Raw genomic sequence first — 144,179 nt, 5'->3', positions numbered from 1 at the left:
CTCCCACCCCCAAGCCCTACCACTCTCCTGGAGTCATCAGGTGGGGTCATTCCCATTGGCCAAAGTCATGTTGTCAGGGTCACCAAACCCATTGGTCACAGTCATTCCCATTGGTCATGGCCATTCTCACTGGTCATGATCATCTTCACTGGTTGGAGTCATCATCCTTGTAATCATCATCATCAGGGCACCATCTTCATTGGTCATGATCATTCTCAATGGTTATAGTCATTCTCACTGCTTATAATCATCCTCATTGGTTGAGATTATCCTCATGGGTAAGGATCACCATCCTTATTGGTCACAATCATTCTCAATAGTTACAGTCATTCTCACTGGTCGTAATCATCCTCACTTTTGGGGTCATCATCCTCATAGATCAGGGCTCTATCGCCGATCATGGTTATTCCCATTGGTCATCCTCTTCCTCAATGGTCACCATCATCATCATCAGGCCAGAGCATCCTCACTGATCACAGTCAAGGTCTTCCTCATCTGCATTAGTTGGGGGTCCATCATCCTCACTGGTCGGGGCCACAATCCTCATTAGTCGGGGTTGTTCTCATTGGTCAAGTCAACTTTTATCAGGGTCATCTTCATCAGTGGGGCCATAGTCAAAGTCATCAATTATGATCATCCTTATCGTCGTGGTCATTCTCATCGGTTAAGGTCATCCTCATTGGCTGGAGTCATTTCAAAAGCTGAGGTCACAATCATCCCCATCAGTTGGGATCATCCTCTTCAGAGCCCTTCTTGCCCCCAACCACCCCAGATTTCTAGCCCGGCTCTGAAAATAACCACCAAATCCATCAGGCCTCCCAGGCCACTTCCCCCTTTTAGAGTGGAACCTCCACATCGGCAAAAACTGTCTCCTCAGCAGTGGCTTCAGGGCAAGAACTCTGAATGCTTTTCATCGCCAGCCCCATCCTGTCCCATGCCCGCCAAAGAGGGCAGACACAAAGGCCCAACAGCCTGAAAGCCCTGGCCACAATAGCTGGCAAGCTCCTCTATATCCACATAAAGGGAAGAGAGAGCCTCATTCCCATTAAAAACACTTGAAAGCATGTACTTAAAACCAGCAGCAAGCATTATCTGTAATGGGGACAAGCTAGAAGCTTCCCAATACAGTCAGGAGTAAAAGATATCCATTACCACCAGTATTACTCGGTATTGTATAAAAAATGATAGTAATAAGAGAAGAAAAAAAATCACAAGAGGCAACAAATTAATAAAACCATCTCTTTTAACTGATAAAATGATAGACTTGGAAAATCCTAGATAATCAACTAAAAAGAAAAGAGAACAATTGATACTTTTAGCAAAGAAAACGAGATATACAAAAAATCTATATAAATCATTAGCATTTCTAAATATCAACAAAACCCTGCATGACAAGATAAAAAATACCTCACTTAAAATAACCACAATTTGCACAAAATTCCTGGGAACATACCTGCCGAGACAAACCCCGGAACTAATTATAAAACATAATCATAATTATAAAACACATTTTATAATGTTTTCTAAATAATTATAAAACAATATAATATGTAAATATAAAACACTTTTTGTACAAATAAAGTCAGACAAATATGTGGAGGAATATTAATTGTCCATGGGCAGGCAAAGGCAATAGAATAAAATAAGAATCATCAATACCATCCCAATTATCAATATATATATATTTTTTACCGAGCTAGAAAAAATAGGAACAAAATTCATTTGAAAAAACAAGGTCAAGAATATCAAAGGCATTAATGAAAAAAGATCGATTTAGCAGTACCAGTTCTTAAACTATAAGACTCTATCCAAAACATCTGGTACTGGCTGAGAAACAAAATGGTGCATCAGTGGAATAGAGCAGACATCAACTAGACAGTAGCAAATTATTGCAATGACCTTGGATTTGACAAATGTGAAGACTTAACCTTTGGGAATAAGAATTCAGTCTTTGGGAAAGCTGGCAAGCTTTGACAAGATAAGTTCAAGATGGATGCAGGACCTGGATATAAAGGGATATCAGGAGCAATTAGGACATGGAACACATTAACAGACTTGTGGACAGGAAAAGGACTTGTGAACAAACAAAACAATAGCATTGTGGGATGTGAAACAGATAATGTCTATTACATTAAAAATTAAAGAGGTTTATACAAATAAAACTCATGTAACCAACAGAAGGAAATCCGAAAATTGGGGACATTTGTAAAGTTAAGTTTCTCAAATACATGTCTCATACCAAATATATGGAGAATCCTGGTAAACTTTGCCAACTGATAAATAGTCCAAGGATAGGACCAATTTGTTGAAGGAATCAAAGCTCTGTGTGATCACATGGAAAAAATGCTCTAATTCACTGGCAAACAGAACAAGGCACATTCGGACAACTCCGAGATATCATTTGAGAAATCAACGACTAAAATGAGAGGGAAAAACAGCAAATATTGGAGGGAACGTGGAAAGTTGGGACACTACTATACCACTGGTAGCACTGTGAGCTGATCCAACCATTGTGGAGAACAATTTGGAACAGGTGCCAAAAGGCATACTTTGACTCAACAACACCATTAGGTCTTTTTCCAAAAAAGATAAAAAGGAAGAGTCTATATTCTGAAATACTCAGAGCAGCTCTTTCTGATGGCCAAAAACTAGACATTTTGGGGACGGCTGCCATGGGGGAATGGCAAAACAAGCCGTGCTCTGTGAGTGTGATGAAATACTACTGTGCTGTAAGGAACCAGCTTAGAAAAACCCGGAAAGACTCGCACGGCATGACGATGAAATGAGCAGGACCGAGACGAGGTTGTTTGTACACAGGATTACCGTCCAAAAAGGAACTGGGGAGAGCCAGCACTCATACTGACTGTGAAGGACCCACGAAGGAGCATGCTCTCTACCCCGAGAAAGCATCGACAAGCAGCAGTATGCACGGTATCGTGTGATGTGTGTGAGTGTGTATGAGAGTGTGTGTGTGTGAGTGTGTGTGCGCGCGCGTGTCCTCACATAAACATGTGCCAAATAGTGGCTTTCTGGGGTGGGGCAGGGAAGGAAGGAGACAATCTGCGATTAAAAAAGAACGTAACCAGGAATACAGGAATAAGAATAAGTGACAGAAGAAAACAGCCCCCCCCAAGGAGGACGGCCCACAGAGGAGAGAGAGTGTGTGGGGGCATCTAGCAGCTGCCCCCCCCAATGCAGGGCCCCCACGTTCGGCCCAAGGCTTCCTGGACAAGGCCGGCAGAGCAGAATGGGGACGTCCCTGGGAGCACTTGCCCGCCCGCTCCCTGCACCCCACCTCTCACCACCCTAGGAATGACGACGGGCACCGAGGAGGGTCCGCAAGCCTGGCCCTCCCCCGACTGCCTTGGTCTGCGGCCACCCTCCTCCTCCCGGGCTGGCAGCCCCCACTCACCTCCACCTGCCAGTTTCCCAGCTGGTCGACGTCTTTAATGTACACATGGTAGTGCCCTCCGTAGCAGCCGCCTTTGTGGATGATCACGGAGAAGAGGTCATACAGGTACTCCGAGTCATCCAGCTCGCTCTGAAGGGGGACAAGGACAAGGCACCCTGAGCGCAAGATCTCGAGGCCATCCAGCATCTCCCTGCGGCCACAGGAGGGTCAGAAGCCCGAGAGGACAGAGACGGCCTCTGGCCAGAGTCGGGGGGCCCAGGCCAAAGCCGGCCCCGATCACTCGGGGACGAGCGCTCCAGCTGGGCCCACCTGCGCCGTAAGGTGGGGTAACGAGCACCGGCCCCGGGGCCGCACAGCACAGACGGCACAGAGCTACAGCACGCACCTTCCCCGGGGCATCTGGGAAATCTGGGGACCCTTCCCCAACAGGAGGCTGGACTTCAGGAAGCACAATGTCGCTTTTCCCGAGCCTACAGATCCCCAGGGTGAGCCCCCCGACCTGGATCTGCCCCAACAAGTGTTCATCCGGCCTTCACTCCCGCAGCTCTGGCCCTAGAGCCGCCCTCCAGGGTGGGCAGGCCCTTCAGATTTCTCTTTCTTGGAAACATCCGCCCCAAACGTTTAGAGAAAGATTTAATTTCAAGTAGAAAGCACTTTTTATGAATCTGGCCGACCACGGAGAGGAGGAGCAGAAGCACTGCGGGCAGAACAGGGAAGCTGAGGCCGGAGGGCTCCGAACGGGAAGGACCCGGACGGTGGGCAGCATCCTGGCAAGCTCCCTGACACCCCCCCATTCCCAAGTCAAAAGGCCGGGGGCAATTCCATGACCACCGAGACCCCGGGACCCGCGGCCATGAGAGCTGAGCCTCAGACGCCAGAGAAGGGAAGAGCGTGACAGCCAGCCCGTGACGCCGACGAGGGCTGCCCAGATCTGCCCAGCGGCCGGGCGCCCCAGCTTCTCTCGCTGGGCAATGCCCGTTTCACAGATGGAGGCGGAAGCGGACCCGGGGAAGGAAGTGGCCCGGAGTCTCCCAGTGGGAGGCCGGTCTGAGGCCTTCCCCACACCAAGTCCTCTCTTCCCTGCCTAGACCTGAAGGGAAGGGGGCAACTCCACAGGGGGCTCATCAGGGGAGCGCCCACTTTGTTCCGTGCTCCCCCCTGACCAGAGGCCCACTGACGGAGCCAAAGGGCCTCCAGCAGTCACCCGCCGCAGCAGGACCACGAGCGCATGGGGGGCGGGTGGGGGGGTGCGGCGGGGGGTGGGCGCGTCCCCCCGCCCTCACGCCCCAGGAGCCCCGAGGGACCAGCAAACAAGAGGCGCCCACCTGCTCGCAGAAGGGCTTCAGGTCTATCTGCAGAGGGAACGTGTAGGAGCCCGTCTCCTTGTAGCGCTCCCGCTTGGCAAAGTCAAAGTTAAACCTCAGCAGTGAAATGGTCAGGAAAGGCGGCAGCTTGCGCAGGCGGGCCGACTGTGGAGACAAAAGCAGCAGGAAGGGGGGGTGGGGGCGGGCACTGAGCATGCGCTTCTGAGCACAAGTACGCCCATGAGTGCGCACCCTGGCACATGTACACACGCACACACATGCACACACACACACACACACACACACACACACACACACACAATGGGGACTGCAGACCACAGGAACGCCACAGAGCAGAGGACCTGCGGCTGACCCAAAGTGGGCCCAGAAGGGCCTCCATGTCTCTGTCCCTCCACCTTTTCCTCCGCCTCTGGCCAGCTGCCCCTCCTCCACTCTGGCCCCTGAGGGCCCTGAGTCCTTGGTTTAGAGGTGTACGGGGGGGAGGGGGAGGGATGGAGAACCCCGGAGCTGCCGAGGGTCCCGGGCATTTTGAGGTTCAGAGGAGACCCCTGAGGTCCGGAGCGGAGACCACACACTCAGACCACGCACTCAGGCCAAGGTCATGAGACTGAGTAAAGAGGGAGGGGAGCAGGGTGGGCAGCAGAGAACCGGCTTTAAGTCGGTCTGTGGGGTCGGGCCGGCAGAACCTCCGAGGGGCCCATGCCACGTCCCCACGGACAGCCGCCCTCCCAGGACACCCCATGGAGGGGAGACCCCAGCACAAAGACCGTCCCAGCCCATTCCCCCAAAGCCGGTCCTTGGTTCTGCCGGACGAGCTCAGAGGTGCTGAGGCCCCAGACGGAGGCATGGCCCAGCAGGGCCTGACTCCGGCCCACTCACGCCCCCTGTCAGGTGGCCGGCGCCGCCACCCTCACCTTGGTCGCACAAACGAGCTTGTCGCAGGTTCCGCAGTGATACAGGTTTTCTGCATCGAAGAACTCCTCTTCCACGTACATGCTCCAGAGGGCTTCCTCAAGGCCGGTCAGGTTTTTGACCGCCACGGTCAGGTCCAGGAAGTCCTCCTGCCCCGGGAAGGACAGAAGTCTGTCGGGGGCACCGGACCGGAGCCGAGCGACACGGCCGCAAGCAGCTTGCGGCAAGCAGGTCCCCAAAGGGCTCCCTGGATGGAGGGGCCCGGAGCGGGAAGGGACCGGCCCAGTGCCCAAGGCCCTCCTGACTTGGACCCCTAGTCGCATCCCCCTCCCTTCCCCCTCCCAAGCTCCCAGCGTGAGGAGGGGTCAGCACTGACTCCCAGAAGCCCCTTCCCACAGTCCCGGGATTCTCCAGCCTGTGGCTCGGCCGGACCCACCTGCCGCTCACTGACGTTCTCGCACTCCTTGCACATGATGTGGTTCACGATGGTGCCGTGGTAGAGGCGGTTGATGAGGTCGTGGCCGGAGGTGCCCACCAGGGAGCTCTCCAGGGCGCTGAAGAGAATCCGGTTCAGCTCCTGCACATCGTGCTGCCTCATCTCCTGCAAGCAGGGCCCCAGTCACAAAGCCCCGCCTTCACTTCCACAAAGCAGGAAGCCTCAGAGACCCCCAGGGGCCCACGTGCCCACAGCACCCCCCCCCACACACACTAGGCTTTCCCTACTAGAGGAAGCACAACAGGCTCATGTGGGTCTCAATCAGACAAGGGGGGGCCGGGAAAACAGAGAAGAAACACAAGTCTTCTCACTACTTGGAGTAATGCACCAGGAGAGCCTTGGGGGACCTACTTCAGTGAACTAGCCATCTGGTAAGAAAGGGCCCACAGGAGAATCTTGGGGGACCTGCAACAAAATAGTTATCTGGCAACAAAGGGCCTGCAGGAGAGCCTTAGGGGACCTGTTTCAATGAACTAGTCATCTGGTAACAAAGGGCCCACAGGAGAGCCTTAGGGGACCTACTCCAACAAACTAGTCATCTGATAACAAAGGACCTGCAGGAGAACCTTGGGGGACCTGCTTCAACAAACTAGTCATCTGGCAACAAAGGGCCCACAGGAGAGCCTTGGGGGACCTGCTTCAGTGAACTAGTCATCTGGTAACAAAGGGCCCATAAGAGAGCCGTGGAGGACCTGCAACAAAATAGTTATCTGGCAACAAAGGGCCTGCAGGAGAGCTTTGGGGGACCTGTCTCAACCAACTAGTCATCTGGTAACAAAGGGCCCATAAGAGAGCCATAGGGGACCTGCAACAAAATAGTTATCTGGCAACAAAGAGCCTGCAGGAGAGCCTTAGGGGACCTGTTTCAATGAACTAGTCATCTGGTAACAAAGGGCCCACAGGAGAGCCTTGGGGGACCTGCTTCAGTGAACTAGTCATCTGGTAACAAAGGGCCCACAGGAGAGCCTTGGGGGACCTGCTTCAGTGAACTAGTCATCTGGTAACAAAGGGCCCATAAGAGAGCCGTGGAGGACCTGCAACAAAATAGTTATCTGGCAACAAAGGGCCTGCAGGAGAGCTTTGGGGGACCTGTCTCAACCAACTAGTCATCTGGTAACAAAGGGCCCACAGGAGAGCCTTGGGGGACCTGCTTCAGTGAACTAGTCATCTAGTAACAAAGGGCCCACAGGAGAGTCTTAGAGGACCTGCAACAAAATAGTTATCTGGCAAAAAAGGGCCTGCAGGAGAGCCTTAGGGGACCTGCTTCAATGAACTAGTCATCTGGTAATAAAGGGCCCATAGGAGAGCCTTAGGGGACCTACTCCAACCAACTCATCTGATAACAAAGGGCCCACAGGAGAACCTTGGGAGACCTACTTCAACAAACTAGTCATCTGGCAATAAAGGGCCCACAGGAGAACCTTGGGGGACCTGCTTCAACACCAACTAGTCATCTGGTAACGAGCCTTGGGGGACCTGCCTCAACAAACTAGTCATCTGGCAATAAAGGGCCCACAGGAGAGGCTTTGAAGGACCTGCTTCAAGGAACTAGTCAGCTAGTAAAAAAGGGCCCATAGAAGCCTTGGGGGACCCGCTTCAATGAACTCGTCATCTGGTAATAAATATGGTAACACAGGAGAAAGCCTGAGGGGATCTGCTTCAATGAACTAGTTTATCTGGTTATCTCATAACGAAGTACATGCAGAAGAAGATCTTGGGGGATCTGCTTAATGAACTAGTTATCTGATGAACTAGTTATTTGGTAACAAAGTATACACAGGAGAGGGCCCTGGGGGACCTGCTTCAATGAACTAATCATCTAATGAACTGATTATCTGGTAACAAAGGTCAAGCAGGAGAAGACCTTGGGGAACATGTTTTAAAGCACCAATCCTCTGGAACGGGCACAACTGAGAACCGAGGGCTGCCCATGGGCAAATAAACATTTCCCAGCAAAGCTCCAGGATGCCCAGGGCTGGAATCTGGAGGGGACAACCAGCATGGAGGCTGGACCAGGTTGTTCACGGCAGAAAAGGGATCAAAAGTCAGCAGCTCCTCAGGGCTCTCTGAGCCTGGCCAAAGAGTTGGGAAAGGACAGCTGTAGGAAGGAAGGGGGTGTCTCTGTGGCACAGGTCCTCTGGGTGTCCTCCAGGAAAGGCTGTAAGATCTAAGCTGGCCACCAAGCCACAAAGACCTGAATGGGTTTTGACGGGTTTCAAATCCCCCCGACGCATCCAAGGTTACTTGACTCAGACTAGAATCTGAGAGACTCTTTAGGCCCTATGTGGCAAAGAGAGTGCCAACCTATACTGGCAGAGGGAGTTCAGTCATCTGGGAGCTCCCTGGTGTGGTCTGCAGCTCACCCCCTTGCCTCAGTCTCAGCAGCCGAGGCAGGACATACCAAAGAGGAAGAAGTTTAAAAACAAAGAAATCCCCCAAGGTGTCCATGGGCCGGCAGCACCGCGCTTCTCCGAAAGGTGACTTTTGTGCTGTTTATTTCCCCCCTCATTTCATAGAAGGGTGAGCAGCCACAAGGCTGGGACATGAAGCCACGGCTCCCGATGCCAGCCTGCTGCTCCCCTCTGTGCCTCAGGAGGAACTTTCTCTGCCGAAGCAGTTTGAAACCACCTTGGCAACACTGAGCGGGCCAAAGCCTTGCCCAGTCTCCCGGCTGGTATGTGTCCAAGACAGAACTTGAACCCTGCTCTTGGGGGCTGTAAAAGCAACCTCAGGCTGCTTTATCTTATCTTCCCTCCACCCCCTTCAAGGTCGCTTTTAAAAGCTGGGCAGGGTTCCAGCCTTTTGAGATCCTTGGGAGCCTCCTCCCTGGCCGTTATTTCTTCTTCCCCCCTTCCCTCCTCGCATCCTTGCCCACACCCAGCCTGGCAAGGTCTGAGCTCCCAGGCTAACCTAGGACACCCAAATAATGTTCCAACGCCAGGCCCCAGTGTGCTGCCTTCCGAGGAAGCCCTCGCCACGTGCAGACATGGTCCTTTGGGCCCTTCCTGGATGCGGCGCACCTGTAGCACTCGGAGCCCCCATCCCCACTCGCCTACCTCGCTGTTGTTCCAGCCGAAGCTGTCAGTGAGGTCTGTGGTGGACGCCGCCTGCTGGTCTGAGAGAAGCAGCTGAGCAAAGAGCCGCTGTAACTGCAGAGGGATGATTCGCACCTGGATGGACGACACACACCCCTCCCCTTAGGCCCCGCATAATGGAGGAAACCGAGCAAAGGCCCCCCCGAGGGCCCACGGCCTGGATGGTCTCCCAAGGGCTCCCACATAAGCAAAGAGGACAAAGTCTGAGTGGTCACAAATGAAAATCAGCCCTGAGCTTCACAAAGCAATAATTTGGCCAGTTCAGCCAAGACCTCTCTTGGCTTCACTTTCCTCATCTATTAAAAGGGGGGGGGGGGGTCAGCCCTACCCTAGAGCAGCTATCCAAGCCTCCCAACCTGGCCCGAGCCTGCAGACGGACGGCGGACCGGTTCTAGGGCCTCAGACGCACACTGCTTTGCGGAGGCCTCCCAAGAAGTGGGCGCCCAGAAAAGGCAGCGGGGAGGAAGGGGCGCCCGTGGCGGGGCACGCAGCGGCCGGTCGTACCAGCAGCAGTGAATGAAGCCGGGTTCTGAGCACGAGGGGTCCAGCCATTCTCCCCACGCTGGGTGGCGCGGGCTGGCCCTCCACCACCCACACCCTGGTCCCTCTCTGCCCCAGGAGATCAAAGGAAGCCGGGCTCACTTCCTGCTCAAGAGCTCGGACCCTGCATCAATCCAGCTCATGGGCAAGGGGAATGACGTTTCTGGGAAGAAGGAGGGTCTCAGACTCAGCCCTGGCTGTGCAGGGACACAGAGCTCTGTTCCAGCTGCTCTGGGGGGTCAGCTGTGACATGTCCCCTCAGCAGCCCGGCCTCCACACCCCCTTCAGGGAGTGTCCCCCTCAGCCTGAGAGTCTTTCTCAACAGCGTCGCCAACCCAGAATAAAAAAGCAGGAGAAGCTCACCAGCTCCCTCCGGCCCTGACACTCTGGCAGGCGACGGGGGAAAGCCCAGGCCGGAAGGCTCCGGCTCGGAAAACACCGCGCATGGGACAAGAGGGGGAGCCGGGGTGAGTTTACAGGTGAAACTTAGAAAATTTCCCACACGGTTCTGGGGCTGCTGAGAAACCGCTGCGGCCCGTCCTCCCTGGGAGCCACCGGGGAGCCTAGAAGAGACCCTGGTACCTTCGCATTGGGGTCATCCTTGTCCTCTAACAATCCAAGCTCTTCTGGATCCAGGGCAAACAAAGCTTCTGCAAAAGCAAACAAGAAGCGGGTCACCTTGGAGGCATGGCCTGTTTGAGCCGTCTGCCTGTGGCCGGGAGGAAAAAGGGATGGAGGTGGTCTCGCCCTGGCCCTGTGTGGCCACGAGACCCAATGCCAAAAACAAAACCTTCAAAAAGCCAGTGGGCAGTGAGGACGCAACCTGAGAAAGAGAGGGGTGGCCATTGGGAGGGTCTCCAAGGGCTACGTTCTCATTTGTCCCCAAATCTCGGTGGAAGAGCATCCCCCGTGGGCGCCAGGCCTGAGCCTCCAGCTAGAATCCCAGGCCCGTCCGACTCGGGACGGGGGTGGCCGAGGAGCCTCGGCTCATTGCCCCCACGGCACCAGCAGCAGCGATCCCGGCCCTCAAAGGACCACGAGACCCGAGCTTCTCTCTGCCAGGGTCTTGTCCCGGCCCCGAGCCTCAGACGGAGCCCAGGACTGCCAGTGACTCAGGCGTATCCGTCAGACTGGGCTTCCCCTCGACAGCTAGCACGCAGGGAGCGTTTCGACGCACACGAGGCACGTAATAAATACCCCTGCTCTCACTTGATGCTCCCACCCACACGGGAAGATGGATATGACCATTATCCCCCTTTCAGAGGAGGAAACTGAGGCCGATGGAGGTGGAGCAATTCGCCCAGCAGCACACAAGCGGCTGTCCACGGCTGGATTTGAACTCGGGGCTTCCTGACTTCAGTTGTGACACCGTGTTATGGGGGCCTCCCACCTGCTTTGGGAATTAATGGGCTGAGGAGGACGATAAAAAAAAGGCTCAGGAAAAGAGTCAGTCTGAAAAGGTGCCGGAACCAAAAACTGGGTTTCCCGCTATCATCACTGAGGTGTGCAGGGACACAGAGCTCGGTGTCCCTGGGGGATCACAGCTGTGACATGTCCCCTCAGCAGCCTGGTCTCCACACCCCCTTCCCAGCAGCCAGGAAACTCCCAATGGGAGGGTGTCCTGGGAGATCCAGGACCACGGACAGCGCTGGGCCTGCCAGCAGTGCCAGGCCAAGGGGGCAAGGCCCTCCCGGCTGCACCGTGAGAAAAGGGAGAAAAGAGGTGCTATAATCATAAAGTGGGGGGGTGTAAGGGGAGGTGGGGGTGAGAATGCCTGTGTGTATAAGGGGAGGTGGGGGTACAAACGTAAGGGGGGGGTAGGAGTGCATGTGTGTAGGTGTGTAGGTGGGGGCTGTGTAGATGGGGGAGGAGGAGTGTGTAAGTGTGAGTGTGCGAGGACTGCCCTGGCAGGGTCTGGAGGGGAAGTGTAATCTGAGGCACGAGGGCCCTCAACGGACATGGGGCTGGTTCTAGTGGAGGATGGGGAGGTCCCCACAGGGCCCGGAGACGAGGCACATGAGCACGGAGTGAGCTGAGCAGGGTCAGGGGCTCCCCAGGCTGCCTGGCCCCGGGGCGCCCTGTGCCCCCCCACTGAGCTCGGGCTCCGGAGCACAATGCCCGCTGCAGGCCCTGCCATAAAGCCGGTGGGAGCTGAGGAGGGGGCGGGGCTGGACGCCGAGGCTGCCCTTCGCCCCCGGCCCGTATCCATGGCCTCCTTCCTGCCGGCCCGACTTGCCCTGCCCGCGGGGCCGTTCAACATCCAGCCCGGGCCCTGCCGCGTTCTAGGGGCTGACCGGGGACGACGGGGACGGCGGCAGCCTGACTTATCCGCCCGGCTCTAGCTGAGAGCCCACCTCGGAACTCCGGGGTGAAGTGGAGCGTCTGCAGCAGGGAGTTGAGGTAGCAGGTCCCGCCCTGGTTCTGGATGCCGCTCAGGTTGGTGATGCCCCGCGGAGGCGGCGGCTCCGGGTCCACGCACTTGGATTTCGTCCCTTTCTCGATGTGATTCTCTGAGATGTAGGGAAAGTCCTCTTCAAACAGGTCCCCAAACATTATGAAGGCACCGGGCTACCCTTCAAGAGACAGGACAGTGACACTCGGGTCCGAGAGGCCCCCCCCGGACCCCCAGCCGGCCTCGAGTCTCTTCTCTCAAAATGGCCTCACGCCCACTCGGAGCCCAAAGTCTCTCCCGCACAGCCCGGAGCCCCCCAGGGGACTGGGGACGATGGGACAAAGGAAGGACAATGGGAGAGGTGACATCCCCGGGGGAGGGAAGTGCCCACAAGGAGATGGGGGTGGAATCGGGGACCCCGGCGAGGCACCAGGGGCACCCCAGTGTTATCAGCAAACGAGACACCGCCCCCCGCGGGCTGCGGGCCCAAAGCCCCTGCGCCCACGTCTCGGGCAAGAAGGAGGAGCCACAGACCGAGACCTCCAAGAGACCTCAGACGCCGAGTCCCATTTCTTCCCCTTTCAAAGGAGGAAACTGAGGCCGGGCCCCCGGCTGGCCGGCTCCATGGGGCGGGCTTCATGCTCCCCTCCACGAGGGGGCCCCCTCTCTGCTCAGAGCAAGCGCCTCTCATTCCCCACGGCCTTTCCCACCAAGCCTCCCCTCCCCCAATTCCCCTAGGACTGCCCAGGGTCCCACCCAACCCTTTGGGATCTCAGCTGCCCATTCACCCCAGACCCAAACACCCCATCTGCCAGCAAGCCCCGCCCCCTCCCTGGTTCAGGCCCCTCCTCTCATGCAGCCTCAGGGCTCTGCTCTGGAGTGTGGGGGTGGGGCCCCCGGAGAGCTTCTCTCCCAGGACTGGGGGGTGGGGGTGAGGGCCCCGGAAGGATTCCCAGGATTGGGGGGTGGGTGAGGGCTGGGGTACCAGCCCCCCCAGATCACAGGGCTAGGAAGCAGGGAAAGGATGGTCCTGGGGGCCCTGCAAGACTTTTCTCCCAATATTGGGGTGCTGGGAGGAGGGGAAAGGGAGGTCCCGGGGCGCAGGAGGAGACTTCTCAACTCTGGGTAACAACGTGTCAACAGGATTCAAAATCCTTGCAACTCTGTTCCCCGCCTTCTCCCCCCAGAAGAGGGAGGCCACTCAGGTGACCCGGGGCGGCCCCGCCCCCCACATCCCACTCACCCCCCCTCGGGCCCCTCTCGAGCCCTTCAGCCGTACCCACATGTCGAGCCGAACCTCCCCCTCCCCGCCCAGGTCAGTGCCCCGGAGCTGGGTTCCAATCCCTCCCCAGACACTCGGCTCCCTCGCCGGCCTCCCCTGTTATCCCGCCCGTGAGTGAGACCCCTGCCCGCTCGGAAGCGGAGACCCCGAGTCCGCCCCCGGACTCACTTCCGCGTCAGTTAGTGACCCCGGACCAGGGGCTTCCCCACTCGGGGCCTCAGTTTCCCTGCCTGCAGAATGGGGGAGGAGATGCCCCGGCTGGCCCGGATCCGGCCCCTGCCCTCCCAGAGAGGCCACCTCGCTGCCCCACCGGCCCCCGGGGCCCGCTCACCGCTAACGCCCTGCCCCCCGGCCCCACGACCCCAACTGGAAGCGAACGAGGAGGGCGCGGCGGAGCGCCGCCATTTTGGTGCGGGGGCGCCCGTCGCCTCGGAGGCCCATGCGCCTGCGCACGGACTACACCTCCCACGGTGCACCGCGCCGCGCGCCCGCGCCTGATGCTCGAAGGACTCCGAGTCCGTCTCGCAGAGCTTCATGGGGATTGTAGTTCAGAGGCCTCCTTGTCGCCCCCTGCCGAGCTGGAGGGAGAAAGTGAAGTGTCCCGGTCCTAGAGCTGCAGAGTAGCGGATGCAGAGGCATCCAATAGAATCTTCCTGCTCCAGAGGGGAAAGTGCAGGCCCGGGGGCCTCTGGGGGGAAAGGACTGGACAGCGCCACCCCGAGAAAAGAGCCCAGGCTCCGGCTTCTTGGAAGCTCGCCATCAGGGGACCCGGGGCAGTGCACAAAAAGTCCCAAGCCCCCAGTTTCCCCTCTCTGGGACCCGGCAGGACTAGAAATCAGCCCCAGCTCTGGGCCCGGGCCCCCTCCCCGGGGCCGCTCCCCTCTGAGCCCGTTCCCCCTCCCCGGGGCCGCTCCCCTCTGGGCCCGGGCCCCCTCCCCGGGGCCGGGCCGCGTCGGGACGCTCTCCCCGGGGTCGGGACGCTCTCCCCTGGGTCAGACTGCTCTCCTCTAGGCCGGGCTTCCCGCCCCGGGTCAAGCCCCTCTCCCCCGGGCTGGGCCCCGCTGCTCTGGGCTCCCTTCTCTCACCCCTCCTGTCTCCTCTCCTTTGGCCCCCGGGATTCATTCGCGCCCATCCCTAGGTAAGGAGCGCCCCGAAGCGCTTGGGGGCACAGCTCCCCTTGCCTGGGGGCGGTTCCGCCTGCCTGGGGGAGCCTGGGAACTGGAGGATTCCCGGTAAGGAGGATTCGGAAGGACGCAGTCGGGGACACGCTCCCAGAGCCGGAGCTTCTGAAGCCAGAATGGTTTGTCGGGATACATCGCAAAACCTGGGGAAGGGCAGGGACTCAGGCCTGTGGCGGAAGGAACCGCAATCAGTCAGTCAGTCAGCCGTCAGCCCCAGACGCTCCGCGGAGACCTGCTTTGGGGTTTTGCTTTTTTTTGACAAACGATCCATTGGGAAAGGGCTTAGCAGCCCCCCCAGTGTCTGCCCGGAAAACACCAGAGTCTAAAATGCCAAAAGAGACGTGGGAAGATGAGCCTCCAGGCCCGGGGTCTCAAGGGGGCCCCACTTGCCGATGGGTCCAGCGGCTCCAAGTCTCCGGCTCCCGAGGCAGCCTGCGCCACCCTGGGACGGCCCCGTTGGAGGAAGTTTTCCCGACAGCGATCTTAAACCCATGTGCCTACAATTTTCACCCGGGGCTCTTAGTGCGAGGGCCAAGAACAAGGTCCACCTCCCACAGGGCTGCCAAGAAGAGACTTGAATGCAGCTTTCCTTTCTGCCCTAAGCCTTTGTTTTCCAGGGAAGAGACCCCGGAGGCCTGGGGCACTGATGGCCTAGTCCTGCTGCTCCCTCAGCCCCAGCTCCATCCTGCCCCATCCCCTCCCCCACCCCCGCCCCACCCCATCCCGCCCCTTCCCCCCACCCTTTCCCTATGCCCAGGGCCCCTTCAGCCCCTGCTGTCCCCGCCCCAACCACCTCACTGCCCATCGGGCCTGGGAGTCCATGTAAGAGGTCCACGATCAGGGCCCTAACTCTTGTCATCCACTGTGTCCGTCTCTCCTAGCTTTGTGTCATCTGAAGGAAGTTCTTCTGATGCCCTTATCCAAGTCATTGGTAAAACCTGCAGAGGCCACAGCCAAGCTCAGACCTCTGGGGGTCTTTTCCCAAACCTTTCTCTGGGTTAGAACCAGCCCAGCAGTTGCTGCCCTTCTAAGCAGGGGTTCTAGAGTCATCTCCTCGGTCCCACCCTCACCCCTCACCTCTCAGCCGGCCCTCAAGGACAGCCCAGGAGCCCGCTCAGAAGCTCCCCCCCCCAGCCCACATTTCAGGACTTAAAGCAAATGGGGAGGGGCCTGACGCGCTTCTGGGCTGGGAGCTGGGGTGGGGGGTGATCTCCAATGTGGAGGGCACTGCCGCTCAGGGGGCTTTTTGGCCACCAGATTATCTGGGGGGAGAATTGTGTGTCCACATTGAGCCTGGGAGAACACTTGAAAATGGGCTGCAGAGCAAAGAACTGGAGGGCACTGTGGCCAGATGGAGGCCCCAGAAATGACCAGTGATGAGGTGGAGACAAAGGTCAATGGGATGGGGTCCTGGAGTAAGACGGTGGCCTTCCCCATCCCCCCAAGCCAGGCCCTCTGGAGCCCCCCACATCTCCGCACCCCCCTCTGGTCCGAGTCTCGGCATCTCCTTTGGCCAGAATCCTCGTATTTGACTGGGCCCTTGCGAGCTGGCGCGAGACAAGCTCTGCCCTGAGTTCGGATTGTCTCTGTCCAGGGGCGGCTTCTGGCAGAGGGCTTCGACTTGGCCGAGGCACACAGGACTTTTGGCAGGTGGCAGCGGGTGAAAGGGGTTAAAATATCTTAAATAAGATATTAACAAAAAGACTACAGAAAATCATCGCCAGGATAATACACCACAATCAAGTAGGATTTATACCAGGAATGCAGGGCTGGTTCAATATTAGGAAAACTATCAGTATAATTGGCCATAAATCAAATGAACAAAAACCATATGATCATCTCAGTAGATGCAGAAAAAGCATTTGATAAAATCCAACATCCATTCCTATTAAAAACTCTTGAGAGTATAGGAATAAATGGACTTTTCCTTAAAATAATCAGTAGCATCTATTTTAAACTAACAGTAAGCATCTTATATAACGGGGACAAACTACAACCATTCCCAATAAGATCAGGAGTGAAACAAGGTTGCCCACTATCACCATTACTATTTAATATCGTATTAGAAATGCTAGCTTTGGCAATAAGAGTTGAGAAAGAGATTAAAGGAATAAGAATAGGCAATGAGGAAACCAAATTATCACTCTTTGCTGATGATATGATGATATACTTAGAGAACCCCAGAGACTCTACTAAAAAGTTATTAGAAACAATCCACACCTTCAGCAAAGTTGCAGGGTATAAAATAAACCCACATAAGTCATCAGCATTCTTATATATCACTAACAAAACCCAACAGTTAGAGTTACAAAAAGAAATTCCATTTAAAGTAACTACTGATTGTATAAAATATTTAGGAATCTATCTGCCAAGGTAAAATCAGAAACTTTGAGCAAAACTACAAAACACTTTCCACACAAATTAAGTCTGATCTAACCAACTGGAAAAATATTAAACACTCTTGGATTGGGTGAGCAAATATAATAAAGATGACAGTACTACCTAAATTAATCTATTTAGTGCTATACCAATCAGACTCCCAAAAAACTACTTTGATGAACTAGAAAAAATAAAGTTCATATGGAAAAACAAAAGGTCAAGAATTTCAAGGGAATTAATGAAAAAAAAAATTAAATGAAGGTGGCCTAGCTGTACCAGATCTAAAATTATATTATAAAGCAGCAGTTACTAAAACCATCTGGTATTGGCTAAGAAATAGACTAGTTGATCGATGGAATAGGTTAGGTTCAAAGGACAAAACAGCCAATAACTTTAATAATATAGTGTTTGACAAACCCAAAGACCCCAGTTTCTGGGATAAGAATGCACTATTTGACAAAAATTGCTGGGAAAATTGGAAATTAGTATGGCAGAAACTAGGCATTGACCCACACTTAATACCATACACCAAGATAAGGTCAAAATGGGTTCATGACCTAGGCATAAAAAATGAGATTATAAATAAATTGGAAGAGCATAGGATAGTTTACCTCTCAGACCTGTGGAAGAGGGAGGAATTTATGGCCAAAGAAGAACTAAAGATCACTATTGACCACAAAATAGAAAATTTTGATTATATCAAATTGAAAAGTTTTTGTACAAACAAAACAAATGAAGACAAGATTAGAAGGGAAACAATAAACTGGGAAAACATTTTTACAATCAAAGGTTCTGATAAAGGCCTCATTTCCAGAATATATAGAGAATTGACTAATAAGAAATCAAACCGTTCTCCAATTGATAAATGGTCAAAGGATATGAACAGACAATTCTCAGACGAAGAAATTGAAACTATAGACATATGAAAATATGCTCCAAATCATTATTAATCAGAGAAATGCAAATTAAGACAACTCTGAGATACCACTACACACCTGTCAGATTGGCTAGAGTGACAGGAAAAGATAATGTGGAATGTTGGAAGGGATGTGGGAAAACAGGGACACTGATACATTGTTGGTGGAATTGTGAACACATCCAGCCATTCTGGAGAGCAATTTGGAACTATGCTCAAAAAGTTATCAAACTGTGCATCCCCTTTGATCCAGCAGTGTTTCTACTGGGCTTATATCCCAAAGAGATACTAAAGAAGGGAAAGGGACCTGTGGCAGCCCTGTTTGTAGTGGCTAGAAGCTGGAAAATGAATGGATGCCCATCAATTGGAGAATGGTTGAGTAAATTGTGGTATATGAACATTATGGAATATTATTGTTCTGTAAGGAATGACCAGCAGGATGAATACAGAGAGGACTGGCGAGACTTACATGAATTGATGCTAAGGGAAATGAGCAGAACCAGGAGATCATTATATACCTCAATGATACTGTTTGAGGATGTATTCTGATGGAAGTGGATCTCTTCGATAAAGAGAGCTAATTCAGTTTCAATTGATCAAAAATGGGCAGAAGCAGCTACACCCAAAGAAAGAACACTGGTAGATGAATATAAACTGCATTTTTGTTTTTCTTCCCGGGTTATTTCTACCTTCTGAATCCAATTCTCCCTGTGCAACAAGAAAACTGTTTGGTTCTGCACACATATATTGTATCCAGGATATACTGTAACCTATTCAACATGTAAAGGACTGCTTGCCATCTGGGGGAGGGGGTGGAGGGAGGGAGGGGAAAAAACGGAACAGAAGTGAATGCAAGGGATAATGTTGTAAAAAAAATTACCCTGGCATGAATTCTATCAATAAAAAAAGTTATTAAAAAAAAAAAAACAATAAAGACGTGCAGTCCAGTTCCCAGATCTGTGAAAGGCAAAAGGAGCCAGACTCCTCCTCGTGGCATTGAAGGCCCTTCCAGGAGGCTCCAAGCTGGCTTTCAAAGCCTCTCGACCTTGGACTCTACCTTCCAGGCCAGACGCTGTTCCCTGGATGGACCCTGGTCAGCCATCCCCGAAGCTGTGTGAAGAAGCCATCGTTCCCTCTGAGGCCCAGCCTCGGGCGAGGCCTTTCTTCTGCCCCACCATCAGGGCTTCTTCTCAGCCCCCAAAGTGACTCCATTTTTGTTCCCCCCGTATATCCTTAGCTGGATGGCCATATGACACCCCTTGGATGAGTCCCCAGGCAGCCCCTTGAGATCCTGAGGCTTGCCCTTAGCCACAACTCTTTTGGTGGCTTCCCTTCCATCTGGTCCTTCCTCTCCCTCCTTCCCAGAGCAAGACCCTGGCCCAGGTGGAACTGTGCTGACAGCCTCTCCAGCTCATCTTGTGGAACAAGGTGGTGCTCAGCCCGGACCCTCCTCGTGGGCAGTGCATCAGGGGCGCCCTGGGGGCATCCCAGCCTCGTGCTTGGGAGGAGTCTGGGTAGGGCCTAGGGTCATCTGGGCTTAACCCTGTAGGGCTTGGCCTCTGTATAGGCCCCGGGCATAGATGGCACACCAGTGACCCCCAACAGGCCCAGAGGATGACGAAGCCCTGACTTGTTCCACCTGACTGAAACATACTGAATTTCAGAGTTTATGAAACATCCAATTCGAGGTCCGAAGGGAAATGCAAGATTAGAGGGAAGATTGGTACAAGAGCTTCGGAGGGGAAAGAAATCCTCATTCCTCTAAGAAAGGGCTCATACAGCTCTAGATTCTTTTAAACCTAAAAAATAGTAATAATGGAGGCAGAACCAAGATGGCGGAGTAAAGGAGCAGGCTCGCCCAGGTTCTCCCCCAAACCTCGCCAAACAGCTTTAAATAATGACGCTAAATTCTAAAGCGGCAGACGTAGAGCCAGTTTCCCAGCCCGGGGTAACTTAGGTCGGCAGGAAAGGTCTGTTATAGCAGAGTGGGAGTGGGACGCCAGCACAGCTCCAGCAAACCAGGAGCAGGCCCTCAGAGCCTCTGGATTGGCAGGGACACTTCCGGAGATCTCATCCCACAGATGGTGAAGGGGTGGAACAGCCAGTCAGAAGGAAAGCCCAGGGGTCTATTTGTACATATGGCTCCTTTCCTTTTTTCTTTTTTCTCTCTTTTGGACTACAGACCTGGTAGTGCTACAGCTAGGTCAGTGGCTAAGTTTCCAACTCCACCAGTAGCGCATTAATGTCCGTTCTTCCCACATTCCCTCCAACATTTGGCATTTTCCTTTTCTGTCCAGTTAGCATGTGGAAGTACCTCAGAATTGTTTTAATTGGCATTTCTCCAATCAAAAGTGAGAGCCCTTTTTTTCACATGGCTATAGATAGCCGTAATGACTTCATCTGCAAACTCTTCATATCTTTTGATCGTTTACCAATTGGAGAACGGCTCTTATTTTTATAAATTTGACTTGTCTCTGTTTTTGAGAAATGAAGCCTTTATTAGAGAAATTGGCTTAAACTTTTTTTTTCACAATTACTCTAGCTGTTTATTCCCCTCCCCCCCATTTATTCTATTGTGTCTCTCCTTTTACCCTGTCTCTCCATTCTATCACACACTTCATCCTCTTCCCTTCCTGCCATTCTTTAAGTTAAGACAGATTTCTGTACCCAATTGAATGTGTATATTTTCCCCTCCATGAGCCAGTTCTGATGAGAAAAAGGTTCATTCACTCCCCTTTATTTCCCCCTCCTCTCCAAGACAAAAGCTTTTTCTTGCCTCTTTTATATATAATTTGCCCTGTTCTACCTCTTCCTTTCCCTTTTTTCCATTTCATTCTTCTTTCACCCCTACCTATACTCCTTCCAATTGCCCCAATAAAAAATTTTATAATGATCATCTTCCCATGTATGAGTTAAGAGTATCATCTTCCAAGTTAAACACTTTAATCTTACTGGTTTTTATGATCTTGTTTGCCTTTTTATGCTTCTATACTCTGGAGTATTGTTTTTGAAAGTCAGATTCTCTACTCAGTTCTGGCCTTTTCATTAAGAAAGCTTGAAAGTACTTGATTTTATTTCCCCTGAAAAGGATTCTACTCAGTTTTACTGGCTAAATGATTCTTAATTGTAATCCTAGCTCCTTTCTTTGCCCTCTGGAACATCATATTCCAAGCCCTCTGATCCTTTAATGGAGAAGCTGAAACATCTTCTGTTATCCTGACCATGGCTCCATGATATTTGAATTGTTTCTTTCTGGCTGTTTGCAATATTTTTTCCTTAACCTGGGAGCTCTGAAATGCAGTTATAATGTTCCTGGGAGTTTTCATTTGGGAATCTCAAGATTGAAGGATTCTTTCAATTTTCCTTTGTTTTTTTTTTTTTTTTTCTCTTTTACCTTCTGGTTCTGGAATATCAGACCCGTTTTCTTTTTTTTTTAATTATTTTATTTTTTAAATTATAACTTTTTATTGACAGAACCCATGCCTGAGTAATTTTTTACAGCATTATCCCTTGCGCTCACTTCTGTTCCGACTTTTCCCCTCCCTCCCTCGACCCCCTCCCCCAGATGGCAAGCAGTCCTTTACATGTTGAATAGGTTATAGTATATCCTAGATACAATATATGTTTGCAGAACCGAACAGTTCTCTTGTTGCACAGGGAGGATTGGATTCAGAAGATAGAAATAACCCGGGAAGAAAAACAAAAATGCAAGCAGTAGACATTATCTTTCAAGAAACTGTTAAAACTGGTCTGCAGCAGGACAAATACAGACAGGCTTGGAGAGACTTACATGAACTGATGCTAAGTGAAATGAGCAGAACCAGGAGATCATTATATACCTCAACAACGATACTGTTTGAGGATGTATTCTGATGGAAGGGGATCTCTTCGACAAAGAGAAGATCTAACTCAGTTTCAACTGATCAAGGATGGACAGAAGCAGCTACACCCAAAGAAAGAACACTGGAAAATGAATGTAAACTGCTTGCATTTTGGTTTTTCTTCCCGGGTTATTTCTATCTTCTGAATCCAATCCTCCCTGTGCAACAAGAGAACTGTTCGGTTCTGCAAACATATATTGTATCTAGGATATACTGTAACCCATTCAACATGTAAAGGACTACTTGCCATCTGGGGGAGGGGGTGGAGGGAGGGAAGGGAAAAATCAGAACAGAAGTGAGCGCAAGGGATAATGCTGTAAAAAAATTACTCTGGCATGGATTCTATCAATAAAAAGTTATTTAAAAAAAAAAAAGATAATGTCTAGGCTCTTTTTTCAATCATGGCTTTCAGACCAAGAATTTTTAAATTATCTCTTCTAGATCTATTTTCCAGGTCAGTTTTTCCAACGAGATTTCACATTCTCTTCTATTTTTTTTCATTCTTTTGGTTTTATTTTGTCTCTTGATTTCTCGTAAAGTTATTTTGTACTTTTTTTCACACATGACTTTTATGAAAATGCTTTGTGTGATTTCACATCTGTAATCTATATCAAATCAATGGGGAGGAGATGGGGAGGGAGGAAGGGAGAGAATCTGGAATTCAAAGTTTTAATAAATGTTGGAAAACTGTTTTTACATGTAATCGGGAAAATAAAATATAAACAAAAAGACTATTAAAATAATATCTAACATTTTTATAGCACGTGTTATGTACTAGGCATGGGAATAGGTGTTTTACAATTACCTCATTTGTTCCTCACAACAATCCTGCAAAGTAGGTGTATTAAAATCCCCACTTTTTTTTTTAATATATGAGGAAACTGAGGCAGAAGTTAAATGACCTGACCGGGTCACACAGTTAATAAGACCAACTCTAGGCCAGTGCTCTATTAACTGGGCCACCTCACTGCCTCAAGACCTATAATTTACTCCTTTCAATCATGTCCAACCCCATTTGAGGGCTTCTTGGCAAAGATCCTGGAATGGTTTGCCATTTCCTTCTCCAGTTTAGTTTGCAGATGGGGAAACTGAGGGAAGCAGGGTGAGGTGACTTGCTGGATTTGAACTCTAGAAGGCGAGACTTCCTGACTGCAGACCCTTCATTATATCCATCGTGCTTAGAGAAAAAAAATAGGCTGGAAGACAAGATGTAGGGGAAAGCTGGTTCCTCCACACCTCCCAGACTTCCAGCTTGCCTCCTGAGAATTGCCCCATGGGGGACATAAGATCTCTCTCCTCCTTTCCTAGTGGGAAGGCTCAGTCTCATTCAGTTTATTGATCGGGCAGGAGACCTCTGCCCATTTTACCAGAGCTAAAGCTGGCAATGCTGGTGGGCAAAGGGGGTTCCCAGAAACCCCTGTGAGTGGGGTAGCTGAGGCGGCCCTCACGGGCGTGTATGGCCTTAGATGGCTCCAGGTCCTCCATGAACCTGAAATTCGGGACAGTGTCTTTGGGACAGTTTCCCAATTCCTGGGCGTGACTTGCCCTGAGGGCAGAGTACAAGCCTTATCTGGCCCCTCCTGATTTATGGCAGAGAGGACCTAGTCACGGAAGGCTCCAGTCACGCTCACTTTCTCTTTCACCCGGGATAACTGCCTAGTCACCTCCCATTCTCTTGCCCTCTCCACCCAGGCTCCTGTCACAGGGGTCACTTAGCTAAGTGAGCTAAGGGGAAGGCACCTCAGGGGCTTCCAGCCAAGGTCAGCCAGGACTTCTGTCCAGACAAGGGAGGGTTTTCACTTCCCAGTCTCCCAGGCACTAAATGACCGATCAGCCCCCTTCAGCGGGATTAGATTTGCTTATAAGATTAGAGACCCGGCTAAAGGGACCCAGAGGCCCCCCCCCCTCGCCCAGAGAGGGTCAGAGGTGGTAGATGTAGAATGGAGGCTGCATAGAGAGGGCCAGATGAGGAGGCCGGGGCCTGGAAGGAATCCATGGTCATCCTGGGATTCTGTCTCCCCTTACCCTGTCCCTCCTCCAGTCTGCCCTCCATTGTCACACACTTCCCATCATCCTTTAGGATGGGGCCCAGTTCATGGCCACGAAAGTGACTACGATCTCTTGCCAGACTATTTCTGTCGTCCTCCTTGCCCCTTCTCTTCAACCCTCAACTGCTTCCCAGGCCGTGCCCCACACCGGCGACTCCCCCTCCCCTGTCATGACCCACGGGTTGGTGAACCAGCTCCCTCTAGAATAGCCTTTCCTAGTCCCTGGTCCTGCCCGGACAAGCCTCGCCTCGGCTCCCTCCGCAGCCAGACTGGGAAAACCCCTGGGACTCTGCTGCCTGAAGCTGCTGCAGGCTTGGGAGACCTTCTGGACAGCCCTGGCCCCCCACAGGACAGTGCTTGGACAGGTCCCTAATGATCGTTCTCCCATTCTCTACCACGGTTCTTCCCGACCTCCTCGGACCTCCTCGAACCCCCCTGCTGCCCCCTGCCCACCACAGCAGAAGCCCCTGCCTCATATTTCACTGAGAATATTGAGGCCATTCTTCTTAGCTTCTTTTCCTCCCCTCCACCTCATCTCAGGCCAGCCAGAAGTCACTGTCTCCTCCTCCATCCCGTCTCGTGAGACCAGGGGGCCCTTCTGAAGTGCACAGGGTACCATCTGTCTTCTCCCCCAGATTGTCCCCTCTAGCATCCCCCTCTCTCTTTCCCTGCTCTTTCCCTGTCTCCTGGCTGCTTCTGCTGCCGTCCTTTTAGAAGCAAAAGGCAGCCTCTGACTTGAGCCCTGACCTCTCCCTTTTATGGGTCATCCCTTGAGAAGCTCTTCTCTAATAGGGGCCCCCACTTCCTGTCTTCTCCCTCTCCAAGCTTTCACATCCAGCTTTAGACATCATCACTTCACCAGCGCGGCTCCTTGCAACAGACACGAGTGCCGGCTCAACGGGCTGTTCTCCCCGCTCCTCCCCCCTGACCTCTTGGGGCTTCGGACACTGGTGATCACTCTGGCTCCCTTCTCCCCTTTTGTCGCCCTCCCCCCACCTTCCTGATCCTCCTCCTGCCTCTCTGACCTCTCCTCTACATCCTTTGCTGGACTCCTCCAAGTTCCACCTGCAGGGGCCCCCCAAGGTGCTACCTTGGGTCCTCTACCCTTTTTGCTCTCTATTTCATTTGGTGAAATCAGCTCCTCTGGAATCAGTGCTGCTGATGCTCTGGTCCATTTATGCAGCTATAATAATAATAAAAGTAATGTAATCATGTAAGTCCGCTCAGCACGCTCAAAGCCTAGATCTCCTTGGACCACCTTTCTCTACCTGCCCTCCTGCCCCAAATCTGACACTTCTGCCTTTTCCCCATGGCCCCGAGACACCAACAGAGTCCCCTCTCCCCTCCGATCCCGCCCCCACTCTGGTGCAGACCTTCACCCTCTCCTCTCTGGATTGTTGAGCTAGCTGCTGGGGGTCTGCCTGCCTCAACTTCTCCCAGCCACAGTCCCCCCTCCACTCGGCGACAAAAGTGATTGTCCTCAAGTGTAGCTTTGACCCCCCCAAACTCCCGAGATCTCCGGGATCAAACAGAAAACGTCCTGTTTGGCCATTCTGGTTTTTAAATGCTCCTCTCCGCATTCAGGATGTTCTGCCTTCACATTAGTTGTGGTTCCTAAAAATCACCGCCCCACGTAAATGCTTTTCGGCTCCATCAGACAATTCCTTGAGAAAACGTCACGTGTAGTACATGGAGTGTATTCCTGGAGGCGGAAACCCTGGGTTCAATCCTCCCTCTGATCCCTACAAGCCGTGTGGACTGCGTGAGGGTCTTCCCCTTTCCCGGCCTCAGTTTTATCATCTTGAAAATAAGGAGAGTAACACTTAACACTTCCTGGCTGTGTGATCCTGGGCAAGTCACTTAACCCCAATTGCCTCAGCAAAAATAAAAAATGAGATTGTATTAGATGGGCCCTAAGGTCCCTTCCAGGTCTGTCTATCATCCCATGGTTTTATGACCCAATTCCTGCCCTCGCACGGAGCTGGCCCCTCCGCTCTTCTTCCCTCCGAGGCCTCTTGTCCTCCCTTCTTCCCTCTCTCCTTCAGGACCTCCCTGATGTGCTCTCCTCCCTTCCCTCTTGGGACCCCAAGTCATATCTTCCACTTAACCCTGATCCTTGACTTTTCGCTAGCCTGGTATCTCTCGACAGAACAGCACGAATGTCTGAGCGCCAGAAACAGCAGCAGCCCCAGCCCACTGGTCCAGCTTTATCCAGGGGCTCAGCCCGGTGCTTGGTGTGTGGAAGGTGCTGAATAAATGTTTTTCCCGCTTGCCTACCTAAATTTCTTGCTTCCTCCCTTTCTCTCTTCCTTTCCCCCCTCCCTTCTTCCCTTCTTTTTTTCCTTCTTCCTTCTTCCATCCTTCATTTTCTTCTTCCCTCCCTTCCTTTTTTCTTCTCTTCCTTTCTCTTTTTCCTTCTTCCTTTCATTTTCTTCCTCTTTCTCTCCCTCCCTTCCTTTTTTCCTCCCTCCCTTTCTTATTTCCTTCTTTCCCTTTCTAACATCTTTCCTTCCTCCCTTCCTCCTTCCTTTCCAGCCTTTCCCCGCCCTTCCCTCACTTCTTTTCTCACTTCTCTCTCTCCCTTCCTATCTCACAACAACCTCCTAAAGTAGTATTTGTCTCATTTACAACCAAGGAAACTGAGGCTAGAAAGTAGTGACTTGCTCAGGGAACTGGATAGGATTGAGACCAGATCTTGGGAGCAAGGCAAGTATTGGACTTGCTTTGAAGGGCACCCTCAGCCCTGCCGGGTCCGTGCAGGCGACTTCACTGTAGCATCTGCAGGTGTGACCCCCGCAGAGTGGCCCGAGTGGGGATGTCCCACCGCCAGCTGACTACATCCAAACGTCTAGAGTGGGAGCCCTCCTCTGTTCTGAAGGACCTGCCCTCCCCTTCCTGGTTTCTTTAGGAGCATTCCCATTCTCCAATAGCTTCAACGCCTCCAAAAGAGTTGTGAGTCTCCCCACTGCCTCCCTCCCTCCCTCCCTTCAATCAGTTGCTACTCCCTGTCGGTTCAGCCCCTATTACCGTGTGCATCTCCCCTTTTCTCTCACAGGAACCGGGCTAGTTCCAGCTTTCACAAGCTGCCAGAGTCACATCCTCCAACCCGGGTCTCACAACTCTGCTCAAGAAGCTGAGTGGCTCCCTATGACCTCTACTCCTCTGTCTGGCCTTGAAAGCCCTAAGCCCTTTTCCCTCTCCTTCCCTCACTCCTTGATGCAGCCGGACCGGGTTACTTCTGTTCCTTCCAAGTCTCATTTCCTCTGCTGCCTCCCCGCCATCCTCCATGCCCTGTGGAGTATTCCCTCATTGTGGGGTCCTTAGGCCCCTCGAGATTCAGCTCAGGCACACTCCTACCTGAAGCCGTTCCTGGCCACCCCCACCCCAGGATTCATTACTCCCTTCCTCCCCCCACACTGACAGAAGAGGGATGCTCTGTGCCCCCACCACAATCACTGGCAGAGATCTGGACTTCTGGACTTTGTCATGGAAAACCGTGCCTGCTTAGCCCTGCCCTGGTCACATCTTCGACCCCGAGGGAAGAACTGGCAGCTGTGGGTAGAAGGTGCAAAGAAGCAGATAGAGACTCGGGATCTTGGCACTGGGAGGGACCCCGGAGGCCATTTCGTACAACCCACTCATTTTTACGGATGAGGAAACAGTTTCAAAAAGGCGAAGTGGTTTGCCCAAAGTCACGCAATTCTTTGTGTCAAAGGCAAGATTAGATTTCTAAAGCCAGCGCTCTTTCCATTGTGCCATATCGCCTCCCCTAAAGAGCATATCTTCAGGAGTAACTGTTCAAATGACGGAGTTGTACCCAAATGGACTGGGCCACCTCTGGAGGGAGCGGGCTCCTGTCACAGGGGTCTTCCGCCAGACCCCTTCCTGGTCTTCTGAGACTCTTAGATCCGGGGCAGGGGGAGCTCTTTCGGGAGCTCTCATTCTCCCATCTCCCCAACTTTGCTTGCCGTTTCCTGATAGATAACGCTCCTCTTCTGAGCCTTTTCTCCATTCAGGCCCTGATCATTAAGGCACATCCTTCTGCATCTGTCCCAATTGGGACCTCCACTTCAGTGATGCCTCTGAGGTCAAATTTGGCCCCCTGTGAGCAAGCTCCCTAGTTCACCTCGTTTAACCTTCGTAGCCGGGTCTTTTCCTTCTGCTTTCAGACATCTGACCGTCTCTCAGATGCGTTTTGGGAATTCCCAGTCCCCTTCCCAAGCTGTGTGGGGAGCTGACCCCGGGATCCACATATGCAACAACTTTCTTCCTTTTTAGCTCGAGACCCTTTGGTTTGGATTCCCCCAGACTCCAGGCCAAAATGGCGTTCCAGCTAGTTTGGGTGCAGCCCTCCCTCCCGTGCAGGTCTCCTCAGACACCATCTCCTGAGCCAGGGGGCCACTTTTCACTGCCATGATGTCACAAACCTCAGTGATGCTTCCTAGACGCCTTCTCGAGGTTTCGCTGGACCTCACTTGGATCGCCAGAACAATTGGGGTAACCAGGCTAGACACACCTTGGGAGCCACTTCCCCAGGCTCCCTGAAAGGCCTCAGTCCTTCCCATTCCTTACCGCAAGTTGGCCAAGAACCTCCTGGATCTTTCCAGGAGGGGCTTATACAGCTTTGTTGTTCTTCCTCGGGCCATTACTGAATGGCCAATGGCAAGAGTAAACATAAAATAGAGTTGGGAGAGCATAGAAAAGGGTCCGATGGAAATGGCAGGTTCCCTAGTGAAACTCGCCATTTACCAGGAGAAAGAAAACACCCCATGAGCTTGGGGCACGCCCTCAGCTGGCAGGCTTAATCCTGAAAGGGACTTAGCCCCGCAAAGGAGCTAGCTGTCAGGAGGAGAAGTGGGGTCAGAGAGATACCACGTGGCATGGGGGAGGAGTAAAGGGAACGACACCCGAAGCAGGGTGCCAGTGGCCCTCTGTGAGCCAGTAGCAGTTTCCTCCTGATCCCAACTGACTTTAAAAAAGTTTTCTCTAAAGGTTAATATTGAACATCCAGTAGCTGGATGGCCCAGGGGATCGAGCACTAAGTCCGGCATCAGGGAGATCTGAGTTCAAATCTGGCCTCAGACACTTACTAGCTGTGTGATGTCACTTCAACTTGTCTGCCTCAGTTTCTTCATCTGTCAAATGAGCTGGAGAAGGGGACATGGCCAATCCCTCCAATATCCCTCCAAGGAAACTCCAAGAGTTGGATGCGATTGAAACAACTAACCAAGAAAAGTGAGCATCCCTACGGCCTTTTACCTGTGGGATTCTCCTGTTGGTGTAGTTAAGGAAATCTCACTTTGAGCAGCCGGCCCCCATCTCCTGAATTCAAGAATGTGTGTCCTCAAGCTTGCCCCTCTGGTCACTCCTAAGGATGGACATGCTCTTCCTCCAAATTGACACTCTGACCTATAAGCAATAAGGGAAACAAAGGCAAAACATGGCAGCCCAAAACAGAAGTGATTCCATTCTCCGATCATGTGGGCCACTGTCAGCTGTTCACTGTTGCTCCGTCCTCCTCCTCCCGTCTAACTTTTGTGTTTCCCTGCTCCTTGCTGTTCCTTATCTAGAAATCCAAGAGGAAACAGAATAGAAGAGAACAGAAACACTGTTTCACTCACTTTTCTAGAGCACCAGTCCCTTCTATTAGATCTTTTATTTTTTAATAATAGTCTTTTTATTTTCAAAATACATAGATAGTTTTCAGCATTCATCTTTGCAAAGCCTTGTATTCCAAATATTTTTCTCCCTCCCTTCCCCCTTCCATAGACAGCAATTAAACCAATATAGACTAAGCATGTTCAATTCTAATTCATATTTCCACATTTATCAGGCTGCACAAGAAAAATCAGATCAAAAAGAAAAAAATTTTAAAACCAGCAAAAAATAACAAAAAGGTGAAAATACTATGTTGTGATCCACATTCAGTTCTCTCTCTCGATGTAGATGGCTCTCTCCAGCACAAGTCTATTGGAATTGGCCTGAGTCACCACACTGTTGAAAAGAACCACATCCATCAGAGTTGTTTTTAAGGAAGCAGGGACCAATTAGAGGAGTTTTCCTGTGTCGTCCCAGCAACCTGTCCTTCTTTACAAAGGTCTTTCCTCACATTCGGCTCAAGGTGATCGACCGTTCTCTTGATCATTCTTAGTACAAAGTATTATTGTCCTTTAAAAGGGATATTACATAAATCTCTGCAAAAGCTGGCTAGAAAACTGGGGTAGGACAAGTCATTAGTAAGGTCAATGTCCCTTTTTGTATTCTTTTAAATCCGACCTTTAACCAGAATAACACTAGTGAGAAGAATTACAGAATCACAGAAATCCAGAGTTACAGAAAAGGAACAGATCTCACAATGGTAAGGTGCTTCCTTCCCTCTTTCCTGCCTGGGTTCATTTTGTAAATGCTTGTTTTGTTGCCACATAAGTTTCTTTTTTCCTTTCTTATTCTTTTTTTTTTTCTGGGATCTATTTTTCCTGAATCAGAGACTGACTCTCTCTCTCTCTTCCTCTCAACAGATTTCTCCTTTTTCCTCCTTTTCCAATCAAGTCATCCTTCCAGTCACCAATGTACTCATTCAGTATTCTTGACTTTATGTCTCAGTCTTTGTCTGTCTTCCTTTTATCTCTCCTTCCCTCCCCCTCCTCATCCTTTCTCTCTTCTTTTCTTCTCTTTTCTTTTCTTTGTCATCACTTTTTTCTCCACGACAAGATTTCAAGTCCTCAACCTATAATTTCAATATCTTGAGCCATCATGAACGTACTGATTCTATTACCCAATATAATCTATTCCCAAGAATCTGTGAATGCCAAAATCTAGCCCCTTGTTACTCAGTCCTTATTCTCATTCTTTTTAATGGAAAAAATGTTAATAATGCAGATAAAGCTTAAAAGTAGAGAGTGTGTTTGTTTTAGTAAGAGCTATTTGTTTGATCTTTAGCAGCACACCATGACTGAAATAACCGAACAGTTTTCCAACTGAAAAAGTCTTCAAGTAGTGACTAGATGACCTTTTATTCATTCATTCAGCAGATTTCTTAAGCCAGGCACTATCCTAGGTCCTGGGGATATAAAGACAAATAGGAAATAATCCCTGCTTTCAAGAAGCTTATATTCATTTGACTGGGAAGGGAAAAAAGAGACATAAAATGAATTACACTGAAAGTTAATAGTCTTTTAGGAGTGGATTTAGGTGAAGCTGCCTCCCCAGGACAGTTCTGGAGGGAAGGATCTTCAAGGCAGAGAGAGAGCACATTCCCTGCTTGAAATGATGGGCACAGCCTAAGGCACAGAGGTGATAAACAACGTCCTGTACTAGTTTGGACTTTAGAGCTCATGGGGAACAGGAATGAGCAAACAGCCCACAGAGGTGGTCTGAAGCCAGACTGCAAAAGGAGAGATTGTACTTTTTGTGGTGATAAAGAATTGGAAACTCTGTTGCCTAAAAGTGATGGAAAGCCATTGGCACTTGTGGGGCAGGGAAGTTTCGCAGTCAGCTGTGAGTTTTAGGAAGACCATGTTTGTAGCTGTGGGAAGGGTGGATTAAATGGGGAGGGACTTAGGCGAAGGACAATTTTGTTTTCTATGTTGCAAAGGGAATTATTTTGCAGACATGGTTTCTGAAAGCAAAATATCTTTTTCTTCCCAAATTTTTTTCCCACTAACTTCCATCTTGTGGTTCAGTTGTCCCTTTTCTCTACTTTTTTACCCCATCTTTTAGATGTACTTCTTCGCCTTCAACTCTCATCTTCTGACTTAGCTTATTTACATACTACCTTGTGGTATTGGGCCCCAGATTCCACATCTGTAAAATAAGGAGTTTGCACATAAATTAGCATTTCTATATATGACCAAGAAAGTCCAACAGCAAGAGAAAGGAAGAGAAATCCCATTTAAAATTCCTGTGGACAACATAAAATACTTGCAAGACTACCTGCCAAGACAAACCCAGGAATTACATGAACACTATTACAAAAACTTTTCAAACAAAGTCAGATTTAAACAATTGGAGGAATATTAATTGCTTGTAGTAGGCTAAGCCAATATAATTAAAAATGATAGTCTTATTTAAATTAATTTACTTATTTGGTGTTATACCAATCAAAGTATCAAAAATGTGTTATAGAGATAGAAAAAAATAACAAAATTCATTAGGAAGAATAAAAAGTCAGGAATATCAAGGAAAATAATGGAGGAGGGAAGGTGAAGATAGGTGCCTACCTGTACCAGATCTCAAATGGCATTACAAAGTGGTAATCAACAAAACAATCAGGTACTGGCTAAGAAATGTAGTTGTGGATCTGTGGAATAGATTAGTTACACAAAACACAATACTATTCTTTCACAATCACATACTATAACTTGTTCAGCCATTTTCTAATTGCTGAATATTTGATTTCTCATTCTTTGTCACAAAAAAGCTACTATAAATATTTCTGTGCAGATAATTTTCCTTTCTTCTTTGGTCTCTTTGAGATACAAACCTAGTAATTATATCGTTCAGGGTACGAATCTATTACAGTAATGCTTGCTCTTGGTTTTAGATAGATACTACTTATTAATTTTGACACAGTGGATAGAGTGCCAGGCAGCCCTGGATTTAGGAAGACTCTTCTTGCTGAATTTCAAATCTGATCTCAGATACTTAGTAGCTCTGTGTGACTCCAGACAAGTCACTTAATTCATTTTCATCATCTTTAAATGAGCTGAAAAAGAAATGACAAACCATTCCAATTTCTTTTCCAAAAAAACAAAAAATGCATGAGGTCATAAAGAGTCAAACATGGAAACTACTGAACAACACCACAGTTGTCATTTTAAGAAAAGTTTCACTGATTCCCATGCTTGCTTTCTAAGGTTTTTAATAGGAATAAGTGGTGTATTTTTTTCAAAGACTTTTCCTATATAGATTAATGATTTTTAGTATTATTATTGTTACTTTTATTGATGTCAATTTTGCTGACAGTTTTTCTAATATCAAACCAGCTCTGCGTTCCTAGTATAAATTTACCTAGTAATACAGTTATAATACATTTCTGTAATCTCCTTGATAGTATTTTATTTCAATTTTTTGCATCAATATTCATTAAATTCCTTAAAGAAATTGATCCATAGTTTTCTTTCTCTCTGCTCTCTTCCTCACTGATTTAGATATCAAGATCATATATGTCATAGAAGGAATTTGTTAGGACTTCTGATTTATCTATTTTTCAAATAGATTATATAGTATTGGGATTAATTATTCCTTAAATGTTTGGTAGCATTGGCTTGTGAAAACATGTGTTCCCCGGAATTTTTTCTTAGGGAACTTAAAATGGCTTATTCATTTTCTTTTTCTAAGATAGGGTTATTTAAAAGTTCTGCTGCTTCTTCTGTTAGATCAGGTAGTTTGTATTTTTGTAAATATGTAGTCATTTCATTTATATTGTCCATTTTACTGTCATTTAATTGACAAAATAACTCCTAAGTGCTTTAATTTCCTCTTTAGTGGTACACTCACCCTTTTCATTTTTGATGTTATTAATTTGGTTTTCTTCTTTTAAAAATCAAATTAATCAATGGTTTATTCTTTTTTATTGTGTAGTGTTTTGTTTTGTTTTGTTTCATTTTCTGCATAAAACCAGCTCCCAATTTTATTTATTGATTCAAAGGATTTTTTTTATTCTCAATTTTATTAATCTGTCCTTTGATTTTCAGTACTTCTGTTTTGGTGTTTAGTTAGAGTTTTTAATTTGTTCTTTTTCTAGTTGTTTTAGTTGCATCTCCAATTTATTGATGATCTCCTCTCTTTTATTGATATATACATTTAGATACATAAATGAACTAAACTGCCAAACATTCAAACTCTACTGCAGAGAGAGCAATTCCTTTGGGTTGGCCACATTGTTTGAATGCCAAATATATGCTCGCAAAAAGACTATATTATGGAGAATTCACAAAGGGCAAGTGCTCACAAGGTGGTCAGAAAAAGCAATACAAGGATACTTTCAAGGTCTCTCTTAAGAATTTTAGAATTGATTGCATTGCATGGGAGATACTGGCACAGGACTGCCCAGCATGGCGCGCCTTCATCTGTAGAAGGCCACAGATAGTGGGGGAAACTCTGAATGAGGTATAAGATCCTTCAGCCCAGAAGGAATTTGCTGACAGTGTTGGGTTCGGCTCCCCATCTCCCCTAGGGACTCTCAGCTTTCCTGAGAAGTCAGGGGGCGGTGACAACCTGTGTTGTAATTGAAGTAGAATGATACCAGGTGGCAATCTACATACAATAGCGAGTTGTTTATGTTGTCCTAGTTGTGCAGTATTTACTTAGCACACGCATATTAGGGTATATAAAGGGGGGAGAACTGGGAATAAACGAACTCCAATTTTCCACCATCCTCAGCAGTCTCCTCTCATCACTTCTCCACTAAGATGGTATGTTTTAATCACCCCAGCATGGGGGCTCTAGAAAGCAGGACACAACATTCATCAGAGAAGTGCTCTATGAGGGAAGCAGAATTGGATTAGCTCAGAAGAAATATAAGATGCACAAAGTTAGAGAAGCCCCCCAAATGTTCATAGGGACTATTTATATCTGACTTGGGGTAGAGCATTCTGAGCTCATATTAATCTGATCAGCCATAGTCAGATACTATGACTTGACTCTAACATAGCGATGTCATTTTGGTCCTCTTCTAGAAAGCATAACAACCAATGCTTCCATGGTACTTTATTAAAATGTACTTTACTGCATCATGGTTGGAAAAGGGTGCATTTAATGTTTCTGTATTTATTTATGAGGTTTAAATGTCCTAACACATGGTTACATGTACAGCTGTGAAAAAGATAGATACCTTTTTGTTCCCAGTTTTCTCCAGAGTTTGTTTCTAGTGAATTTTTTCTAATATCCCATCAATCTCTTTAATGTCTTTCTATTTATTTTATGTATTATTTTATGGTTAGATTTATCTATCTCTGAGAGGGAAAAATTGAGTTTCCCCACTGATTTAGTTTTGCTGTCTATTTCCTCCAGTGATTCATTTAATTTTTCTTTAAGAATTTGGATATTATGCCATTTGGTGCATATATGTTTAATATTGATACTACTTCATTGTCTAAGTTCCTTTTTAGTAACATGTAGTTTCCTTTCTCATCCCTTTTACTTAGGTCTATTTTTTGCTTTTGTTTTTCTGAGATTATGACTACTATCCCTGCCTATTTTACTTCAGCTGAAGCTTAATAAATTCTGCTCCAACTCCTTATTTTAACTCTCTGTGTGTCTCTCTATTTCAAGTGAACAACAGAGTGTTAGATCTTACTTTCCAATTCATTCTCCTATCTGCTTCCATTTTATTCATATTTATGATTACTGTTTTCTTGTTTATCTTCTCTCTCTCTTCTTACCCTGTCTCTTCCCTAAGACCTTTTATTGCTTCTAACCACTGACTTTTAAAAATGTATTCTCCCTTTTATCATTTATCCATTCTCTTATTCCCTTCCCCTTCTGTTGGGTTTCTGTTACTGGTGGAGCATGTATATATTCTTTCCTTTTTGGACCCAATTTAGATGTGAGTGAGTTTCAGGTTTCCTGCCCTCCCCATTTTCTCCTATATTCTGTGAGATGACTTTCTCCATTCTTCGTCTTTGCTTGCTGCTTCTCCTAGAACATCCCTTTTTTTTTACCTATCCATTTTTTTTTTAACATCCCAACTAATTGACTCAGTCCCACACTCTCTTTCTATGTAAACATCTTTCTGCCTGTTCTAATAATGACAAAATTGTTAGGAAATACATGCATCATCTTTTCATGTAGAAAGACAATCTCCCAGGATAATTGTGAGGATCCAATGAGATAGAATTTGAAAGCCATATTAAGCACAGTGACTGATACATGATAGGCTTTATATAAATGTTAGCTATTATTATATAACAAAAATGTACAGATTATGAACAGAAACAAAGAAATACAAAGTTTAAAAAGGGGTCAGATATTTGGGAAACTTTTCATATAAAAGCTGATTATTGGAAACATCTTAAAGGAAATTAGGGACTCTTTAAGTTTAACTATATTAGGTCCTTTATGATTTCTCTTTCATGTTTACCTTTTTTTTGCTTCTCTTGAGTCTTGCATTTGAAAATCAAATTTTCTATTTAGCTCTGGGAATTTTCATTAGGAATGTTTAAAAGTCATCTGTCTCATTAAATAGCAATTTTCTCCTGCAGGCTTATATTTGGTTTTGCTGGGTAGGTTATTCTTAGTTGTAATCCCAACTTCTTTGATCTCTGATATTCCAAAGATCTCTGATCTTTTATATATCAAACCCTCCACTCCTTTAATGTGGTAGCTGCTAAATCTTATGTTATCCTGACTATAATTCTATGATATTTGGGTGGTTTTTTTTTCCTTTCTGTTTGAAGCATTTTCTCTTTGACCTGGGACTTCTGAGATTTGACTTTGATACTCTTGGTAGTTTTCATTTGGGAATTTCTTTCAGGTAGTGAACAGATTTTTTTTCCATTTCTATTTTATCCTCTGATTCTAGGATATCAGGGCAATTTCTTTTGCTATTTTCTTGAAATATGATATTCTTTGATCATGGCTTTCAAATAAAGTTCCAATAATTCTTAAATTATCTCTCCTTGATCGATTTTCCAGGTCAATTGTTTTTTAAAGATATATTTCACATTTTCTTCTACTTTTTCTTTATCTTGAGTTTTCCTTATTGTTTCTTGATGTCTCATGAGGTCATTAGCTTCCACTTGCCCAATTCTAATTTTTAAAAAATTATTTTCATCAGTGACATTTTGTATTTCTTTTACCATTTGGACAATTCTCCTTTTTAAAAAGTTATTCTCATGAGTACATTTTTGTATTTCTTTTTCAATTTGATCAGTTCTGTATTTTCTTCAGTGTCCCCCTTTTAAGTCAAGCTGTTAATTGTCTTTTCTTAATGTCTTCCTTTGCTTTCAATTTTTTTGTCTAATTTTTCCTCTACCACTTTGATTTGATTTTGAAAGCCATTCTTTAGCTCTTCCCAGAATGCTTTTTAGGCTTGTGTGCAATTCACTTTTTTTTCTTCCAGTTCAACCTTTCTATTGAAATTTCACCACAGAAGAAACTGAGGGTCTGAGAGGTAAAAGTAGCTTGGTAGAAAGGAGACACAAGGAGTAAGCAGCAGATCTTCACTCCTTTTTGTCAACACCAAAGCCAGCATCCCTTGAACTAAACTGTGTCATGTTGGCCTTCAGAGAGTCACTGAGTTAGCCCTGGGACTCAGTTTCCTATATCCCTAAAGTAGGCATGGGTTGGATTAAACCATTTCTAAATCTCCTGTCTCTACACTCCGGATCCATTCCCTGCTCCTTGTGGCTCTCCTCAAGTAGGATTTGGGCCCTTTTCACAGATGGTTAGGTAACTGCTGGTGCCCTGGCATTGATTTCTGCCGCCGCTTCCATAGACCACAAAGTATTTCTACAACATAAAGGACTTTGGGCTAAAGTAGAACCCGGCATTACACAAGATTGCAATTGGATTCGTTTTGCTGATAATGCATGTCAGCCATTGTATTTCCTTTATTTCTTTGGACTCTTCCCAAGTGTAACTCCTGCCTCCTTCCTCCTGCGATCATTTCAAAACTAGCTGAGCTCGGGCACGCTGAAGATGCTCTCACGTGCCCACACAGACCCACACGTTCAGAAGTGCGCCCACAGGGTCGGGCAGCGCGAGGCAGACATCAGCCCATCCCCGGCGTCCCCGGCAGCGCCAGCCCATTCGCTGCCCCATTAGCACACGCGTGTGAGTGCACACGTCCCCACACACGGGCACCCGCACTCCCGTGTGCATGCACGCCCACGCGTGTACGGGCAGGGTTCCCCTTGCTGGCACAGCTGAAAAACAGCTGGTGCCTCGGGAACAGAGCTGCTTCTCCCCTTCCCAGCTCATCTTGTTGCCCCTTTTCCCTTCAAGGTACCCTCTGATCTTGGTGCTGGCCGTCACCCTTTTCCCTGCCGGGTACCCTGGGCTCCTGGTGCTGGCCGTCACCCTTTTCCCTGCCGGTACCCTGGGCTCCTGGTGCTGGCCGTCACCCTTTTCCCTGCCGGGTACCCTCGGCTCCTGGTGCTGGCCGTCACCCTTTTCCCTGCCGGGTACCCTGGGCTCCTGGTGCTGGCCGTCACCCTTTTCCCTGCCGGGTACCCTGGGCTCCTGGTGCTGGCCGTCACCCTTTTCCCTGCCGGGTACCCTCGGCTCCTGGTGCTGGCCGTCACCCTTTTCCCTGCCGGGTACCCTGGGCTCCTGGTGCTGGCCGTCACCCTTTTCCCTGCCGGGTACCCTCGGCTCCTGGTGCTGGCCGTCACCCTGACACCTTCTGCGCTCTGGCCGTCCCCGTGCCCGAGTGCTCTCCCTCCTCATCTCTGCCTCTTGCCTTCTCTGGCTTCCTTCAAGCCCCAGCTAACATCCCACCTCCTCCCAGAAGCCTTCTCTGGTGTCCTGCCCTCTCCCTGTGGGTCATCTCCAAATGATCTTGCTTGGACGGCATCGGTTTCTCCTCGCCAGAATGGGAGTTCCCGGAGGCCGAGCCGGCTTTTGCCTCCCTTTGTAGCAAGTCTTGGCCCAGTGCCAGGCGCTCAGCCCGGGCTCGATACCCGCTCGCTGGCTGCCGACACGCCCAGGGCAGGGCCGCTGGCATCCCGCTGCGCCCCCTCCCCACATTTCCACGTGCTTTGCCCTTTGAAAGCCCGGCGGAGCCGCCTCGAGGCGCTCGGCTGCGTGTTACCCAATGCCTGGGTCGGGGCGTTCGTGGACTGTGATCCAGCCCGGGGCTGGAACGGCTCCTCCTCGGATGATTAAAGGCCATTTGTAAGTGCGCTGATTAGCACATGCGATTCGTCAAACATTGACTAACGCCATCGCATGGCCGGGCACCCTCCCTTCCTTTGAGCAGCCTTCTCTCCACTCCCTTTCGGGGCTCCCACAGCCACAGGCTTCCTCTGGGCTCCGGGTCCTAATGGCTTGTCTCCCGCAGCCTCGCGGCCTCCTTCCCCTCTGGACCTGGCTCCTGCTGGCGGGCGGCGCGGCCGAGGCCGGCAAGCTGCTGGTGCTGCCCATGGACGGGAGCCACTGGCTCAGCATGGGCATGGTGGTGGAGAAGCTGCACCGGAGCGGGCACGAGGTGGCCATGGTCATCCCCGAGGTGAGCTGGCGGCTGGGCAGCTCGGTCCCCTACACCGTGAAGACTTACAAGCCGTCCTACACGCTGGAGGAGTACAACCAGGTGTTCCGGAGGTTCGCGGACAACCAGTGGGACGACATCCGCAAAGACTTGTTCTCGGCCATGAAGAACCCCAACACCACCGTGTTCTTTGAGTATCTTTTTTCCAACTGCAGGAGCCTTTTCCAAAACGCCGAGCTGCTGCACTTCATAAGGGAGAGTGCGTTTGACGCCATCTTCTTCGATCCTTTCGACCAGTGCGGCTTCATCCTGGCCAAGTACTTCTCCCTGCCGTCGGTGGCCTTCACGAGGGGCCTGTTCTGCCACTTCCTGGAGGAGGCCACGCAGAGCCCCAGCCCCCTGTCCTACGTCCCGCGAGGGATGTCGGGGCTCTCGGAGTCCATGACCTTCGCGGAGCGGCTGCGGAACCATTTCTACCACGTGCAGGAAGTGTCCCTGTGCCCCCTTTTCCTCCAAAGCCCCGTGAGCATTGCCAGCGACATTTTGCAAAGACCCCTGACCGTGAAGGAGCTGTACAGAGATACAGACATCTGGCTGCTGAGGACAGACTTTGTCTTCGACTACCCCAAGCCCTTGATGCCCAACATGGTGTTTGTCGGCGGCATCACCTGCCATGCGTCCAAGCCCCTGTCTGAGGTGAGTCCCCTTCCCTGGTACAAGCTGGCTGGCTTTGGGGGGAGGGGGAGGCGGAGGAGGAGGAAGAGGAGGAAGGCTTTCTAAAAGCCTTCAGCTCACAGTTGTTAGAATTTCCTCAAAAACCATCATAATCTTAGTGCTCATCAAAGTAGCTAAGATTTCAATCAACAGACATTTATTAGATGCCTACTGTGTGCAAGGCACCATGCTCAATTCTGGGGGTGCTAAAAGAGGTGAAAGTCTGCTGTGGGGGGGGGGGGGGCGCACGCTAATGAGTGTGCAAAACACTTGACAAATATTTCCTGTGTTGATCTTTGAGTCTGGGAGGGAAAGGGCGATTGTTATCCCTTCTGCAGATGAGTCTTCCTGCCTCCAGACTCAGCACCCTACCCACTGTGCAATCCAGCCGCCCCAAATTGGGCGATTAGGCAATCCTTAATGAGAGACAAAACCTGAGAACCACAAAGATCTGATTGTGCTCTGTTTCCTACGCCTGAAAACAAGATTCGACTTCTCTATCCTGGGGCTCAGGGGCATCAGGAGCTCCTTCCCCTTTCTCAGAACCAAGCTGTTACTTGGGGGAGTTGCTCGGGGCCCCAAGGGACTCGGACCCCCAAGGGACTCGGACCACTCCGCGGCCTCCGTTCCCCATAGCTGCCGGCTTCCCATTAGAATAAACCCTTCGGGAGGGCCAGCTTGTTGTTGCGGGAGCCCAGCGCTTCCAGGATGGACGCTGGGCTTCCTGAGGGCTTCACCAGCTTTCATTCATTCCCCAAAGTCACCCCCGAGCTGTCAGAGGCAAGCGTGGAGCCCCTAGTGGCCAGACACCCAAGCGGCCCACTCCACGCCCCTGCCCGTCGGATTTATCACCGCCTTTCCTTGTGATTATGGAGCTGTCTCACGAATAGGAAACGAGGATAGAGAAGGTGAAGGGAAGCAGAAGGGGCCAGCCTGGGAGCTAGAGAGTGGGTTCTGTCCCGGCTCGGCCACTGACCCGTTGAGTGACTTACCTTCCATTTTATCTTCCACTCCGTTTACATGTCTTCCACATTGGGCCAAGTCACTCTAAGTGGAGAGGAGACTGAGCCTCGTTTTCCCCATCTGGAAAAGGAGGGGGTGGGATTGGATAGATGCTGAAATCCTTTCCTGCTTGTGATCGACGATCCTCTAAACCGAGGTTCAGTATGTCCTCTGGAGGACTGGCCCATCGTGGAATTATTTTTGTCCGCGGAAGCTCAGACGAGTTCTTCAGCTCGGAGAGCTGCCCAAGGGCTTCGGTTTCCTTCTCTATAAAATAAAGGGCTCGGGCCCCGGGCAAGGAAAGAGCTGGGCTCGTCAGAGGACCTGGGGGCAAATCCCAGCTCTCTCCTTTCCTCCCCATCTCCCCTGGGCTAGTGACTTAATCTGTCTGGGATTTATGAAAAGAGAGATTTGGAGTAAAGACTAAACCTGTGGGCCTCCAACACTGGCTCTCTAGTCCTTAATTCTCCTCCGCTTACAAACATATGACGCTGTTGGATTGAATGATCTTGAAGTCCCTAGCTGGAATTTCCATCGCCGCCTCAAGCAAGTGAAACTCGTTTTTCTGTGTTGTTGGCTGAGGGGGGCAGTGCAGAAGCCAGGATTCACGCCTGCCTCCTCTCTTTCACTTGCTCATCTTGGAAGGCCTTGAGGACTCCCCCGAAGAAAACTCAGCGGCTGGCGGAGCCCCCCAAGAGCTCCCCCAGGCGCTTGATCCCTCACTATTGGGTCAGTCCAGGGCTGGGCTCTAAAGTCCCTCCCCTCTCGAGTCTCCAAGAGCTGGGAAGAAAAGACGGAGAATGACCGCTCTTGACTAAGTCTTCTTTAGTTCTTGTTAATCCCTCCCAGGCAACTTTCCCTTTCGTGAAACACTTATGGGGGAAAAAAGGGAATGGAGCCCTTTTTTGGCGTCTGTTCAGTAGAACTGAGAATGTGACCTGACTCGGGTAAGATGGCAGCATCTGTCAGGGCTTCACTGACCCCCTCAGTTCTCATGAATTGTTACAAAGTCGTAGGTAATGGGGAGCTACTGATGTTTATTGATCAGGGGAAATGACAGGCTCACTTTAAAATCACTTTAGCAGATGAGAAGAAAGTGGTTAGGGACAGTTGAGGCCGGGAGGCTAATTAGGAAATGAATACGCTTGTAGGTAAGAGGTGAGCGCCCCGCCTCCTCCTCTCGGACTCTGAGCGTCTCCAGTTTCCTTAAAAACTAAGTTCCAGCACCATTGTCTGCTTTCCCAAAGCCTTTCCTGAGCTCTCAGCCGCCAGCGCTCCCCTTCTATGAGAAAATGACCTCATGTTTGTGTATATTTTTAGAATACACGTATATGTGGACCTATTGTTGCCCAGATAGAATATAGAAGGCAGGGCTCACTTCATTCTTTTTGCTTCCAGCTTTAAACCCGCGATTCATGACTTGGGTTTACATATCTCCCACTCATTATCTGTGTGGTTTTGGACAAGTCACTTTAAGTGGAGAGAAGATGGAGCCTCGTTTTCCCCATCTGGAAAAGGAGGGGGTGGGATTGGATAGATGCTGAAATCCTTTCCTGGTTTTGGGTGATGATCCTCTAAAGCCACGTTCAGTATGTCCTCTGGAGGACTGGCCCATCGTGGAATTATTTTTGTCCGCGGAAACTCAGTTTCCCAAGCTTGGAGAGACTGTGAGCCATCCCTGACCTTTTGAAATCCTAGGTTTGAAGTATGGGTCCTGGAAGCCTCGGCAATGTTCATCCCCTTTCTGGGTCTCAGTTTCCTCGTGTGTAAAATCAGCATTTGGCCTTGATGGCCCCAGGGTTCCTTTCTTGCTTCCCAGTTTAGAGAATTCAGGCTTCCCTTGATTAACTCAACTTTGAGGGACTCAGATGCTTGGTGAGCCTCATGATGCAAACTAAAGCATGATGGAGAGGGGGGAAATGGCACCATTTTTTTCTGTGAAATTCCCAGCCCCTCCTCTTAGTCCAGGTTTGTGTGGCAGAAAGGGGTGGATGCTCAGCTCTGAGCCTTGGGTTTAAGTTCTGCCCCAACACTGAACAGCCACATCACCTCAGGGAAGGCCATTTCATCTCTCATAAGCTCGATTTCCTTTCCTGTAAAATGGGAACAGTTTTATCTAAGGCTCTGACTTGTGAGGGTTGTGGTGAAGCTCAGCAGGGATTCTAAGCTTCGAAAGATCATTAATTCATCCTGTCAACTAGTCAGTCAAGGGTCAAAGCAATGAGTTAATCTGTGGCCAGCTCGATTGGGTGAGAATCTCAGAATCAAGCTCCCAAGTGCGTTTAATGATACAGCTCGGATCAGAGGAAATGGCTTGAGAGAAAGCCTCTCTCCTGCAGTGGGGGGCCAGGTGGATGCGGGGAGCAGGGAGGAAGGCTCTGTAAAAGGGAGGGTGAGAAGTGCCCCAGAGCTGGGAGAGCTTGCGCCTGGCCCTATGAGGAGCTGCCTGTCTGGCAGAGGATGCAGAGAGGAGCGCTGGTCGTTGTACGGGAAAGCTGAAAACACAGAAAAAAGGAGATGGGGCTTGTGATGAGGGGCAGGGAGCCAGGAGGGAGCTGGATTCAAGTCCTGTCTCCATCACAGCGGGGTTGCGTGGCCCTGGGCGAGGCACTGGACTTCTCAGAGCTGGAGATGGCAAAGAAGGTACCAACCCACATTGGCAGAAGGGGTTTTCCCACCTGGGAGTGAAATCAAAGGGGAGCAGTGTCGTGAAAGAAACCAAGACAGATCCCAGCTGACAGTGTGCACAGTGTCCTTAAGCCATGGCTCCCACTTCTACAGCAAGGGCAGAGAGGGTCATTCTCTGCTTCCCTCCAGGACCAAGACAGCATCTACATAGTGCTTTAAGCTTTGTGGTCAACAATCAACAAACCCAAAGGGTACCCAGAGCCCTGCCTGTCCCACGGGGCTGAACGGTGACGCTGGAATGAAGTGATTTATGGGAGACCCAACAACGGTGGGAGATTAAGGGATCAGGGGCCAGGTGGCTCCTTCAGTCTCACTAGTCCAGGCTTGCTGACAGCTAAGCACTCAGTGCGTGGGTTCCCAGGGTTCTGTGGGCTGGTTCTCAGCCCCACCCATCATTCCCATGGCTTCGCTGCTGGCCCCAAGCAGAGCGCTGGGCTTGCACGCACTGGGCTTGCACGCACGCTGATTCTTTTGTGGCCCATTGTAGAAAATTTCCCAGTGAGTCTGAAAACAGGAAAAGTCAAGCTGCTCAAAGGTCTGTCTCTACCCAGAAAACTCAGCTATGGAAAATGACAGCTTGGAAGGCTCTGGAGGGAGAGGCTCACCTCTAACAAATGATTCCAAGGAGTAGCTATCAAATGATTTCCAATAGGAAACTACTGGCAGCCCCTTGCAGAGTGCAGAAAGGGGGAAAGACATTTTCTTCTGTTTGTCAGGCACCCAGTTTCTTGCACTGATGAATTTCTCAATTTTTTTAACCAAAACCAAATCATCTTTAAGAAAACAATATCTGGTGGCCGTCCAGCATAGTAGCCACTCCAGCCGGTTTTATATCCATCACAAAGATGTCAGACGCCTCGTATGTGGTCTTTGTCCATAAGGGGTTGCCCCAGCCAAGGCTGGGGACAGAGCCCTGTGACTCAGCATTGGAGGCACTCCCTGCGGTGGAGGCTTATCGATAGGCTCTGTGAGTGTTGAAATGCGGCACATTTGTTTCAGGCGAGGTCCATGTTTACCAATAGGACTCTGCATACCCAATCAAAAGCAAATATTAGTCTGTGCCCTTAGGCTCACTTGGAGATCAGGCTCCTCCAGAACTTTGTGGAAAGGGAAGAGAGAATTCTCTTTATTTCCAAGATGAGAGCTCCCAGTTTTCTCCCCTTGTACTGGGGAATAGGAAGCCTTTTCTGCTTCACATTCTGGGGCCTTGCTGAAAGTAAGAAACTCCTGGTTTTCCCTCAAGATGGGAGTCATTGGCTCAGCATGCGGGATGTGATTGAAGAGCTCAGTAAGAAGGGCCATGAGTCTGTGGTCCTCGTGCCAGAAGTCAATTTGCTCATCAAAGAATCAAAATTCTACAAAAGAAAACTCTACCCGGTCTCCTACTCCCAGGAGGAGCTGAATAAACGCTTCCAGACATTTAGCCACAATCTCTTTGCAGAGAGATCTGTCCTGGACAAAGCCTGGGCCGAGTACAGAAATAATCGGCTGCTTATTGACATGCTTTTCTTCAACTGTGACAGCCTGCTGAAGGATGAGGAGACCATCAGATACCTCGAAGAAAGCAAATTCGACGCCCTCTTCACCGACCCCGCCATGCCTTGTGGCTTGATCCTGGCTGAGCATTTGTCTTTACCTTCTGTGTACTTTTTTCGAGGCTTTCCCTGTGCTTTGGAGCACACGATGAGCAGGACCCCGAACCCCGTGGCTTTCATCCCCAGGTGCTACACTGCCTTTTCTCATTACATGACCTTCGGGCAGAGAGTGATCAACTTTCTGGTGAATGACTTAGAGAGCCTCCTCTTCAAGGACTTGTACACAAAGTACCTCAAGATCGCATCTGACTTCCTAAAGAGAGAGGTGAGCCTGTCGGCCCTCTATAGTCGAGGATCCATCTGGCTGCTGAGATACGATTTTGTGTTCGAGTATCCCAGGCCCATCATGCCCAACATGGCCTTCATCGGAGGGATAAACTGCAAACCGAAGAAAAGGCTGCTACAGGTTGGTGAACTTTGTTTTCTTGGGCTCTTCTGTATCTTAACCCTGCCTAGGACCCCGTCCTGGATGCCCTGGTCAGTGTTGATTGGCTGCTTCCGACATGTATTGAAATGAAAGAGTGGCTGGCACTTTTCCCTGTCACTGGATCAGCCAACTGCCTTGTTACTATTCTGGACAGAGGAGACCCTGGTCTGCTGACCCAGAGGATGAACTGACTGACTGACTGTATTCTGATAGAAAAGGGGATGTCATATCCAACTAAGGAAACAGCCAGGACATTCACCGGAGGAGTGAGGGAGAAGGAAGGAGGAAGGAAGGAATAAAGGAGAAAAGAAACAAGGAAAGAAAGGAAAGTAGGGAGGGAGGGAGGAAGGGAAGGACAGAGGAAGGGAGGAGGACAAAAGGAAAGGAGGGAAGGAAAGAAGGAAGGAAAGGAAGGAGGGAGGGAAGGAAGCAAGGAAGGAAGAGAAGGCACATCAGTTCGTGTAAGTCTCTCCAGGCCTTTCTGAAATCATTCTGCTGATCTTTCCTTACAGAACAGTAATATTTCATAACATTCTTATACCACCATTTATTCGGCCATTCTCCAACTGATGGGCAGCCACTCAGTTTCCAGTTTCTCACCGCTATGAAAGGGCCGCCACAAATATTTTTGCACATCGGCGTCCTTTTCCTCACCTCTTTGGGATACAGACCCAGTAGTAACACCGATGGATCAAAGGGGATGCACAGTTTGTTAGCTTCTTGGGCATAGTTCCACATTGCTCTCCAGAATGGTTGGATCCTTTCACAACTCCACCAACACATTTTAGCTACCTTGCAAAAGAAAACACACACACACACACACACACACACACACAAAACACACACACACACACGAGAAAAGAAGGTTAAAAAAAATGTTTCACTCTGCATTCAAAGTTTATCAAGAATAGAAAGAAATCTTCCACTTGATCTAAGTGGACATTGGTTCTTTTCAGATGAAACTACTGAGAGCTAGAGATTTTCAGTGTCTTATCCAGGGTCACAAAAGTGTGTGGACGACAGTTTTCTGAGATTTTGTCCAGTCATTATTACAACTGTTTTTATGGGGGAGGAGGATGATAAGGATGTAGGAGAAACCAACATGGAAGTACTTATCATGGCGCCACACGTGATAGGGGAGTGGAGTGGCCAGTCAGTGCCCGTTGTTCATTGATTAAATTTCACTCTGTAGAGGCACTGTCTTGGACTCTCAAGGTGATATCAGGTCAAGTTCACAAAGATCTATGAAGTGCCTATTATATGTCAGACACTGTGCAAAGAAAGCCAGAAGCCCAATCCCTGCCCTCAAGGAGCTCACAGTCTACTAGGGGGGATGCAGCATGGAAACAAATGGACGCAAATAATATACCAACAGGAGACAACAAAGAGCACCGACAGATGGAAGGCACCAGCAGAGAAGGACAAGGGGCTGGTAGAAGTGAGCATTTTAATGGAAATTTGAAGGAAGCTGGAGGAGCCAGGAGCCAGGAGCCAGAGGGGAGGAGGAGGACGAGAATCCCGGGCAGGGTGGGCAGGCAGCCTAGAAAACTGCACGGTCCCTGAGATGGATTGCCATGTGTGTGTACAATCAGGGAGGTCAGTGGGTGGAGTGGCGGAAGGAGAACGTCAGAGGCAGGGGGGACGCCAGAGGAAATTTTGGGAAACGGGGCTCCCGAGCCATTAGATCCAAAAGCATGTGGCAGGGAGTAAGATGTAGGAAGACTGGAAAGTGGGGTGGGGAGGGCTAGTGATCAAGGGCTTTGAGTGTGGTGATGCGGGGTCCTCTATCGGGGTGGTAGTGCCAGAGGGAAGGGATGTAAGATGCTTCTGAGGTAAGACTAAGAGGACTTGGTGGTCAGTTGGTAACGAGGGAGAGATGAGTAAGAGCGTGAAAAGTTGAGGATGACACCTGGATGCTTGGAGACAAAATGCTGGTAGCCTTGATAGTACAAGGAAAGTTTAGCGAGACTTTGAGGATGGGGGAGAGAATCCCTTCCATTTTGGACATTCTGAGTTTGTGTCTTTGGGATTTCCTGATGTCCTCTAGGCAGCTGAAAAAGTGGGACTAGAGGTCAAAAAGGGTGTGGATCTAAAGCTAAAAGGAACGTGGCTCCTGCACTCAAAAAATAAATGGGTCTTCGAGATGTGAAGATCCAAGAAATGCTCTCCCTGCGTGCAAGGAGCTGGCGATATTGGACCTTGCAGGGTAGTGGGGAGGGCAGTGGGAGGACGCCAGCTGAGTTCACTATGTTATTGGAAATAGGAGAGAGAAGATTGTGCTTCGATCCTCTCTAGGGTCTGTGCCACACCTTCCTGCCCGTCCTTCAGATCACTCTCTTCCTTCCCTGAGGCATCATGCAGGAGGGCGCTTTCCCAGGTCTTCCTCACTACTGCTGTTTAACTGCGAGACCTTCCTTTAGGCCTTCTCGTCCTTCAGCAGCACCAGAACAGCTTCTAGGTGATCCACTGGCAATCAGAGCTTCTTACCCAAGAGTGGCCCACCTTCTCTTCGGGGCCTCCTGTAATGGGCTGAGGCTTGAGTTGATGCACTGAGGTCCCAAGCACATGAGGCTAAATAGTAACTGGACCATACTCTATTAATATGTAAGCTTGGAGAAAGAATGGCCCCCACCCACTCTTTGTGCAAGTCCTGATGTGTTGTATAGGAAATGACGATTTTGGTGGGTGGAGGCAGGGGAGTGGAAAAGGAAGGGGAGTAGAGACTTTTGGGATTGCCATTGCGACGACCTTTCTGTTTGTTTCTCTTCTTCTTTTTGCTTTTGCTGAGGCAGTTGGGGTTAAGTGACTTGCCCATGGTCACACCACCAGGAATTGTTAAGTGTCTGAGGCTGGATTTGAACTCAGGTCCTCCTGACCTCAGGGCTGGCGCTCTACCTACTGAGCCATCTCCTCCCCTTCTCTTCTTCTTTTTGCATTTTGCTGCTTTCGACAACTTTTTCTGTTTGTTAAGTGTCTGACCTGCCTCCACCCACCAAAATCGTCATTTCCTATACAACACATCAGGACTTGCACAAAGAGTGGGTGGGGGCCATTCTTTCTCCAAGCTTACATATTAATAGAGTATGGTCCAGTTACTATTTAGCCTCATGTGCTTGGGACCTCAGTGCATCAACTCAAGCCTCAGCCCATTACAGCCTCCCTTCCTGGATGACACCTCTTGTACCACCTCTTGCCCCCTGATCCATGACCACCAAATGGTCGACAGAACCCTTTACCTTCTGTGTACTTTTTTTGAGGCTTTCCCTGTGCTTTGGAGCACATAGGGGCTCACAAGGTTGATTTGCAATTGTAGGGTGGAAAGAAGGAGGAATTTGGGGGAGTCATGTTGAGTCTAACGTGCCCATGGGAGCTCATTCACGCTTCATTTAGTTCTGATGTAGTATTTTTTGGCCATTGATTCCCTGAGAATTATAGCCAATTGTCCAGCAACTAACAACACATCCCATTTGTTTTCCAGTTCTTATATTCTAGAAGTAGAACGTGAATCTTTTTTTTTTTTTAAATAACTTTTTATTGACAGAACCCACGCCAGGGTAATTTTTTTACAGCATTATCCCTTGCACTCACTTCTGTTCCAATTTTTCCCCTCCCTTCCTCCACCCCCTCCCCCAGATGGCAAGCAGTCCTTTACATGTTAAATAGGTTACAGTATATCCTAGATACAATCTATGTGTGCAGAACTGAACAGTTCTCTTGTTGCACAGGGAGAATTGGATTCCGAAGGTATAAATAACCCGAGAAGAAAAAAAAATGCAAGCAGTTCACCCTCATTTCCCAGTAGAACATGGGGAGGCAGTGATGCATGGGAGGTGCCCCAGCAGAGAACGAACTAGTGCTGAGGCTGCTAACCCCTGGATTAGAATTGCAAATCTGGCCTTCGCTTGGTGGCCAGGACAACTGGCTCTACTTCTCTGCACCTCAGTGTTGCCATGTATAATAACACTGGTCAGCCTTGCTTCTCAGCAGCTCTGCAGCATAATATATGTGTCCCCTCAATGCCAGGTGTTTAGGTTTTCTGCTGTGCTCATGCTCAACAAGTGTTCAATTCAATTAGCATTAATTTGGTATCCACTATGTGCCAGGCACTGTGCTAGGTACTGGGGCCCCTGAGACAAAACTAAATCCCAGCCCTCATTTTATACCCTCCCACGAAATGAGGTTCTGCAATCAAGTGCTCTCTCTGTCTCTCTACCTCTGTCTCTCTCTCGTGCTCTCTGTCTCTGTCTCTGTCTCTCTCTGTCTCTGTCTCTCTCTCTCCTCTCTGTTGTTTCTCTCTCTCTCTCTCTCTCTCTCTCTCTCTCTCTCTCTCTCGCTCTCTCTCTCTCTCTCTCCTCTCTCTCTCTCTGTGTCTGTCTGTGTGTATGTGTGTTTCTGTCTCTCTCCTCTATCTCTCTCTCTCTTTCTCTCTCTCTCTCTCTTTCTCTGTCTCTCTTTCTCCTCTCTGTGTCTCTGTCTCTCTCCTCTCTGTGTCTCTGTCTCTCTCTGTCTTTCTGTCTCTTTCTCTCTCCCTTCTCTCTCTCCCTATGTCTGTCTGTCTGTCTGTCCGTGTATGTGTGTTCCAGTTTCTAGAGATTCGGCCATGGATGTGCACGTTACTCAGTGTTTCAGATCTGGAACCCAGATTTACATGTGGAAACAGAGCATCAGTAAATATTTGACAAAAGTGCAAACAAGTGGACCATGGAATCTCAAACAATGTGCCCAGTAGCAAAGTACAGATGTCCCAAAGCCTACGATGATGCAGGGACTTTGCTGCCATTTCATAATCGTGGCTTCTTTTGAAGATTCGCTCTCTCAGATAACGGAACATGGGTTGGAGCTAACCAAAGTCTTAACCTAAGGAGCACTTGGAGGGTGATGTTCTCAAAGGAGCACTTGGAGGGTGATGTTTTCAAGCATTCATTCACCCAGCAAACGCTGAGTGTGCCTCTTATTTGAAAGAAGGACCTGGTGCTGGTTGCTCTGGGAAATCCTTGAATCTGAGGCTCCTCCATTTCAGGCTGGAGGCAGCTCAGCAGGAAGCTGCTCAAAGCCCTCTCATTTCTCAGGGAATGTGGGGGGATACAGGGAGGAAATAAGCATCCATAATTCCCAGAGGCTTAGTCAGCATGTGTTACATGCGGCACCTTGCCAGTTCCCTTTCCTATTATTCCCCTTTACAATCCTCATCCCTTTTCCCTTCCCCTCCTTCCCTTCCCCCTTCTTCCCTTCCCCCCATTCCATGCTCCATCCCCTGCAGGGGATTATGTCGATTATGTTGATGCTTGGCTTCCTGCTTGAAAATGCCAGATTTTCATCCAGATTGGTCCGAAAGGTGGATCTGATTTTTAACTGATCATTTTTTCACGGGTGTGTGTTGCACCCAGCCTTGCCTGCTCACCCATTTATAAATCACTCTTCTGAGTCTCTGGAGAAACAATCCTATTTCCTTTCTGCCATCCAGTCACCCAGTGCCTCTGAGGGTGGTCCCTCCCATCACAGAACAGAATTCCAATTGAAACCCATGGGCCACTTCTTAATCAACAAGGATTATATGTCAGACTTGGGGCTGTTCCATAGGTCAGGAAGACATATACAGTGAGATCTTGGGAAAGTCACCTAAACTCTCTCAGGCCTCAGTTTTCTCATCTGTAAGAAGGGGATAATAACAGCTATCTCCCAAGATTGTTGTGAGGATAAGATGACAAAATATCTGTGAAGGACTTTTCCACTTAAAGCACGGCTAAGTGCTTGCTTACTATTACTACTTACTAATATAATTTTTCAAGGATGCTTTTTCAGCTCCCTTGAAGCTGTGAGTCTATAATTCAATGCTGTCAAAGTCACAACATTGGGCTTCTGAATGGAGATTGAGGTCTGATGAAATTGCGAACCAAGAAAAGGACAGTGATGGGAACAGAGCTTATGGAAAGGATGGGAAATACCCAATAGAGAAGACTATGGGCAAACAGCAGCTGCATCCTTCGTGCTTTTTCTCCCTTTGCTTGATATGTGCAGATGCCCTCCACCCTTACTTCAGCCTTGTGGAATCCCGACTCAAAGGCACAGGTCAATTGACATCTGTAACTCAAAGTCTCCCCAGTTGCCCCCTTTCTCTTCCTATGTACTTTGTGTGTGCTTGTCTGGACACATGTGCAATTCTCCTAGAAGAATACATGGGGATTATCTGTTTTTTGTGCTCGTGGCCCCGAGGCCCGCTGTGGTACCTCAGACGGAATAGGGGATGACCAAAAGCATTTGGTCAATACAGCAGTATTGGATCAGATTGAATGGGAAGAGGCTGGAAGATCAGCAGAGATCATGGATTTGAAATAGTCTAGACAAGAGGAGATGAAGGCAGAAATTAGGACACGGGTTCTGGATAGAAAGAAGAGAACAGATGAGAGAGTTGTTGATGGGGCAGCATTGGCAAGTGCCCCCAACTGATTAAATGTTGGGTGTGAAGGAGAGGGAAGGGTCAAAGCTAACTCCGAGAAGGTAAGCCTGAGTCATTGGCAGGTGAAGGGGAAGCCATCACCACAAGTCGAAGATTTTGGTTGAGGGGAGCTCAAGATGAGGTAGGATAAGTAGCTTCAGTGCTAATTCCAATTCCAGTTCAGTTCAGTTCTTCACACACTTGCTAAGAAACTGCTACGTATGAGGCAGAAAGGCTCAAGTCTTCCTCCAACACACTGAATTACAACTTTGGGTTTGTTTCTGACCAAGAAGGCAGAAATGCTTGTGTGAGGAGACACGAAGGGAAAGACTCTTGAGTCATGTCATGTAATCTCATCATCCCTTCATAATCTATCAAGTAAGCAAGCAATAAATCGATATTAAGCACCTTCTCTGTTCCAGGTATGGTGTGCAGCACTGGGAATAAAAAAAAAAAGAAGGGACAGTCCCTGCCTTTAAGGACCTTAAATAAGGTGTAAGAATAGGGAAGCAACAGTCAAGCAAATAAACACAAAACAAGCTCTGAATAAGATAAATAGAAGATAATTAGAGAATGTGTCCACTAAAATTAAGAGAGATCAGTGAAGGTTTTCAGTAATACTTGGAACTTAAAGGAAACCAGGGAGGCTAGTAGGTAGAACAGAGGAGGAAGAGCATCCCAGACAAGGAAAACGTCCCTTGAGAAGATGTCTGGAACTGAGAAATGGAGGGCTTCGTTTTAAGAACAGCCAGGAGACTCGTGTCACTGATGGGGAGAACTGTGCAAGAAGGCTGGAAAGGAGGGGGGGGGGAGTTGGATTATAAAGGACTTTGAATGCCAAGCAGACCATTTTGTATTTGGTCCTAGAGGCAATAGAAAGCCACTGAAGTTTGTTGAGTGAGGAGTAGGGGTGAGATTATTGGTCCTATACATTAGGAAAATCCCTTTGGTGGCTGAATGGAGGATGGACTGAAGAGAGGAGAGATTTGCAGCAGGGACCCCCCCCCCATAAACTATGGCAATATTCCAAGAATGAGGTGATGAGGGCCTGCTCTAGAATGGGGGCAGGGTCAGAGGAGAAAAGGGGGTATAATGGAGAGATGCCACAGAGGTGAGATGAACAGGTCTTGTCAGTACCTTGGACAAGGAGAGGAGTCAGAAAGGGATCCAGGATGGCCCGGAGGTTGCATGAGGTCCTAGGAGGATGGAGTTGCCATCTACAGTATTGGAGAAAATAGAAAAAGGGAGAAGTTTAGAAGTAAAGATAAGTTTTGGACAAATGGAGTTCAATGTGTCTACTAGACTCTCAGCTCATGATGTGTTGGAGATGAGAGAGAGGGGGGCAGGAAGACGTGTTTGAGAATCATCCATGGGACGGTAATTAAATCCATGGGAGCTGATGAGATCAGGGATGATCTGACGTACTCTGTAGACTTTTGGAGAGCAAACTACAAAGGAAGGACCTTACTATTTTTGGAGCTGAACATAGATGACTCAATAGGCTTTGGGGGGATCTTTCAAGAACAAAATTCAGATAGCCAAAGAGGAAGCTAGAGAGGAAGGAGGAGGAGGAGGAAAACTACAGAAAATGGGAGAGAGAAATCTAAAGAGGGGACGCCAGTGTGCCGTGCAGCCGAAAAGTCAAGTCAGACGGGAACAGGAACCACATCATGAGAGAACAAAAATGAAGCTATGTGGGCCACTCATAGGAAAAATGGGGCAGATCCGGTTGGAGGAAAAAGTTAGCCAAACTCCTGGCCAAATCCTTTCCCTTCCCTTGGACACAGTTTTCTCTTCTGTAAAATGGAGGATTGGATTTGCCAATTCGGGGAGGGGAAGGGAAGGGAAGGAAAAAAACTAGAACACAGTTTTGTAAGGTGAATGTAAAAAATTATCCATATATACACATATATACTTAAAATAAAAGCTGTAACTATTTTTAATGGAGACTTGGATGAAGTGATTTCTAAATCTCCCTCCATCTTGAAATCTTGGAGGCTGTGATTCTGCCATACAAATAAGTTTTGTTTGTTATATTTTGGGCCAGAGGAAGACAGATTGGTGAAGAGGGATAGAGAGATATTGGCATGTCTTTAATGATTAATCTAAGAAAGTCAATCATATATGGGAAGAAGCAAAAGTTCAATGTCTTTTCTAATTTTGGTCTCAGTTTATTGCTTCCATGCCCATATAGATAAAGCCCGCGCCTGTTAAAACAGGCAGCAGAATCTGCAGACCTTGCTCTTTCTCAGGGATCCTAGATTTGCCCAGATGGCCAGAGGGCTGCGACCGTGGCCCTGGGCTCTGGTGAGGCTGGCTCTCTGTGCCGCCTGCCTGGGCTTTGTCCAAGGAGGGAAGCTGCTGGTGTTCCCCACGGATGGCAGCCACTGGCTCAGCATGCGGGAAGCGGTTCAGGAGCTCGGTCTGAGAGGCCACGAAATGACTGTGGTGGCCCCGGAGTTCTCCCTGCAGATCAGAGAAGGACGGCACTACACTCTGAAGACCTTTCCAGTCACACTCGACAAGGAATATTATCAAGATTTAATGGTATCTAATTTACAATTGGCGTTTGACCCGCAACCTTTTCTGAAGAGATTTTTTGACATATCTGTACTCTTTAAGAAAATGATGGATGTCAACCATAACTTTTGTAGAGACTTAATCTCCAACAAGGAACTGATGAAATCCCTGGAAGAGACCCACTATGATGCCGTTTTAACGGACCCAGTGATTCCCTGTGGAGCCATTCTGGCACAGTATCTGTCCATTCCAGCTGTTTATTTCATGCGAGGAGTTCCCTGTGGCTTAGACACTGAAAGCAATCAGTGTCCTGACCCAGCTTCCTATATCCCCAGATTTGCCACAGAAAACCCGGACCGGATGACGTTCCTCCAGCGGGTAAAGAACGTTCTATACCCTTTGCCCCAGAGTGTAGTGTGCTACTTCTACAAGCAACCCTTTGAAAGCCTGGCTTCAGAACTCCTTCAGAGAGACCTGAGTATGGCGGATATCCTAAGCCATGGGTCTGTGTGGCTCATCAGAACAGACTTTGTGATGGATTATCCCAAACCGGTCATGCCCAAAATGATCTTCATTGGGGGCATCAACTGTGCCAATAACAAGCAGCTCTCCCAGGTTGGTATGACACATTAGCCAGCGTTTCAGGTGACACTTAGTGGGCTCATTGGAGCATCTGTTTCTAAGAGAAAATCTGGTTCCATTTTTAAATAGGACCCAAACGTTCAGCAATGCAGCAGGTGCTGAGAAGAAGATCGCCCTCTAAGCTTCATGAGGTTTTCTGAATGAGGCAGAACTCTAGGGCTGGAATCAGGGGGAGGGGTTGATCTGAGTCATTTTGGTACCAACGCTTTTTGTCCCGATTTCTTTATGTTCTCACTGCTCTTTCAGGGCCTTAGGAATCAGGAGATCTGATTGTGCCATTGACTAACTGTGTGGCCATGGCTAGAGGGTTCTCGCTTCTTTGCAGCTTAGTTTTCTCTTTAGTGAAATGAAGGAGATGGAATACACAGACCTGGGCTTCTTAAATGAGTCTTTGGGGCTTTGGTCATAGGTCGAAGGGATTTCAGAGACCATAATTTTACAAATGATGAGAGGCAACCTGGCTTGGTGGGTAGAACACTGGACTTTGAGTCATGAATTAAATTCAAACATTTGCTCACATAGAGATAACCACACACTGGACTTTGGTATTCTCATCTGTAAAATGAGCCTGACCTCGGGCAGCCCAGTGGCGCAGTGGGTAGAGCACCAGCCCTGAAGTCAGGAAGACTTGAGTTCAAATCTGGCCTCAGACACTTAACACTTCCTAGCTGTGTGACCCTGGGCAAGTCATTTAACCCCCATTTGTCTCAGCAAAATAAATAAAGATGAGCCTGAACTCGGTGATTTCTAAGGTCTCTGCAGTTTCTTATAAAACTGAGGACAGCTACATGCCAGACCTGGAGTCAGGAAGACTCATTTTATTAGCTGGGTGACCCTAGAAATGCTACTTCACTCTCTTTGCCTCAGTTTCTCCATCTGTAAAATGAGTTCAAGAAAGAAATGGCAAACTACTCCAGTTTCATTGCCAAGAAAACTCTAAATGAGCTCACAGAGTTGAACGTGACTAAAAATCGTTGAACAATAACAACAAAATAAAATTCAAGTTCATGTAATTCAAGTGACTTGCTACAGGTCATGGAACTAGGAAGCCTTAGAGGCAGGTGCTACATCATGAATATACCCATGTATATATGTGTGTATACATACATAGACACACGTACATATTTTGTTGTTTCTCCAGTTACATGTTAAAAGAAATCTTTAATATTTTTAAATTTGAGTTCTAGATTCTATCCATTCCCCCCCCTCTCTCTCCCCTCCCTGAGACAGTAAGCAATCAGATCGAGGTTTTACATGTGCAACCATGTAAAACACTTCCCTTTTAGCCATTTTGTACAAGAAGCCTCCTCCCACCCTTTCCCTCTCACCAGTGTTCTCCTTCTGATCCCTGCTTCTCCCAATTCCTCCCTTTTATCAATTCCCTCCATTCTTCCCATCCCTTTTTACTTCCTTATAGGATCAAATAGATTCCTGTATCCACCTGGTTATTCCCTCTTTGAGCCGGTTCTGATGAGAGTAAGATTTAAGTGCTGCCTACCACTTCTTCCTCTTCCCCGCCATCGTGATAACTGGTTCTTGCCTCAGTTTGATCACAGTTCCATTGCCTAGAGTTATAAGGTAAAAGCAGAGAAACTGGAATGCATGGAGGTACAGGGAGAACTATCCCCCTCCTTTCCTGATTCCTTCTGTGAGTGAACTGGGATCTTTATCCTTCAGATGTAACAGTAGAGAAGGCACAGGAATTTCCCTTCAAAGCACAACTGAAAGGGAGGGATGTGCTGGATGGATTCAATACTCCCAACAGCAGCCTCAACAGAGTTGTAAAGCCTCTTCTGTCCTTTCTGTGTGGACGTTTCCTGGTTTATCGTTACAGTGAAATAGGGAAGCAATTTATCTAGGGATAGGGACTGCATCTTGGACAGAGGACAATCAGAAGTTTATCCAGAAAGAGCAGAAGAATGACTGTAAGTCAATCAATAAGCATTTGAAAGCCCTTACTAAGTGCTAGATGTGCATTGTGTGAACAGCTAAGGAGAGCTCCCTCCATAAGAAGAATCTATGTGTTGTTAGCCTGCGAGGAAGTCAGGTCAAGATATTCTTCACGGAATATTTTTATTTGTATTTGTCCGACCATGTATATATTGGCCGAATCCAAGGCACTTTCATCATGGATTTTGCACTTTCCTTAAAAGTTCTGGACGTCTCAGTAAAAGAGCCCACGTGGCTCTGCCCCTGCCTCAGCCTCTGTCCTTTAAACCTCTGGGCAGTGTCAGGCAGTCAGCAAGAGCAATTTACTCTTTATTAGGTACTACACGAGCGTTGGTGGTACAAAGGATAACAAAAACATGGCTCCTGACCTCAGGAGGCTCAGGTTACAATGAAAGGGAGAGTATGTATATAATTGAGTATGCCTACAGAGTACAGAGAAGTTCATCAAAGAGGGGCAAGTGCAGATACACAAGGGTCAAAGTTGGATCATAAGCTAGCTGAAGCAGTATTAGTGTACAGGTCAGCACCTGGGCTTTATCATAAACAACATCATAAAGCTCACAACAGGTTGCTGGCTTCAGGAACTAAACCAGTTGTCTTTATGGCTCTCAAGAAGGATTCCCGCTTGACTGTAAGCAAGGTACTCAACCCCAATTGCCTCAGCAAAAAAAAAAAAAAAAAAAGGATTCCCCCTTTAAAAGTATTTGACTTTTTCTATTGAGCAGCTGAGATATTCTTCAGGCACAACCTTTTCATGACCTTAAAGGGCTCTGAGCTAAAAAAGAACTTAATAGAATAGAAAGAGCCCTGGCTTTGAGATGAGTTATAAAATCTGGGTTCTCATCTTGCTCTGGCTATTTACTGCCTATTTGACACTTAACAAATCTCCTAAGGCCTCTGAGTCCAAGTTTTCTCTTCTTTAAATGATGTTCAGTTGGATTCCTTCCATGATCCCATGATCCCATTCCTACCTAAAGAGCTTAGAAAACGAGGATCATTTTTGGCACAGAGAAGAAAAAGAAATACTCACCCCTTTTTAATCATTAACCTATAAGGCTAATTATATTAGTAACAAATCAAAAGGTTGAACTGTTTAAGTGAACCTTAATAAAGACAAAGCACAAAACTGCCAGGTTGTAAAAGCCAACAGAGCAGAATTTAAGGGCCATACTTCTTCTCGAGATCCTGGACTTTGCAGAGATGGCCAAAGAGTTCCACTCTTGGCCCTGGGCTCTGCTGAGGCTGGCTCTCTGTGCTGCCTGCCTGGGCGTTGTCAAAGGGGGAAAGCTGCTGGCGATCCCCATGGATGGCAGCCATTGGCTCAGCATGCGTGAAATCATCCAGGAGCTCAGTCTGAGAGGCCATGATAGTCTTGTCCTGGCCCCAGAGCTGTCCTTGCAGATCAGAGAAGGACCATTCTACACTTTGAAGACCTTTCCAGTCACTTTCAGCAAGGAACACTTTCAGGAGATGCATATGTCTTATGATTACCTCTTTGAATCAAAACCTTCCCTACAACGATTCTTGGAAATGGCTCAGGGCATGAAGATGTATGTTGATATGCATTTTAGCTTTTGTACTGATTTAGTATCTAATAAGGAACTGATGGAATCCCTGGAGCGGGCCCACTATGACGCTGTTTTGACTGATCCTGTGAATCCTTGTGGAGCTGTCCTGGCTCAGTATCTCACTGTTCCAGCTGTGTATTTCTTCCGGGAAATGCCATGTGATTTCACAGCTGTAGGCACTCAGTGTCCTAATCCATTCTCCTATATTCCAAGAACATTCACTGAAAACACTGATCACATGACTTTCCTGCAGCGGGTGAAGAACATTTTGTATACTTTTCCCCAGTCTGTGGCATGCCATTTATTTTTTTCACCTTTTGCAAGATTGGCTTCAGAACTCCTTCAGAGAGATTTGAGAATAGCAGATGTTTTGAGCCAGGGATCCGTGTGGCTCCTGAGGTCAGATTTTGTTCTGGATTTCCCCAGACCAGTCATGCCAAACATAATCTTCACTGGAGGTTTGAACTGCGCTAATAACAAGCAGCTCTCACAGGTTGGTAACACATCACAATATGTAACAAGCCATCATGCTAGTTTTTACTCTTTGGTCAAATTAGAGCATACCGATTTTCTTTTTTAGCAGATTGGGTTTTTTAAGAGAAAATACATGTAAAGGCCATTTTTAACATTTGGGTGTGTTTTTGTGCTTTTGAGTTCCAAATTCTATTCTCTTGTGTTTGGGAGCAACCTGCTAGTGGCTGCTGGCGATCTAATTCTGACCCCGTTTTTGGTTTTATGGGAAGATGATTATTTTCCCCCAACAGCATGGTCAGTAAGTTTGTCCAATATTGTGAAGCAGCTGTTATGAGTCTGCTTGCTGAGGAGTGCAAACAGCACTATCAAAGTCTTTTTCCATCCTATTCCTCTGGATCATCACAGGGTGAGACACTGCTATAGCTGTTGAATCTTATGCGATGTAATTTTCTCTAACATCATAACAGTCTATCATGGAGGCAAACTTTCTGACAAAAGGAGAAGTAGAATTGTAGTCAGAGTAGGCATTTTTCATAAGTCTCTCATAAGTCTTCCGGCTCGCTTCTTTGATATGTTGGCCCATTTTAATTATCCTGACTGAAAAAGCCTTACTGGGTCTCTTCTCCCTTTCCTTCCCTGCGGGTTATCTCTGCTGGGAGGATCCTACTCATGAACAGCTCTGGAGCACTGCTGATTCTTTGTTTCTTGTGTTTTCTTGTGCCCCAAGTTGGGCACCATTTATTATAGGAACCATTTGCTAGTGGCTGCTGGGGATCTACTTTTGACCAGCAGAATAGATCTCTTTATATGAGAAGATGATAACAGTACAAGGAGACTGGGAGACAGTTGCATTCTCTGACCTCTCTCCTCTTACCTCCAATTTATTTCATTCCCAATTCACAAACAACATCTGTGTCAGTAAAGGCTGATTTGCAATTCCTTCAAGGATGTTCTGATTCACAGCTGTGGGGGCTTTTAGAGAATTGACCTTCACACTTAGACATGGTCCTTAAAATTACCTGAAATGGTAAGCAATCTGACATAGAGTACATATAGGAAATCATGTAAAGGATTTCCACATTAGTCATTTCGTGCAAGAAACCAAGAATAAAGGAGGAAGGAAGGAAGGAAGGAAGGAAGGAAGGAAGGAAGGAAGGAAGGAAGGAAGGAAGGAAGGAAGGAAGGAAGGAAGGAAGGAAGGAAGGAAGGAAGGAAGGAAGGAAGGAAGGAAAGAGAAAACATTATGCTTAAGTCTGTATTCAGACACCATCAATTCTTTTTTTGGAGACAGATTGCATTTTTCATCATGAGTCCTTTGGGATTGTCTTCGGTCATTATAATCCTGAGAAGAGCTAAGTCATCCACAGTTCTTCACTGCATGATGTTGATGTTACTATGCACAATGTTCTCCTGGTTATGCTCATTTCACTCTGTGCCAGTAAATCTGATTACATTTTAATGAATCTCCTATCAATAGATGATCCAATGCAGTCCCATACCTGTAGAGAGAGACTAGAGAGGGATAAATACATGATTTTTTTTCCCTCACAAATCTTTCTCTGTAGTGATTTTTTTGTGTCTTCCTTTCCTCTGATTCTCTGAACTTTAGGGTCATTAGGAATTAGGAACCAGGAATCCTGCATTCTAGTCCAGTTTTGCTACTTTCAAAAATCCCTTGTTCAAAAGGACTTGTCTTCTCTTGTTTTTGTTTTCCTCTTTAGTTCAAGAAATATAGGAAATATATTACATAACCTCAGATTTCTTTTTTAAAAAAATTTTTATTATAGCTTTTTATTTACAAGATATATGCATGGGTAATTTTTCAGCATTGACAATTGCAAAACCTTTTGTTCCATCTTTTCCCCTCCTTCCCCCCACCCCATATGTTAAATATGTTAACGTATAAGTTAAATACTATATATATACATATATATATATATATATATATATATATATATATATATATATACACACACACATATCCATACAGTTATTTTGTACAAAAGAATCAGACTCTGAAATAGGGTACAATTGGCCTGTGAAGGAAATCAAAAATGCAGGCAGACAAAAATAGAGGGATTGGGAATTCTATGTAATGGTGCATAGTTATCTCCTAGAGTTCTTTTGCTTGGTGTAGCTGGTTCAATTCATTACTGATATATTGGAACTGATTTGGTTCCTCTCATTGTTGAAGAGGGCCATGTCCATCAGAATTGATCATCATATAGTATTGTTGTTGAAGTATATAATGATCTCCTGACCCTGTTCATGTAAGTCTCTCCAGGTGTTTCTGAAATCATCCCGCTGGTCATTTCTTACAGAACAATAATATTCCATAACATTCATATACCACAATTTATTCAGCTATTTTCCTATTGATGGACATCCACTCAGTTTCCAGTTTCTGGCCACTACAAAGAGGGCTGCCATAAACATTCTGGCACATACAGGTCCCTTTCCCTTCTTTAAAATCTCTTTGGGATATAAGCCCAATAGTAACACTGCTGGATCAAAGGATATGCACAGGTTGCTAACTTTTTGAACATAGTTCCAAATTGCTTAAACTCAGGTTTCTTAAATGAGCCTTTGGGTCTTTGGTCATAGGCTCACAGGATCATAGATTGAAGGGAGCTCAGAAAATATCTAGTCCTTCTGCTCGTTTTTACAAATGATGAAAGGCAACCTGGTTTGGTGGAGAGAACAATAAACTTGCAAGCATGATCATCTGAATTTTAAATTCCATCTGAAACGTTTCCTCATTGTGTGATCTTGGAAAGTCACAACTTCTCTAATATTTAATTTCAACATCTATAAAATGTGTTTTGGATCAATTACTACTAGAGTATTTTCAGACTCTTAATCTATGATCCCATGAAATCAAGGCTCAAGAAATTTAAGTGACTCACCACAGGTCATGCAAGTAGGAAGCTTCAGAAACAGGTGTCTCAAGATAAACATATGCTTTCTTTTTTAAGTCAAAATTATTGCTATTTACCCCTTAAGTACTAAACATAGAAGAATGTAAAGTACCCATTCAACAACAAATATTTATTATGTCCTAAGTATTGGGGATACACAGATTCCTTCATGGCATTTACCTTCAAAAGAGCATTATATAGTGCAGTTCTTCTAGGTTCAGTTTCTTGGGGTCTCTGGGAGCAGCTTTCTTTTCATTTCAGTAATCATCGCATGAGTAGCCAGGCAAATCCTTTATTATCTCTTTCAAAGTCTTATCTCCTTTCCTGGGGGCTGGTAAGCTTTCTTAGAGGCCTATCTCTCTCCCTGGTTCCAAGAGATTGAGTTCCTGCTGCCAGTCCTTTGTGTTCTCTGCCTCTGCCAGGTTCTTGAGGTCCTCCTGAATGTGTCTTGGTTTCTCTGGGGGAGACAGGAGGACCACCACCAAGGTCTCTGTCTTCCAGTACTGATTCTGGCTGAGTTTGTCCAAACTTATATGATTTCTTATCATAGGTGTGAATCATGTGGAACTACATTAAATATTAAGTACATGTACTGAACTAGAGAACTGTTAGGCACCATGCTAAGCAATCATTGTCTCTATCTCCACTGACTTAGCACCTTGTAAGAATCCTTTGTTTCAAGTTCAGAGTTTTGGTCCATAACATCTCCTGCTTTCTTTTGTTTTTAGAACATAGGTGGTCATGACCTCCCTGACTTCTCAAGGAGGTAAGAACCTCGAAAAGGAGGTGATTATACTTCCCTGACTGCTCAAAAGAGGGTGAAAACTCCATAAAAGGAAGTGATCAAACCCTCCCTGACATCTCAGGAAGGGAGATGAAAACATCAAAGGAAATGGGAAATCAAATCAGATTAGCGGGTTTCTGAAGAGTCTCACTCTTAAAACAGGTATACATAAACCCATCAATATGGGGGGTATTAAACATAGTTACATAAATTACATAAGCACATAGTAACACAGGTTAGTAGTGATGTAACAAATAACATGAATCAACATGAGGAATTATACATGTCCATAAGTCCTAGAAATAATCCAAAAGGAATCTATTGTCCATTACTTCATGTGCCAGGAATCCAATGATTCCCGCAAGTTTTGAAGTCCTGCAATAGTCTCATCAACAATTTTTCATCTCAGGGAATCCAATGATTCCTTTTTTTTTTTTTAATTTTTTAGTTAATAATTACATTATATTGACACTCGTTTCTGTTCCGATTTTTTTCCCCCTCCCTCCCTCCACCCCCTCCCCTAGATGGCAAGCAGTCCTTTATATGTTGGATATGTTGCAGTGTATCCTAGATACAATATATGTTTGCAGAACCGAACAGTTCTCTTGTTGCGTAGGGAGAATTGGATTCAGAAGGTATAAATAATCCGGGAAGAAAAACAAAAATGCAGATAGTTTACATTCGTTTCCCAGTGTTCTTTCTTTGGGTATAGCTGCTTTTGTCCGTCATTTATCAATTGAAACTCAGGTCTCTTTGTCAAAGAAATCCACTTCCATCAAAATATGTCCTCATACAATATCGTTGTCGAAGTGTATAATGATCTCCTGGTTCTGCTCATTTCACTTAGCATCAGTTCATGTAAGTCTCGCCAGTCCTCTCTGTATTCATCCTGCTGGTCATTTCTTACAGAACAATAATATTCCATAACATTCATATACCACAATTTACCCAGCCATTCTCCAATTGATGGGCATCCATTCATTTTCCAGTTTCTAGCCACTACAAACAGGGCTGCTACAAACATTTTGGCACATACAGGTCCCTTTCCCTTCTTTAGTATTTCTTTGGGATATAAGCCCAATAGAAACACTGCTGGATCAAAGGGTATGCACAATTTGATAATTTTTTTGGGCATAATTCCAGATTGCTCTCCAGAATGGTTGGATTCGTTCACAACTCCACCAACAATGCATTAGTGTCCCAGTTTTCCCGCATCCCCTCCAACATTCATCATTATTTTTTCCTGTCATCTTAGCCAATCTGACAGGTGTGTAGTGGTATCTCAGAGTTGTCTTAATTTGCATTTCTCTGATCACTAATGATTTGGAACACTCTTTCATATGAGTGGTAATAGTTTCAATCTCATCCTCTGAAAATTGTCTGTTCATATCCTTTGACCATTTATCAATTGGAGAATGGCTTGATTTCTTATAAATTTGAGTCAGTTCTCTATATATTTTGGAAATGAGGCCTTTATCAGAACCTTTAACTGTGAAAATGTTTTCCCAGTTTGTTGCTTCCCTTCTAATCTTGTTTGCATTAGTTTTATTTGTACAAAAGCTTTTTAATTTGATGTAATCGAAATTTTCTATTCTGTGATCAGTAATGGTCTCTAGTTCATCTTTGGTCACAAATTTCTTTCTCCTCCACAAGTCTGAGAGATAAACTATTCTATGTTCCTCTAATTTATTTATAGTCTCGTTCTTTATGCCTAGGTCATAGACCCATTTTGATCTTATCTTGGTATATGGTGTTAAGTGTGGGTCCATGCCTAATTTCTGCCATACTAATTTCCAATTATCCCAGCAGTTTTTATCAAATAATGAATTCTTTTCCCAGAAGTTAGGGGCTTTGGGTTTGTCAAACACTAGATTGCTATAATTGACTATTCTGTCTTGTGAGCCTAGCCTTTTCCACTGATCCACTAATCTATTTCTTAGCCAATACCAAATGGTTTTGGTGACTGCTGCTTTATAATATAATTTTAGATCAGGTACAGCTAGGCCACCTTCATTTGATTTTTTTTTCATTAATTCCCTTGAGATTCTCGACTTTTTATTGTTCCATATGAATTTTGTTGTTATTTTTTCTAGATCAATAAAATATTTTCTTGGAAGTCTGATTGGTATAGCACTAAATAAATAGATTAGTTTAGGGAGTATTGTCATCTTTATTATGTTCGCTCGGCCGATCCAAGAGCACTTAATATTTTTCCAATTATTTAAGTCTGACTTTATTTGTGTGGAGACTTTTTTATAATTTTGCTCATATAATTCCTGACTTTCCTTTGGTAGATAGATTCCCAAATATTTTATGGTATCAACAGTTATTCTGAATGGAATTTCTCTTTGTATCTCTTGCTGTTGGGTTTTGTTGGTGATGTATAAAAATGCTGAGGATTTATGGGGATTTATTTTGTAGCCAGCTACTTTGCTAAAATTATGAATTATTTCCAATAGCTTTTTGGTAGAATCTCTGGGGTTCTCTAGGTATACCATCATATCATCTGCAAAGAGTGATAGTTTGGTTTCCTCATTGCCTACTCTAATTCCTTTTGTATCTTTCTCGACTCTTATTGCCGAGGCTAGTGTTTCTAATACGATATTAAATAATAATGGTGATAGTGGGCAACCTTGCTTCACTCCAGATCTTACTGGGAAAGGTTCCAGTTTTTCCCCATTGCATATGATGCTTACTGATGGTTTTAAATATATGCTCCTGACTATTTTAAGGAAAAGTCCATTTATTCCTATGCTCTCAAGTGTTTTTATTAGGAATGGATGTTGGATTTTATCAAATGCTTTTTCTGCATCTATTGAGATGATCATGTGGTTTTTGTTTGTTTGGTTATTGATATAGTCAATTATGCTAATAGTTTTCCTAATATTGAACCAGCCCTGCATTCCTGGTATAAATCCTACTTGGTCATAGTGTATTATCCTGGTGACAATTTTCTGTAATCTTTTTGCTAATATTTTATTTAAGATTTTAGCATCAATATTCATTAGGGAGATTGGTCTATAATTTTCTTTCTCTGTTTTCAGCCTACCTGGTTTAGGTATCAGTACCATATCTGTGTCATAAAAGGAGTTTGGTAGGACTCCTTCAATCCCTATTTTTTCAAATAGTTTATATAACATTGGAGTTAATTGTTCTTTAAATGTTTGGTAGAATTCACATGTAAATCCATCTGGTCCTGGGGATTTTTTCTTAGGGAGATGATTGATAGTTCTATTTCTTTTTCTGAGATGGGACTGTTTAGGATATTTACTTCTTCCTCTGTTAGTTTGGGCAAGCTGTATTTTTGGAGGTATTTTTCTATTTCATTTGAGTTGTCGAATTTATTGGCATAAAGTTGGGCAAAGTAACTCCTAATTATTGCTCTAATTTCCTCTTCGTTAGTGGTGAGTTCTCCCTTTTCATTTTTAAGACTAACAATTTGATTTTCCTCTTTCCTTTTTTTAATCAGATTTACTAAGGGTTTGTCTATTTTGTTGGTTTTTTCATAGAACCAACTCTTAGTTTTATTAATCAATTCAATAGTTTTTTTACTTTCAATTTTATTGATCTCACCTTTTACTTTTAGAATTTCAAGTTTAGTGTTTGACTGGGGGTTTTTAATTTGTTCCTTTTCTAGCATTTTTAATTGCAAACCCAATTCATTGACCTTCTCTTTCTCTATTTTATACAAATAGGCCTCTAGAGATATGAAATTTCCCCTTATTACCGCTTTGGCTGCGTCCCATACATTTTGGTATGATGTCTCATTATTATCGTTTTCTTGGGTGAAGTTATTAATTATGTCTATGATTTGCTGTTTCACCCAATCATTCTTTAGTATGAGATTATTTAGTTTCCAATTGGTCTACTTCCCCCTGCTTTTTTGTTGAATGTAATTTTCATTGCATCGTGGTCTGAAAAGGATGCATTTACTATTTCTGCCTTACTGCATTTGAGTTTGAGGTTTTTATGTCCTAATATATGGTCAATTTTTGTATAGGTTCCATGAACTGCTGAAAAGAAAGTGTATTCCTTTCTGTCTCCATTACATTTTCTCCAGAGATCTATCATATCTAACTTTTCTAGTATTCTATTTACCTCTTTGACTTCTTTCTTATTTATTTTGTGGTTTGATTTATCTAATTCTGAGAGTGCAAGGTTAAGATCTCCCACTATTATAGTTTTACTGTCTATTTCTTCTTGCAGCTCTCTTAGTTTCTCTTTTAAGAATTTAGATGCTACCCCACTTGGTACATATATGTTTAATATAGATAGTGCTTCATTATCCATGCTACCCTTTAGCAAGATATAGTGTCCTTCCTTATCTCTTTTAATTAGGTCAATTTTTGCTTTAGCTTGATCTGAGATCAGGATGGCTACCCCTGCTTTTTTGACTTCACCTGAAGCATAGTAGATTTTGCTCCAACCTTTTACCTTTAACCTGCATGTATCTCCCCGCTTCAGGTGTGTTTCCTGTAAACAACATATTGTAGGATTCTGGCTTTTAATCCATTCTGCTAACCGCTTCCTCTTTATGGGGGAGTTTACCCCGTTCACGTTTATGGTTAGAATGACCAATTCTGTATTACTTGCCATCTTGTTAACCCCGGTTTATGCTTTCCTCCCTTCTTTCCCCTTTCCCCCCCTTCCAAGTATTAAGCTTGTGAGCACCCCTTGCTTCTCACAGCCCTCCCTTTTTAGTGTCCCTCCCCCCGCCTTAGAGTTCCTCCCCCTATCTTACCCCTTTCCCTCCCAGTTCCCGTATTCCCTTCCGCTTAGCTTATTCCTTCCCTTTCCACTTTTCCCTTCTCACTCTTCAATGAGATGGGAGAAGTTTCACCATAGATTGAATATGTCTTAAGATTTTTCACTTAAAGCCAATTCTGAAGGCAGTAAGATACCCACTATATTCATCCCCCTCCATTCTTTCTCTCAGATATAATAGGTTTCCTATGCCTCTTCATGAGATGTACTACCCCCACTTTACCCTTTTTCTGGTACAATGTTTTTTCCACATCAATTTCTAGAACAAGGTATACATGTATTCTTTATACGTCTATATAGTCAAAATATAGTTCCCAAGATTAATCTTTACCTTTTTAGATTTCTCTTGAGTTCTATATTTGTAGATCAAACTTTTTGTTAAGTTCTGGTTTTTTCATCAGAAATAGATGAAATTCGCTTACTTCGTTGAATGACCATCTTCTTCCCTGGAAAAAGATGCTCATTCTCGCTGGGTAAGTTATTTTTGGTTGCATACCAAGTTCCTTAGCCTTTCGGAATATCATATTCCAGGCCCTTCGATCTTTTAATGTGGATGCTGCCAGATCCTGGGTGATCCTTATTGTGGCTCCTTGATACTTGAATTGGGTTTTTCTAGCCGCTTGCAATATTTTTTCTTTCATCTGAGGGTTCTGGCATTTGGCCACTATATTCCTTGGTGTTTTGATTTTAGGATCCCTTTCAGTGGGTGATCGATGAATCCTTTCAATGTTTATTTTTTCCTCTGTTCCTATGACTTCTGGGCAGTTCTCTTTGATAATTTCCTGGAAGACAGTGTCCAGGCTCTTTTTTTCATCATGTTTTTCTGGGAGTCCAATGATTCTCAGATTGTCTCTCCTGGATCTGTTTTCCAGGTCTGTTGTCTTTCCCAGAAGGTATTTCACATTTTTCTCCATTGTTTGATTTTTTTGGATTTGCTTGACTGATTCTTCTTGTCTCCTCGAGTCATTCAATTCCACTTGTTCAATTCTGATTTTCAGTGAAGTATTCTCTTCACTCACTTTTTTAAAATCTTTCTCTAATTGTCCAATTGAGTTCTTTTGTTCTGTGGAATTTTTTTCCATTTCGCCAATTTTGTTTTTTAGAGAGCTGTTTTCTGTTTCCAGTTCACTAATCCTATTTTTCAGGGATTTTATTTCTTTATCCACTCTCTCTTTAAATGACTTCTCCAGGCTCTTTTGCCAAGCCTCCCATTTTTCTTCTAGCTCCCTTGTGAGAGCCTTTTTAATTTCCTCCATGAGATTCATCTGTGCTGAGGAGCAGACAATCTCCTCCTTTGGGGATTCACCTGGGGACTGCCTGTTTTTAGTCTCCTCAGGATTTAGAGTCTGCTCTCTATCTGTGTAGAAGCTGTCAAGGGTTAAAGTCCTCTTCAGCTTCTTGCTCATTCTGTCTATTAATCAGAGACAAACTACCAAAGAAAAACAGAAAAAACTGGAGTCTTTCTTTGGGGGGGGGGGCTGGGTGTGTTATCGAGCTTCCTCTACAGACTGCAGGGGGCAGCAGTGAGGCACTAGCAGGACTGTGCTGCGCCTGCGCTCTGAGATCCCAAAGCGTGCTGAGTCACTGAGGGGGGGAAAGAGGGGGGCGGCCAGGTCCTGAGAGACTCCAGCTGTTTGGGGTTGTGTTCTTCAGCCCCGGTGTTTTTAGCTTCTCTGCTGGGCTGCTGACTTGCTGCAGGTTCCAAACCTGTAGCGAAGCTCTCCCCGCAGAGACGGCTGCGATCACTCCCCACCCCTTCTCCAGTCTGCTCCTGTGCCCTCACTGCCGCTGCCCGCCGCCTGCGCCCGATCTAAAACCGCCCCAGCCTTCCAGTAAAAACAGACCTTTCTTGGCGGATCTCAAGGATGGCTTCTCTTGGTAACTATTTGTGGGTTTTTTTTCAGTCAAGCATTGATTCAGAGGCTTGTAATGAAGTGGATAGTGAGAGAAAGCGCGGAGCTTATGCAACTGTGAGCCTCCTCTCCGCCATCTTAACCGGAAGTCAATCCAATGATTCCTACTGGTTTAAAAGTTCTGTACAATATCGTTATCAGCCATGCTCTTTCAGTGTCAGATTTTTTTAGGTCTTCTTCTTTGTTTTGAGGTTTTTCTCTTTTTCTGTCTCTCACCAGGTGCGCGTTAGCACCCATCTGATTCCTTCTCCATCTGTAGAGATACAAGCAAACTCTTTCTCCCAAGCAGTTAACCTATCTAGTCCCTTCTGTTTTACCACTTTCTAGATCTCTCATTATCTGGCAATTACATTGGAGCTGCTTGCACTGGACACTGCCCTTCTGTTGAGTTAAAAAAGCCTGTTTTCTTCCCAATTCTTCCCAAGTAATCCCTTTCTGCTATCTGATTGCTTTTCTGCTGATTGATTATGTAATCCCATTCTCCCATCTGATTGCTTTTTTGCTGATTGATCACATCAGAGTCCTGAACTTCTAAAGGTGTAAATGCAGGGGTTATGGCAGTGTCCAGGAACATGGAAAGTTACCAACTTTCTTCATCCTAAACTTCTCTCTGTTCTCAGATGGCCATTACCCTCAGCTTTGCCTAAAGTGAAATAAGGGAATTACTAATCTAGAAGAGTGCAAAAATTATTGTGTACAGTGATTTCGAGATTATTATGATCAAAGTTTGTGCAGAAAGATAAGGACAATGAAGGAAAAGTCATTGCTTCCACTAGGGGGAGCCCATAGAATATTTGCCAAAGCCTATGCAGATGGGACAAAGTATCATTCCTTACTTATTTATTCATATTTGTCTAATTACATTTTATTTAATCTGAGAAAATGTTTTATAGATTTGGAAAGAAATTGATTTTTAATAACTGGCCTTTCTGAAATTTTTTATACAAAAGAGTAGGGTACTATCCTTCATCTCTACCTCTCTCTTAATTTTTTGGGTTGACTTTGTCAGTCCACAAGCATCTATGAACTGCCAGTGAGGCCAAGTGCTGCCCTAGGTGTTGTAGATACAAAGACAAATATGAAATAGCTCCTGCCTTCTGATAAATCGTGTTATAATCAGGGAGACAATATGTCTATACCTAAGTGCATACTGACAGCTACACAGTACATGGCAACTGAGATATTCCTCAGGTACAACCTTTTCATGACCTTAAAGAGCTCGAGCTAAAAAAAGAACTTAATAGAATAGAAAGAGCCCTGGCTTTGAGATGCGTTATAAAATCTGGGTTCTCATCTTGCTCTGGCTATTTACTGCCTATTTGACACTTACCAAATCTCCTTAGGCCCCTGAGTCCAAGTTTTCTCTTCTAAAGAAGAAAATTTAAATCATTTAAACATGATGTTCGGTTGGATTCCTTCCATGATCCCATGATCCCATTCCTAGCTAAAGAGCTTAGAAATGAGGATCATTTTTGGCACAGAGAAGAAAAAGAATCATTCACCCCTGTTTAATCATTAACCTATAAGGCTAATTATATGATTAACAAATCAAAAGTTCAACCTCAAAACCTTAATAAAGACAAAGCACAAAACTGCCAGGTTGTAAAAGCCAACAGAGCAGAATTTAAGGGCCATACTTCTTCTCGAGATCCTGGACTTTGCAGAGATGGCCAAAGAGTTCCACTCTTGGCCCTGGGCTCTGCTGAGGCTGGCTCTCTGTGCTGCCTGCCTGGGCGTTGTCAAAGGGGGAAAGCTGCTGGCGATCCCCATGGATGGCAGCCATTGGCTCAGCATGCGTGAAATCATCCAGGAGCTCAGTCTGAGAGGCCATGATAGTCTTGTCCTGGCCCCAGAGCTGTCCTTGCAGATCAGAGAAGGACCATTCTACACTTTGAAGACCTTTCCAGTCACTTTCAGCAAGGAACACTTTCAGGAGATGCATATGTCTTATGATTACCTCTTTGAATCAAAACCTTTCCTACAACGATTCTTGGAAATGGCTCAGGGCATGAAGATGTATGTTGATATGCATTTTAGCTTTTGTACTGATTTAGTATCTAATAAGGAACTGATGGAATCCCTGGAGCGGGCCCACTATGACGCTGTTTTGACTGATCCTGTGAATCCTTGTGGAGCTGTCCTGGCTCAGTATCTCACTGTTCCAGCTGTGTATTTCTTCCGGGAAATGCCATGTGATTTCACAGCTGTAGGCACTCAGTGCCCTAATCCATTCTCCTATATTCCAAGAACATTCACTGAAAACACTGATCACATGACTTTCCTGCAGCGGGTGAAGAACATTTTGTATACTTTTCCCCAGTCTGTGGCATGCCATTTGTTTTTTTCACCTTTTGCAAGATTGGCTTCAGAACTCCTTCAGAGAGATTTGAGAATAGCAGATGTTTTGAGCCAGGGATCCGTGTGGCTCCTGAGGTCAGATTTTGTTCTGGATTTCCCCAGACCAGTCATGCCAAACATGATCTTCACTGGAGGTTTGAACTGCGCTAATAACAAGCAGCTCTCACAGGTTGGTAACACATCACAATATGTAACAAGCCATCATGCTAGTTTTTACTCTTTGGTCAAATTAGAGCATACCGATTTTCTTTTTTAGCAGATTGGGTTTTTTAAGAGAAAATACATGTAAAGGCCATTTTTAACATTTGGGTGTGTTTTTGTGCTTTTGAGTTCCAAATTCTATTCTCTTGTGTTTGGGAGCAACCTGCTAGTGGCTGCTGGCGATCTAATTCTGACCCCGTTTTTGGTTTTATGGGAAGATGATTATTTTCCCCCAACAGCATGGTCAGTAAGTTTGTCCAATATTGTGAAGCAGCTGTTATGAGTCTGCTTGCTGAGGAGTGCAAACAGCACTATCAAAGTCTTTTTCCATCCTATTCCTCTGGATCATCACAGGGTGAGACACTGCTATAGCTGTTGAATCTTATGCGATGTAATTTTCTCTAACATCATAACAGTCTATCATGGAGGCAAACTTTCTGACAAAAGGAGAAGTAGAATTGTAGTCAGAGTAGGCATTTTTCATAAGTCTCTCATAAGTCTTCCGGCTCGCTTCTTTGATATGTTGGCCCATTTTAATTATCCTGACTGAAAAAGCCTTACTGGGTCTCTTCTCCCTTTCCTTCCCTGCGGGTTATCTCTGCTGGGAGGATCCTACTCATGAACAGCTCTGGAGCACTGCTGACTCTTTGTTTCTTGTGTTTTCTTGTGCCCCAAGTTGGGCACCATTTATTATAGGAACCATTTGCTAGTGGCTGCTGGGGATCTACTTTTGACCAGCAGAATAGATCTCTTTATATGAGAGGATGATAACAGTACAAGGAGACTGGGAGACAGTTGCATTCTCTGACCTCTCTCCTCTTGCCTCCAATTTATTTCATTCCCAATTCACAAACAACATCTGTGTCAGTAAAGGCTGATTTGCAATTCCTTCAAGGATGTTCTGATTCACAGCTGTGGGGGCTTTTAGAGAATTGACCTTCACACTTAGACATGGTCCTTAAAATTACCTGAAATGGTAAGCAATCTGACATAGAGTACATATAGGAAATCATGTAAAGGATTTCCACATTAGTCATTTCGTGCAAGAAACCAAGAATAAAGGAGGAAGGAAGGAAGGAAGGAAGGAAGGAAGGAAGGAAGGAAGGAAGGAAGGAAGGAAGGAAGGAAGGAAGGAAGAAGGAAGGAAGGAAGGAAGGAAGGAAGGAAGGAAGGAAGGAAGGAAGGAAGGAAGGAAGGAAGGAAGGAAGGAAAGAAAGAGAAAACATTATGCTTAAGTCTGTATTCAGACACCATCAATTCTTTTTTTGGAGACAGATTGCATTTTTCATCATGAGTCCTTTGGGATTGTCTTTGGTCATTATAATCCTGAGAAGAGCTAAGTCATCCACAGTTCTTCACTGCATGATGTTGATGTTACTATGCACAATGTTCTCCTGGTTATGCTCATTTCACTCTGTGCCAGTAAATCTGATTACATTTTAATGAATCTCCTATCAATAGATGATCCAATGCAGTCCCATACCTGTAGAGAGAGACTAGAGAGGGATAAATACATGATTTTTTCCCCTCACAAATCTTTCTCTGTAGTGATTTTTTTGTGTCTTCCTTTCCTCTGATTCTCTGAACTTTAGGGTCATTAGGAATTAGGAACCAGGAATCCTGCATTCTAGTCCAGTTTTGCTACTTTCAAAAATCCCTTGTTCAAAAGGACTTGTCTTCTCTTGTTTTTGTTTTCCTCTTTAGTTCAAGAAATATAGGAAATATATTACATAACCTCAGATTTCTTTTTTAAAAAAATTTTTATTATAGCTTTTTATTTACAAGATATATGCATGGGTAATTTTTCAGCATTGACAATTGCAAAACCTTTTGTTCCATCTTTTCCCCTCCTTCCCCCCACCCCATATGTTAAATATGTTAACGTATAAGTTAAATACTATATATATATATATATATATATATATATATATATATATATATATATACACACACACATATCCATACAGTTATTTTGTACAAAAGAATCAGACTCTGAAATAGGGTACAATTGGCCTGTGAAGGAAATCAAAAATGCAGGCAGACAAAAATAGAGGGATTGGGAATTCTATGTAATGGTGCATAGTTATCTCCTAGAGTTCTTTTGCTTGGTGTAGCTGGTTCAATTCATTACTGATATATTGGAACTGATTTGGTTCCTCTCATTGTTGAAGAGGGCCATGTCCATCAGAATTGATCATCATATAGTATTGTTGTTGAAGTATATAATGATCTCCTGACCCTGTTCATGTAAGTCTCTCCAGGTGTTTCTGAAATCATCCCGCTGGTCATTTCTTACAGAACAATAATATTCCATAACATTCATATACCACAATTTATTCAGCTATTTTCCTATTGATGGACATCCACTCAGTTTCCAGTTTCTGGCCACTACAAAGAGGGCTGCCATAAACATTCTGGCACATACAGGTCCCTTTCCCTTCTTTAAAATCTCTTTGGGATATAAGCCCAATAGTAACACTGCTGGATCAAAGGATATGCACAGGTTGCTAACTTTTTGAACATAGTTCCAAATTGCTTAAACTCAGGTTTCTTAAATGAGCCTTTGGGTCTTTGGTCATAGGCTCACAGGATCATAGATTGAAGGGAGCTCAGAAAATATCTAGTCCTTCTGCTCGTTTTTACAAATGATGAAAGGCAACCTGGTTTGGTGGAGAGAACAATAAACTTGCAAGCATGATCATCTGAATTTTAAATTCCATCTGAAACGTTTCCTCATTGTGTGATCTTGGAAAGTCACAACTTCTCTAATATTTAATTTCAACATCTATAAAATGTGTTTTGGATCAATTACTACTAGAGTATTTTCAGACTCTTAATCTATGATCCCATGAAATCAAGGCTCAAGAAATTTAAGTGACTCACCACAGGTCATGCAAGTAGGAAGCTTCAGAAACAGGTGTCTCAAGATAAACATATGCTTTCTTTTTTAAGTCAAAATTATTGCTATTTACCCCTTAAGTACTAAACATAGAAGAATGTAAAGTACCCATTCAACAACAAATATTTATTATGTCCTAAGTATTGGGGATACACAGATTCCTTCATGGCATTTACCTTCAAAAGAGCATTATATAGTGCAGTTCTTCTAGGTTCAGTTTCTTGGGGTCTCTGGGAGCAGCTTTCTTTTCATTTCAGTAATCATCACATGAGTAGCCAGGCAAATCCTTTATTATCTCTTTCAAAGTCTTATCTCCTTTCCTGGGGGCTGGTAAGCTTTCTTAGAGGCCTATCTCTCTCCCTGGTTCCAAGAGATTGAGTTCCTGCTGCCAGTCCTTTGTGTTCTCTGCCTCTGCCAGGTTCTTGAGGTCCTCCTGAATGTGTCTTGGTTTCTCTGGGGGAGACAGGAGGACCACCACCAAGGTCTCTGTCTTCCAGTACTGATTCTGGCTGAGTTTATCCAAACTTATATGATTTCTTATCATAGGTGTGAATCATGTGGAACTACATTAAATATTAAGTACATGTACTGAACTAGAGAACTGTTAGGCACCATGCTAAGCAATCATTGTCTCTATCTCCACTGACTTAGCACCTTGTAAGAATCCTTTGTTTCAAGTTCAGAGTTTTGGTCCATAACATCTCCTGCTTTCTTTTGTTTTTAGAACATAGGTGGTCATGACCTCCCTGACTTCTCAAGGAGGTAAGAACCTCGAAAAGGAGGTGATTATACTTCCCTGACTGCTCAAAAGAGGGTGAAAACTCCATAAAAGGAAGTGATCAAACCCTCCCTGACATCTCAGGAAGGGAGATGAAAACATCAAAGGAAATGGGAAATCAAATCAGATTAGCAGGTTTCTGAAGAGTCTCATTCTTAAAACAGGTATACATAAACCCATCAATATGGGGGGTATTAAACATAGTTACATAAATTACATAAGCACATAGTAACACAGGTTAGTAGTGATGTAACAAATAACATGAATCAACATGAGGAATTATACATGTCCATAAGTCCTAGAAATAATCCAAAAGGAATCTATTGTCCATTACTTCATGTGCCAGGAATCCAATGATTCCCGCAAGTTTTGAAGTCCTGCAATAGTCTCATCAACAATTTTTCATCTCAGGGAATCCAATGATTCCTACTGGTTTAAAAGTTCTGTACAATATCGTTATCAGCCATGCTCTTTCAGTGTCAGATTTTTTTAGGTCTTCTTCTTTGTTTTGAGGTTTTTCTCTTTTTCTGTCTCTCACCAGGTGCGCGTTAGCACCCATCTGATTCCTTCTCCATCTGTAGAGATACAAGCAAACTCTTTCTCCCAAGCAGTTAACCTATCTAGTCCCTTCTGTTTTACCACTTTCTAGATCTCTCATTATCTGGCAATTACATTGGAGCTGCTTGCACTGGACACTGCCCTTCTGTTGAGTTAAAAAAGCCTGTTTTCTTCCCAATTCTTCCCAAGTAATCCCTTTCTGCTATCTGATTGCTTTTCTGCTGATTGATTATGTAATCCCATTCTCCCATCTGATTGCTTTTTTGCTGATTGATCACATCAGAGTCCTGAACTTCTAAAGGTGTAAATGCAGGGGTTATGGCAGTGTCCAGGAACATGGAAAGTTACCAACTTTCTTCATCCTAAACTTCTCTCTGTTCTCAGATGGCCATTACCCTCAGCTTTGCCTAAAGTGAAATAAGGGAATTACTAATCTAGAAGAGTGCAAAAATTATTGTGTACAGTGATTTCGAGATTATTATGATCAAAGTTTGTGCAGAAAGATAAGGACAATGAAGGAAAAGTCATTGCTTCCACTAGGGGGAGCCCATAGAATATTTGCCAAAGCCTATGCAGATGGGACAAAGTATCATTCCTTACTTATTTATTCATATTTGTCTAATTACATTTTATTTAATCTGAGAAAATGTTTTATAGATTTGGAAAGAAATTGATTTTTAATAACTGGCCTTTCTGAAATTTTTTATACAAAAGAGTAGGGTACTATCCTTCATCTCTACCTCTCTCTTAATTTTTTGGGTTGACTTTGTCAGTCCACAAGCATCTATGAACTGCCAGTGAGGCCAAGTGCTGCCCTAGGTGTTGTAGATACAAAGACAAATATGAAATAGCTCCTGCCCTCTGATAAATCGTGTTATAATCAGGGAGACAATATGTCTATACCTAAGTGCATACTGACAGCTACACAGTACATGGCAACTGAGATATTCCTCAGGTACAACCTTTTCATGACCTTAAAGAGCTCGAGCTAAAAAAAGAACTTAATAGAATAGAAAGAGCCCTGGCTTTGAGATGCGTTATAAAATCTGGATTCTCATCTTGCTCTGGCTATTTACTGCCTATTTGACACTTACCAAATCTCCTTAGGCCCCTGAGTCCAAGTTTTCTCTTCTAAAGAAGAAAATTTAAATCATTTAAACATGATGTTCGGTTGGATTCCTTCCATGATCCCATGATCCCATTCCTAGCTAAAGAGCTTAGAAATGAGGATCATTTTTGGCACAGAGAAGAAAAAGAATCATTCACCCCTGTTTAATCATTAACCTATAAGGCTAATTATATGATTAACAAATCAAAAGTTCAACCTCAAAACCTTAATAAAGACAAAGCACAAAACTGCCAGGTTGTAAAAGCCAACAGAGCAGAATTTAAGGGCCATACTTCTTCTCGAGATCCTGGACTTTGCAGAGATGGCCAAAGAATTCCACTCTTGGCCCTGGGCTCTGCTGAGGCTGGCTCTCTGTGCTGCCTGCCTGGGCGTTGTCAAAGGGGGAAAGCTGCTGGCGATCCCCATGGATGGCAGCCATTGGCTCAGCATGCGTGAAATCATCCAGGAGCTCAGTCTGAGAGGCCATGATAGTCTTGTCCTGGCCCCAGAGCTGTCCTTGCAGATCAGAGAAGGACCATTCTACACTTTGAAGACCTTTCCAGTCACTTTCAGCAAGGAACATTTTCAGAAGATGCAGGTATCTTCTGATTTCCTCTTTGAATCAAAACCTTCCCTACAACGATTCTTGGAAATGGCTCAGGGCATGAAGATGTATGCTGATATGCATTTTAGCTTTTGTACTGATTTAGTATCTAATAAGGAACTGATGGAATCCCTGGAGCGGGCCCACTATGACGCTGTTTTGACTGATCCTGTGAATCCTTGTGGAGCTGTCCTGGCTCAGTATCTCACTGTTCCAGCTGTGTATTTCTTCCGGGAAATGCCATGTGATTTCACAGCTGTAGGCACTCAGTGTCCTAATCCATTCTCCTATATTCCAAGAACATTCACTGAAAACACTGATCACATGACTTTCCTGCAGCGGGTGAAGAACATTTTGTATACTTTTCCCCAGTCTGTGGCATGCCATTTATTTTTTTCACCTTTTGCAAGATTGGCTTCAGAACTCCTTCAGAGAGATTTGAGAATAGCAGATGTTTTGAGCCAGGGATCCGTGTGGCTCCTGAGGTCAGATTTTGTTCTGGATTTCCCCAGACCAGTCATGCCAAACATAATCTTCACTGGAGGTTTGAACTGCGCTAATAACAAGCAGCTCTCACAGGTTGGTAACACATCACAATATGTAACAAGCCATCATGCTAGTTTTTACTCTTTGGTCAAATTAGAGCATACCGATTTTCTTTTTTAGCAGATTGGGTTTTTTAAGAGAAAATACATGTAAAGGCCATTTTTAACATTTGGGTGTGTTTTTGTGCTTTTGAGTTCCAAATTCTATTCTCTTGTGTTTGGGAGCAACCTGCTAGTGGCTGCTGGCGATCTAATTCTGACCCCGTTTTTGGTTTTATGGGAAGATGATTATTTTCCCCCAACAGCATGGTCAGTAAGTTTGTCCAATATTGTGAAGCAGCTGTTATGAATCTGCTTGCTGAGGAGTGCAAACAACACTATCAAAGTCTTTTTCCATCCTATTCCTCTGGATCATCACAGGGTGAGACACTGCTATAGCTGTTGAATCTTATGCGATGTAATTTTCTCTAACATCATAACAGTCTATCATGGAGGCAAACTTTCTGACAAAAGGAGAAGTAGAATTGTAGTCAGAGTAGGCATTTTTCATAAGTCTCTCATAAGTCTTCTGGCTCGCTTCTTTGATATGTTGGCTCATTTTAATTATCCTGACTGAAAAAGCCTTACTGGGTCTCTTCTCCCTTTCTTTCCCTGCGGGTTATCTCTGCTGGGAGGATCCTACTCATGAACAGCTCTGGAGCACTGCTGACTCTTTGTTTCTTGTGTTTTCTTGTGCCCCAAGTTGGGCAGCATTTGTTATAGGAACCATTTGCTAGTGGCTGCTGGGGATCTACTTTTGACCAGCAGAATAGATCTTTTTATGTGAGAGGATGATAACAGTATAAGGAGACTGGGAGACAGTTGCATTCTCTGACCTCTCTCCTCTTGCCTCCAATTTATTTCATTCCCAATTCACAAACAATATCTGTGTCAGCGAAGGTTGATTTGCAATTCCTTCAAGGATGTTCTGATTCACAGCTGTGGGGGCTTTTAGAGAATTGACCTTCACACTTAGACATGATCCTTAAAATTACCTGAAATGGTAAGCAATCTGACATAAAGTACATATAGGAAATCATGTAAAGGATTTCCACATTAGTCATTTTGTGTGAGAAACCAAGAATAAAGAAGGAAGGAAGGAAGGAAGGAAGGAAGGAAGGAAGGAAGGAAGGAAGGAAGGAAGGAAGGAAGGAAGGAAGGAAGGAAGGAAGGAAAGAGAAAACATTATGCTTCAGTCTGTATTCAGACACCATCAGTTCTTTCTCTGGAGGCAGATTGCATTTTTCATCATGAATCCTTTGGGATTTTCTTGGATCATTATAATGCTGAGAAGAGCTAAGTCATCCATAGTTTTTCATTGCACGATGTTGATGTTACTATGCACAATGTTCTCTAGGTTATGCTCATTTCATTCTGTGTCAGTAAATCTGATTACATTTTAATGAATCTCCTACCAATAGATGATCTGAGGCAGTTCCAGACCTCTAGAGATAGACTAGGGAGGCATAAATATATGATTGATTTCTTTTTTCTCACAAATCTTTCTTTGTAGTGATTTCTTTCTGTCTTCCTTTCCCCTGATTCTCTGATCTTTAGGGTCATTAGGAATCAGGAACCCGGCATTCTAGTCCAGTTTTTCCACTTTCAAAAAAATCCCTTGGTCAAAAGGACTTGACTTCTCTTGTTTTTGTTTTCCTCTTTAGTTAAAGAAAGGAGATATATTACATAAACCCAGGTTTCTTAAGTGAGTCTTTGGGTCTTTGGTCATAGGCTCACAGGATCATAGATTGAAGGGAGCTCAGAGAATATCTAATCCTTCCGCTCATTTTTACAAATGATGAAAGGCAACCTGGTTTGGTGGAGAGAACAATAAACTTGCAAGCATGATCATCTGAATTTTAAATTCTATCTGAAATGTTTCCTTGTTGTGTGATGCTAGGAAATCACTTAACTTCTCTAATATTTAATTTCAACATCTATAAAATGTGTTTTGGATCAATTACTACTAGAGTATTTTCAGACTCTTAATCTATTGATCCCATGAAATCGAAGCTCAAGAAATTTAAGTGAATCACCACAGGTCATGAAAGTAGGAAGCGTCAGAAACAGGTGTCTCAAGATAAACATATGCTTTCTTTTTTAAGTCAAAATTATTGCTATTTACCCCTTAAGTACTAAACATAGAAGAATGTAAAGTACCCATTCAACAACAAATATTTATTATGTCCTAAGTATTGGGGATACACAGATTCCTTCATGGCATTTACCTTCAAAAGAACATTATATTGGGCCAAGCTCTTGCTTGTCCTGGATCAACATTTAGAGATTCTGTTGATCTAGTTGAACCCTAAAATGTGCCTTATCAAATTAGTTTGTGAAAGTCTGGACTATACTGTCTCTAAGGTCCCATTCAATTCCCATGACTTCTCTGTTTGAATTATGTGGAGAACAGTAAAAAATAGCATTAGGTTTAGTTGAATCTTAATAAGAGAAGAAAAAATTGTCACAAGTGCAAATACACTTTTCGTTATTCAGGAGTTTGAGTTTCCTAATTACAGCCTGGAGTTTGTAAGCAATTCTGAATGTGTTGTCCTCCAGTGCGGAAATGCAGGGGTTATGGCAGTGTCCAGCACCATGGAAAGTTACCAACTTTCTTCATCCTAAACTTCTCTCTGTTCTCAGGTGGACATTACCCTCAGCTTTGCCTAAAGTGAAATAAGAGAATTACTAATCTAGGGGAGTGCAGAAATTATTGTGTACAATGATTTCGAGATTATTATGATCAAAGTTTGTGCAGAAAGATAAGGACAATGAAGGGAAAGTCATTACCTCCATTAGGGGGAGCCCATACAACATTTTCCAAAGCCTATGCAGATGGGACAAAGTGTCATTCCAAGTATTTTATAGATTTGGAAAGAAAGTAATTTTTAATAACTGTCATTTCTGAAAATTTTTATATAAAAGAGTAAGGGTACTATCCTCCATCTCTACCTCTCTCTTAATTTTTTTGGGCTGCCTTTGTCAGTCCACAAGCATCTATGAACTGCCAGTGAGGCCATGTGCTGCCCTAGGTGTTGTAGATACAAAGACAAATGTGAAATAGCTTCAGCCCTCTGATAATTCATGTTATAATTGGGGAGACAATATGTCTATACCTGAGTGCATATTGATAGCTACACAGTACATGGAAAATCAGTTCAGAGGGGAAGGCATAAATACACAAATCAACAACTCAAAACCTGATCTCTCTTGGCTGTTTTTTCTTCTTTAATGACATTCATTTTTATTCAAAAAAAAAAAATCTAACAAGTCCTAAAGGAAAAACTCAAAGGGTTAAATATGCCCATTGCATACACTGATATACAGTTGGATGACAATCCAAAGTACAGATGAGACTTAGTCATCAGAATGGGAAGATAAGATTATGTGGCTCCGTGGATAGAGTACTAGGCTTAGAGTTAGGAAGGGCCAAGTTCAGATTTGACTTCAGATACTTGCTAGCTGTGTAATCCCAGGCTTCACCTTTATTTGCCTTACTCCACTGGAGAAGGAAATGACAAAGCATTCCAGCCTCTTTGCCAAGAAAACTTCACTGATAGTTTGATTCACCAGGGCACGGAAAGTCAAACGTGATTAAACAACAACTGAGACTTGATCATGAGCAGCAGTCAAAGAACCTATACAGAAGTCATGGCTTAAACTTTCCCGTCAGATTACTGGAGGAGACCCAAACCACTGGCAATGAAAATTGAAGCAGAACCTCGAATAGCTCCCAGCGAAACCACCTCTTAATAAGAACTAGACAAAGCTTGTTCCTACTGAACACGTCAGATCTTGCCTGATCAGCTTTTCTCTGGGTCTTAAAGGGCCCAACGTTACAAAGGAGTATGATAGAATGAAGAAGAGCACTGGCTTTGCCTTCAAGCAGAGAACCCGAGTTTAAATCTTCCTTAGTCACATGTTACTATATGACCTTAGGCAAACTACTTAATTTCCCTTAGTTTTCTCATCTTTAAATGAAGGGGTAAAGTTGATGGTCTCCAGGTTCTTTCCAGGTCTAGATTCTGTAAACCTAAGAAAAGTTCTGTTGCCCAAAGAAAAAGGTTGTGTCCTGGCCCATCCAGGAGCCCTGAGTGTATCCTCAAATGAGGCAATAGTACATCCTATGGGCAGTTCAGGGGTTCAGTTCTGGAGTTCCCATTCCCTAGAGGCAGGTAGAAAGTACTTGATTCTTCAGACTTCTGCCTCCTCTTCATGAGTTCTCCTCCCCTTCATGAGTTTTCCCTTTCTAGGGTCCTGACCTCTACTGGGAGTGGGGATAAAATCCTGAAATAAGATTCTTAAACTATTTATAGTTCTACATGGTGGTGGAAAGGTCTAAGGCACAAACACAGTGTGGGCCTTTGACTTGGAGAGGAATAAGGATTTAGATTAGTAACTCATGATGGGGAAGGTCCTCTGAAATCAATTGTTGATTCTTGGGTTTTAAAGAGCAGATCAAGATAGTCATCCATACTCAATCCCCTACTTGCTGTAATGTTTTCCTGAGTTCTATCAGCAATCCTTCTGAGCCTTAGTCTTCTAGGATCTCTGGTTGGCTTCAGATAACTGGAGGCTTATGAGGTGGTCGTCCACGGTTAGGGTTGTCAGCAAGGAGAGTGATGAATAGGACACAAAAGGTAGTATAGAATGACTTGTTCTATGTGAAAATGGTAGCTCTGTTGGTTTGGACAAAGGAATTCTTTCAAAGTCTTAGTTCCCTTATGTGTAAAATGAGAAGTTTGGGCTCAAAGATCATAGCATCACAGAAGTGTAGCTTTTGAGCTGGCAGTAAGCTTGGGGACCTTCAAGTACAGAGTCTTTATCTTGGAACTAAGGAACTGAGACCCAGAGAAATTACATTAATTTTTTTGTTTTTTTATTTTAAATAATAGTTTTTTTATTATCAAAATATGTGCAAAGAGAGTTTTGAGCATTCACCCTTGCAAAGCCTTGTGTTCAGAACTCAGGACTCAGAGGGGAAATGAGCTATTCTCAAATAGCTGGAGACAGTCATGTGGAAGAGCCATTGGATCTGCTCTGCCTGGCCCCAGTGGACACAACTAGAAGGAATGAAAGGGTGAAAGAGGACATTTAAAGCTTGAATTTCTTTTTTGTTAAGACAATGAGAGCTTTCCCAAAGTTGACTGGACCACTTTATCCTCAGCTGAGTGTTTCAATTTCTCCAAACCAATATTCTACCAGTCAATTCACAAACATTTCGTAAACATCTGTTCTGTGCCATGATCCACTTGTGCTATTCAGGTATGGCTGAGATTAGCTGGAGCCCTGGGTTCCCTTCAGATTTGGAAATTCTAAGCCTGCTGCCAAAGACACATACCCAGCTCCAAGAAGACTTCTAAAGGGAGGGGGGCTGGCAAGAGAGAGGAAAAGGGAAGGATGGGGCTGGGAATAAACTACCCTCCCCAAGGGAGACAAGAGAGAAGAAACATGGATCTAGTCCAAAAGTGGTCTACAGACACTTCCTTGATAGAGGGAGATCTTCAGTGAGGAAATTTTCCCGCTTCCTGAACCTTGTGTGGAAGGGAGCACGAGCTGCCTAGAGCACTGGGGTTCAAAGAGGTGCCCCAGCAGCCAGAATAAGTAGGCTTCAGAGACAGAACTCAGAGACAGCTTTTACTGGATCAGGGACCAACTCAAACCACTTCTCTGCATTGCCACTGGTACACAAAAGAGACCAAGGAAATATTCAGCTGTCGACAAATCACAATAAATAATGCTGTGCTTTGCACAAGAAATTGCTCCAGAAATTATGAGTCAAAACAGTTTAGGGCATCTTTACCTGATTTCCTGATCCCCAGACTTCCTCTTGTACTTGCTTTGTACATGCACATGTGTCTACATATGGATTTGTAGAGAATCTTAACTTTGAGGGTTTGTGTCCTCAGCACCCCAGCTAACGTATTGTACACTTGTATTTATGTGACAAATGCTTTGTTGGAACAAACTGAATGCAAAAAGGCTGAAGGCCTTAGACTAATTAGAAGGTTTTTGCATTTGTGCAGGCAAATCAGGTGATGAGGGTCTTCACTAGGTTGGAGATCCTTGAATGGAGGAAAGGATATATGACATATGATAAATGTTATGAACATAGACTCTAAGATATGGGAAGTAACTGGATCCTGCAATTTGAAGAAGAGTATAAAGTCTATCTAAGATTATGAATCCGGGGATGGGAAGGCTGAGGGGCCGTGATCAGAAATGGAAGGGTTTGGGTCAAGAGGGATGGGAAAGTATGGAAAATGTGTGGCTTTCTGTTCCAATTGCAATGCTAATTCTATTCTGCAAACACTTCTGGAGATTTTATTTAAGACACAGAGGCCATGAACCATAGATGATGGAGGGCTGGACTTGCAGGCTCAAGTCTCCCTCTGACCCAAGGAGTTACAAATCAGAGCCTGTTTCTGACCAAGAAGGCTGAAGTGTTAGTAGAGCAAATATGAAGAGCAGGAGACCCTTGGGTCATGTGAACACATCATCTTCTCTTTGTGAGACATAAGCAAATGTGATGTGTAACACATGCTAGAGACTTTGAGAGAACAGATTGCAGAGTTCTGAGAAAGACTTAGAGGATCCCCCGGTCTAAATTTGGACCTAATGGCTGAACATAGGTGGCTCAAAGGAGCTTCAAGACTATCAAGAATGAAACTCAGAGAAGCTAGAACAGAAAGAGGAGAAGAATGGTGCAGAAAGAGGGAGAGAGCGAGGGGACACCAGTGTGCGATGCAGCAGAAAAGTCAAGTCAGGCAGGAACAAGAAGCACATAATGAGGAAGTAAGTGAGAAATGATGGAGAACATTAACTGGAGGAAACTGGGCAGATCCATAGAAACAAAGTACCAATAAGAATGGGCAGCCCAACTTCTGAACAAATCCATTCCCTTCTCCTGGAGTCAGGTTCTGTTCTGTACAATGGTGGATTGGATGAAAAACTTCTATCTCTGGTACCTCCTTGAAATCTGATCCTGCCCTACAAGTGTCAAGAGAGTTTTGTTCTGAGTATATTTTTGGTCCAGAAAAGGAGAGCTCAACATATAGAGAAACACAGAGAGGGACAAAGAGAATCAGAGACACAGAGAGACAGAGAGATTTCTTGTAATGATTAATCTAAGGAGGTGAATCATATATGGGGAGAAGCAAAAGTTCAACTTCTCTTCCAATTACCTTTTGTCTCACTAAGTTTATGGCTTCCATGCCCACATAAAAATAAGGCCCAGTTATCAAAGCTGCCAGATTGTGACAGAGGACAGAGCAGAGTTTAAAGAACTTGCTTTCTCGGGGATCCTAGAGTTGCCCAGATGGCCAGAGGGCTGCGATCGTGGCCCTGGGCCCTGGTGAGGCTGGCTCTCTGTGCTGCCTGCCTGGGCTTTGTCCAAGGAGGCAAGCTGCTGGTGTTTCCCGCGGATGGCAGCCACTGGCTCAGCATGCGGAAAGTGGTTCAGGAGCTGACTCTGAGAGGGCACGAAAGTACTGTCGTGGCCCCGGAACTCTCCCTGCATATCAGAGAAGGACAGCACTACACTCTGAGGACCTTTCCAGTCACTTTCAGCAAGGACCTTTTCAAGGAGTTGATGCATAATAATATTCATAAAGTATTTGAACCAGAACCTTTACTGAAGAGATTTTTGGATAGGATTCCAATGTTGAAGAACTTTACTAATATGCACCTTAGCTTTTGTAGAGAATTAATCTCCAACAAGGAACTGATGAAATCCCTGGAAGAGACCCACTATGATGCCGTTTTAACTGATCCAATTATTCCCTGTGGAGCCATTCTGGCACAGTATCTGTCCATTCCAGCTGTTTATTTCTTGCGAGGAGTTCCATGTGGCTTAGACACCGAAAGCACTCAGTGCCCTGACCCAGCCTCCTATGTCCCCAGAATGGCCACAGAAAACACGGACCGGATGACGTTCCTCCAGCGGGTAAAGAACATTCTATACGCTTTGCCCCAGAATGTGGTGTGCCATATGCTGTATTCGACTTTTGAAAGCCTGGCTTCCGAACTCCTTCAGAGAGACCTGAGTATTGTGGATGTCCTAAGTCATGGGTCTGTGTGGCTCATGAGAACAGACTTTGTGATGGATTATCCCAAACCGGTCATGCCCAATATGATCTTCATTGGGGGTATCAACTGTGCCAATAACAAGCAGCTCTCTCAGGTTGGTATGTGTACCTTAGTTAGCCAGCCAGGGGCACATTTGGTTTTCTGGTTTTTGAGAGAAAACATGGCTGTTTTTAATGAGTCCCAAAAATGAGATGATCCATGGTGGTCTCACGGATGGAAATCTTAGATGAGGATATTCTCCTGCTTCCTCCAGGCTGGCACCTTCTATGGAAGGTAGCATGAGCTGCCTAGAGCACTGGGGCTCAAAGAGGTGCCCCGACAGCCAGAGTAAGCAAGTTTCAGAGACAGGACTCAGAGCCCACTTTTACTAGATTAGGGGCCAACTCAAACCACTTTTCTGCATTGTCACTAGTACACAAAAGAGGCCGAGGAAATACTCAGCTGTCGAGAAATGATAATGAATAATGCTGTGCTTTGCACAAGAAATTGCTCTAGAAATTACGAGTCAAAACACAGCTTAGGGGCATCTTTACCTGGACTTCCTGATCCCCAAACTTCCTCTTGTATTTGCTTTGTACGTGTGTCCACATGGGGGTTTGTAGAGAATCTTGTCCTTTTGTGTTTGTGTCCTCAGCACCCCAGCTAATGTATTGTACATTTGTAGGTATGTGAGAAATGCTTTGTTGGAGCAAACTGAATAAGAAAATGCCGGAGGCTTCAGACTAAGTAGGAAGTTTTTGCAATTGTGCAGGCAAATCAGGTGATGAGAGTCTTTACTAGGTTGGAGACCCTGTGTGGAGGATAGTAAAGACATATGACATATGACAAATGCTGTAAACATAGATTCAAAAAGATATGGGAAGCAACTGGATCCTGCAATTTAAAAAGCACAAAAAGCCTATCTAAGATTACGAATCCAGAGACGGGAAGGCTGGGGGGCCATGATCAGAAATGGAAGGGTTTGGGTGAAGAGGAATGGGGAGGTGGGGGAAATGTGTGGCTTTCTGTTCCAATTGCATCACCAATTCTATTCTGCAAACACTTCTGGAGAAATTAAGGCAGAGAGGCCATGAGCCATAGATGATGGAGGGCTGGAATTGGAGTCAGGAAGGTGCAGGCTCAAGTCTCCCTCTGATCCAAGGAGTTACAAATCAGAGTCTGTTCTGACCAAGGAGGCTGAAGTGTTAGTAGAGCAGATATGAAGAGCAGGAGACCCTTGGGTCATGTGAGCACATCATCTTTGCTTTTGAGACCTAAGCAAGATGTGACACATACTAGAGACTTTGAGAGAACAGATTGCAAAGAGTTCTGAGGAAAAAACCCTCTCTAAATTAGGACCTAATGGTTGAACATAGGTGGCTCAAAAGAGCTTTCAGGAATGAAACTCAAAGAGAAAACCAAAGAGGAAGCTAGAGAGGAAGGAAGAGGAGAAGAAGAGTGCAGAAAGAGGAAGAGAGAACTCCAAGGAAGAATGAGGGGACATCAGTGAGCAGTACAGCAGAAAAGTCAAGTCAGGCAGCAACAAGAGGCACATAACGAGGCAGTAAGTGAGAAGTGATGGAGAACATTAACTGGAGAAAACTGGGCAGATCCATAGAAACAAGGTTGCAGTAAGAGTGGGCAGCCCAACTCCTGACCAAATCCCTTCCCTTCTCCTCGAGTCAGTTTCTGTTCTGTACAATGGGGGATTGGATGGGATGACTTGGAAATCCTGCTCTTGCCTTACAAACATTGGCAAGAGAGTTTTGTTCTGAGCACATTTTTGGTCCAGAGAAGGAGAGCTCAACAGATAGAGAAACACAGAGAGAGGGACAGAGAGAATCAGAGACACAGAGAGACAGAGAGATTTCTTGTAATGATTAATCTAAGGAGGTGAATCATATATGGGGAGAAACAAAAGTTCAACTTCTCTTCCAATTGCCTTTTATCTCATTAAGTTTATGGCTTCCATGCCCACATAAAAATAAGGCACAGTTACCAAAGCTGCCAGATTGTGACAGAGGGCAGAGCAGAGTTTAAAGAACTTGCTTTCTCGGGGATCCTAGATTTGCCCAGATGGCCAGAGGGCTGCAATCGTGGCCCTGGGCTCTGGTGAGGCTGGCTCTCTGTGCTGCCTGCCTGGGCTTTGTCCAAGGAGGGAAGCTGCTGGTGATCCCCATGGATGGCAGCCACTGGCTCAGCATGCGGGAAGTGGTTCAGGAGCTGACTCTGAGAGGCCATGAAAGTACTGTCGTGGCCCCGGAGCTCTCCCTGCATATCAGAGAAGGACAGCACTACACTCTGAGGACCTTTCCAGTCACTTTCAGCAAGGACTTTTTTGAAGATATGATGCATAATAATGTCCATAAAATATTTGAACCAGAACCTTTCCTGAAGAGATTTTTGGATAGTATTTCATTATTGAAGAATGCCTTTCATATGCACCATAGCTTTTGTAGAGACTTAATCTCCAACAAGGAACTGATGAAATCCCTGGAAGAGACCCACTATGATGCTATTTTAACTGACCCAGTGATTCCCTGTGGAGCCATTCTGGCACAGTATCTGTCCATTCCAGCTGTTTATTTCTTGCGAGGAGTTCCATGTGGCTTAGACACTGAAAGCACCCAGTGCCCTGACCCAGCCTCCTATGTCCCTAGAATGGCCACAGAAAACATGGACCGGATGACGTTCCTCCAGCGGGTAAAGAACATTCTATACGCTTTGCCCCAGCATGTGGTGTGCCATATGCTGTATTCGACTTTTGCAAGCCTGGCTTCCGAACTCCTTCAGAGAGACCTGAGTATTGTGGATGTCCTAAGTCATGGATCTGTGTGGCTCATGAGAACAGACTTTGTGATGGATTATCCCAAACCGGTCATGCCCAATATGATCTTCATTGGGGGCATCAACTGTGCCAATAACAAGCAGCTCTCTCAGGTTGGTATGTGTACCTTAGTTAGCCAGCCAGGGGCACATTTGGTTTTCTGGTTTTTGAGAGAAAACATGGCTGTTTTTAATGAGTCCCAAAAATGAGATGATCCATGGTGGTCTCACGGATGGAAATCTTAGATGAGGAAATTCTCCTGCTTCCTCCAGGCTGGCACCTTCTATGGAAGGTAGCATGAGCTGCCTAGAGCACTGGGGCTCAAAGAGGTGCCCCGACAGCCAGAGTAAGCAAGTTTCAGAGACAGGACTCAGAGCCTGCTTTTACTAGATTAGGGGCCAACTCAAACCACTTCTCTGCATTGTCACTAGTACACAAAAGAGGCCGAGGAAATACTCAGCTGTCGACAAATCACAATGAATGATGCTGTGCTTTGCACAAGAAATTGCTCCAGAAATTATGAGTCAAAACACAGTTTAGGGGCATCTTTACCTGGATTTCCTGATCCCCAAACTTCCTCTTGTATTTGCTTTATACGTGTGTCCACATGTGGGTTTGTAGAGAATCTTGTCCTTTTGTGTTTGTGTCCTCAGCACCCCAGCTAATGTATTGTACATTTGTAGGTATGTGAGAAATGCTTTGTTGCAGCAAACTGAATAAGAAAATGCCGGAGGCTTCAGACTAAGTAGGAAGTTTTTGCAATTGTGCAGGCAAATCAGGTGATGAGAGTCTTTACTAGGTTGGAGACCCTGTGTGGAGGATAGTAAAGACATATGACATATGACAAATGCTGTAAACATAGATTCAAAAAGATATGGGAAGCAACTGGATCCTGCAATTTAAAAAGCACAAAAAGCTAGCTAAGATTATGAATTCAGAGATGGGAAGGCTGGGGGGCCATGATCAGAAATGAAAGGGTTTGGATGAAGAGGAATGGGAAGGTGGGGAAAATATGTGGCTCTCTGTTCCAATTGCATTGCCAATTCTATTCTGCAGATACTTCTGGAGATTTTAATTAAGACACAGAGGCCATGAGCCATAGATGATGGAGGGCTGGACTTGGAGTCAGGAAGATGCAGGCTCAAGTCTCCCTCTGACCCAAGGAGTAATAAATCAAAGCCTATTTCTGTCCAAAAAGGCTGAAGTGTTAGTACAGCATATATCAAGAACAGGAGAAATTTGGGTCATGTGAGCACATCATCTTCTCTTTGTGAGACATAAGCAAATGTGATGTGTAACACATGCTAGAGACTTTGAGAGAACAGATTGCAGAGTTCTGAGAAAGACTTAGAGGATCCCACTCTCTAAATTAGGGCCTAATGGCTGAACATAGGTGGCTCAATGGAGCTTGGAGTCTTTCAAGAATTAAATTCAGAGAGAAAATCAAAGAGAAAGCTAGAGAGGAAAGAGGAGAAGACCAGTGCAGAAAGTGAAAGAAGGAGAGACTGCTAGAGTGCAATGCAGAAGAAAAGTCAAGTCAGGCAGGAACAAAACCACATAACGAGGGAGTAAGTGAGAAGTGATGCAGAACACTCACTGGAGAAAACTGGGCAAATCATTTTGGAGAGCAATTTGGAACTACTTTCAGAAAGTTATCAAACTGTGCATTCCCTTTGATCCAGCAGTGTTGGTATTGAGCCTATATCCCAAAGGGATCTTAAAAGGGGGAAAGGGACCCACATGTGCAAAAATGTTTGCGGCAGCTCTTTTCTTAGTGGCAAGACACTGGCAAATGAGTAGATGCCGACCAACTGGGGAATGGCTGAATAAGTTATGGTATATGAATGCTATGGAATATTTTTGTTTTATAATAAATAACCAGCAGGATGATTTTAGAGAGGCCTGGAGAGACTTAGATGAATTGATGTTAAGTGAAATGAGCAGAACCAGGAGATCTTGTACATGGCAACATCGATATTATATAACGTTCAATTCTGATGAACATAATTCTTTCCAAAAAGATGATTGATGTCAGTTTCAATGATCTTATGATGAAAAGAGCCATTCACATTCAGAGAAGATGGCTGTGGGAACTGAGTGTAGATCACAATATAACATTCTCACTCTTTTTGTTGTTGTTTGCTTGCATTTTTTCTTACTCATTTATTTTCCTTTTTATCTGATTTCTCTTGTGCAGCAAGATAATTGTATAAATATGTTTATATAAATATATATATGTATGATTTAACATATATTTTAACATGTTTAACATTTATTGAATTGCTTGTCATAGGGAAGGAGGTAGAAGTAAGGAGGAGAAAATCTGAAATACAAGGCTATGCAAGCATCAATGCTGTCAAATTATCTTTGCATATGTTTTGGGAGTAAAAACCATTATTTTTTTTAATGGGCAAATCTGGGAGGAGAAGCAAGGTGGCAATAAGAGTGGGCAGCCCAACTCCTGGCCAAATCTATTCCCTTCTCCCGACACCAGCTTTTGTTTGGTAAAATGGGGATTGGATGAGATGACTTAGAAATCTTGATCTTGTTATATAAGTGTTGTCAAGAGAGTTTTGTTCTGAGTACATTTTTGGTCCAGAGAAGGTGAGCTCAATGGATAGAAAAGAGATATTGACATTTCTTGTAATGATTAATCTAAGGAAGTCAATCCTATATGGAAAAAAGCAAAAGTTCAATCTCTCTTCCAATTGCCTTTTGTCTCATTTTGTTTGTGGCTTCCATGCCCACATAAAGATAAGGCGCAGTTACCAAAGCTGCCAGATTGTGACAGAGGACAGAGCAGAGTTTAAAGTTGCTTTCTCGGGGATCCTAGATTTGCCCAGATGGCCAGAGGGCCGCGATCATGGCCCTGGGCTCTGGTGAGGCTGGCTCTCTGTGCTGCCTGCCTGGGCTTTGTCCAAGGAGGGAAGCTGCTGGTGATCCCCATGGATGGCAGCCACTGGCTCAGCATGCGGGAAGTGGTTCAGGAGCTTGGTCTGAGAGGCCATGAAAGTACTGTCGTGGCCCCGGAACTCTCCATGCAGATCAGAGAAGGACGGCACTACACTCTGAGGACCTTTCCAGTCACTTTCAGCAAAGATTTTTTCCAGGATATAGTGCAGAGCAGTCCCCATAAACTATTTGAACTGGAATCTTTCCTGAAGAGATATTTTGATATGGTCACATTGTTGAAGAATATCTTTCATATGTATGATAGCTTTTGTAGAGACTTAATGTACAACAAGGACCTGATGAAATCCCTGGAAGAGACCCACTATGATGCCGTTTTAACCGATCCCGCGAGTCCCTGTGGAGCCATTCTGGCACAGTATCTGTCCATTCCAGCCGTTTATTTCTTGCGAGGAGTTCCATGTGGCTTAGATGCTAAAAGCACTCAGTGCCCTGACCCAGTCTCCTATGTCCCCAGAATGACCACAGAACACACGGACCGGATGACGTTCCTCCAGCGGGTAAAGAACGTTCTATATGCTTTGCCCCAGATTATGATGTGCCCTATGCTGTATTCGACTTTTGAAAGCCTGGCTTCAGAACTCCTCCAGAGAGACCTGAGTATGGCGGATATCCTAAGTCATGGGTCTGTGTGGCTCATGAGAACAGACTTTGTGATGGATTATCCCAAACCGGTCATGCCCAATATGATCTTCATTGGGGGCATCAATTGTGCCAATAACAAGCAGCTCTCCCAGGTTGGTATGTGTACCTTAGCCAGCCAGCCAGGGGCACATTTGGTTTTCTGGTTTTTGAGAGAAAACATGGCTGTTTTTAATTAGTGTCCAAAAGTGAGGTGATCCGTGGTGGTCCCATCAAATCATTATAAGCCCTCTACCATCTCCTGAACTGAGTGGAGCTAAAGAGACAAATTTGAGATGCTGGGAGGGTTGGGAATTTGCTTGCCAACAGCTATTTGCAGTGATTTCTTTGTTTCCTCATTGATTTTCTACCAAAATCTTTTGAGTCAAAGGAAATAGGGAAAGCTTGAGCTAGTTCGAGATCTACTGCTCTGTGGGAGCCCCCTCTGCCTATACAAGAAATCCCCTTCCACCTGTCTTCCACAGCATCTCTACTCTCGTACTAATTGTCAAGTCCTCCCCAATTATCGGCTATTTCCCCATTGCCTACAGACAGACTCGGCTCTCCCCACTCTTCCAAACATCCTCCTCATTTGATCCTTCCCTTTGGTGATTCCTGTCCTGTATCTGTCTGAGGTTCTGTGGCTAATTGGCTTGAGAAGGCCTCCGCCTACAAGTCTCCTCCTCCTTTCTTCTCTTTCCTTAACTCAGCAGTCTCTTTCAGCCCAAACTGCCCTCTTCCAGTTACCAATAACCTCCTTATTGCCAGGCCCAACGACGGCTTATCAGACCCCATCCTTCTGGGTCTCCTTCATCGTCAGTCTCCTCCTCCTTTGCTCTCCTGGTTCTCCTCCCTCCCTCCCTGATCCTCATTTGCTGGATCACCATCCAGGCCGTGCTCCTTCCCACGGGTGTCCCACTAGACTCGGGCCTGGGCCCTCTTCCCCTCGTTCACCGAGCGATCCCATCGTTTCCCATGGTTTCACATCCTGTCTCGAGGCTGATGATTCTCACATTCTCCATCCCACCTTAACCTCTCTGCTGATCTCCAACAGCCCATTGCACACGTCAGGCTGGATGTCTCCCGAACGTATCATGTTCCAAGCAGAACCCCCTCTTTCCCTCCAAACCATTCTCTCCTCCTAACTTTCCTGTTACCCCCCAGCCTCCCAGGCTGTTATCCTTGAGTGTTCCCTCTCTTTCGGTTCCACCCACCCCCCTTAATCCATCTGGATAATGACGAGTCCTGTCAGTTTGGCCTCCATAACATTTCTCCGTCCGAATTATCTTCGTAGAAGCTCTCCCCCTTGTCTGCCACTATCTTGGTATCTTGCTGTTTGAAAGCTCAGGATCCCAATGCCTCGGCACTCCTAGAGGGGAGGATGCAGTCTTGTTCGTAACCCATAATATCCGCCAAACCTGCCCCTGCAGGACCCCGGGCCTGTCCCCTGCTGCTGCCCTCATACCCACCATTCAGGGGTCTCCATCCTGCTTCCTCACTGGGAGGGAGAGAACAACACGATACCCACCAGAGCTCCCTCCCAAAAGCCCTTTTTATACATTCTCTCACTGGCGCTGGCTGGGATACTTATCTCCATCTGCACTTGAGGAAACTGAGGTGGATTTGTCCAAGCTGGCAATTGTCCCCCCAGTCCTCCTGAGGCCATACTCAAGAGCCAGCCCAAGTGCACCACCCCTAGCCTCGGGCCAATGAGCGGGGGAGATGGTGATGGCCATCCAGAGGCCAAAGGGAACCCATCCTTCCATGACCTTGGCAAAAGGTTTGTTTGTTTTTGTATCAGTTCTTTGGGGTGGAAACTCCCTCTACCTAAACCAGTGGCAATTCCTCCTCACTCTTAGCCGTAGATAACTGTTTCAGAAGCTGAGCCCCTGAGTGGCAGGCCATTGTTAAGCACCTGCCAGATGGCAGGCACTGTATTGGACTGAGGCCCAACGATGGCTTAATCCATCTGGCTAATGACGAGTCCTGTCAATTTGGTCTCCATGTTCCAAACATCCTGATCTGTATCATGTATCTCTCTCTGTCTCTGTCTGTCTCTCTCTCTTCTCTCTCTCTCTCTCTCTGTCTTTGTCTCTCTCTGTCTCTGTCTCTGTCTCTCTGTCTCTCTGTCTCTCTCTCTCTCTCACACACACACACACACACACACACACACACACACACAATCTCCACTCTGATGATCCTTCAGCCTTTGTGCCTTTCACTTTGTCCCTTCAGATGGAGATGAAATGAGCATGAAGGTCTTTTCGAGGAGATGATATTTGGAAAGTGATTTTCCAACAAGTCAGAGACAATCCCTCGTCCCCTTTTGGACTGAGAGGATTCCACACCAGTTTTCACATGTCAAGGCACCCACTGCAGCGGCCCGCATGGATGGGCTCCCTCCCCCACACTCACAGCCTGGCGCCCCCAGAGGGGTCCTCATCAGAACCACAGGGGCAAGTGTGTCTGTTTGTTCCTTGATTTTCCTGATTCCCTCAGGTCTCAGCTCATACCTGCTTCACGAGGCTTTCTTCTGCTCCTCAGTCCAATACAGTGCCCGCCCTATGGCAGGTGCTTAACAATGGCCTGCCACTCAGGATGAGACAGAGAGACAGAGACAGAGAGAGATACATGTGAGCAGGGGAGGGGGTGAGACCCCATCCTCATACATAGTAGTATTCTGTGACATATTAGCACATTAAAAACAGCATATTATCATATACAGAGCAGTTATGTTTATTGAACATGAAATAACAGAGCTGGAGTGCCAGAAAGGGGACCTGTATTTGCATCGAAGCCCAGAGCGCCACAGAGGGCTGGGCCATGGCATCCCAGGAGCCTGGGAATACGGGGAAAGGAGAAATTCAGCTTCTTTTTTTGCTTCTCACCTTTACTGCCTTTACTAAAGCCAATAATGGGACAAGCCAGGAAGCCCATGCAATCAATCTTCCTTGGGTTCACGAAGCAGAGGGAGGCTGTCTCGGGCCAGGGGGAGGAGAGCTCTAGTCTGTCCTGCTCAGACCACATCTGGAGGGCTGGCCTAGGCTTTGGATGCCACAGCTTTCGGAAGGTATTGGTGGTTAAGCCTGAGATCTTCCAGGAGAAAGGGCAAGTGGGGTGAGGATGGGCCTTGGGCTCATGCCCCAAAAGAGCCAGAGCAGCTGGGGCTGGACCAGAACTCAAGACTCAGAGGGAAAATGAGATGTTCTCAAGTAGCTGGAGATAATCATGAGGAAGAGCCACTGGGTCTGCTCTGCCTGGTCTCCGGGGACACAACCAGAAGCAAGAGGTAGCAGAGGACAGTTTAGGCTTGAATTTCGGACAATGAGAGCTTTCCCAAAGTTGACTGGACCGCTTTATCTTCAGCGGAGTGTTTCAGGTTCTCCAAACCAATATTCCACCAGTCAGTGCACAAACATTTAGTAAACATCTGCTCCGTGCCATGATCCGCTTGTGCTATTCGGGTACGGCTGAGACTGGCCGGGGCCCTGGGTTCCCTTCAGATTCAGAAATTCTAAGCCTGCTGCCAAAGATGCATACCCAGCCCCAAGAAGACTTCTAAAGGGGGGGGGGGCACTGGCAAGAGAGGGGGAAAGGAAAGGATGGACCTGTGAAAAAAACTATGCTCCCTATGGGATACAAGAGGGAAGAAACATGGATCTCGGGCAAGAGAGGCCTGTGAACACTTCTTGATGGAGGGAGATCTTCAAGGAGGAAATTCTCCTGCTTCCTGAACCTTGTGTGGAAGGGAGTACGACCTGCCTAGAGCACTGGGGCTCAAAGAGGTGCCCCGACAGCCAGAGTAAGCAGGCTTCAGAGACAGGACTCAGAGCCCGCTTTTACTGGATCAGGGACCAACTCAAACCACTTCTCTGCATTGTCACTGGTACACAAAAGAGGCCAAGGAAATACTCAGCTGTCAAGAAATGATAATGAATAATGCTGTGCTTTGCACAAGAAATTGCTCCAGAAATTACGAGTCAAAACACAGTTTAGGGGCACCTTTACCTGGATTTCCTGATCCCCAAACTTCCTCTTGTATTTGCTTTGTACGTGTGTCCACATGGGAGTTTGTAGAGAATCTTGTCCTTTTGTGTTTGTGTCCTCAGCACCCCAGCTAACGTATTGTACATTTGTAGGTATGTGAGAAATGCTTTGTTGGAGCAAACTGAATAAGAAAATGCCGGAGGCTTCAGACTAAGTAGGAAGTTTTTGCATTTGTGCAGGCAAATCAGGTGATGAGGGTCTTCACTAGGTTGGAAACCCTGTGAGTGGAGGAAAGGCAAGACATATGACATATGACAAATGCTGTAAACATGGACTCAATAAGATGTGGGAAGTGACTGGAACCTGCAATTGAAGAAGAGCAAAAAGCCTATCTAAGATTACGAATCCAGAGACAGGAAGGCTGGGGGGCCATGATCAGAAATGGAAGGGTTTGGGTGAAGAGGAATGGGAAGGTGGGGAAAATATGTGGCTCTCTGTTCCAATTGCATTGCCAATTCTATTCTGCAAACACTTCTGGAGAAATTAAGGCAGAGAGGCCATGAGCCACAGATGATGGAGGGCTAGACTTGCAGGCTCAAGTCTCCCTCTGACCCAAGGAGTTACAAATCAGAGTCTGTTTCTGACCAAGAAGGTTGAAGTGTTAGTAGAGCAGATATGAAGAGCAGGAGACCCTTGGGTCATGTGAACACATCATCTTTGCTTTTGAGAATTAAGCAAGATGTAACACATACTAGAGACTTTGAGAGAACAGACTGAAAAAAGTTCTGAGAAAGACTTACAGGATCCCCCTCTCTAAATTGGGACCTAATGGTTGAACATAGGTGGCTCAAAAGAGCTTCAAGTCTTTCCGGAATGAAACTCAGAGAGAAAACCAAAGATGAAGCTAGAGAGGAAGGAAGAGGAGAAGAAGAGTGCAGAAAGAGGAAGAGAGAACTCCAAGGAAGAATGAGTGTGTAGTGCAGCAGAAAAGTCAAGTCAGGCAGCAACAAGAGGCACATAACGAGGCAGTAAGTGAGAAGTGATGGAGAACATTAACTGGAGAAAACTGGGCAGATCCATAGAAACAAGGTTGCAGTAAGAGTGGGCAGCCCAACTCCTGACCAAATCCCTTCCCTTCTCCTCGAGTCAGTTTCTGTTCTGTACAATGGGGGATTGGATGGGATGACTTGGAAATCCTGCTCTTGTCTTACAAACATTAGCTAAAGAAACACAGAGAGAGGGACAGAGAGAATCAGAGACACAGAGAGACAGAGAGATTTCTTGTAATGATTAATCTAAGGAAATCAATCATATATGGGGAGAAGCAAAAGTTCAACCTCTCTTCCAATTGCCTTTTGTCTCATTAAGTTTGTAGCTTCCATGCCCACATAAAGATAAGGCCCAGTTACCAAAGCTGCCAGATTGTGACAGAGGACAGAGCAGAGTTTAAAGAACTTGCTTTCTCGGGGATCCTAGATTTGCCCAGATGGCCAGAGGGCTGCGATCATGGCCCTGGGCTCTGGTGAGGCTGGTTCTCTGTGCTGCCTGCCTGGGCTTTGTCCAAGGAGGGAAGCTGCTGGTGTTCCCCGCGGATGGCAGCCACTGGCTCAGCATGCGGGAAGTGGTTCAGGAGCTGACTCTGAGAGGCCACGAAAGTACTGTCGTGGCCCCGGAACTCTCCCTGCATATCAGAGAAGGACGGCACTACACTCTGAAGACCTTTCCAGTCACATTTGACAAGGACTTTTTTCAGAATATGATGCGTAATAACATCCATAAAGTATTACAACCAGACCCTTTACTGAAGAGATTTTTGGATAGGATTCCAATGTTAAAGAACTTTACTAATATGCACCTTAGCTTTTGTAGAGAATTAATCTCCAACAAGGAACTGATGAAATCCCTGGAAGAGACCCACTATGATGCCGTTTTAACTGACCCAGTGATTCCCTGTGGAGCCATTCTGGCACAGTATCTGTCCATTCCAGCTGTTTATTTCTTGCGAGGAGTTCCATGTGGCTTAGACACCGAAAGCACTCAGTGCCCTGACCCAGCCTCATATGTTCCCAGAATGGCCACAGAAAACACGGACCGGATGACGTTCCTCCAGCGGGTAAAGAACATTCTATACGCTTTGCCCCAGAATGTGGTGTGCCATATGCTGTATTCGACTTTTGCAAGCCTGGCTTCCGAACTCCTTCAGAGAGACCTGAGTATTGTGGATGTCCTAAGTCATGGGTCTGTGTGGCTCATGAGAACAGACTTTGTGATGGATTATTCCAAACCGGTCATGCCCAATATGATCTTCGTTGGGGGCATCAACTGTGCCAATAATAAGCAGCTCTCTCAGGTTGGTATGTGTACCTTAGTTAGCCAGCCAGAGGCAATTTGGTTTTCTGGTTTTTGAGAGAAAATGTGGCTGTGTTTTTAATGAGTTCCCAAAAATGAGATGATCCATGGTGGTCTCATGGATGGAAATCTTAAATGAGGAAATTCTCCTGCTTCCTCCAGGGTGGCACCTTCTATGGAAGGTAGCACGAGCTGTCTAGAGCACTGGGGCTCAAAGAGGTGCCCCGACAGCCAGAGTAAGCAGGTTTCAGAGACAGGACTCAGAGCCCGCTTTTACTAGATTAGGGGCCAACTCAAACCACTTCTCTGCATTGTCACTGGTACACAAAAGAGGCCAAGGAAATACTCAGCTGTCGACAAATCATAATGAATAATACTGTGCTTTGCACAAGAAATTGCTCTAGAAATTACGAGTCAAAACACAGCTTAGGGGCATCTTTACCTGGACTTCCTGATCCCCAAACTTCCTCTTGTATTTGCTTTGTACGTGTGTCCACATGGGGGTTTGTAGAGAATCTTGTCCTTTTGTGTTTGTGTCCTCAGCACCCCAGCTAATGTATTGTACATTTGTAGGTATGTGAGAAATTCTTTGTTGCAGCAAACTGAATAAGAAAATGCCGGAGGCTTCAGACTAAGTAGGAAGTTTTTGCAATTGTGCAGGCAAATCAGGTGATGAGAGTCTTTACTAGGTTGGAGACCCTGTGTGGAGGATAGTAAAGACATATGACATATGACAAATGCTGTAAACATAGATTCAAAAAGATATGGGAAGCAACTGGATCCTGCAATTTAAAAAGCACAAAAAGCTAGCTAAGATTACGAATCCAGAGACAGGAAGGCTGGGGGTCCATGATCAGAAATGGAAGGGTTTGGGTGAAGAGGAATGGGGAGGTGGGGGAAATGTGTGGCTCTCTGTTCCAATTGCATTGACAATTCTATTCTGCAGATACTTCTGGAGATTTTAATTAAGACACAGAGGCCATGAGCCATAGATGATGGAGGGCTGGACTTGGAGTCAGGAAGATGCAGGCTCAAGTCTCCCTCTGACCCAAGGAGTAATAAATCAAAGCCTATTTCTGTCCAAAAAGGCTGAAATGTTAGTACAGCATATATCAAGAACAGGAGAAATTTGGGTCATGTGAGCACATCATCTTCTCTTTGTGAGACATAAGCAAATGTGATGTGTAACACATGCTAGAGACTTTGAGAGAACAGATTGCAGAGTTCTGAGAAAGACTTAGAGGATCCCACTCTCTAAATTAGGGCCTAATGGCTGAACATAGGTGGCTCAATGGAGCTTGGAGTCTTTCAAGAATTAAATTCAGAGAGAAAACCAAAGAGAAAGCTAAAGAGGAAGGAGGAGAAGACCAGTGCAGAAAGTGAAAGAAGGAGAGACCGCTAGAGTGCAATGCAGAAGAAAAGTCAAGTCAGGCAGGAACAAAACCACATAACGAGGGAGTAAGTGAGAAGTGATGCAGAACACTCACTGGAGAAAACTGGGCAAATCATTTTGGAGAGCAATTTGGAACTACTTTCAGAAAGTTATCAAACTGTGCATTCCCTTTGATCCAGCAGTGTTGGTATTGAGCCTATATCCCAAAGGGATCTTAAAAGGGGGAAAGAGACCCACACATACAAAAATGTTTGCGGCAGCTCTTTCCTTAGTGGCAAGAAACTGGCAAAAAGTGGATGCCCACCGATTGGGGAATGGCTGAATAAGTTATGGTATATGAATGTTATGGAATATTTTTGTTCTATAATAAATAACCAGCAGGATGATTTTAGAGAAGCCTGGAGAGACTTAGATGAACTGATGTTAAGTGAAATGAGCAGAACCAGGAGATCTTGTACATAGCAACATCAATATTATATGACGTTCAATTCTGATGAACATAATTCTTTCCAAAAAGATGATTGATGCCAGTTTCAATGATCTTATGATGAAAAGAGTCATCCACATTCAGAGAAGATGTCTGTGGGAACTGAGTGTGGATCACAATATAACATTCTCACTCTTTTTGTCATTTGCTTGCATTTTTTTTACTCATTTATTTTCCTTTTTATCTGATTTCTCTTGTGCAGCAAGAGAATTGTATAAATGTGTTTATATATAAGATTTAACATATATTTTAACATGTTTACCATTTATTGAATTGCTTGTCAGCTAGGGAAGGAGGTAGAAGTAAGGAGGAGAAAATCTGAAATACAAGGCTATGCAAGCATCAATGCTGTCAAATTATCTTTGCATGTGTTTTGGAAATAAAAACCATTATTTTTTTAATGGGCAAATCTGGGAGGAGAAGCAAGGTGGCAATAAGAGTGGGCAGCCCAACTCCTGGCCAAATCTATTCCCTTCTCCCGACACCAGTTTTTGTTTGGTAAAATGGGGATTGGATGAGATGACTTAGAAATCTCGATCTTGTTATATAAGTGTTGTCAAGAGAGTTTTGTTCTGAGTACATTTTTGGTCCAGAGAAGGTGAGCTCAATGGATAGAAAAGAGATATTGACATTTCTTGTAATGATTAATCTAAGGAAGTCAATCCTATATGGAAAAAAGCAAAAGTTCAATCTCTCTTCCAATTGCCTTTTGTCTCATTAAGTTTGTGGCTTCCATGCCCACATAAAGATAAGGCCCAGTTACCAAAGCTGCCAGATTGTGACAGAGGACAGAGCAGAGTTTAAAGTTGCTTTCTCGGGGATCCTAGATTTGCCCAGATGGCCAGAGGGCCGCGATCATGGCCCTGGGCTCTGGTGAGGCTGGCTCTCTGTGCTGCCTGCCTGGGCTTTGTCCAAGGAGGGAAGCTGCTGGTGATCCCCATGGATGGCAGCCACTGGCTCAGCATGCGGGAAGTGGTTCAGGAGCTTGGTCTGAGAGGCCATGAAAGTACTGTCGTGGCCCCGGAGCTCTCCATGCAGATCAAAGAAGGACGGCACTACACTCTGAGGACCTTTCCAGTAACTTTCAGCAAAGACCTTTTCCAGGATATGGTGCAGAGCAGTCCCCATAAACTATTTGAACTGGAATCTTTCCTGAAGAGATATTTTGATATGGCCACATTGTTGAAGAATATCTTTCATATGTATGATAGCTTTTGTAGAGACTTAATGTACAACAAGGACCTGATGAAATCCCTGGAAGAGACCCACTATGATGCCGTTTTAACCGATCCCGCGAGTCCCTGTGGAGCCATTCTGGCACAGTATCTGTCCATTCCAGCCGTTTATTTCTTGCGAGGAGTTCCATGTGGCTTAGATGCTAAAAGCACTCAGTGCCCTGACCCAGTCTCCTATGTCCCCAGAATTACCACAGAAAACACGGACCGGATGACGTTCCTCCAGCGGGTAAAGAACGTTCTAAACGCTTTGCCCCAGCATGTGGTGTGCCCTATGCTGTATTCGACTTTTGAAAGCCTGGCTTCAGAACTCCTCCAGAGAGACCTGAGTATGGCGGATATCCTAAGTCATGGGTCTGTGTGGCTTATGAGAACAGACTTTGTGATGGATTATCCCAAACCGGTCATGCCCAATATGATCTTCATTGGGGGCATCAATTGTGCCAATAACAAGCAGCTCTCCCAGGTTGGTATGTGTACCTTAGCCAGCCAGTCAGGGACACATTTGGTTTTCTGGTTTTTGAGAGAAAACATGACTGTTTTTAATTAGTGTCCAAAAGTGAGGTGATCCGTGGTGGTCCCATCAAATCATTATAAGCCCTCTACCATCTCCTGAACTGAGTGGAGCTACAGAGACAAATTTGAGATGCTGGGAGAGTTGGGAATTTGCTTGCCAACAGCTATTTGCAGTGATTTCTTTGTTTCCTCATTGATTTTCTACCAAAATCTTTTGAGTCAAAGGAAATCGGGAAAGCTTGAGCTAGTTCGAGATCTACTGCTCTGTGGGAGCCCCCTCTGCCTATACAAGAGATCCCCTTCCACCTGTCTTCCACAGCATCTCTACTCTCGTACTAATTGTCAAGTCCTCCCCAATTATCGGCTATTTCCCCGTTGCCTACAGACAGACTCGGCTCTCCCCACTCTTCCAAACATCCTCCTCATTTGATCCTTCCCTTTGGTGATTCCTGTCCTGTATCTGTCTGAGGTTCTGTGGCTAATTGGCTTGAGAAGGTCTCCCCCTACAAGTCTCCTCCTCCTTTCTTCTCTTTCCTTAACTCAGCAGCCTCTTTCAGCCCAAACTGCCCTCTTCCAGTTACCAATAACCTCCTTATTGCCAGGCCCAACGATGGCTTATCAGACCCCATCCTTCTGGGTCTCCTTCATCATCAGTCTCCTCCTCCTTTGCTCTCCTGGTTCTCCTCCCTCCCTCCCTGATCCTCATTTGCTGGATCACCATCCAGGCCGTGCTCCTTACCACGGGTGTCCCACTAGATTCGGGCCTGGGCCCTCTTCCCCTTGTTCACTGAGCGATCCCATCGTTTCCCATGGTTTCACATCCTGTCTCGAGGCTGATGATTCTCACATTCTCGATCCCGCCTTAACCTCTCTGCTGATCTCCAACAGCCCATTGCACATGTCAGGCTGGATGTCTCCCGAACGTATCATGTTCCAAGCAGAACCCCCTCTTTCCCTCCAAACCATTCTCTCCTCCTAACTTTCCTGTTACTCCCCAGCCTCCCAGGCTGTTATCCTTGAGTGTTCCCTCTCTTTCCGTTCCACCCACCCCCCCTTAATCCATCTGGATAATGACGAGTCCTGTCAGTTTGGCCTCCATAACATTTCTCCGTCCGAATTCTCTTCGTAGAAGCTCTCCCCCTTGTCTGCCACTATCTTGGTATCTTGCTGTTTGAAAGCTCAGGATCCCAATGCCTCGGCACTCCTAGAGGGGAGGATGCAGTCTTGTTCGTAACCCATAATATCCGCCAAACCTGCCCCTGCAGGACCCCGGGCCTGTCCCCTGCTGCTGCCCTCATACCCACCATTCAGGGGTCTCCATCCTGCTTCCTCACTGGGAGGGAGAGAACAACACGATACCCACCAGAGCTCCCTCCCAAAAGCCCTTTTTATACATTCTCTCACTGGCGCTGGCTGGGATACTTATCTCCATCTGCACTTGAGGAAACTGAGGTGGATTTGTCCAAGCTGGCAATTGTCCCCCCAGTCCTCCTGAGGCCATACTCAAGAGCCAGCCCAAGTGCACCACCCCTAGCCTCGGGCCAATGAGCTGGGGGAGATGGTGATGGCCATCCAGAGGCCAAAGGGAACCCATCCTTCCATGACCTTGGCAAAAGGTTTGTTTGTTTTTGTATCAGTTCTTTGGGGTGGAAACTCCCTCTACCTAAACCAGTGGCAATTCCTTCTCACTCTTAGCCGTAGATAACTGTTTCAGAAGCGGAGCCCCTGAGTGGCAGGCCATTGTTAAGCACCTGCCATAGGGCGGGCACTGTATTGGACTGAGGAGCAGAGGAAAGCCTCATGAAGCAGGTATGAGCTGAGACCTGAGGGAATCAGGAAAACCAATGAACAAACAGATACACTTGCCCCTGTGGTTCTGATGAGGACCCCACTTGGGGCGCCACGCTGTGAGTGTGGGGGAGGGGAGCCCATCCATGCGAGCCGCTGCAGTGGGTGCCTTGACATGTGAAAACTATGTGGAATCCTCTCGGTCCAAAAGGGATCCTGTGGTCATTATTCCTAAGGCGTCATCTCTTTGACTTGTTGGATAAAAACTTTCCAAAGTCTTTCCCAAGGAAACACCTTCATGGCTCATCCCTCCACTTCTGAAGGTCTGTTGAGTGAAGGGCTTGAAGCATGTAAAAAGTCCCAGAGGCTGGAGGGTCATCATGGTGGGGATGTGGAGGAGGGAAGAGAGGGAGATGTGGGCGTGTGAATGGGTGGATATGAAGTGTGGGGCTGTGGCTACATATCACCTTTGCCCCATGCAACCAGTGTATGACCCTTCTTGACATTTGCCATCAAAGAGAAAACACGTTTCTTGACTTTTGAACCTCATAGTAGATTTTCATGTGGGATTGGTGAATAACCTTGTTCCTTAGCAACTATCAAAAGAGTCCAAGTTTTTTCTAAAGTTAGATAGCTGTTAGCTTTTACTTTGATCCTGTAGGCAGTTTTTCCCATATCTGCCAGGTATCAGAGGGTTGTAGAATTTTATTTATTCAGGGTATTGTAGCCTACCCCCTTCCCAGTTTCCAGGGAAAAGTCATCAGCTCAAAAACATTTTCCTTTAATCTCTTTTTCAACTCTTATTGCCAAAGCTAGCATTTCTAATACAAGAGTAAATAGTAACGGTGATAGTGGGTAGCCTTGTTTTACTCCTGATCTTATTGGGAATGGTTGCAGTTTGTCCCCGTTACATATAATGCTTACTACTGGTTTTAAATAGATGCTACTGATTATTTTAAGGAAAAGTCCATTTATTCCTATACTCTCAAGAGTTTTTAATAGAAATGGATGTTGGATTTTATCAAATGTTTTTCTGCATCTATTGAGATGTTCATATGGTTTTTGTTAATTTGATTATTAATATGGCCAATTATATTGATAGTTTTCCTAATATTGAACCAGCCCTGCATTCCTGGTATAAATCCTACTTGATCATGATGTATTATCCTGGGGATGATTTTCTGTAGTCTTTTTGCTAATATCTTATTTAAGATTTTAGCATCAATATTCATTAGGGAGATTGTTCTATAATTTTCTTTCTCTGTTTTCAACCTACCTGGTTTAGGTATCAGTACCATGTCTGTGTCATAAAAGGAGTTTGGTAGGACTCCTTCATTCCCTATTTTTTCAAATAGTTTATAAAGTATTGGGGCTAATTGTTCTTTGAATGTTTGGTAGAATTCACATGTAAATCCATCTGGTCCCGGGGATTTTTTTTTAGGGAGTTGATTAATAGCTTGTTCTATTTCTTTTTCTGAAATGGGACTATTTAAGCAATTTACTTCCTCCTCTGATCATCTGGGAAGCCTATATTTTTGGAGGTAGTCATCCATTTCACTTAGGTTATCAAATTTATTGGCATAAAGTTGGGCAAAGTAACCCCTTATTATTTCTTTAATTTCCTCTTCATCAGTGGTAAGTTCTCCTTTTTCATTTTTAAGACTGCCAATTTGATTTCCTTCTCTCCTTTTTCTAATCAGATTTACCAAAGGTTTATCAATTTTATTGGTTTTTTCATAAAACCAACTCTTAGTTTTATTTATTAGTTCAATAGTTTTTTTACTTTCTATATTATTAATTTCTCCTTTTAATTTTAGAATTTCAAGTTTAGTAATTGATTGGGGGTTTTTAATTTGGTCTTTTTCTAACTTTTAAAGTTCCAGGCTCAATTCATTGATCTTCTCTTTTTCTATTTTATTCAAGTAAGCCTCTAAGGATATAAAATTTCCCCTTATTACTGCTCAAAAATATTTTCATTAAGAAGCATGATTAACTCAATTCAATTCAACCAATCAATTAGCATTTATTAAGCTCCTGTTGTATGCCAGACATCCTGCTAAACACAGGAGTTACAAAAAGTTAGCAAAAAGTCTGTGTTCTCAGGGAGCTTGGATTCTAAGGAGAGATCAAATACATATAAATCAGTATGTAAAATCTATATACAGCTGTACAAAGCAATTACCATGTGCCAGCTTTTGTGCTGTGTGTGGGAACGTGACCAAAATAAGGACTGTGCTCAAAGACTTCATTTTCATCCAAGCAGCTCCATTAAGAAGTGCTTATTTGTACTTGCCAAGATCTTTGCTAGGTACCAAGGATGCAAATACAAAAGGGAAATTTTTCCGCCCTCAAGGAACTTTCTCAGTCAGAAATGTTACCATCATTGTATACAAGGTCCAGAAAGGGTCAGAAAAGCTATCTAGTGGAAACCAAAGTCCCCAAAGGCATTAGCTGATGTTCACCTGCATGTGACACGGGGCTGAGATTTCAGCGATTATGGTCTACAGGTTCTCTTCCGTCTCCCCAAAAATAAGGGGTGGGAGGATTCATGGAAAGGTGTTTGCAACCCAGAACAAGAGCTAAATTATTGGGAAATGTTTTCTTTGGGCAAATTACAAATTGTGATCCATGTGCTTCCGCCCCTTGAAGAGAAGGCACAGGAGACATTCTATCTAGTCAGGATGCATGACTCTGATGGGTTTGGGAGACAAACTTTCAGAACTGGCATCATGCCCAGACTACAAGGGGGATCTGTCATTTTATCAGCAAGGGTGCTCCTTGTGTGGGAACATCCTCCATTGACAGAAGCCACATCACCCTCGGTGACTTCAAAGATCAGCCCTAAGGACTTTCTTGAGACATTTAGATCTTAAATGACTTGCCAGTGTCCCCCAGTTTGAAATATCTGAGGTATAATTCAAACTGAGGTCCTCTTGCCTCCCGAATCAGAACATTCTCTCTTATGTCCTTGACTTTGGAGATCTCATACAATCCAACAGAGAGTCAGTGTCGCACGGTGGACCTCGGTCCAAATCCTGTCCCTGCTACTCCCTCACTTGGGTAACATTGGGCCTATCACTTCATCTCACAGTTGCCTCACATGAGATAAACTAGCTGGACCAGCTGATTAAAAGGGCCCTTTCAGCCCCAAATCTATGATCAGAGGATTGTCAAGTCTTTGCTCTTTGCATCCAATGTCTTGGTTGCTGGGGATCTCTTCCACTTGACCTATCAAAAAGGGCTATTAACAACTCTCTTAATTTTGGTTCTGACTCCAGCGGTCTATGAGGCATCATCAAGGAGCCAACATAGGACCAGCCTGGAACTACATAGATTTTCATTTTTTTATTTTTTTTTTAAATTTAAATTTTATTTTATTTAATAATAACTTTGTATTGACAGAATCCATGCCAGGGTAATTTTTTACAACATTATCCCTTGCACTCGCTTCTGTTTAGATTTTTCCCCTCCCTCCCTCCACACCCCCCCCAAGATGGCAAGCAGTCCTATATATGTTAAATATGTTGCAGTATATCCTAGATACCATATATGTGTGCAGAACCGAACAGTTCTCCTGTTGCACAGGGAGAATTGGATTCAGAAGGTAAAAATAACTCGGGAAGAAAATCAAAAATGCAAATAGTTCTCATTCGTTTCCCAGTGTGGAACTACATAGATTTTCACAGAATGTTAGACCTCCACAAAAAGCTACCTCTCGCCAGGATTCATAGAACCACTTGGTGATGAGAAACTGGGAATGTGTGGCAATCTCTGTTACTGGGCAGAATATCTACAGGGATAAGGATCGATAGCAATTTGGGGGTGGAAAGCCCTAATGCAGCATAACCATCATATTGGGCCAGCTTGACACGGGAGGACACTTAGAAGCCCTGGCACCTTTACCACTCTCCAGCTTTCAAAAGTAAATTCCTTGCTCTTTGTAGTTTACCTTTTATAAATAAGGGCAATCATGGAACTTGGCTAAATATTAACTTGGTATACAGATACAAGGAAATAGAAAATTACAGGGAGATTAAAGCTCAAAGATCTTTGATCTAGAGAGGAGCGGTCTGAAGCAAATGGTAGATTGAGGGAGAAATGACTGCTCAATATTCCAGGGCTCTGGGACTCTTCCTTTGGGTGTCCTGTTTGAGGTGGGCAGAAGCGGGGAAGTTGCTGGTGATTCCAGTGGATGGCAGCCACTGGCTCAGTATGCGTGGGGTCCTTAAGGAGCTGCAGGTCAAAGGACATGAAATCGTGGTCATCGCCCCTGAAGTGACTGCTCTTATCCAAGAAGCCACATTTTATGACCTCACACGGTATCCAGTGCCGTACAGGAAGGAGGATGTGGAGATCAGTTTTCGATGGATTAAAAATGATCCCTTTGAGAAGTTAACAGTCTGGGAGACTTTTTCCAGAACAATGGAAAGGATGAAAAATAACTCTGATTTGCTTTTTACTGCCTGTTCCCATTTGGTCTACAATAAGGAGCTGATGACCCGCCTGGAAGAAATGCATTTTGATGCAGTTTTCACTAATCCGTTTCTTCCCTGTGGCCCAATTGTAGCCAAGTACCTCTCTCTTCCTGCCGTCTACTTTGGTCAGGGAATGCCATGTAACCTCGACTTGGTCAGCATGCGATGTCCCAACCCCTCCTCATATATCCCAAGAAGCTTCTCTGGCAACACAGATCACATGACGTTTGGACAGCGGGTGAAAAACATGGCGCTCACCATGGCACAAGTCTTTCTTTGCGATTTTGTCTATTCTCCCTACGAGCGTCTCGCCTCTGAACTCCTTGACAGAAAGGTGACCATCGTGGACCTTCTGAGCCATGGATCGATCTGGCTGCTGGAAAGTGACTTTGTGAAGGAGTATCCCAAGCCAGTCATGCCCAAAATGGTTTTTGTTGGGGGTGTCCACTGTGTTTATAAAAAGCCGTTATCGCAGGTGGGTACTTGAGCAAATGGATTCCCTTTCTTTTGAGCCTCTCAATTAAGTACTTGTTCCAGTGCCAACTGCATGCCCAGTGCTTTGCTTGGCACTCAAGATACCAGTATGAAAATGAGAGACTCCCTGACTTCAGGAAGCTTACAGCCTTCTCAGTAGATACAGTATAATCACAGATAAGTAAATACAGGATGCTTATAGAAAATAGAGTATAATTTTCAGTGTGGGGATGACACTACCATCCAGTAGCTGCACATCCCTGATGCCCACCTAAATTCTGGTTTTTCAGAATCATGGGCCTGTCTAGGACAGAACTCCCTATCTTACAAACCTCTTGGCTAAGTTAATCAGATTAATTGACAATTAGTAGTCTTTATTAATTATATAATATGATGACATGTCGTATTAATGCTTGACAGTATTTAAAGTGTTCTCAGCCACATTGGGTTTCAGCTGTACCTGTCTAGATGCCCACTCCTCCCCAGTCAGTCCGGGAACAAGCACTGATTAAGCACTTACTATATTCCAGGCAATATGCTCAGCACTAAAGACACAAAGAAAGTCAGCAAGAGGAACAGTAGTCCCTGCCCTCATGGAGCTCTTACGGAAAGACAACATGCAAACATCTATACATAAGCAAAATATGCATGGGACAGATTGGAGGGAATCTCAAAAGCAAATCACTAGAATGAAGAGGGACCCTAGATAGCCCAGGGTCCATGCAGTTAGTGCTCTGGCTTACTAGAATAGACCCAAATTCTGAAGCCAAAACTCACATACTAGCTGTGCATTAACTGTCTCCTCGCTGGAGTATCTCGTAGACCCCGGGTAGAAATCACTCAGAAAAGGTATGGGAGGGCTGGGATTTGCCCTATGGAGGGAGTTCCCATATGGATGAGTTACTAATCCCTTGCAGTCTAAGGCCCAGCCTGCGCTTTCACATCTGAGCATCCCAGGGGAGAGAGCAGCAGATAACGCCTATGTTATCTCAGTAAATCTGCACTCTTGGGCACTCTTTAACTCCTACGTGACTTGACTCTTTGTTTTCCGATTAAACATTAACTTAGATTAGTCCCTGCAGGAGAAGTAGGCAGAAGCACTGGGCAAAGTACTTGCAGGGGACCGGGCTTCCCGTGGCCTAAGTCAGATCGCCGGGGAGATGTCTGGAGGACGGCAGCCTCCGTACGCCCTACTTCTCTGGACTTGTTGCTTGGCGGCGGCCGAGGGGGGCAAGTTGTTGGTGATTCCCCATGACGGCAGCCACTGGCTCAGTATGCACGGGGTCCTTCAGGAAATGCACCAACGAGGACACGAGATCGTGGTGGTCGCCCCTGCCGTGACGCTCCATATTAAGGAAGGGGCGTTTTATAACCTCACGCGCTATCCCGTGCCCTTCCAACAGGAAGATTTGGAGGCCCACTTCCGTCAGATGAATCACGAAGTTTTCAAAAAATTACCATTTTGGAAAAGTTTTTTCAAAACACGGGAGAGATTAAAAACCGCTGCAGCTTTTCTTCTGTCAATCTGCTCTCACCTGGTTCACAACCAGGAGCTGATGACTGAGCTTGGGGACGAGCACTTTGACGCCGTGTTCACCGACCCTTTCCTGCCGTGCGGCCCGATCGTGGCCAAGTACCTCTCCCTGCCCGCCGTCTACTTTTTGCACGGACTGCCGTGCGGTCTGGACTTTGCTGCCACACAGGGCCCCTGCCCTCCGTCCTACGTTCCTCGGGGGTTCTCTCTGAACACCGATCGCATGACGTTTTTGCAGCGAGTTAAAAACATGCTGATCACTCTAGTCCAGGTTTTTCTTTGTGATTTTGTGTACTCCCCGTACGTGCACCTGGCTTCTGATCTCCTAAAGACAGAGGTGACTTTGATGGAGCTCCTGAGCTATGGATCCATTTGGCTTCTGAGAAGTGATTTTGTAAATGGGTACCCCAGGCCTATCATGCCCAATGTGATTTTCATTGGGGGAATCAACTGTGCTTATACAAAACCGTTATCTCAGGTGAGTGCCTCCTGCCTGAGAGACTTGCTCTCTGCTTGCCCATTGTACTGCCGGGGTTCTCGTGGTAGCTCGGCTTGGCTGAGCAATAGCCTAAAGAAGTCCTCAGATGGCAGGGTCGTGTTCCCATCACCCTTAGGACAAGTGGGCATCGGACGGGAAAAGTTACCCCTCTGAGGTTTGTGGACCAGAGCAAGCATTAGGACCCCCCCCCCCCGGAGCTGCTTTCCCTCGGGGGTCTGCCTTGCTTAGCTCAGGCACTTGGAGGAGGCTGGAGTTTTCTCCTCCTCTGTTTTAAAGGCTTCCTGTGTCTGTTTGTGCAGGTGTTTATGCGTAAGAAAAAAGCTTGTAACTTTGGCTGAATTTGGCTTTGGCTCCAAGATGGGACCTGGCTGTCGTCTTGGTGACCCCGTGGACCACAGTGTCCTCCTGTGCCAGTCCCTTTTTCCTTTTACGTGCTCTAGAATGGGGGTGATCCCCTTCTCCTCTCTGCCTCTTGCTCAGCCCTCTGTTCAGTGAGTCAGATATGGAGGTATCCCTGAGGGCCCAGCGTCTGGCCAAGCATGGAGCGAGATTCTGTGGCCCAAAAAGTGCCTTCCATTCCCATAGATTCTATGATTCTATCAGGTCTGCCCCATGATCGATGATAGTCGTCCAACCTTGCAGGCTTCTATGACAGAAAACTTGCTACACAGTGAGAGAGACCCTTAATTTTTTGGTGCAGTTCAAATTATCAGGAAGTTTCTTCTTAGATTGGGCTCAAACTTGCCTCCTTCTGACTTCCCCATCCATCCTAGTTTTATCATTTGCTGGTAAAATCTAAGTTCCTTAGGACCACAGACTGTTTCTTTGCATTCCCAGGGCCCAACATGGTACCTTTTACAAGGTAGCTGCTTATGAAGTGCTTCTTGATCAATTCTTTGTTTCTTGGGATAACAAGAACAAAGGAAATCCTTCTTTTAATATTTGAAGATAGCTGTTATTTCTGTTCTTCCCTCTTGCTTCATAAAGCAAAATAGCTCCAGTGAGCTAGTCCCATCCTCAGAGGCAGGATTTACAGGTTCCTCATCATCCTGGTATTTGCCACATTCCAGCATATCATTCTCCCTTACAAAGTGAACAGTGTTCAGAATGGGGATTTGCCTGGGGAACAGGGACTGGGCTTTATTTACTTACTAGGTGAGTATTTAATTTCTGAGACCTTTTTTTCATCTAAAAAGTTAGAATTCACCATCCTTATGGATTTGTGATGAGATTTAGATAAAATTGTAAAGTATAATAACTCAGTGCTAGTCTCATCTTCTGATGACCTCATTAACTTTTCACACAATGGACTCTGATACCTTAGGACATGCTGTGATGCAATAAAGAGCATTAATAAAACATCTTTATTTTAAAATATTGAAAAAGTTAACTGGGAATGGGAATGGGATGAACTCTCCATAAAACAGAAGCAGAGAGCAGACTGGATAAAAAGCCAGAATTTTAGAATATGTTGTTTACAAGAAATATATTTAAAGTAGAGAGATACATACAGAATAAAGATAAAAGACTGGAGAAAAATCTATTATGCTTCAGTTGAATTTTTTAAAAAAGAGGTAGAGATCCAGATCTCAGATTAAGCAAAAGCAAAACTAGATCTAATTAAAAGAGATAAGGAAAGAAACTACATTTTGCTAAAGGGTACCATAGATAACGAAATTATATCAATACCAAACATATATGCACTAAATGGTATAACATCCACTTTCTTAGAGGAGAAGTTAAGAGAGTTGTAAGAAGAAATAGACAATAAAATTATACTAGTGGGGGATCTCAACCTTCCTCTCTCAGAACTAGATAAATTGAACCACAAAATAAACAAGAAAGAAGAAAGTAAATAGAATTTTAGAAAAGTTGGATATGATAGACTTTTGGAGAAAATTGAATGGGGATAGAAGGGAATATACTTTTTTTCCAGTGGCATATGGAACCTACACAAAAATCGACCATGTATTAGGATATTAAAAACCTTAAAATCAAATGCAGAAAAGCATAAATAACAAATGCATCCTTTTCAGATCATGATGCAATAAAAATTACATGTAATAAAGGACCAGGTGAAAATAGGTAAAAAAAAAAAATTAATTCCAAACTAACTAATCTAATCCTGAAGAATGAGTGGATGAAACAACAAACCAAATTACATATAAACAATTGATAATTTAATTCAAGAGAATGACAACAATGAGACAACATACTAAAATTTGTGAAGTGCAGCCAAAGCAGTTATTAAGGCAAATTTTATATCTCTAAGTGCTTATGTAAATAAAATAGAGAAAAAGATCAATGAATTGGGCAAAGAATTTAAAAAGCCAGAAAAAGAACAAATTTAAAACATCCAATTAAATACCAAATTTGAAAATTTTAAATTAAAGAAGAGATTAATAAAATTGAGAGTAAAAAAAAACTATTGAACTAATAAAATGTTGAAAAAGCAAACAAAAAAGGTACAAGTGAATGGTTTACTTGTGGGGAAAGTTGATTTAATCATCATGGAAGAGGTTGGCATTTGTCAGGATTTTACTGACCACTGTTTCATTTTTCTCAATCTGTGGTCTCTTTAATCACATTGCCTTTTTTTCCTTTTTCAGAACCAGGTTTTTTTTATGGATGTAGAGACGAATATTGCACCCAGATTGTATGACATGCATTAAATATATGCTTTCTTCTTGTTTTAGGAATTTGAAGGCTATGTGAATGCTTCCGGGGAACATGGAATTGTGGTCTTCTCCCTGGGCTCTATGGTCTCAGAAATCCCAATGGCCAAAGCCATGGAAATCGCTGAAGCTTTGGGCACAATACCTCAGACAGTAAGGACAATATTCTGCTATTCTTTTTTGTCCCTAGACACAGCTTAATCCCTGGATGCCCAAGATTCAGATGGTTGTTTTTACTAGAATAGGGGACTGACTAGAATATTGGAGTTTTACTATAAAGCTCTCTTCCTTCACTTCCCAGTCAGGTTTCATTAAGTTTAATCAAAGGTCACTTAACTATTGTCCTTACAAGAGTATTTTAAAAATAGGACAGAGTAGTCTTTATTGTACAATTGTTTTTCTTGAATACATTTTGGATAGGACTAAAAAGTTGATTATTTAGTAAAAATATCAGATTGGATGGACATTATGGCATCTCTTTAATGGAAAAATATCTGAATAGCATCATAGAAGTCTAGATTTGTTCCTGGAATATAACTTAGAGGTCATCAAGGATAATTCTCTCCCATTTTACAAATGAAGAAACTGAGACCCAGAGAGATGAAGGACTTGACCATTGTCCCACAGGTAGTAAGTAACCAAGTTAAGAGCCCTAATTCCTCTGACTCTAAATCCAGTGTTCTGTACCCACTAAATCCCATCCCTAGGAACTACAAATTCTTTTCTTGTCATTTTCAAAATATTTTGGACCATTTACGAATCAGAGCCACTTTGGGCGTTTTTTGTTGTTATTATAAAAAATGTTCAATTTAATGGTGGAATGTTGCCCCAAAGGCAGAAAGGTACATTCAAGATCACACAAGTATCAATCAAGTGGCAATCTGGGTTTTGAACCAAGGTCCACTGACTCCAATTACAACAGCACTTCTTTCTTAAGAGTTAAAAATTACATCCATCCTGAGAGGAAAATGTCTTCTAGAATGAGTCAAGGATGCATGCCCAAAGGAGGTGGTTAAGAGGATTGGAACAAGTTATTGATATATTATGTGTGGCTTCCATACCAATTCCAAAAGCTTCAGGGAAACATGATGATAACTCTTTTTATCCCAACCCTTGTCCAGGATGCTTTGACCTGGGCTACCATAGCAATAAGGAGCAGCTGTATCCTCAGACTCTTCCAGAAATTAGCCAGTGAACCCAGGGATCTGATTTCTTGCTTTAAGAGCATGAGTAGGAGATAGGCCTTAAACCATAGGTATATTTTATTTTTGATAGACTGGATGAAGTCTCTCTTTATTGATCTCGAAGCCTTAGTGGCCGCTGCTTCTGCTACTGTGCTGAAACTGTGTCATGGGCTTTTCTCGGATTCTTTCCTTTTTGTTCCCCCAAGGTATTGTGGCGGTACACTGGAACACCACCATCCAATCTGGCCAAGAACACCAAGCTTGTGAAATGGCTTCCGCAGAATGATCTACTTGGTATGTGCTCATATGTGTGGTGGGGGAGCAGGGGCAAAGCATAAAAGTTAAGGAGGTTAAAGTCATTTCAGCAGATCATGTCTGAATGATCATCTGTAGACAGAACCAGGGACAGCTCTACTGGTTTTTCATTGATAAAGTACATGCAGAATCACAGAATCCTCAGAGATGGATCCCCAAGGCCAGCTAATACAGCTGTAGAAATCCCTTTGATGATGACCCTTATAAAAGACCATTTCTTCTTTGACATAAGACATAAGGTTATCCCCATAACCTCCCAAAGATCCATTTCATTTAGTTTTTCCTGACTTTAAGGATGAATTGCATGGTTCTGGACCAACCAATGGGCAAATTCCTCTTACCCAGGCTATCCTTCACATATTTGTACAGCTCTCATACACTCCTTGGGGGTGTTCTCTTCTCCATTTCCATAATTATTCCTGACATAATATGGACTCCAAGCCATTTACCATCAAGGTCATCTTCCTCTGGATACTCTCCAGCTTATCGTCTTCATTCTCTAATGCAGCACTCTGGGCAGAGTCCTGTCTTCCAAATGAGGTCTAATAAGGATAAAGTTCAATAATGCACTAGAAATTTGCACCAGCTTTTGGTTAACTCATTTGGAGCTTGTAATCTATAGAAATCCACAGGCCAAAAAAAAAAGATATGAGGTCAGTGGTCTAGTCTAGTTGGACTAGACGGATTCATTCTTAAGATTCAATGACTTTCAACTCTAGAACTCTAAGAGCACTGAAAGGATCACAAATTAGATGATGGTCATAGGCTGTGTGTGGGATCAGAGAGGGTATCCAGTAGGTGGGTTTGATTGCTTGATTGAGTCAGAAAGAGGACCATAGTTGAGAATCAATAAGGTTGAGAATCAATAAGCAAGATAATAGCTCAAGGTCAATTTTCCTGAAAACCTGGGGACAATTTGCCCAAATTAGTAATAAAGAGAAAACATTACTGTTGTAACATCAAAAGGACTCAGTCCAATATCGATTGACCCAGCTGACACATAGGGGTATTACCTTTATAAGATGGCCTTTAAGTAAATTAGTTGCAGCAAAAAGGTGCTATGGGGTGGTGCAGAGGGTCTAAAAGTCACTAATCATCAAAGGAGGATGCTGGAATGGTATAGAGAACTCCCAGAAAGCTAGAAACTTCAGTAACTGGGATGTTTCTCTCCTCTTCAGATTAATCAAAGGTGCATTTAAGCTTGAAATCATGAGAAAACACAAAGTCCTGGCACAATTATTGGGACATTGTGAACTTTAAATAAGATTGAGTTCCTAGAAACTAACATGCTTCAGAGATTAGATCATAGAAAACAGAAACCAGAGTTGGCTACGGAACAATGTTTTTCATAATGACATACGGCTTAAAGATATATAAGCAACATGAGTACTCTCATTAAATGGTTCTGTTGAATTATCAGCAACCCCTTCTCCTTATTTTCAACCACCACTAACCATTTGTTGTGCTGGTCACGACAGAAAGATATATTTTAAAGCTCAGAAAAATCTTCACCACCGCCCAAGGGATGGTCATCATCTGGAAGAGTTGTAGGCTTGGGCATCTGGATGGTGGATCGAGTGCCAATCCTGCAATCAAGAAGATCTGGGTTCAAATCTGATTTGACTAGGTGTGTGATCCTGGACAAGTCATTTAACCCGGTTTTCCTCAGTTTCCACGTCTGTAAAATGAGCTGGAGAAGGAAATGTCATAGCATTCTAGTACCTTTTCCAAGAAACCCCAAAATGGGTCCACAAAGAGTCAGATTGAACAACAATTAGCAAAGTCTGTCATAGAACAGATGAATGGATGAATAAAATAACTTGTATAACACCATCATAGGGGCCAAGCCTAGTAGTATTCTCCAGTGTTTGGTCAATGAAGTATTTTTTAAAGAAGAATACTCTGATTTCCCACAATAGACAATAGTAGCATTGGCCATTTATAATGCCTTCAAATTGTGAAGTATTCTCTTTCCTGAAAAGCCATCGAGAAATTCTTTCTCTCTTTTCCTTGCTAAGGCCATCCAAAGACCCGGGCATTCATCACTCATGCCGGCTCTCATGGGATCTACGAAGGACTCTGTAACGGCGTGCCAATGGTGTTGATGCCTTTGTTTGGAGATCAGATGGATAATGCTAAACGCATGGAGTCAAGAGGGGCAGGGGTGACCCTGAATGTCCTCGAAATGACATCTGCCGATCTCAGCAAGGCACTGAAGACCGTTATCAATGACAAAAGGTAAGAAAGTATTTCAAGATGGCGTGGCCATTTGCTGCTGACGCTTTTAATGCTGCCGTGCCCCTTCTTAAAGCAAACCTAATTTATGCAACTCTAGAGTCTAATAAGGTAAATTGGAAAGCAATCATTCATTTCGATTGTATTTTAAATTAATAACCTATGTGGTTTTTTATATATTGTCACTATCCAATAATTCCTCTCTAACCCCCAAAAGAAACTTCCCTCAAAACAAAGAAGTATTCAAAACAAACCTCTTTGAGCAGGGATGCCCTCTATGACTTCCTAACAAGTGGTTCTAGTTGGCGAGTGGTAAGATCAAATACTTGATGACCTCCTGGAAATTCCACTGCCTTTAGGATGGCTGTAAACTGGCACCTGGAAATCTGCTGCAATATGTTTCCCTCCCCTGCTCCTACTTCCACCCTCAGGGACCAGGCAAGACAAGGCTAGTCTCCCTTCCATGTGACAAACCTCAAGCCTTGAAGGCAGCTGTCCCATCTCCCCTAAGTTTTAAATTCTCTAGGCTAAATGATGCTCGGTTCCATCAGCCAACTCACATTCTAGTGTTTGGTATTTTGTTAGTGTCTTTCATGGACCTAAATAACCAGCCTGGGCACGCGAGGTTCCTGATCCGATCTGTCCAGGGGATCTCATTATAGACACTCTGCTTCTAGCAAGGCAGTCCTTTTCAGCTTTGTTTTGTTTTGTTTTGTTTGACTTCCATGTCACACCCTTAAGTGACGGACAGCAAGCAATCCATAAGCTTTGAGGGCCCTTGGCCCATGGTTTAGTCAAACCATGGTTTAGTCACCAATCAGTCCTGTCTCTTCTTTGATCTTTCATTTGCCAAACACAATTTTAAAAGCCCTTTTTTGTTGTTCTTTGAGTTAACCAACAACTTCCTTTTATTGTAGCCTCTAGGGTGCTGTCATGATTCACCCAGTGCTTTATCACTTTTTTTTTAAGTTTCCTTCCATCACCATGCCTCTGTCTCTTCTTCTATCAATCCCCCAACACTTTCTACCATAGTTTACCACCTCAGTTTGTAGATTTTCTCACGGGAGTTGATTTCTTGATATATACTCAATAAGTTGTTGAACTATATTGAATTGAATATATAATATTCTTTCATCCTCCTTTATCTACTTTTCTTCATTTGAATAAGTTACATCCTTCTACTGTTATATTCCAGTTATGTCACTTCTCATTAATTAATAGACCCGCACATTTCTGTTTAGGCTTCCCCACCATTACTTTCTTCTTATTCAAAACCTTCTAAATTCTGTGGTATCTGACTCTGTGGATATATGTAGTCAACTTTCTTCCTCCCTCACTGTTTTTTGTTTAACTCCTCCTTTGAGCAAATTCACAAATTTTTAGCCAGTTGTTTTTGGCTTTCATTAGATATTGTTCCCTCCCAGGTCAAGTCTATCATTCCTAAATTTTAATCTACTGTTTACAAATTCAAATCCTGTTCGGTGATGTTGTCTTTTAAATTGCTTACCTGGTTGTGTTTGATAAGCAGTCACAAGGTTTCTGCCAAGGCCCTAATGGATAAATTCATTAATCATATCATATCATAATATGATCATAATAATAATCACATCATAAATGATAAATCAACTGCCTCCAGCTGTTCTTTGTGTTAGAAGATCTGGAGTAACCAGCTTGATTCACTGAGTGAAAAAATAACAATCTGAAATCACAAGGCCTGAGTTTGAATTCTGCCTCTTATTCTTAGTGTATGAGGGACCATGGACTGGTCACTTCAACTGTCTAATCCTCAATTTTCTCTTTTGTCATAATTCCCAAAGATTCCACCTACCACCTGATAGCTCTTTCTTTAGATTTTGTCTGTCTGCAGCTAATCCTTTGCCGGCTTGGTGTCTTTTGTCCATCTGTCAATTTATCTCAGAAGTTATTTCTGATTTTAGTTTTCCTTTTGGAAATGGGTCATCCCCAGGAGGATGTGAATCCACCATCCCTGGAGGTCTTCAAGTGGAGATTGAATGATTATTTCTTGAGACTCTTTTGATGTGATTTGTGCTTTGGGAAGATTTATTAGTTGACCTCTTCAGTCCTGTAATTCCATGATTCCATAATTCTTTGTTTTTTGGTATCTACGAACCTAACTTCTTGTGAAATGAAGAAATTGAAAACATCTAGGAAAGAAAGTCTTGTCTTCTGGGTAGCTTGGTTACCTCCAGAGTAACCCAAAGAGGTGATAGTTCTCTGTCACTGAAGGCTTTGTATATTAATCTACCTTTTTAACATTTTTTAGCTACAAGGAAAACATCATGCGTCTCTCGGCTCTTCACAAAGATCGGCCAATCAGTCCCCTCGACCTTGCTGTGTTCTGGGTGGAGTTCGTGATGAGAAATAAAGGGGCCCCACATTTACGACCTGCTGCCCATGACCTCAACTGGTTCCAATACCATTCCTTGGACGTCATCGGTTTCCTCCTGGCTATTGTGTTGACTGTTGTATTCGTTGCTGTGAAAAGCTGCATGTTTTGTTTCCGGAAATGCTTTGGCAAAAAAGGAAAAGCTAAGAAAGCCCCCAAATCTAAGTCTCATTGAGCCACACATTAAAAATTAGGTGAAATTTTAGTCCTCTGGATGGATTCTAAAAATGTACCCCTATGAATTTCATGAATTACACAAGTACAAAGATGTATATATGCATTCTCATGTATACGAGTCAGTTTCAAATCAATTTTTGATAAAAAAAAAATCTCAATCTTATTTTGTTGTTTATGGAAATAGGACCCGTAGAGCTTTAGAGTCTGAAGATGAATGTTTAGTCCAATTACTTCATCTTACAGCTTAGGAAACAGAAGTGGGAGGAGGGGAAATTTGGGCTGAAGATGAGTCTTAGATGAGGCTTCTGATAGTTGCCTTCTCACATAGAGGAGTGATTAGTTGCACTCTGCTTGACCTCAAAGGATAGAATCAAGAATAAAGGGATCTGGAGGAATTACATTTTAGGTCAGGGTCAGTAAAATCTTCCTAATGATTGGAACTATCCAACAGCAAGGGACTGCCTCAGGAAGAAGCATTCACTGAGGCTTTCCAAGTCAGCCCTGAATGAGCAGTGTCCAGAGCATTGTATAGATACAACCTGAGATCTTGGTCCATATACAAGGTAGATTCGATGACCATTGAGGTCTTTTCCAACTCTCAGATTCTATGATTCTAAGACCTTCTCCAGAATCACATGGCTAGTTTGCCCTGAACTGGAGCAGAAGCCAGGTCTTTCTCCCTCTCAAGACACAATGATTAGGAAAGTTAGGACATAAATGCAGAACTTGTTCTCCTCCATTCTTCAGGATTCTAGCTTCAAGGATTTTGCTTAATAAAACTGGAGAAGTCAATTATCCATTTGGAGTCATCATTTTTTAACTGGAAAATTCATACTGCATCCCTTTCAGGTGTCTTTCTAATGAGTTGTGAGTGCTAATCATTTTTTGTATTGTTAATGCATCCCTGCTTATTGTATTGTTAATGCATCCCTGCCACTTCCTCTCTATTTCAGCTTCCATTTCCTTGCAAAACACCTGGATGCTGTTGGGTTTGGGCTCTTTCACTAATAATGCATGAGATCAAGATTCATGCCATCCTTTTGAACACAGGAAAATGGGCACAAAATCCTCATCATGTTGGGAATTAATTATACCATGCCCCTTGAAGGAAATGGGCTGTTTTTGCATTGCAAGACCAAGATATATCAGGGCAAAAAAAATGCCATGTGGCACTCCACTCGTCCAAATGGATCAGAATGTTATCAATTATCCATGAACTATTTAGCAAATATATAGCTATATTTATCAAAAATGTATATAATATATTTAGCAAAGTTCCAAGTTATATTGCTCAAAGCAAGACTAAATATATGAATAAATCCCTTCTAATGATTTTTCTTGGAGTCTTTTGTTTATGAATTGATTTTGCTTTTGTGTACATCCTTTGAGCTTCTTTTCATAACCATATAGTCACTGATTGATTCAACAAACATTCATGGAATAACATCAGTCCTAATGGAGTTGCAGATTCTTGTGTGCATCTGCAACCTCAATGATGTGGATCCTCCTCCCTCTTGCCAAAAGTCTATCTTTCCCAAACCCATCCTTTCCTTATCATTCTTCCTGATTCTTGTTAAAATCCCCCAGGCAATATTTAACAAGATTACAGCAGAAGCCTTCTTCCTAATCTCTCAGCACAATGTAGGTGCAAGTGGAGCACAGGAGTTGTTCATTTGGCTTTGCTGTGAGACTGCCCAGCCCCTTTTCCAGTTACACATCCATATCCAGTTGCCTATCTCTTTAACGCTATTTTAAAATGTTCAGTTTTCAATGGAAATAGAAGCGGTAGGATGGAAACCACCTGAATAGACCTATTAAGAGTCTCAGAACCTCCTTATTATCCAGCTGAGAAAAGTGAGAGCCTAGAAGGAGGGAGCTGAAGGTCCTCTGCTGCTGTGGGCTGGAGTGAGGTTTCAATCCCTGCTCTGACTCCAGGATTAAATGGAGCCCAATTGGGGCAGCCTCATCTCCATCACCGCGCTTTTCACCATGGCAGTCTCAATTCTTTGGTGTCCCCAGTGTTCCATGGCTTACAGCTAAACAATATCACTAGACGAATCTTCGTATTTAAAAGGCATGTAATTGAGAATATAAAGCTGGGTAAAAGGTACCCCAGGGGCTCAGAGAAAGGAGACAGGAATTCCCACTGCAGGAAAAGGAGTTCACAGATGGCTCCACAGACTGAATGGCTTTGGAGCTGGAACTCTTAAGGGCAAATGGGGCTTCGATGGAGTTGGGAGGAGGGGAGGGCATTCTAGGGAGAATAAACATCTTGACCAAAGCAAGAGAGATGGGAGAGGAAAGGGGTATAGTCAGGGGAAAGCAAAGGTGCATTTGGGCTGGGGAGTTTTTAATTCTTTCCATAGAAAATGAAGAATTAGCAGAGGTTTTAAAGCAGGAGTGTGACTGATAAGGGAAAACAGCAAAGTTAAGGCTGAATTCAAAGTGGGAAAGACTAGAGCCATAGAAATCATTTAGAATGTAATTTAAGGGAACGTGAATGAGGGCTAAATCCAGTTTCAATGGGAAAACATGGAAGGTCCAGATAAGGGAGATCAGATGATGGATACAATGGACAGTAGACAGCACCATCTGTGCTCCCTGACAAAGACTTCATGGTACCAAGCTAGAAATTCCTATGATAACACATCCAAGACGCAGGCGTGTGTGTGACCCATTCCTGGCGGCCCTTTCAGCACAACCGGCAGATTCCTGCCCTCTGTGATGGGGTCTGGACTCCACTAATATCAAGGGGAGATGGCCATGTGAGGATACAGGCTCCCCCCATCAGGCCTGATCCCCCCTCTGTTTGCTAGACATATTCACCTAGAGAGAGACGTGTTAATGAAGGAAGTGTCAACTCAACCCCAATATTAATATTTTAATTGGTCAAGCTCTAAAATATACCCTTTTCCTTCTTTAGAAAGACTCACTTCTTTTCAGAAGAAAAATCAAAGCTATCTGTAGTCATATAAAAAAATGCTCTAAGTCACTATTACTGAGAAAAGTGCAAATTAAAACAACTCTAAGGTAACCCCTCATACCTATCAGATTGGTAAATGTGACAGAAAAGGAAAATGATTGGGGAGGATAGGAGAAAATTGGAATGCTAAATCCCTGTTGGTAGAATTGTGAACTGATCCAACCATTCTGGAGGGCAATTTGGAACTATGCCAAAAGGGCTGTAAAACCATTCATAGCCTTGACCTAGCAATACTACTACTACTATGCCTGTGTCCCAAAGAGATCATGAAAAAGGGGGAAAAACCTATATGTGCAAAATATTTAAGCAGCTATTTTTGTAGTGACAAAAAAATTTGAAAATCAAGGGGCCCATCAGTTGGAGAATAGCTGAACAAGTTGTGTTATATGATTGTGATGGAGTACAAGTGTGCTATGAGAAATGAGTAAGATGATGTCAGAAAAACCTGGGAAGATTTATATGAACTGATGCAGAGTGAAGTGAGCAGAATCAGGAGATTATTATATACCTTAACAGCAACATTATAGGACGATCAATTATGATAGATAGCTCTTCTCAGCAGTACAATGATCCAAGACAATTCCAAAAGACTCATGATGGAAAATGCTATCCACCTCCAGAGAAAGAACTGATGGAGTCTGACTGCAGATCAAAGAATACTGTTTTCACTTTATTTTTTTCATGTTTTTTTTCTTTTGGTCTGTTTCTTCTTTCATAACATAGCTAATATGAAAATACATTTTACATGATTGTACATATATAGCCTATATCAAATTACTTACTACTTTAGGGAAAGAAAAGAGAAGAAAGGAAAGAGAGAGAAAAATTCAGAATTCAAAAAAGATTTAAATCAATGTTGAAAATAGTCTTTACATATAATTGGAAAAAATAAAATATTTTTTAAAAAGGCTCACTTTTGAGGATCTAAGTTTATCTGTTCTGTCTATTATATTTGCTGTTGCTATATAGAATATTGTGAAGACCAAGTTAGGCCCCTGGATGCCTTAGAATCAGCCGGAGTCAGGATAAGCAAAAGTCCTTGGTCTTTAGGGGTAGAAGTGAAGGGGACAGATACAGGATCTCCACAATCTCTCTTCTCCTCATCTACTGCCAAAGTGGCTCTGGCTAGTCTTATTCCACCCCGTAATCCACCCTACAATTCTCTGTATACACCAAAAGTTTGAGCCAGCACAGAATAGTGGGAAGAGCCATTTTCCAAGCATAAGCTAATAGAGTATTGTCCAATGAGGAATTAGCCTTAAGCGCTCGGTTGTCTGAATCCAGTGCACCTACTCAAAGTTTCAGCCCTTTACAGATTATAAATGCTATTTTTATAAATTTTGCCACACAGGGACTTAAGCAATGCAGTGAATAGCGCACTGACGCTAGAGTTAGAAAGATCTTGTTCAAATTATGCTCATATACTTCCTGAGGTGACCCTCGACAAGGCTCCTGACCTCTCTCAGCCTCAGTTTTTGTAAAATGAGGATTATAATAGCACTTATCTCACAGAGTTATTTTGAAAACCAAATAAGGTAATTGTAAAGTGTTTAGCACACTGTTTAGCATAGAGAGCTATAAATTATCCTTATTTATAAACATTCAAACAATTAATTCCAGTATTAAATAAAGTGTTTATAAAAATAGAAAAAGAAGATATCTTAACAAATTGCCTTAATCATATAAATGTCATTTTGATACTAGAGCTGAGAGAATCAAAACAGAGAACGAAAATCAGCATGAATCAAAATGACTAATAATCATTGAAGCAAAATTTTTAAGTCAAATATTAGCAAAGAGGTTAATAACAGAGATTCTATGTTATGATCAAGATTGATTCATACAGAAATTCAGAATTGGTTCAATATTTGGAAAACTATTAACATATTGGATGGACCATATTAGTAAAGCAAAAAAAAATGATTCTATGAATAAAGATAAAGAAAGTTTTGAACAAAACACAATATATATTTCTGAAAAAAAATTTTAATCACAAGAAAGATGGAATGAAAAGGGTTTTTCTTAATATGGTAAGTAAAATCCATCTAAAACTAAAAGTTAGTATTACAAATAATGAGGAGGGGACCAGAAGACTTTCTGGTAAGAGAGGAAGAAAACTAGGATATTCATTCTTGCCATGACTATTGATAATGAGAGCTATAATAAAGTAGAAATATATATAAATATATAATAAATATTATAGATTTAAATATAAATATAAAGCTTGTAATGAAACCAAAAAAAGAAATTGAATTTTTATTTTTTTAATTTATTAGTTTTCAATATTTACTTTTATAAGATTTTTTATTTTATTTCTTCATTGCCTATTCTAAATCCTTCAATGTCTTTTTCTTCTTTTATTGCTAAAGTTAACATTTTTGATACTTTTTGAATAATAATGATGAAATGGGCATTCTTATTTCATCTTTGATCTTATTGAGAAGGCTTCTAGTTTATACTCCATACATATAATGTTTGTTGATGGTTCTAAATAGACAATTCTTATCATTTTGAAGAAAACTCCATTTATTCCTATGCTCTCTAGTGTTTTTTAATAGAAATGGGTGCTGTGTTTTGTCAAAGATTTTTTCTGCCTCTATTGAGATAATCATATGATTTCTGTTGGTTCTGTTATTCACGTGGTCTATTATGCTGATGATAATTTTCCTAATATTGAACCAGTTCTGCATTCCTGGTATAAATTCCACTTGCTCATATTCTCTATTTTATTCATGTAAGCATTTAGAGATAGAAAATTTCCTAAAAACTGCTTTGACTGCATCCCATAAGTTTTGGTATGCTGTCTCATTATAATTATTTTCTTGGATGAAATTATTGTTTTTTTTTCTATGATTTGTTGTTTGATTCACTTATTAGTTTTTAATCGATCTTCCCATGACCCTTTATTACATGTAATTTTTATTGCATCTTGACCTGAAAAGGATGTGTTTAATATTTCTGCCTTTCTTCATTTGATTGTGAAATTTTTTTATGCCCTAATACACAGTCAGTTTTGTGTAGGTGCCTTGTATTGCTGGGGAAAAAAAGGCATATTTCTTTCTATCTCCACTCAATTTTTTCCAGCGGTCTATGTTATCTAATGTTTCTAAAAATCTGTTCACCTCCTTAACTTCTTTCTTGTTTTTTTGTGACTAGATTGATATGATTCTGAGAGGGTGAAGTTGTGGTCTCCCACCACTATAGCTTTGCTGTCTATGTCTTTCTATAACTCGCTTAACTTCTCTAAAAATGTGGACGCCATACCAATTGGTGCACATGTTTAGCATTGATATTATTTCATTATCTATGGTACCTTTTAGCAAGATGTAGTTTCCTTCTTTCTGACTTTTAGATATTCTTATCTTTAGATTCATTTTTGCTCTTGCTTTATCTGAGATCAGGATTACTGCCCTTGTTTTTTTTCCTTCAGCTGAAATACAAGGTATTCTGCTCTAGCCTTTTATTCTGCATGTATCTCTCTGTTTCAAATGTATTTCTTGTAAACAACAAATTGTAGGATTATGGTTTTTTATCTGCTTCTGTGTAATGGGAAAGTTCATCCTATCCACATTCAGTTATGCTGTGTATTTCCCTCCATCCTATTTTCTCTCCTGGTCATACTTTTTTTCTCTCTTTTCACCCTCTCTCCTCAACCTGTTTTGCTTCTGACCAACACCCCTCTCAATCTGCTCTCCCTTTTATCACCTCTTCTCCCCTTTCTTTTTCCTTTCTCCTCCTACTTCCCTACAAGATAAGATCAATTTCTATACCCCAACTGAGTGTGCAGGTTATTCTCTCTTTGAACCAAATCTGATGAGATTAAGCTTCAAAACAATGCTATTGGATTTGACCTTTTGGAAAATCATTTTGACATTAAATAATCACAAACCCTCCATGTGTGAGAGACCTTTGAGTTTGTTGTGGCTGTGTTACTATCACGACCACACTGGGGGGAGGAGGGTAGTTTAGAAGCTGGGCTGGCTCTGTTCTTGTTTCCTAGTGCACGTGACGCATTCTAAGAGTCCTACACGAATCACAGAGAATGGGGATGAAGAGTCTACATCATCTAGTCCATTTCAATAGTTATAAGCACCTCCTATGTACCAGGCACTGGGCTGGGCCCTGGGAATGCAGTGTCAAATTCATGTCACCTTTCATTGCATCCTGGGTTTGGCAGTGACCTCCCTTCTTTCATCACCCAAAAATGCACCAGCATTTATTACATATGGAATGCTTTTGTTTAATGTGTTTTAAAATGTAACGTTTCTCATTAAACTTTTAATCAAATTAAAAAGGAGTTATCTGCTCCCTCTGCCCTCCTGGTCCCTTGAGAAAAAAGGAAAAAGAAAGGCGCTGTAACAAATGGGCTTCATCATATGCAGAATTCCCACTCTGGCCATTTTCCAAAGAAGAATCTTTCTTCTGACACGAGGAGTCTCCCCCTTCTCTGCTAGAAGGTGAGGAGTGGGCTTCATTGGGAGTCCTCTGCGGCCGTTGCTGGTAAGCCCAATGATCAGCATCCCTAAATGTTTCCAAGGCATATTGTGATTTCCTTCTAAAATGGTCTTCTGGTTCTGCTCACTTCCCTCTGCCTCAGTTCCTATAAGGGTCCCTGTTTCTCTGAAACCTTAGTTGGCTGGGGTATGTGACCTGGGCTGGGATCCAGGGTCTTCCAGACACTCACTTTGTGACCTTGCACAAGTCACTTTCTCTCATTGTGGGCCACAGTTTTATCATCTATACAAGGAGGAGATTGAAGTGGATGCCCTTACAGACCTCCAGGTCATACCCCTGTAGTCAAAGATATCCCCTGCCATGAAGAATTCGCCGAGGTCGGGCAAAGACATCAGAGAGACCTTTCCTAGTTAACGGCTGGGAGACACGGGGAAGCACGTCATCTTTCTGAGCCTCCTTCTGAGATATGGGAATAACAACGTCCAGAGGGCCTATCCCACGGGTCATTGTGAAGGTCAGAAGGGGTCATGTCCGCATAAAGTCCTTCACAACCCTGAAAAGAGCTTCGGAAATGTAAGTCATCGTCTCCATCCTCACCACCGCCAAGTCGTCATCCTCATCCTCACCATTCTTCTATCCTGACTCCCAGGGCCAGAATATACATGCAAAGGGAGGAATCACTCAAGGAACGTCATGCAGAGAATGTTACTCAGGCCAGAATATACATGCAAAGGGAGGAATCACTCAAGGAACGTCATGCAGAGAATGTTACTCAGGCCAGAATATACATGCAAAGGGAGGAATCACTCAAGGAACGTCATGCAGAGAATGTTGCTCAGGTTTTAAAGAGTAATTAATGCCTAAGTAACCCAGATAGCTCTCAGAAAATAATTAAACTTCTTTCACGGTCCCTGTAAGAACCCCAGTGACTGGCACTTCTGCCAAGAGAGAATCAAACAAAGGAAGAGGACTCTGGGCCATTGCATTATTCTCCATGAATGCAGACTGGAATATTGTAAATAAAATCACCACAAAAAGACCATGACAACATGCCCAAGAGAGCAACTTTCACGGCTCTCCCGACTTTCACCCTATCTCACCTCCATCAAGGAGAGCGCGCAGGGGGCACAAGGCTCCCCTTAAAGCCACAAAGACCTCTGTCTGTCTCTGACTTGGCACTCTGGCTAAGTCTTGGAGACTGCCCGGCTTGGGGAAGGCACCAGGACCCCGCACTGGCAGAGATGGTCCTAACCTGAGGTTTTTTTTCCTTTTATTTTTTTTAATTAAAGCTTTTTATTTACAAAGCATATGTTTGGGTAATTTTTCAACACTGACCTTTGCAAAACCTTCTGTTCCAACTTTTCCCCTCTTTCCCCCACCCCCTCCCCTAGCTGGCAGGTAGTCCCATACATGTTAAATATGTTGAAATACATCTAGTTAGATCCAATATATGCATACATACTTATACAGTTATCTTGCTGCACAAGAAAAATCGGATCTATAAGGAAAAAAACTGAGAAAGAAAACAAAATGTAAGCCGACAACAACAGAAAGAGTGAGAGTGTATGTCGTAGCGCACCCTCAGTTCCCACAATCCTCTCTCTGGGCGCTAGTCTGGTCTGCATTTGTTTTGTTGGTACAAAAGCTTTTCAACTTAATATAATCCACATTATCTGTTCGGTGTTCGGTGACGAGTTCCAGTTCTTCTTTGGCCACAAATTCCTTCCTCTCCAGAGATCTGAGAGGTAAACCATCCTTTGTTCTTCTAACTTGCACACAATCTCACTCTTTCTGTATAAATCATGGACCCATTTCATGGGTGCTAGGTGTGGGCCCGTGCCCAGTTTCTGCCATACAAGTTTCCAATTTTCCCAGCAGTTTTTGTCAGATAGTGAGTTCACGTCCCAAAAGCCAGGCTGACCCGAGTTCCTGGGCCAGTCCCCGTCCTGACGTGGAGTTGAGAATATGCAGCCACAGTCAGGCCGGGATCGCCCAAGGCTTGGTCAGCGTCCTGCACCAGGAGCTAGGAGGGTCCGTCATGGTACGTAAGACAAAGCGCTGCCCACGCCTTCTCCTGCATAAGCACTGCCCGGGCTTTCTGGGCACCCGGTCTCTCACCTCTGTCCTCCATGCCGGGTCTGCCCTCCCTCCCTTAATTCCACTTTGTAGAATCCTGAAATTACTCCAGGGCTCCCACCAGGTGCCGCTCCCTACTCCTCCTACAGAACAAAAGAAATCAAAGATCAGCCCTCCGAGGCTGGAAACAAGAACTGTACTTGCCCTTGCGCCCCCCAGAGCAGTTTGTTGAATGAATGCATGAAGGGACCCCTCCCAAGCCATCACACTTGACAAGTCTTTCCCTACTTCTGAGGGGGAGTGATTGACACTTGCTGCCTCCGCAATCCCTCCTCTCACACCTTTTCCAACCCCCTACATTCTGGCTTTGGTTCTGCCCTGCCTTCCCAAAGTGCTCTTTCCTTGGCTTTCCCTCGACCTCCATCCTTCCTGCTGCCTGCAGCGTCCCATGCCATGCTCCCTTCGTGGTGCTCCCCCTTTGTGGTGCTCTCCCTTCGTGGTGCTCCCCCTTCGTGGTGCTCCCCCTCCCTGCTTTAAGACACTGCCCCTCCCACTCTGTCTTGGCAGAGGTGGGAGGCCATAAGGTGGGCACGTCCCACAGCCTTTCGCCTGTTTTCCTTGATGTCTGGATGAATTAGGCTGGGTTTTTCCTCTTTTCATTTTCTTTAACATTTTGTGATATAGGACGACTCCCTGGGAGGGAAGGGGCAAGAACGTCGGGGAGGAAATTATGGCAATTTTAAAAAGACATCAATAAAAACACTTTAAAATTGAAAAAAAAAGCCATTCCAGAGTCTGTTTTGGATGCCCCAAATAGGCACCAAGAGCTGCTGGAGCCCATGAAGAGAGACCCCCAGCGACTCGGGAGGCCCGAAGGTTACCGTAATGTCTGTGAGAGACTAAAAGGGGGCAGCTCCCGTCTCCCTGAGGTACGCGGGGGGAGAGCATTCTGCACATCGCCGCTCAATTAATCGGACATCTCCGACTTAGAGATGATTCACACGTACAGTACACGAGTCCATCAGTGAGGGCCTGGACAACAGCGGCCTAAGAACCTGCGGACCCATAAATCAAGGCTTAAAAATAGGTCACACCAAATCAAGCTAATTGTCTTCTATTTTTAATGCAAATTCTTTTCATTGATTTTTGAAATGGATGTCCCATTAGAGCACATTAATCACGACCCCAGAAGTGTATTTATGTTACAAAAAGCCCCAGGTGAAGGCTAAAAAGCATTTCCCAGCCCCTGAAAATCAAGCAGCGGTAAGACAAAAGCAGAAGGCTTTGATCTGGCTGGGATGAGAGGCTTCTGCCTGTAATGGCGCCCATTAGCGGCCTGGTAAGTGACAGAAGTTTTTAAGCCCCCGTACGCAATGCTGCTGCTGGCCCTTGGGACCCCGAGCGCTGAGTGAGTTTCCATCAGAAGCCAGCCGGAGGACCGGAGGAAGCCAAAGCTGACCCTCCTCCCAGATACAGAGCGGGGTCTGGAATTCCACTGCACCCACGCTGTGTTTTACTATCCACAGGGGGCCTGGGGGGCCACCCTGAGAACATCCTTCATGTCCCTGCTGGCCCGGAAGCGCCCCGAGAGCAGGAACTGTTGTCAGTGTGCTGAGTGCGAGGCGCACAGTGGGGCGGACGCACTGATCCATTGACTACTGGTGGGTCAGACTGGAGACCCGTCTCCCTGAAATGTGGCTTGATATTTATAAGAATGATTTTTAAATTGTCACTATGCTCCTTCCTACCGGCATCCCCTTTCAGGAAGTCCCTGGAAACTCATCCAGTCCTCCGAGAAAAGGCAGGGGTTCTTTTCTTACTCTGGTGACAGGCTCTCCATAGCTCCCATCAGTCTGGAGCTGGGAGGGGCCGCAGGGGCCACTGACTCCCTCCTCAGAGACTCAGTCCTTCGCCCAAGGTCAAAAGAGGAGTGAGCATCTCATTGTGGTCGTTCTCTTGGGTGAAATGATTAATTTGATGTTATATAATTATGGTATATAATAATGATTTGCTGTTTCACCCATTCACTCTTTAGGATGAGATTATTTCGTTTCCAATTACTTTTTCCCTGGCTTTTTGTTGAATGTAGTTTTTATTGCATCGTGATCTGAAAAAGATGCATTTACTGTTTCCGCCTTTCTGCATTTGTTTGAGAGTTGTATGTCCTAATATATGGTCAATTTTTGTATAGGTTCCATGAACTGCCGAGAAGAAAGCATCCTCCTTTCTGTGCGACAAGATTTGAACCGGGCTCCTGTGAGTCCATAACCACTGACTTACCCTCTCTATCCCTGCCTCAGGCTTCCCTCTGGCAGGAGGCACAGAAAAGAAACATTTTCTTTGTTTAACTTGGCTCTATCGTCAAAACCTATGAGGGTTGTGCAAGATATTATCCCTTCGTGTTGTGTTTATTTATGTTTGCTGGAAGTGTATGCTTTTTTTTAAATAAAAGGGGAATTTAGAACTAGAATGGACTTAGAGGTCACAGAAATATCTATCTAAAGCCAAAAAAGGACGTTGGACACCATCTTATCCAAACCTCCCATTTTACAGATGAGGACATGAAGGCCCAGAAAGGTGACTGATCTTGTCCAAGGTAATAAAGCCCAGAGCTGGTTCAGTAGATAAAGTGCTGGCCCAGAAGTCAGGGGGATCCGAGTTCAAATGCAGCTTCAGACACTTAGTAGCTGCATGACCCTGGGCAAGCCACTTAACCACTGCTGCCTCAGTTCCTCCAACTATAAAATGGGGATAATAATGCTATCTACCTCCTAGAATTATTGTGGGGATAAAATACTTTTCAAACCTCAGGGTTTTAGGTACATGGTCTCCATTATTACTGTGAAGTTGGGCTTTTTTGCACCCAAAGGCAAGCTTTCACATTGTTCTTTCCTCATCGAATTTCATCTTGTTAGATTGAGCCCAGGACAGGAGCCTATTAAGATCCTTTTGGATCTGTATCTTCTAATATACTGGTTATTTCTTCATCGATTCCTTTAAGGCCATCTCTGGCATAAAAGAGCCCCCCCCCCTCGACCCCCAGGGAGGATGTCCGGTTCTCCTACTGACCTTTGCTTCTGCAACTGAGCTCACAGCACCAGCCGGCCCCCAAAATGATCACGGCTGCGATCCCTTAAGTCCTTGTCCAAGCACCCAATTTATGTCTAAGGAAAATCCCCTGGAGCAGGCAGAGGTATTGAAGAAAAACCCTCCAAGCAACAGAGATGGGGAAGGAGAAAGAGAAAAAGGGGGCCCAACATACAACTTAGGGATCCATACTAACAGAGAATATAACTCATGGAAGGGCATGCTTTGGGGAGCATGGGAGCTCGGGTCCGTTCAGAAGGAAAAGGGTGCTCCTGTAGGAAGGAGTGCTCCTGCTGGAGAGAAGGCTGTGCTCCAACAGGAAGGGTGCTCCTTAAGGAGGGGGAGGCTGTGAATGTTCCTGTTGGAGGAGGAAGCTGTAGGTGTTCCTGATGGAAGAGGAGGCTGTACTCCAACAGGAAGGGGTGCTCCTTATGGAGGGGAGACTGTGGGTGCTCCTGTGGAGAGGAGGCTGTAGGTGTTCCTGATGGAAGAGGAGGCTATGGGTGCTCCTGCTGGAGGAGGAAGCTATGCTCCAGCAGGGGTGCTCCTGCTAGAGAGGACAGTTGCTTCAGCAGAAGGAGAAGGGAGCTTCAAGAGAATTCTCTTCTGAGAATGAGGTTTTTAGACCATGATTTCCAATGGCCTCCCTGTGGCTCCCTAAATTATAAATCAGGGGTCAGGACACAATAATATGGGGGGGTATTATTAGGGAGAAAAAACAAGCCGGTGATAAACGAAGCATTACTTGGGAGGCACGGCTGTACCTTCAGATATATTCTGGTCAGTGTTGTTCCCTGGGTGGTTCTCTGAGTTTACAGCCTCCGGGAAAGGCCCGGCCCCAGAACCATCAGGCCCAATAATGGTTTTCTGCATGGACTGGATGACTGCAGTGGTGATCTCAAGACCACCATGCCCAACCTTCTAACATCTCAGTTTTCTATTATCTTCAACTGTGGCAAGCCTGATACTCGGTGTTTGTTTTAATTAATGATAAACCTGTTTAATGGCTCATTGACCCTGAGCCTGGCCTGCCCCGAGCTGGTTGTAAACTTCCCCAATCGGATTATCAGCTAATCTCTATCCATCCTCCCCCCCAAGGAGAGTAAATAACACTTGGTGGGAAGCTTTGCCAAGTCTCAGGAAAACTATTTCCACATCTTTTCTCTTATCTCCAAGCTCAGTGATCTGGTGAAGAAAGGGCAATGGTCTGCCCTACATGAACTCTTCTGCCCCTTGGTCATCATCACTTCCTTATCTAGAGATCCTCTGACCTCATTAATCTCAAACTAGTTAATAAGTTCTTTAGAGCCAATGTTCCCTCTTTAATGGTCCAGCCTAGCATTTCCTCACCAGAGTAAAGCTCCCTAGAACACGACGGAGGGTACGGACCCTGCTCTCCTCCCACCGTTAGAGCCAGTGGGGGTGGAGGGGGCTTGGACGGCCTCTCTCCTATCCCACCGCCATTTCTAGAGCTCACATTTACTTTTTGATCTGTGGGATCATCTTCCCACCCTCCCATCCCCACTAGAACACATCATCCTGAGGGAGAGGAGCATTCGTTCGGTTGGCTTTGCACTCCTAGCACCCATCACGGTGCCTGACAAACAGTGATGCTCATTTAATAAATGTCTGTTAGATGGAGGGAAGGATGGGGGCAGGAAGGGGGCGGGAATTCCTCATGCTGGTGATGGAAACCGAGGGACAAGCAAGAGGGAATGTGAGTCATTCAAACCAGCTCCTCCTGGGAGATGACGCTAGGCCAGGCCTCGGACGGGCTGAGAATTGGAAGTGGAGGTGAGAGGGGACTGAGTTCCAGGCAAGAGGAACAAAGTGCCGGACAATACTTGCAGCTCGGGAGCAAGCCAGCCACGCCGGTTGGAAGTAGCCTGCATGAAAGGGAGTAGTAAGTGTGGGAGGCTGAGAGGAACCCAACTAGCCGGGCCTTCTCCTCCCGGAGGCAACGGGCGTCCCTGAGGCTCGGGGCAGAAGGACAGCGTGGGCAGCTGTTGGAGTCTGCAGAGAATGCTCCATTCCACCTTGTTGCTCATTTCCAAGACCACTCAGAATGTACCAGAGATGCACCAGAGCCCAACAAATAAGCAGAAGGTTTCCAATTCCCTGTGGGCCACACGCCCCAACACAGGCCACAGGTCAGAAGCATAAATTAAGGGCTGGGACAGAGGCCATCCGGGCCAGTGCCTTAATTTTGTAGACAATGAGACTGGGGCCAAGAACGACCAGGCTCTTTGCCAAAGTCCCAATCCACATCATAGCTCCAAGTCTGGAAGGGACCTTGGGGACCATCTCCTCCACTCCCTCATTTCACAGAAGAAGAAACTGAGGTCCACGGGCAAAGACCGTTTTTGCACTCGAGTCCTCAGCCTTGAAATCCCTAGCCTCTTGGTGGCTTCTGACTGCACTTATCCCAGGGTCCGGCCCATCCGGGAATCATTAAAATTTTGTCCTGCATTCATTCTGAAATCTATAAAAAAAAAACGGAAGTTTACACCCCCCCAAAATGACAACTAAACCAATTCCACCACTACGTTCACCATGTGCTGACTCTGATGAATCTTTGATTCTCCTTCCCCCCAAAAAGGGAGAGTCCCCCATGTGCACTGTGAACCTCCCCACTCCCCCCTCCCAACTAGCCATCCTCTCTATGGCCTCCTAAGTACCTTAATTTTTTTCAACTGTCAGTCAACATATTCTGAGCCTCAGTTTCCCCATATGCCAAATTAGGAGAGAAGGTTGGTCCAGGCAGGGCCTTAAGACCCAGCTCTAACCTTTTGAGATTCTAACATGGAAGGCCTATAGTGCATATTGTAAGGGGCATTGCATGGGAACCCACAAAAAGCATGCTGGACTTGGGGTCCAGAAAGGCCCCTGTTTGACTCTTGAACCTGATACTACTTGTGACCCTGGGAAAATTCTCTGAGCCTGGTTTCTCATCTGTAAAATGGGAATAACAGGTGGGGGGGAGTTTCACTTGTGGGCATCAGATGAGGAAAGATGCACAAAAGCATTTTGACAACTTCAGAGTGCTCTGGACTGATGAGTTCTTGTTGTTACAAGTTTATTTATTCTTGGCCCAGCCCTTGAAGTCAACAATATGGTGAGTGTCCCGTGTGGAAATACCCTCTGCCAATGCAGATCAGCACCTCCTTTCTCACGCAGAGTCCCTAAGAGGAGCCGGGGCTCCCTCCCAACACATGTCACCCCACGGACATTCTCATTCCCCTCCCTGTATGTCATGAAGCTATCGTGTCAAGCTTTCCACTCAAGTCCTTTTATTGCAAATAAAAACACTGACCACATGGACGGGCACCAGCCTGGGAAGCCCTGGCCAGGGGCAACCTAGATTCAGGTCTTCAGAGGGACCTGAGGGAGGCTTCAGAAGGCTCAAGTTACAGGAGGAGAAACCGAGGACATCAAGTCACTTCCCCATAATCACACAGAGAGTCCGTGCAAAAGGGAGTTGGAAGCGACTGCACAGTCCACGTTCTTGCAGCCTCTGTCTGCCTTCGTACCCGAAAGTCGAGAAAACCTAGAACTGAGGTCGCCTCGCTGGCCTAAGTGTGGCAAGGACTTGCTGAAGGAGAGGAATTCAATAGAATTGTGGGAATAGAAAGGTGGGAAATATGAGCTCCGGGAACGCAAAGAAAGGCCAAAGTTCTCAAGGAGCTCCCGGTGGGGCAGGCAAAGGGCTTTGTACAAACCAGATTTTTACCAGAAAAATTAGAGGCACTGTCAGGAATGCAGATGAAGGAAGGTGGGGCAGGCTTCTTGCAGAAAGTGGGGCTGGTGTGCTGGGAAAATGTTTAACACCCACCCTTGGATGGGGGGAGAGAAGAGTAAGTTATTGTTCACTTGTTTTTGACTCTTTATGACCCAATTGAAAGTTTTCTTGGCAGAGATATTGGTGTGGCCGGCCACTTCCTTCTCCAGCTCATTTTACAGATGAGGAAACTGAGGCAAACAGCATTAAGTGACTTGCTCAGAGTCACACAGACACTTAGCACCTGAGGGCACTCTTGGATTCAGGCCTTTCTGACCGCAGTCCTGTTTCATCCATATCCATTAAGCCCAGCTAACTGTCTAACAAATAAGTAGGATGCATTTAAAGCTCAATTTGCTTCATTGACAATTTCTCCATCACTTTCTTAGACTTAGACAAAAGAAGAAACCAAGCCCCGACTTGCAGCATTTGCTCATTTACCCTGGAAGTGCTGAAAAGTTTACAAGCAGCGGGCTTAAGCTGGCTCCAGCACCCTTGGCTGAGGCTCGGAGGAAGCTGAAGCGCCAGGAGGTGGGGCTGAGGAAGAAGAGTTACCAGCCTGGGGGACAAAGGGAGAAGGAGGGTGGGATCCTGGGCAAGGAACAACACTTAGTCACATGCCAGGACAAGTCTGTGCTTTGAGGGGCTGGTCTGTGAAACGAGAATCCCTCTGAGGGCCCCTCTAAGTCTAAATCTGGGAGCCGCCAGCAGGGCACCCGACTGGTCCAGCAGGCGCTCCTCCCCGTACCGAAAGCCCCTGGATCCCAATGGAGCAGGGCTCCATGATAAGCCCGAGAAGGCCCAGGGCTGGGAACAACAACTTTTAAAGCCCTCCTGAGTCCCTTAAAAGAGGCAAGGCCATCGTTTGATCCGCAGCTGGGATGGCGAGCGAGCCCCAGACTTCGAACTCCATCGCCATCATGGGAGAAGAGAAAAGCTCTCCCGGAGCAGAATCCATCACCTGCGCCTCTCCTGTGCTCATAAAAGCAGCCCTAAGTGTCTGTGCGCCGGGCACTGCCCGCTAGCACTGCAGCAGCACCTGATAAATCATTGATAGAAATTAATGGCCCCAAGAACCGGCCCCGCCCCGATCCGTAATTACTGGAAGCAGCTCATGTATTTTTCACAAAGTGTCGCTCCGTCTCTCAGAGGATTTTTCCTTTTCTTCTGAAATGCGGCTTCTTGGCTATTTTTCTGGCTTTCAGTGAGGGCTTTCAGAGGCATCCTGGGCCCAGCTCGGCCCCCTCGCCAGCAGCCGGGACTCGGCTCCTTTGCTCTGGTCCCAGCGGGGGTCTCCAGAGATGAAGTGGGCCATGGGACGGGGGCCTCGGGGGAGCTGGATTCCACCCGTGGGAGGCTTGGCCCCCGCCCCATCGACTCCCAGGAAATGACCCTTGGCAAGAAGTCTGCCAGAAGTGAATCTAGCTCCCAAGTTGGTGATTCCATGAATTATAGATCATGCTGACTTCGATTAAGAGATAATCCCATGAAGCTTACTAGGGAGCATTGCACCGGTTTATCTTATCCCAGCTAGATTTAGCCGCAGGGACTGATGGGGGAAAACCACCTGCCATGTTGGACTGAGAGTTCCAAATCGGCTCTCCGGTCTCCCTTCTCTCATCAGTCCGAGGGGAGGGCGGACCCAGCCCGCCAGCAGGAAGAGCCTTTAGGAGAAGCCGGAGACCCTCACCTGCGGTGCCTTCTCAGTGCGGCGATCTCATACTTCCTTCTCGTGTACAACATAGTGTAGGTGTCCCTGTGGCTTCTGCCAGTGAGAAGAAGTAAACAGACTTTACAAAGCGTCCACTCTGTACCAGGCACGGTGCTAAGCACTTTCCAGATATTATCTTATGTGGCCCTTGTGACAACCCTGGGAGAGGGGTTGTTATTATCCCCATTTTACAGTTGAGGAAACTGAAGAGAAGTGTCTTTTATCTTCCCAGTTAGTCAGTGTCCAGGACCAAATCTGTGCACTAGCATCTAGCTGCTTCTAAATTTAGTAGATTATAAACTCCTTGACGGCAGGAACTCCTTTTCCTTTTTTGTATCCCCAGCCTAAACACAGTAGGGATTAGCAATGCTTAACATCTGTGATCTTGGGCAAGTCAGTTAATAGTCATGTGCCTCAGTTTCCACATTTGTAAAATGTCAATTAAGTTAAATGATCCTGAGATCCCTTCCTGCTCTAGATGTAGGATCCTATAAGGGATCAGTGGATTGATAGGGGCTCTGCATTGGATTTGTTCACATCCAAACAGCAGAAGCTCCGGATGACTGCCTAGAAAATGACCTTTGTTGTCATGTAAAGAATAGTCTAAAATATCCTCTTGTTTGAAAATGAGCCAAAGTCTATGAGGGTCTCAGAAAGGGAGCTGGAAGGGGCCTCTAGGCCCACTTTGTCCATCTGAGAACAGAAACGCCCTCTACAATCTACAACAAGGGCTCATCCAGGTCTTGCCCAAAGGTCTCCAATGGTGGGGAGCTCACTTCCTTCTGAGGAAGACTATTCCCCTTAGGGACAGCTCTCAGCGCCAGAAAAACAAACTTCTGCCATTGTTCTTAGTTGTTGTCGACCAGAAGAAGAACCGTCTTTATGATTTAGCTGTCACCTGTGATAGAGGGAAGAGGAGCCCCCAAAGTCTTGTCAATGGACTCAATGAATCCAATCACACATTTAGCCGAAGTCCTAGGATCTCTCATTTTTGTTGCACGACGCAACCAGGTGACTGTCAAGATCACAAAGTCTTCAGTCTTCTCAACCCATTAAAACCATCTGGCTAATAATCAGGGAGGGAAAGCTCAGTTACAGGGTGATAGTGATAGTGTAAGAAGCCAGATGGAAAAGGAGACGTGAGGGGGAGGTAGAGAGTGCAGGCAAGAGGTGGAGATGACTTTTTCTTTGGGATTTTGTCTAGAAAAGGGATCCAAGACAAAGAATATTATACAGAGGGGGCACAGGTCAAGGGAAGGTATTTTTCTTTTTAAGACAGAGGAGTCTGTGCAGTGAAGAAGGAAGAAACAAATTAGGTGAAGAAAGAAGATTAGAAAAGGAGAAGATCAGATATCCAAGGGGATAAGAAAAAAGGCAGAAAGGCCCAGGATAGTCTTAGTAAAAAGAAAAGCCACCTCTTCCCTAAATGCAAAAAAGAAAGAGAATAAAGAGAGAAAATAAACACCAATATTGAAGCATCAAGTAAAAAAAAAAGACACAACTCTTTAAAAAAACATTTTATGGTTGGACTTTTTAAAATTCAAAATGAAAGCTTAGTTCTAATTAGCTGACGTCAGATTGTCAGGTTCTAATAATAGAACAGAACTTTGAATGTGGCTCTGGACATGTCTAAAGATGTCCAAGTTTTTGACTTAGTACATTTTAATATTTTAATTTATTTTGTTTTTTAATTTATGGAATAAACCTAATATTTTCATAACAGTATAATCTTTTTTTAAAAAAATGATTACACATGAAACTGCCAATCTATATATAACTTGCTATTCCTCTTAAATATGTAATAAAGTTATCTTGTAAATTTCTTTTCTTTTTCTTTCCTCCCCACTTCTGTCTTAAAGATTGCTACTATTATTAGATACAAATATATATATATATATATATGTAATATATATACACACCTATATGTGTGTTTGTGTGTGTGTGTGTGTGTGTGTGTGTGTGTGTGTGTGTGTAAAACCATTCTATGTCTACTTCTATATATCAATGCTTTCTCTGAAGGCAGAGAGCATCTTCTTTAATGTATCCTTCATAGTTAATTTTGGTATTGATAATAAAAATAACCTATTCACTCAAAGTTGTCCTTAAAATAACATTGCTGATAGTGTATAAAATGTTCTCTGGGTTCTGTTCATTTTACTCATTATTTTGTGCAAGTCTATCCATATTTGTCTAAGATCCTCAAGCTCATTTTTCTGATATTTAATATTTTTATTTTCCCCAATTACATATAAAACAACTTGTCACATTTGTTTTTAAAACTTTGAATTCCAGACTTTTTCCCTTCCTTCCCACCCCCCATTAAGAAGGCATATGTGAAATTATACAAAACATTTCCATAAAATTCATGCTGTACAAGATAACTGTATAAATATGTATACATGTATTGCATTTAATATATTTAACATGTATTGGTCTACCTGCCATCTAGAGGAGGGGATTGGGGGAAGGAGGGGAAAAGTTGGAACAGAAGGTTTTGCAAGAGTCAATGCTGAAAAATTACCCATGCATATGTCTTGGAAATCAAAAGCTCTAATAAAAAAATAAAAATAATAAAAAGTCATGCTGTAAAATCCATTTGTACTATACTTTCAAGTATTTTTTAAATAAAAATGAGTATTGCCTTTTATCAAAAGTTTTTCTGCATCTATTGATATACAATTTTTTAACTTTTATTATTGATATGATCGATTACATTAATAGTTTTTCTCATGTTAAATAATCCCTGCATTTCTATTATAAATCCCACTTGATCATAAAGTATAATCTTTGTAATATATTGTTGTAATCTTTAAGCCACAACTCTTAATGCATGGCTTTGATTTCTTTTTTCAAATTTCTTTTTTAATTCTGAACTCAAGAAACAGAAAACGAAAGGCGCATTTCCAAGATTCATAATAGAACAGGAGATTATACATTAAGCAACAGATCTCAGTCATATACATCTTATTTTTCTTTTTTAGGTATAAAATAAATCCTATTATCTAACACAGAAGTGCCCTGATTTTCTTTAATTCCTTCAGACAATTTTTTCCCTTCCAAACATTTTTTAAAATGCTTCAATGATTTGCTTTCTTTTTTAGAAACCCTAATCCTCCCCTTTTTCTGGATAAATCTGTCCTCATCTATGAAAAAAAACAAAAAAAAAAGAACAGGGAAAGCCTTATAACCGATCTACAGAGTCAAACAAAACAAATTCTCACACTGGCCATGTTCAAAAACATGTATCTCATTCCAAACCTGGAATCCATCACTTTTCCATCACAAGGTGGGAAGCAGACTTCACCATCAATTCTCTGAAATCACGGACTCATTGCACTGAAACTAGTCCTTAAGTCTTTTAGTTGTTTTTCTTTATAATTGTAGAAAATGATTCCTACTTGTTTTCACTTCACTCTGAATCACTTGATAAAAGTCTTCAGTATTTTTCCAAGACTGCCCTCTTTAATCATTTCTTGTGACACAAAATTACTGTTTACACTCACATGCCATAATTTGGCAAACCATTCCCCAATAGAGAGGCACCCCTTAGTTGTCACAAAAAGTAAATGACTATTGTTGGAGCGGCTATAGGAAAATAAGTGTACATTTGGCAACAACAAGACTATATGAAGACCAATTCTGATGGACATGGGTCTCTTCAACAATGAGATGATTCAGACCAGTTCCAACTGTTCATTGATGAAGAGAGCCGTCTACACCCAGGGAGAGGACTATGGGAAATGAGTGTGGACCACAACATAGCATTCTCATTCTCTTTGTTGTTATTTGCTTGCATTTTGTTTTCCTTCTCAGGTTTTTTTTCTTACTAGATCCGATTTTTGGGGGGGCAGCAAGATAACTGTATAAATATGTATGCATGGATTGGATTTAACATATACTGTAACATATTTAACATGTATTGGACTACCTGTCATCTAGGGGAGGGGGTAGAGGAAGGAGGAGAAAATTTGGAACAGAAAGTTTTGCAAGGGTCAATGCTGAAAAATTACCCATGCATATGTTTTGTATTTAAAAGCTATAATAATAATTGAAAAAAAGAAAATAAGTGTACATTAATGGACTGCCGGTACAGCTATGAATTGATCCAGCCACTCTAAAAAGCCCCAAAAGTTACTAAGCTACGTGTGCCCTTCAGTAATACCACTAGATCCCCACCCCAAAGAAATCAAAGAAAAAGATCCATTTGTCCAAAAGTATTTATAAGCAATTCTTTTTGATAATGGCAAAGGACTTTAACTACGGCACTACCCATCTATTTAGAACGGCTCAATAAATTAGGCTTTATAAGTATATTGGAATATTATTGTTTACTTTCTGTTATCCTCTCGATCCTTTGGACTCAACCCCCCTCAGATATAGCTCTATGCATGTACATACATGTGTATGAATAAGTGAAAGACATGTTCTTCAAACTTACCATTTGTTGCTGATGTGATCCTTTTTATGAATGAATGAAACATTTATTAAGTACTTATTATGTTTACAGCATTGTGCCAAGTGACAGAGAAGTCAGACAGTCTTGTTCGCCAGGAGCTCACATCCTGATGAGGGAGAGGCAACACCTAGGAAAGGCTTCAGTTGCCAGTCCTAGGGAAAAGCCCTGATCCTTAGGACACAGGGGCAAAATAAATGTAAATGTTTCTTCTTGAAGCTGATAGAGCAATCCCTGCCATGGAATCACTGGACAGCAGCCAGGACTCTGGGGACAGAGACTTTCCTTTTTGGGTCTTTAGTAGTTATGGCTACAACTCCCACCCCATTCCAACAGGAGCGGTCGGTCTCCTCTGCATCTCCCCAAGGGCTGTGTCCCAGGAAGATGCTAAGGATTATGGTCTGGAAGCCTCGTTTTTCCCAAGGCTCTTGGATCCAAGATCCAGAGCTGTCTCCATCAGAGTCTGAGGTCAAGGTGTGATGCTGAAGTTTACCTGGTGCATGCTGCCTTCTGTCTCTCCCGGGGGGCGGGGGGGAAGGGGGGGTTGCTACCTCAGCTCAGCTTTTTTGTCTTCCTATGAGTCCCTTTAATTCACTTCTCCATGAGGAGCTTATCTTAGTTTGAGGTGGGAGATGTTGGTCTCCATCTAATGGGCTTTTTACTCCTCAGATGAATGTCATTACTGTATTTACTCTAGCCCTATAAAATGATCCTTTGATAGTTTATCAGAATAGTAGAGAAAAGTAAATTAGTTTAGGTAATATTGTCACCTTGATTTTCTCAGTAAAGACAAAATGACACAGTCCTGCCTCCAAAGAACCCATTGTCTCTCAGGCGCTTCCGGAATTCGCTACCGATATCTTTATCAAAGCACAGAGTGGGAACTAGCTTCAGCCCTGAGACCCTGCAGTGGTGATCGGGGGAAG

At 44.8% G+C, this 144,179-nt stretch overlaps 2 protein-coding genes across 17 annotated transcripts in view; one reads left to right on the top strand and one right to left on the bottom strand.

Moving 5' to 3' along the window:
* Window positions 1-15,805, bottom strand: part of USP40 (ubiquitin specific peptidase 40) — a 50,072-nt gene extending 34,267 nt beyond the window's left edge. For 3 of the 4 annotated variants that reach the window (XM_051998420.1, XM_051998422.1, XM_051998423.1), the window contains exons 1-8: window positions 13,786-15,805; window positions 12,135-12,353; window positions 10,363-10,430; window positions 9,202-9,315; window positions 6,086-6,250; window positions 5,652-5,798; window positions 4,738-4,881; window positions 3,413-3,541 (exon numbers count right to left, since the gene is read on the bottom strand). In XM_051998420.1, coding sequence (XP_051854380.1) covers window positions 3,413-3,541; window positions 4,738-4,881; window positions 5,652-5,798; window positions 6,086-6,250; window positions 9,202-9,315; window positions 10,363-10,430; window positions 12,135-12,333 — 966 coding nt within the window. In that variant the 5' untranslated portion in view covers window positions 12,334-12,353; window positions 13,786-15,805. The remainder of the gene's footprint in view (window positions 1-3,412; window positions 3,542-4,737; window positions 4,882-5,651; window positions 5,799-6,085; window positions 6,251-9,201; window positions 9,316-10,362; window positions 10,431-12,134; window positions 12,354-13,785) is intronic. The other variant, XM_051998421.1, reaches the window with a different exon arrangement.
* Window positions 15,806-38,823: 23,018 nt separating this feature from the next.
* Window positions 38,824-122,053, top strand: LOC127562560 (UDP-glucuronosyltransferase 1-6-like). Of its 13 annotated transcripts, none has more exons than XM_051998394.1 (5): window positions 38,824-39,706; window positions 114,414-114,545; window positions 115,783-115,870; window positions 117,910-118,129; window positions 120,411-122,053. In XM_051998394.1, the coding sequence occupies exons 1-5, from the start codon at window positions 38,846-38,848 to the stop codon at window positions 120,706-120,708; spliced, it is 1,599 nt and encodes a 532-aa protein (XP_051854354.1). In that variant the 5' UTR covers window positions 38,824-38,845; the 3' UTR covers window positions 120,709-122,053. The 13 variants fall into 13 exon arrangements, with proteins under 13 accessions (XP_051854354.1, XP_051854350.1, XP_051854351.1 ...); XM_051998390.1 differs by lacking the exon at window positions 38,824-39,706 and adding an exon at window positions 44,537-45,415; XM_051998391.1 differs by lacking the exon at window positions 38,824-39,706 and adding an exon at window positions 54,129-55,007.
* The last annotated feature ends 22,126 nt before the right edge of the window (window positions 122,054-144,179 follow it).

Source organism: Antechinus flavipes, chromosome 4 (assembly GCF_016432865.1).
Source record: "Antechinus flavipes isolate AdamAnt ecotype Samford, QLD, Australia chromosome 4, AdamAnt_v2, whole genome shotgun sequence".
NCBI classification, from domain to species: domain Eukaryota; kingdom Metazoa; phylum Chordata; class Mammalia; order Dasyuromorphia; family Dasyuridae; genus Antechinus; species Antechinus flavipes.
This window is presented reverse-complemented; position numbering and strand designations above follow the sequence as displayed.

Bases quoted from the DNA above. Each gene is read 5' to 3' on its own strand.
- LOC127562560 (XM_051998390.1), top strand. From the start codon at position 44,552: ATGAGAGCTCCCAGTTTTCTCCCCTTGTACTGGGGAATAGGAAGCCTT. The intron at 45,416-114,413 runs GTTGGTGAACTT...TTCTTGTTTTAG, and splicing joins CGAAGAAAAGGCTGCTACAG to GAATTTGAAGGCTATGTGAA. The intron at 115,871-117,909 runs GTATGTGCTCAT...TTCCTTGCTAAG, and splicing joins TCCGCAGAATGATCTACTTG to GCCATCCAAAGACCCGGGCA.